At 32.8% G+C, this 144,179-nt stretch overlaps 6 protein-coding genes across 6 annotated transcripts; 4 read left to right on the top strand and 2 right to left on the bottom strand.

The window, feature by feature from the left end:
* The first annotated feature begins 475 nt into the window (after positions 1-475).
* On the top strand, positions 476-16,452 carry LOC132715652 (inhibitor of Bruton tyrosine kinase-like). Its single transcript, XM_060698692.1, has 13 exons — positions 476-581; positions 1,333-1,790; positions 2,152-2,244; positions 2,930-3,059; positions 4,618-4,714; positions 6,473-6,574; positions 7,109-7,226; positions 7,548-7,608; positions 8,228-8,548; positions 10,162-10,496; positions 10,968-11,156; positions 11,446-11,902; positions 14,656-16,452. Exons 1-13 carry the CDS (start codon positions 510-512, stop codon positions 14,791-14,793), a joined length of 2,571 nt encoding a protein of 856 aa, XP_060554675.1. The 5' UTR covers positions 476-509; the 3' UTR covers positions 14,794-16,452.
* Positions 16,453-24,085: 7,633 nt separating this feature from the next.
* On the top strand, positions 24,086-28,419 carry LOC132715623 (dehydrogenase/reductase SDR family member 6-like). Its single transcript, XM_060698659.1, has 8 exons — positions 24,086-24,227; positions 24,734-24,809; positions 25,708-25,804; positions 26,255-26,363; positions 26,820-26,880; positions 27,317-27,430; positions 27,778-27,929; positions 28,203-28,419. The coding sequence occupies exons 1-8, from the start codon at positions 24,156-24,158 to the stop codon at positions 28,254-28,256; spliced, it is 735 nt and encodes a 244-aa protein (XP_060554642.1). The 5' UTR covers positions 24,086-24,155; the 3' UTR covers positions 28,257-28,419.
* A 2,723-nt stretch (positions 28,420-31,142) lies between these two features.
* On the top strand, positions 31,143-35,493 carry LOC132715642 (uncharacterized). Its single transcript, XM_060698682.1, has 7 exons — positions 31,143-31,486; positions 31,826-32,043; positions 32,891-33,009; positions 33,507-33,637; positions 34,043-34,244; positions 34,501-34,599; positions 35,153-35,493. The coding sequence occupies exons 1-7, from the start codon at positions 31,182-31,184 to the stop codon at positions 35,312-35,314; spliced, it is 1,236 nt and encodes a 411-aa protein (XP_060554665.1). The 5' UTR covers positions 31,143-31,181; the 3' UTR covers positions 35,315-35,493.
* Positions 35,494-36,580: 1,087 nt separating this feature from the next.
* Positions 36,581-76,233, bottom strand: LOC132715634 (exportin-4-like). Its single transcript, XM_060698670.1, has 24 exons — positions 76,123-76,233; positions 65,436-65,541; positions 64,670-64,811; positions 63,901-64,042; positions 62,971-63,087; positions 59,823-59,985; positions 59,541-59,650; positions 58,474-58,631; positions 53,187-53,361; positions 52,385-52,564; positions 51,699-51,838; positions 51,136-51,284; positions 49,868-50,048; positions 47,779-47,938; positions 47,045-47,214; positions 46,515-46,686; positions 45,677-45,881; positions 45,165-45,253; positions 43,883-43,949; positions 42,833-42,949; positions 42,256-42,356; positions 41,407-41,537; positions 40,769-40,886; positions 36,581-40,236 (listed from the first exon to the last, which is right to left on the bottom strand). The coding sequence occupies exons 1-24, from the start codon at positions 76,171-76,173 to the stop codon at positions 39,946-39,948; spliced, it is 3,435 nt and encodes a 1,144-aa protein (XP_060554653.1). The 5' UTR covers positions 76,174-76,233; the 3' UTR covers positions 36,581-39,945.
* On the top strand, positions 73,518-75,156 carry LOC132715602 (uncharacterized). The gene is made up of 3 exons (XM_060698622.1): positions 73,518-73,805; positions 74,345-74,626; positions 74,862-75,156. The coding sequence occupies exons 2-3, from the start codon at positions 74,368-74,370 to the stop codon at positions 75,044-75,046; spliced, it is 444 nt and encodes a 147-aa protein (XP_060554605.1). The 5' UTR covers positions 73,518-73,805; positions 74,345-74,367; the 3' UTR covers positions 75,047-75,156.
* Positions 76,234-84,893: 8,660 nt separating the features above from the next.
* On the bottom strand, positions 84,894-103,343 carry LOC132715606 (transcription factor E2F8-like). Its single transcript, XM_060698638.1, has 12 exons — positions 103,169-103,343; positions 100,764-101,244; positions 100,460-100,539; positions 99,853-99,983; positions 96,569-96,731; positions 96,050-96,120; positions 95,558-95,642; positions 94,750-94,896; positions 94,157-94,228; positions 93,287-93,363; positions 91,736-91,892; positions 84,894-91,031 (listed from the first exon to the last, which is right to left on the bottom strand). The coding sequence occupies exons 1-12, from the start codon at positions 103,179-103,181 to the stop codon at positions 89,590-89,592; spliced, it is 2,919 nt and encodes a 972-aa protein (XP_060554621.1). The 5' UTR covers positions 103,182-103,343; the 3' UTR covers positions 84,894-89,589.
* Between the last annotated feature and the right edge of the window lie 40,836 nt (positions 103,344-144,179).

The following is a 144,179-nucleotide window of genomic DNA, read 5'->3' on the forward strand; positions in this document are numbered from 1 at the left end:
TAGATTTATAAATTTAGCTTAGTATTATCGTATTGATATAAACTTATACGAATAGTTGAAATCAAGTATTAATTAAAGATACATGTATTGACAGTATGCATGGAAATATTATATATCTATACTCAATTTTAAAGAGAGCTTTACACTGTTGGCATTGTTGAAAAAATAAAGTATTTTTTTTGTGTAAGTGTATTGTTATCATGGGTTTAGATTGATCGAGGAAATCAAGATCTATCATTAACTGAATTAACTATTGACCAGCTTAAAGATGGTTAATTGTTCTACAGCTGCTTGTATATTGCTGGGAGTTTGCTATTTTACTCATTTATGCTGGCGTGTTGCCAATATGTCATAAATAGTTTCAGTGGGAATTATTAATTAACTATGAAATAGCTTTGTTTATTTACTCTGTATTCTTTTTCATATGCTACTCTTTCTTTTAGAAATTGCATTCTTCCTGTAAATTTTGTTGTAGTTTGACTGATGTTCCTTTAATCAGTGTCACAGAGATGACTGAATGTTTTAGTAAGCTTCTAGATGAAGTGGATGAATATGATCTCATACATGATCTGATTCTACAGGTAAAATAAGTTAGGAATCTTTGTTCTTCAAAAACAGAATTCTTTTAGTAAGATTTTCACTCTAACAAGCTAAGATCCTACGTTCTTCATATTGTTGCAAGTACATTAACTTTTTTTATTTTTTTTTTTGCAAGTTTTGAAATTTCAACCAGATTGTGGTACATGTTTTCTAAAATTGATGCAGCATTCACTCATGATAGATCATTCTCTGTTACTTTAAAATGTGGCATAACTAAGGTACATTAAGATATTGGTACAGAATCCAAAAATACTTAGGTAAATGCTCTTAACAGTAAGTTATCAATTTACCCCTTAACCCAATTCAGCCATGAATTAATTATGGAACATCAGCAATCTACTCAAGTGCACGTTAGTGCCAGAAATATGCACGGAAGGGCACCTGAGGTCTCCCTCCACCAGTAAAGCTGGAATGTTGCCATGTGACCTATACTGTGTCTGTGTGACGTAAAACCCAATCAAACAAACAACAATGAATTTATATAATAGTTTTAAAATTATATTTTGTAACCTTACGCTTAAATAATTATGTTAAGCTTTTGTAGCAGAGTGATCATTTTTCCTTTTTTGCTGCGGGTTTAAAACACATAGTGATTTTCAATTATGTTCTACTTTATCATACCTGAAACAATACACAGAGGGGTAATTAATCTGGAAAGGGGAATCATAACATAAGCTGTGTCACAATAATTTTAAACTGAACCAATCTTAATTAGAATGATCTGTTTTACAGGTACATGAACAGAGATGGCCTGTGCATAAATATATACTTGTTAACAGATGTGCCAATTTTCCTAGTCTTCTTGCCAACAAATCACAAACTTTGAATGAAATGGACATTCCTGTAATAGAACTAAATGACCTTCACCCTCAGATATTAGAACAGTTACTACAATTTGTATACACTGATACATGTGATCTCTTAACTATTGGTGCTAAATTTGTGTTGACCGAAGAATCAGCGAAGCATGACGAGATATTTCAATTAGACTTGGACAATTTTGACGGAGATTCTGACGTAGTGGCGGGAAATAAAAAACTGTCTGCGTATCATGTTGTACAGCAAGGGAAGAAGAAAAAGAAACATGCAGGAAAAGAAAATCACGAGGAAAATCACAGTCATGAAAGAAATCCAATTAAACTTTTGTTGGATGTTGCGAAAAAGTGGGGAGTGAAAGGACTGGCAAAAAGGTATGACACAAATGTTTGTTGTTTCTTGGTTTATCTTTTCTAAGTAAACAAAGAAATATTTAGTTATCTGATTATAAATGCTAAGAAGCTACAAATGGCTTAAAAAATTTAATGAAGTTAAATTGTATTACATGGCTAGAAAAAAAGTTCTTTTTACTGCAGAGAGACTTTTAACAGTCAATTTATATTGAAAACACTGAATTTATAGTCTTTAATATTTGTTTCCTTAAGTTTACAAAAAACTTATTGTCTGATTTACTTGCAAAAAAGTTACTTTGTCCATATAAGCATTAGTATAACAATACTGTTTTTCATTGTATTGAAGTAAGCAATTTGTATACTATATAACTGCTTGTTTTAGACTTGGATGTGTGAGTTATAAAAAAGGACAGATTTGCTCAGCTGGTAAAAGCATACCTAAAACAGCACTCAGGTTTGACAGAAATAAACTTAGGTGAGCAAATAATCTTTATCTTACAACAAAACATCAGGTTACTTTTTTAAAACAAATCTTTCAGAATGTTGTTATAGACAACTGTGGAATTGAAACATATTCAGAGTAAATTAGTAGCAATAATATGTTTTTATAAAAGTTGAGGCTACAATTAAGCACTGTCAATGTAAAAGCATTTCATGATTTTTGTCTCAACATAAACAGCAGTGCTATAGTGAAAGTCAAAACAATATATTATAAATCAAACCTCATACCAAACTGTACATTTTCTGCATAATTTGAAAAAAAAAGTTAAGTGAAGTAATGTCAGGGGGGAAAAATCAATAACGTGACATGATGAAAAAGATAGACAGGTTTGCTAGATGTAGTAATTTCCTATGGATTTAACTTACCACAGTGTTGGAGCAGTACCTCTAGACACTTGCAGAAATCATGATCAGTAGAAAGTAGAAATATAGAAATATGCTGATTCTTACATTTTTCATTCATTATCATTTATAAATCAGTGTGAAGAGATGACTTAAACATTTTAAAGTCCATTTGGGTTGTTGAATAGGCAGAATTTTAGCATTAAAGTATTCAAGCGCCTTTTCCGGAAAATACCGGGATATGGTATTTAGTGGGATGTTTCATCACTTGTTTTAGTCTAACTCATTTTCTACCTGTATATTCTGGTATATTTCAGGGACACTAAGTGGGAATTATATGATGTCAGTATACAGTCAGAGGATGATGTCACCTACCAGTGTCATAAATGTATCCTTGTAGCACGACTTGAGTATTTTCATAGTATGCTGGCATCAGGATGGATGGAGGTAGTATATCATAAAGTCTCACAAATTTTGCTGGACTATTTGAAAAATAGTTGGGTTATTCTTTGCACCCAGGCATCAGCATAACAATTTGGTGTATTTTCTTGTGCTCCTTCATATCTTATCAACAACTGAAGATATTTTGCTTGCAACTTCACACATTTATTTAAGATAATATTTGGAGGTCAGTGTTCAAGGACCACAACTCTGGCATAGATTTTTATTAGCTCGACCTTTTTTTTTTCGAAAAAAAAAGTAGAGGTATTGCTATAGTCGCAGCGGCGTTGCCGTTGCCGTCCGCAAACTTGTACCTGGATCATAACTTTTTTATTTCTTGGTGTATTGTCTTCATACTTGGCCACAACAACCCTTGGGACAAGACCTTTCAGTAGACCACACTAACCTTGACCTTCATCCATAAATGACCTTGACCTTCAAGGTTAAAAGTCCAAATTTTGCTTGTTCATGCTGTTATTGGCTGTAACTTTGTTATTTTTGAATGGATTGTCTTCAAACTTGAACATAATAATCTTCAAGGATATCCTTTAAAAATAACCTGACAGACCTTGACCTTCACTCATAAATGACGTTGACCTTGAAGGTCAAATTATTGAAATTTTCATGTTTTTGGCTATTATTGGCTGTAACTTTGTTATTTTTGAATGAATTGTCTTCAAACTTGAACATAATAATCTTCAAGGATAACCCTTAAAAATAACCTGACAGACCTTGACCTTCACTCATTAATGACCTTGACTTTGAAGTTCAAATTATTGAAATTTTCATTGTTTTGGCTGTAACTGGCTGTAACTTTGCTATTATTGAAGGGATCAACTTCATATTATAACAGAACATACTTAAGGACAAACCCTTGTTGTTTATCGTGACTTCACCACATGACGCCACCACGTGACACCACCACATGACTCCACCACGTGTCTCCACCATGTTTCTCCACCACGTGACTCCACCACGTGACTACCACGTGACTCCACCACGTGTCTCCACCACGTGACTTCACCACGTGTCTCCACCACGCGACTCCACCATGTGACTTCAACACGGGACTCCACCACGTGACACCACTACGTGTCACCAAGTGACTCCACCACGTGTATCTATAGAATTTTCTATTTATATAATTGTGTGTTTCTATTTATAGAATTTTCTATTTATAGAATTGTGTGTTTCTATTTATAGAATTGTCTATTTATAGAATTGCGTGTCTCTATTAATATATATATAAATTAGTATTTATATATATAAAATATATAGACAAAACTAATGTGACAAGACAGACCGCTTAATTTTATAAAAAGGAAACGTTAAGATTTTGTTCAAACATTTCTTTGTTTGCTTTTAGAGAAAGTAAAAAGTCGAGCGTTGCCCCGCCCAGCGTCATTAATTCCCACATTATCCATGCTCTTGTTTTACTATCCAGCACTGAGAATTGTTGAGCATTTTGTCAGATATCATTATTTATGTGGCTATAAAGATGTGACTGATTAAGATATAAAAGTGCTTGTATATAGATTTAATATGATACACTCTACTTTCACAGACATCATCTAGCACTGCACTGTCTCTTCCAGTACCTGGAGATATTTTAGAAATTCTTCTAGACTTCTTGTATACAGATGACTCCCAAGTTGTAAATTGTAAGAATTTTTCTCTGTTGTTAAAATGATTTGTATATGTATATGTATCTATTTATTAAGAATAATAAGGCACGCTTTTGTAAATGAAGTGGTGCTGTTGGTAGTTTTCATTCTGGATCACAGCAGTCAGTTACATTGAATTTACCTGAGCTTAGTTTAACAATCGCATGGTTCATTGGTAGGCCTTCAAGCAGTTTACCAGTACTAGTTGCCTTCACTTTCACAAGGAACTAAGGCTCCCACATTTACAATTTTTTGTAAATGTTTACACAACTGCTAAGAACCGAAACGATACCCGTTTAAACGGTGGTACCTCTATGTACTATATATACACACCATATATTTGAGTCGCCAAATGATGTCTTTCTTTCTATTTTTAATACATGTACAAATAAAGAATGTGCAAGGCTCATCACGATTGAGTCAGCACACATTTTTTGCATTGTAACCCCATTTTTTACCAAAAATGTATTATGTCATGAGCAATTTTGCACCGTAATGCTGTGTGGAGGGTTGTAAACACCCATTTTCCGTTTGTTTACTTTGGAATAAACACTACAACTACAAAAAATCCATGATTACAGGCAATGATTAAGAAATTTTGTAAGACAATATGGTCATTTCGATTAAACGGTAAACAATATCGTAAACGTTTATGAATGAAAATCGAAACGAATCCGTTTAAACGTGTAATCGTGGGGGCCTTACAAGGAACTGATAACTTCTGTACATGCCAGAGTAGAGGTGCAGTGCGAATGACCCTAGAAAGGATTTCATGATCAATCACAATGAAAGTGACCTGCCTGTCCCCGGATCGAACCGGGATCTCCCAATTCACATTCAAAAACTCATCCTATTGAGATAACAGGACTGTTTTTGTAAAAGTTAAGATAAATAAATAAAAAAAGTCTTGTTAACCATTCATATATTTAAGGTTTTGTACTGTTAAAGGCACTCTACTGAGCTCAAAAGCTTAAAAAAGAAAATACATATTTTTGCTAAGATCAAGTGAAACAGTAAAACAGGGAAACCCTGCAAAGGATGATAAAGAAATATGCTCAGAATTAAATAGAAATTCAATTATTTGTGCTGTTCTTGGCTCAATTTGAGTGAAAAGCATTGCAACGCTTTTCATTTTTAGGTCATTTTGCACTAAAAGAATAATTATTGCGGTCAAACGGGTTAAAGGAATAATCTGAAATTTTGCATATAATTATTGGACCAAACCTACATCAAATGGTACACAAATACTGGAAAAATATTTTTAGGTTTGTCATGCCTCAGTGGAGTCCCTTTAATTTCTTCTCTAGCTATTTCTGTTTTATGTAGAATGACTCTTTGATGGTCATATGTTGTTTATTAACCTTTGCATTAAAGACATTAAGTTCCTTTTGAGGCATTATTTGTGCTAATACTACCAAGAGATGGCATCAAACCCGTTGTGGATGTCACAAAACAGTTTGAACTGAGCTTACTATTTAGCCATTAAACTGAGCTAACTACTTAGCCATTAAACTGAGCTAACTACTTAGCCATTAAACTGAGCTTACTACTTAGCCATTAAACTGAGCTTACTACTTAGCCATTAAACTGAGCTTACTACTTAGCCATTAAACTGAGCTTACTACTTAGCCATTAAACTGAGCTTACTACTTAGCCATTAAACTGAGCTTCTTTCTTAGCCAAAGAGGCCTTAGATGTTTTATATTTGTTAAATTGTTGTCACATATAAAAATGATTGTGTCTTTTTATTTTCAGCCACTCAGAATGTAGAGTTATTGTGTAACATTCTGGTTGTAGCTGATCAGATGTTGGTGGTCAGACTAAAACAAATGTGTGAAGCTGCAATAGCTACCCTCTGTAAGTCCTTACAGATAAAGATTATCATTTCAATATCATTTCAATAATTTATCAGCCTTTTTTAATAAGTATTCTTCTGTTAAAAATCCTAAATTTATTATAATAAATCTTTTGTTGTTTAAGTAATCAATTATTATTCAACCTTTAAACTATACATGTATAGAAATTTGATAAGGAATTAAAGTTGAGTATCTAAGTGGTAATTAATACATACATGTGAACTCTCCCCCTTTTAGCGGGAAACTCCCACTTTCTGCAGCCATTGTTTCAAAGATAATTCTTAAAATAAGGGGTATTTTCACAAATTAAAGAAATCTCCCAATTTTTGATATCAGAACTTCCTTCTTTGTTTATTGCAAATTCCAAAATCCCCCTCTTTTTGAAATAAAATCTCCTCTCTGACCATCAAAAAAATTTTACATGTTTAATATTAAATATCATATTTTTTTTAAGAAATTGTTCTCACTTACATGGCTCTGATTACGTTTAAATGTATTTGTCCGTGTATGCTGGATGTTTGTTGTATGTATGTAGTGACATTAAAGAATGTTGGAGAGTTGTTGGAGTTTTCTACCATGTATAATGCTGATCAACTGGAGGCTACATGTAAACAATATATCATCCTAAACCTACCTGCATTGTTTGAAGGGAGGTGGGTATAATTATTAAACACATTTTGAAATTTTACATGCTTTATAAACACTTGTTTAGTATTATCATGGCTGTATATATAGTAAATGTAAGGTTAATATTTGTGTCTTAGTAATTTTCATAAAGAAGTTTGTTTCATTATTCCATTAAGGCCCATGCATTGTCATATTAAAGCATTGTTTTGTTGTTGTTACTTTTGCTACTGAAAGGTTATACTGAAATACATGTATATCAAATACAAATGAACTTGTATATAGGTAATGGTATAGTTATGAGATGTGGAAAATGAGTATTTGATCATAGATATGCTGCTTGATTTCAGGTACCTTGATAATTTAAGTGATGATGTCATTGAAAGCCTGTCCAAGTATTATAAAAATTCTGTAAGTTGATGCTCATATTTATTTACTTGTCTTGAACTTAAAGCGGCATGCCTCCAGATTTATGCTTATTTTCATGAAAATTTTGAAAATGTATTTTAAAGTAAAATACTGTGAAGTGAACGAAGAAAATAAGTTACAAATTGCAAACGGCAATTACAATCCAAGTAATTACCAAAAAAGAGGTCAAAATATACATAAATACCTCTTACTGCGTTACTAACGCAGTAGAATTATAGTGATTGATATTGCAAAATCAGTCATTAATCGCACAAAAGATGTAAATAATTAATTAAATATTGAATCTTTTTACTTTTCTTAAGATCTTAATACATTTTTCTAAAAATTGAATTTCTTGAAATATTTTGGCTCATCTGGAGGCGTGCAGCTTTAACAGCAGCTTGTTTTGATTTTTGAACACTGAATAAACTGAGGTGGGGGGGGGGGGGGTTGTTTTTTCGTTTCATCTAGCCTTAATGTTGACAAAGTAACATTCAATTATGAATTTACTGTTAGGTTTAACAGTTTATATGTTAACAAGTGGTACAGTGTTACAAGAAATAACAATTCATATAAGACATAAAACACTTGTTATATTTGCATGTTTTTGAAACATTTGTAGATTCCAAACATGTCTCGCCGAATGATTACACCTTATGATGAAAGCCCGGAAAAAGCATATTTGGAATACATAGCATCTCAGACAAATGAAGATTCTGAAAATAATGTGACTGGGGCCTCTATTGATACCAAAAAGAGTAAATCTAAAAGAAAGAGAAATAGAACGAAAAGTTCAACAGATGAAGTGGAGAAGGAATCAGACAGGGGTACAAGAAGAATGTCAGAAAGGTTGTTATCAGTCAGCTCAGATGTCAGTATTAAATCAGATGAAGATTCTGTCAGTCTACATGAACTAAGCATAGATTGTACAGGAGATGGGAAGGTACGTGTCTGCTCTTTATCAAATTTCATACAATTCTCTGTCTTTGTTTTTATCATTCCATGACAGGTCACTATATAGAATAATGGTGTAGTAATAAATTGATTGTTACTTGAATGTACTCTAAATATTGAATTAAGGGAAATTATCAAAAAGTAAAAATTCATCCAATTCAGAAATGCAATTAATTAAATTAATCATGTAACCAGGATTTCAATGATTACTGATTACATCTTATGACATGATGTTTTCAATCAATTACAATTTACAGTTACCACATCTCTGCTCTTAAATTTGCCAGTTTCAACCTAAAATGTTGTGCTACATGTAAAAGTTCATATATTGATAAAAATTACCAGTTTAGGATTTCTGGTTTATTTATTAAACTTATCCTAAAGTATGCATTAAACCTGGCTAATAGTAGTATACTAAAGTCTTTGTACAGTGACATTTACTACAGTAGTATTGATTATTGGTTATAAGGTTATTTTTAGATCAAGTTATTTATAGATATGACATTGTGAAATGGTTGAATATAGGACATTTATACAGTTATAAATACGTTTCTAGAAAGCTTAAATAGAAAAAAATGCTTATTATGTAATGAATTTTGAATTTAAAATGATGCATTGTAGAAAATTAAAATTAGTAAATGTTATATTTCTGTATGATTATACAGACAATTAAAATAAATAAATGAATTATTTTTTGTTTATGGTTTATAATAACATATGATAATAATGACCCAGTTGGGACATTCATGGACTGAAGATATATATAAGTTTTCCTGGCCTGTCAAGAGTTAATATTGATTGATGATGGATCAAACCTTGGTTTGTCCTTAGAATAAGACAATTTTTGAGTGTTGGTACACTTCAATGTGTACTAAATACAAAATAAATTATTATGTCAACTCTTTTCATTGCTTAATTCTTGGTGATTGAAATTACCAGGCATATTGTGTTCACATGTAGGTATTTCTATTTTACCACTGCTAATAACAGTGGTAGATATTTGACTGAATAATAATAAAAGACTTAATGTTTGAGATACATTTTTCTTTGTGTAATGACATTGCATACAGGATTTTGATTAATATACTTGTAAAGAAAGAACTTTTGTATTAGGAAATATAAACAAATATACAACTTGTGGATTATTTTGTTGAGTAGATAGCAAGAAGCTATTTTATCAAATATTGAAGCATGATAAACATCATATGCTAAAGAGGTTATGTATTTAACTGTACTGCAAAAATGGTTTGACCTTAAAATACATCAGAAATCTCCATCATATAGTGGCTTATGTTGTAAGCGTGTTCAAAACAAATCCTGTCTTGTACTTTGAATTTTTTCATATAAGGAAGGCCGAAGCTACCCATCTATCAAATTCAAAGGTTGTTGGTTCTTCTCATATAATGTACCAAGATGCAGCTTATGTCTTCCTCCACATGTAAAGCTAAGAAGTTGAGGGATGGCCTTAAAAATGTTTGTTATAATCACCATAACAAAAATGTGTAGATATACAAATGTACCAGATAAAAGCTTCAAAGAACTAGCTTTTAAAATTGAGAATGCAGAACAAAGCCATCAGTTAACTTCTTTTTTTTCTTGTAGATGTCACCAAGAAGTCCAATAAGTCCATGGGATGGCAGTAAAGTTCAAAAGAGTCCAAATCTAAAGTCTCCTGTTATTACAAAGCATACTGGGAACCAGGGTTTAAAGACTGGCAAGGAACAGAAACAAGCTACAAGTCACCGGTCCCCGGCAGGATCTGTACAAACACAAGCCAGTAGCCAGGTGTCTGTAAACAATCAGACTCCAGAGAAAGAATTTCCAGGGCTGGTTCCTCAGAAAAATCTGGATAACAATATCATTACTGGTGTAACCAGCAGTCCTAGTCTGCGTGACATTATGCTAGAGGAACAGAGCAAGATATCCAGGGAAAATAGGTAATTGTAAAAATTAAACATTTAATGAAAAAACAAGATTTCCATAGAGAGGTTTTCTATGAAAATTAATGGGGAAAAAATTGAGTAACACCAAGACATGCATATTTCAGAAAAGAAATGATTTTTTATATAAAAAATAAGGCAACACTACACGTAGCTTATAGTTGTAAAGTGTAATAACTTGGTTTATTAAAAAAATTTTTTTTTTAAATGTGAAATGTTACAATTTTAGGCAATTGATAACATCCTCTTTGTAAAGAAATCATTCAAGAAAGATAATCAAGTCCTATTGCATTTAATCTACATTTATTATAAAGCTAGCTTTTGGAAGGTTGATTGTTCAACTGATGTGCGTGTTTGTGCTTGAGATAATGTAAATTAGGAAAGTAACCATATGACCTTAACAGAGTGTTAAAGCCCAACATAAAAGAGCAATATTTAATAAGTGATATTTTTGTATGAATGTTTCAGTGGTAGGAAAGCAGGGAAAGTGTCTTGGAAAGAAGTGAAGAAACAACAACAGCAAAAAGTTGCCACTCAACATAATACTATAAACAACAATATTGTTAGTGCTAGCACAAATGGGTCAAAGGTCAATGAACAAAATACCTTGCAGGGAAATAGTGTAAACAACAAAACAGTTGGAGCTGCATGTCCATGGTAAAATAATGTGATATGCATACCATTCTTGCAACTAACTTTACAGCTGAAATCTAAAAACTTATTTTGATGCATGATTTGACCTCTCATTATAAAATATGGCAGTATCTTTTGATTGCTCTTTTAAAAGCATAGAGGTTACAACAGAAAGAAAATTTATTGATGATATAAGCATTTTATGATATCTATGACTGGTAAAAAGAAATAGATTATTTATATTTACAGAGTTATTTAAGTCTTGATAGAATTTGTTCGTTCTACATGTTTAGCTTTAACTTTCGTTACACAGGGCATCTCTAAACAAAGTTGTGAGTTCATTCAGAAACTTGATGGTTGAGGATCAACAGGCAACAGTTGAAAAAAGTGCACCAAAGGTTAAAGGTCAACAACAGGTCAAGGGACAACCTATAGTAAAACCGAGAACAGTTGTCAACAAGCAAGACCAGGTGAAACATCAGTCACAACATAGTAATGTTCTCAGCTGGGGCCTACCACAGAACAGCAAGACATCAAGAACTTCCAGCACTTCACAGGCAGTTTCATCTCCAACAGATATTGCTCCTCCAAGGAATGCTTGGGGTGTTGAACCTGCTAGTCCAAGGTCACCTGACAGCAGTTTGATGGCATCAGCCATGGCACAAAGTCCCTCCGACTCTGTGTTTAAGTTCTCAGATATAGTCAAGGATGAGCAGCAGAAAACTGATGTGTTAACTAAAACAACAAATAAACCTCTACATCTTATTCAGGTAAATGTATATTCTTAGTTTTAGTTGACAATAGCAATATTTCTTTTAAGTTGATGATTGTCATTTGTCCAGTTTTTTGCCCTAGAGTCACAATAGCTAATGAAGCTTAGGATGTAGATTTTAAATCACTTGCATGTAAGTTATGAATTCAGTGAAGTTAATTTTTTGTATGTATGGGTTATAAACTGGGTGTAACTTTTGTAAAGGGTGAATAAATCTTGTGATGGGAGGACTAAATAAACTTAAGAATGGGGCTGGTATGAATAACTTTGAAACCATGCGATCAAGATGGCCTAACATGGTTGACAGTGTTATACCCAGTATGTAAAGTAATTTTTTTTTAAATTTTCCAGGGAAAAATAAAAAATGGTTATGTCCGATTAAATGAGGGAAAAGCCCATCTCAGTATTTGCAGGAAAGGGTTTAATCATCTTTTTCCCCTTGTGAAAGCTTGATAGTCTTATGACGGGAATCCCCAATATAAGAATTTTTTTCCATTTACTGAATGTTTTGGGATTCTATTCCCTTTATTTTTTCTCAATGAAAAGAAAAAAAAATTATATTTTACTCTGAAACTCAAAAGAAATCAATAGATATTTGTAGTTTATATCAATCAAAGAACAGAAATGTAAAAGTGTAGATTGAATTAACTTTGTATCATTTATGAACCATTTTAACACTCTGACTCATAACACAAACATGCTTTTCACATTGATTTAGCCTAAACTATGTTTAATATTGTTATTCATGCAATGTAATATCCAAAATTTAAAAAGAAAAAAATCTTATTTTTTGTCTTTATCAATATAACAAAACATTTGCTTTTTTAATTTTTAACCAGGTTTTCAACGAAAACCGGGTTATTGTAATGCCGAAGTCGGCGGGCAGGCAGGCGGGCGGGTGGGCGTCAACTTTTGGTTTCCGCTCAATAACTTTAGTTTGCTTTGGCCTATTGACACCAAACTTGGTGTATGGATAGCTTATATCAAGAGGCAGCTTGGGATTGCTACCCAGGTGTCTGTGATCAAGGTCAAGGTCACTGTTACTAAAAACAGAAATTCAGTTTCCGCTCAATAACTTGAGTTTGCTTTGACCTATTGACACCAAACTTGGTGTACGGATAGCTTATATCAAGAGGCAGCTTGGGATTGCTACCCAGGTGTCTGTGATCAAGGTCAAGGTCACTGTTACTAAAAATAGAAATTCAGTTTCCGCTCAATAACTTGAGTTTGCTTTGGCCTATTGACACCAAACTTGGTGTATGGATAGCTTATATCAAGAGGCAGCTTGGGATTGCTACCCAGGTGTCTGTGATCAAGTCATGGTCACTGTTACTAAAAAATAGAAATTCAGTTTCTGCTCAATAACTTGAGTTTGCTTTGGCCTATTGACACCAAACTTGGTGTATGTGACACCAAACTTGGTGTATGGATAGCTTATATCAAGAGGCAGCTTGGGATTGCTACCCAGGTGTCTGTGATCAAGGTCAAGGTCACTGTTACTAAAAATAGAAATTCAGTTTCCGCTCAATAACTTGAGTTTGCTTTGGCCTATTGACACCAAACTTGGTGTATGGATAGCTTATATCAAGAGGCAGCTTGGGATTGCTACCCAGGTGTCTGTGATCAAGGTCATGGTCACTGTTACTAAAAATAGAAATTCAGTTTCTGCTCAATAACTTGAGTTTGCTTTGGCCTATTGACACCAAACTTGGTGTATGTGACACCAAACTTGGTGTATGGATGGATAACTTATATCAAGAGGCAGCATGGGATTGCTATCCAGGTGTCTGTGATCAAAGTCAAGGTCACTGTTACTAAAAATAGAAATTCAGTTTCCGCTCAATAACTTGAGTTTGCTTTAGCCTATTGATACCTAACTTGGTGTATGGATAGCTTATATCAAGAGGCAGCTTGGGATTGCTACCCAGGTGTCTGTGATCAAGGTCAAGGTCACTGTTACTAAAAATAGAAATTCAGTTTCCCCTCTATATCTTGAGTTTGCTTTGGCCTATTGACACCTAACTTGGTGTATGGATAGCTTATATCAAGAGGCAGCTTGGGATTGCTACCCAGGTGTCTGTGATCAAGGTCAAGGTCACTGTTACTAAAAATAGAAATTCAGTTTCTGCTCAATAACTTGAGTTTGCTTTGGCCTACTGACACCAAACTTGGTGTATGGATAGCTTATATCAAGAGGCAGCTTGGGATTGCTATCCAGGTGTCTGTGATTAAGGTCAAGGTCACTGTTATTAAAAATAGAAATTCAATTTCCACTAAATAACTTTAGTTTGCTTGGGCCTTTTGACACCAAACTTGATGAATGGGTAGCTTATATCAAGAGGCAGCTTTGGATTGCTACCCAGGTGTCTGTGATCAAGGTTAATGTATTTAGTTTTCATGTTATAACTTGAGTTTGCTTTGACCTTTTGACAATAAACTTGCTGAGTGGCAGCTTTGGATTGCTACTTAGAAATCTGGGAGCAAGTTCAAGGTCATTTGCTTACAATAGAATTTTCAGCTTCTACTCAATAACTTTAGTGTACTTTGACCTATTGATTGCTGTCACATCAAAATTTGGTCGTTGAAAACCTGGTTTTCGTCGCATTGCGGCGCTTCTTGTTTTTTTGATATATGGATATTATTTTGTATGAATAACAATATTAAACTTATTTAAAGTCAAACAATGTGACTAGCACCATTGTAATAACATTTCCATTAAGAAAAACAAAGATTTATTTTTTCTATTTTTAGATTGAAGAGCAAGCTATCCAGGATTTATTGAAGTTTTACAAGGCAGATGAGAATGTAGATGAAATTATCACTGTGGAGAGGGTGGTACAAGCATCTGCCACACCTGTCTGGAAACGTGAAAGAGTACAGTCTTCGTGAGGGTGGGAAATAGTCGAAGTAGTTTGTTTGAAAGCCTAGGATAATAAACTTAATAAGCCATGAATGATTATTTTATGGGAAATCTGTATATTTTTTGAAAAACGTAAGAAGTTCAACATGCAATGAAATATTTTTTCTATAATTTAAAAAGGGAGAGAAAAAAACAATATTAAAACAGAAATGAGCCGTGTCACGACAAAACACAATGCGTTTGCGACCAGCATGGATCCAGACCAGCCTGTGCATCCGCGCAGTCTGATCAGGATCCATGCTGTTTGCATACAAACCCTATAACAAGTAGAGAAACCAATAGCGAACAGTATGGATCCTGATCAGACCGTGCGGATGCGCAGGCTGGTCTGGATCCATGCTGGTCGCAAACCCATTATGTTGGTTTTGTCGTGACACGGCTCAAATGATCATCCTTTGACTTTTAATGTTACATGTTCTGGATCTGGAAGAAGTTGAAAAAAGTGTATGAATTACATCTAAAATTACAGGAAAATTGAGAGTAAAAAATAAAATTGTTCAAGTTGAGGAAATGAGATGGAATATATGTTGCATCATAGTTGTCATTGTAATATGTGAAACTTTATGTACAAATGTGAAAAAGAAAATGTGTGAATAGTCAGTGCTAGGTGTGAAAAGAAGTGCTAAATTCATCCATGTTCACAATTTAAGATGTAATTATTGCAGAAGTGCACATTTGGGATTACATGTAGTTAAAATCAGCTTAAATCAATTATTTGTGCAAATGACAATGTTTTTACTGTAAAGATTTCATTAATATCAGCATGAATCTGGGGTTATTTTCTTTTAACAGACATGTACAAAATGTATATGAACATATTTTGTAAATGAGAACAGATTTAGAAGTTGAGAAATTATTATAGCTTGACAGTGTTATTATGTTTAATTTTGCTCAAGATTTGATAAAGAAAATCTCAATTCTTTTTTTTAATTATTGGAGAGACTGCTATAGCTTTGTGCCAAAATGTGTATATTTCTCAGTATTTGAAGATATTGTGTATATTTATCATTTACCTCTGTAACTTTTCAATTGAATCCTTTCAGATTTTTACATGTATATTAATCAGCCTCTTCTGCTACATTTTTATGTTCCTTTTAAACAGTTTCTACCTTTCACAAACATTAATGTAAATGAGATGTTCATTTTTTAATACTAGATGTACAAATCGTATATTAAAGTACTAGATGAATATAATTTTGTCTCCTACATTTTGTAAAAGTGATTTATTTTGGTATTATGTACATATGGAATTGTATCATATAAAGTGAATTACATGTGGAAAGAGCTTGCTTCACTGAAAGATTGCAGTTTCATTTTAAAATTTTTGTTAGGTCATCCTATATAACTTAAATTAAAGGTGTTGTTTAAATGTTAGTCTCATTGGGGAAACGCAAGTCCATTGGCTTCATATTTCTTGACCACCATCAGTGATTGTTCAGATCTTTAGGGAGATTACATTTGTGAAAAACTAGTCAGTTATCTCCTTAAAGTTTCATTGTTCATCCCATGTAATCTTCTTGTACCAACATATATTTAATAAGGGACCGTTTGGACTTTCATCCACCAAAACAAGTTTAAGAGATGCCATATGACCTCACCATTGACACCTGAATTCAAAACCTAGCAAAAAAGAAAACATGTTTTACAGTACATACTCTTGACATTCCATGAAAGATTAAACTAATGGCAATTTGATATACTGTTCTCATTTCTTATAGGAAAGCCTGACATTTCCTTTCATAATGGAAATTTTACAATGTTTGCATTATACATAATGTATTAATTATTATGACCTTAGAACTTAAATGACCTATGACCTGTTACATATTTTATGTGACTCATGTTTTAGATGGTTACTTATTGTCTGTTGCTTCTTCATCTATAAATGTCTCATTTTCTAATAAGTAATTTACACTGCATTTTTTTAATTTCATTTTCCCTTTGGGGGAATAAGGTTAAATTTTGTTGCTGATTTAAATTTAAAATTTTTCATTATTTAATTATTAACATTTAAAAGTTTGTTTTTTTCATTTTTAATTACGAAACCTTTTGTTTTGTTTGTATATTTGCATGAATTAAGATCATTGTTTTGGGAAAGGCCATATCCTAGGAATTTTGTTTTTATTTGTTTTATATGAATAAATAAATATGAATAAATACCCTAGAATAAAAACCATTTTTTGTCCCAAAAAGTGTAACGTAGATAATAAAAAATAAAAAAAGGTAAAATTTTTTTGTTTATACGTTATATTTCAGAGTTTTTGTTACAGAGAATATTACCCCAAAAAACAAAATTTTTGTTGTTTATTAAAATGAGTGATTAATTGATTTTTATTCATTTAAAACATGTATTGCAATGAAATTTTATTAAACTCAAGGGAGTGTATTCTTTTCTCAATGAATTTGGACTTTTGAATATGGATATTCTTTCTTTGTATTGTTTATAATATACCCTCTGAATTTGTATTCTTTGAATTTGTATTCTTTACTTCTTGAATTTGTTTACTCAAGTCTTAAAATATGTATTTTTTGCTCTTTGAATCTGTTTTCTTTGCTCTTTGACTTTATACACTTTGCTGTTAAGAATTTTATTCTTTGAAGATTTGTAGGCTCACCTTTGTTTATGTAATCTTATCTATTTGAATTTGTATACTTCACTGTAAATGTGTGAATTTACAAGTATTATTAGCCCTGAATTTGTAAATTAGTACATTCGACTCTAGTTTTGTAAATTTGTATACATGTACTCAACTCTGATTTTCCAAATTGACTTTTTTAAATGAATTTATCAATAGTTGTCTATAAGTTTCTATTGACTTCTATGCTTATAGAAAGGATTGTTGATATTATCCAAATAAGTACTGTCAAAAGTTAATTTATTTTGTAATAGATGCATGTAATCAAATGAATGTTTAAACTTACTTTAAAGTGCTTACCATTACTGTAAAAAATGCATTTTAGACAATTCCATTACCATGGTGACCACTGTATAATTGATAAGCTTTAATTAAGCTCATTTTGTGTCACTGCCAAAATTATAGGGGTTATAGTGAATTAACATGTGATGTAATTGTTGAATAAATTGTTGCAATAATATAAACTTGTTTGTCTTTTATCTTATATCAGCTAAATGGTGAATATGGTGTTAAAAGTGAGGTATAATGATCCTATTTTGTACATAATTTGCCTGTCTCTCTGTCTGTCCAGCTAAAAATCATTCCAGTGAATTATTGTTCATAACTACAGAAATTTAGCAAGTGCAAATTGAATATTAACTTGAAAATTTTCTAAGAGATACTTTTTTAGTTGTTTAAAGAACACTATTCCTTTCAAAGGTATGGTTGCAAATTTATCTACTTCATTACATTTCACAGATATAACATTATCTAATTCTTGAACAGTAAGGGAAAAAAATAAATGTGCTAAATAAGATGCTTTAATCAACAATAAAACCCAACTGTATACTCGTACCACATTTTTTATTAAATTTAATTCATAGTGAATAAATCATTGCGCCGTTGTACCTTTATTTGCAATATATGATATCCTTTTACATTGATTTGCATAACAATCTATCAGCATCAGCAGACGAACATCTTCCCTGGAAACAATTAAACCAGTATGTGAATTACAGACACTTGTCACAAACTGTCCATGAAATAGTGTACTATATTCTGCGTGTATATATGTGTTTATTTCCTGAATTCAAACCATCACATCGAGATTAAAATCTGTATTTCAGTTTGAAGCAGCTTGATATGTTTACTGTTCAAACTTGGCAATATGTTAGCAATTTCCAATTAGTGACATAAGTTTTCAAGAATAATATTGTATATCATAAGAAGATTTTATCTTTTCTTTTTCTTTTTTTGCAATTGAAAATGTGATCAATACATGTTAATAGGTAGGCAATCTGTTGTCGATTTTACTGTAAAATTATGATAATATTTATCATATGATATAAATTTACTGCAACAATGGATCGTAAATTTGTCTGTCTTATTTTCGGGATATTTTTCATTGCAAGTGTGTTTAAACTGGATGCTGGTAAGTGAAACATTCCTTTATTAGATCTAGTTTTTTATGCTCTATAATTAAAAAACGCAATGCTGCAAAACGTTTTTAAACCATAAAGAGACTTTTAAGACCGTTGTTAGTTTAGAATTACACGTTCAGTTGTTGCTACGTCTTATTATATTTGAAAAATCAAGATTATTTTATCAATGTATAAGCATTTGATGGTATTTATTTGCTAAATTTGCTTAGGAAATAGATCTATATCAATTCTGAGTGCATTGTTGTAGAATAGTTCAAATGCGTAGTAAAATAATCACGAAGGCCGATAAGCCGGAGTGATTAATTACAAAGCATTTGAACAAAAAGCCGTGCATTATTTAAGAAATAATATATCCCAAACTGTGATTTTATGGCTCAATAAAATCACTGTTTGGTGTTCGGATGCTAGGAATTATATCACGAGGGCGTACCCCGAGTTATATAATGATGAGCATCCGAACTCCAAACAGTGATTTTATCAAGCGATAAAATCACCGATTTGGATATATTATTTCGATTCTAACACGACAACAAATAAATGCTGCCGTACCTGATATAACTTGCGCCTGATTTGTTTCCGTACTTATTTTCAGCGCATCGCATTTTAGTGGTTATGTCACATATCTTAATATTGTTAATGTCGTGTTAGAATGGAAATAATATATCCAAATCGGTGATTTTTATCGCTTGATAAAATCACTGTCGTTCGGATGCGCATCATTATATCACTCGGACTTTGCCCTCGTGATATAATTTCTCGCATCCAAACTCCAAACAGTGATTTTATTGAGCAATAAAATCACAGTTTAGGATATATATTATTTCTTAAATAACACACACTTTCGGTTCTTCTGTGTTCAATAAGGGAAAAAATGCAGGTTGTGTTGGAATGCACATTCTACATTGGTAATCGATTTATAATGTACTGGTTCCAAGTAAAATATTCTGCCCTCCATGCAATTAAAATCTAAGATTGACCATATATGTTCTTAACTTTACAGAAGCACGAGGATGTCCGTGCATACCACAAGAAGAGTGTAATGGCAGACGTCAGTATGTGGATTGGACCTGCAGCTGTAGTAATTCGGACCTTGTCTGTTGTTGTCACGAACGGTTCACACAATGATGGAAATATATTAAGCACAGTTTGGTAAAGACCTGTGTTTTCTCTGCTTAAGAGCACGCTATACAATTTGGTATTAATGTGTATGTCCCATGCATTTAATGCCAACTGCCAGCAAATTTCTTCAAAGATAAAAATGTCGAGAAAAGTCTGGAAATATCGGAATATAATCATGTTATCTTCAGTGAAAAACTCATGTTTATTGTTTTATCCTTTGACATTGTTTTTGTATTAACACACATGAACACAGTCATGTACCTTACGTGCCCCTCCTGTAGTGTTCATAACATGCATTAATGTCATATAACAGTAAATACTTTACCAGTTCATATTATTTTGTTGTTTCCAGTTTAAATCTGTTAACATTTGCACATATATACCACGGACATTGAATAACATAAATGTGTACAGAACATATAGATTATATGTAAAAATTTAAACCAAATTCAAGTCAGGGATGTCTTTTACCATCTCACAAACATATAAATGTCGAAAGTTTCTTCTTTATTTTTCAAAAAGTTCTGGTCTGGTGTTTGACTTATGTTTGATAAAAATCAAGATGACAATGAAATGAATACAAAATTAATAAATGAAATAAAAATTGTTTTCAAGTGCAATAATTTTGTCTTCGTATTAACCATGTACATTACAAATTCTGTTATTGAGTGGTGTTCGTTCAATTTAATGCCTACATGTGAAGTGGCCCTCAGAAGAGAAACTCTCAAAGGCAACGACAAAATATATATTTCACCCGTTTGTAACAATTTCTATAGACCTTTTTACGACGCGGTCCGTTGCTATGAAAAATTGACCGGAATTAGAATTTTCTCGCGCATGCGCAATCTGCGTAGGGCAAAACAAAGCTTCGCCCTACATAGAAATATAGTAGTTCATAGACAATTCCGAGTTAGTTCAAGGTAAACGGTAGAAAATTATATAAAATAGCTTTCAACAAATATAGAAAAGGTGACTTTATAGCTTTGTGGCGAAGAATGCCATAAAAAGGCATGAAAAGGTACTTGTTTAAGAATTTAAGATCACGGACCTGACACTGAGATCATTTTTTTAAAGAAGATGTGGAAATATATCTATTAGCAAATGAAAAGTCAACTTATTTGCTGTTGAAATAGTTCATTTTAAAAACAAAAGAAATTATTTAACATGAAATCGAGATTTATTATCATTCAGCAAAAAATCTCAGAACAAGTAATAATGCAATTTTAGTGTTCAATATATATATTTATATCCTAGCTTTATCCGATTTGCCTGTGATGCAAACAGAAAGATTTAAGTCACATAAATAGATTTAATTTTTTTTTCAAAATCTTGAAGAGTTAATTAAGATGGGTTGTTTGGAAAAGATATAACACACATTTTATCCGCTTCTTCGTAATACATGTTATTTCTAATAATGCACGTCACACAAATTTTCTCTTCTCAAAATCCATAAACATTGATCGATATATTTAAAATTTACATAAATTACCATTTTAATAAGCGTAACTGATTAACTATATCGTGATATTTAACAAAAAACGTTCGCGTGCCAATCTGTTTGACACTTGCCGCCTGGCCAATCCAGTTATTCAAAGGAAGCGTACAATTCAAATTGTGTAATATTATGTAATACAGGGGTAATACAATTTTATCTTTAACACCATCCTGTTTCAATTTAAATTACTGATGGAACAGTCGTCTAATGATACATTAAACAAAGACATGTGTGTGCCCGTTTTGACCATTGAATTATTACTCCCGCACATTTTTGTAGATCTGTTAAAAAATAAATTCACGTTTTCAGTACTTACCGCCTTAAGTCATCCGAAAATTAATATGTTTTGGGTGACATAACATGAAATCGCATCTATTAAAGCCTTAAATTATGATAAACTGTGGACATCGTTATTGCTTTTTGCCCTACGCAGAATGCCCATGCGCGAAATGCAACATTCGTTGCTATGAAAAATCGTATTGTAAAAAGGTCTATAGACTGTCTGGTCGAAAAGTTAGAAAATACTGACTTCGTTAGCAAAAGCAAACTTTGTGAGGCACGAATTGAAAATAATTATAAAAAAACAAGGGAGGGGGGATATATCATGACTTATCTATTCGTATTAATTAATTATTATTCTTAAGCACACCCCGGCTATCTCTACAATATAAATGACGATAATGCCGAACTTTCTGCACATATAGTATCTTATCATCTACAATAGCTAGTATTATAAATTGACCTGCAGATGTTTATACTGTTAAATTTTCCCTTGATTATCTTGGTATGTAATGCAAACTCGGCGAATTTAAACAACAGGTAAGTCCACAATTTGTTCTTAATTATATTTCAAAATAGCTCACTTTATTTAAGACTCGTCGTGATAATGCTAATTTATATTTGATTTATGATTTAAGATTTAATGTTACTTTGAACAACTTTCTACTCTAATATAATAAGATTATAAAAAGCATGGCTGCAACTTTGGATGAACAGAACAGAACAGAACAGAAACTTTATTTTCAGACTTGTACAAAATACATCGTCTACACAATACAAACAATTAAATATATTTAAGTATAAGTCACATTACATAATAATATCATAGTCAAATGTTAGCAAAGCATATGTTTTTAATTGCTTAATTTATAATTCCGTTAATACAAAACATATCAAAATATTATCAAAGCAAAATGTAATCTATATTTAAAGTTAGACATTATGCAATCAATACTTATTTATCTACGCTATGTTACACAGAGGATTAACCGTGAATTCAACGATGTGTAACTGATATTCTCATAGCCAATGCTTCTCGTATATAACAAGCAAGGTTACGTAAAATAATCTTATTATCACTATTTAATAATTCTAAAAAATTATACATACTAGGTCTAACGTAGTAAAATTTCTTAATATATTTCTTTCTAAGGTCATTGTAACAAGTGCAAACCAAAACAAAGTGGTACTCATCTTCAATATCATGTAAACTATAGTATATACAAAAACGTTTATTTCTTGGTATCTTATTTGAACCTTAACGACCAGATTGCATAAGAAACGGATGTTCTGATAATCTTATTCTACTAATATAATGCCTAAGGCTGCTAGGCAATAAATCCAGATATTTTTCATACTGGAACACATTTTTTACATCCTTGTATAACAATAAAACATGACTATTCACAATATCAACATGCCAGCTTTGTACAAAGATATCGATATCAATTAAACGCTGTTTGAATTCTAATAAAAACAATTTACTACATAAAACCCCTTGATTATGCCATACATACATAAAACCATACGACGACAATAAATCTTTAACACTTGAAAGCCAATTTTTCTCACCATTTATACAGTCTTCATAAGATATATCATAAATTTCTTTAAGAATGATATTGTCTGTTTGTAATAATTTAAGCCAAAACTTTACTATCCGTAAATATCTTGTAATGTATAAAGGATAACGAGCCAGTTCACCATAAACTGCTGCATTACATGTATTCATTTTAACATTAAGTATTCTTTTACAAAACTTAAGATGAATTCTTTCAATTTCTTTTGACTTACTATTTCCCCAAATTTCCGAGGCATAACAAAGAATGAACACGTGCTTTTATAATTCAATGGTCACCATTTATGAAATGTAGCACACAGAAGTTTAATTGGGTAGTTTTATATACGCCTAGGTTGTTAAATTGCTATGTTATGAAGCACAGAGTTTATAAATATTGATGCACTGCGGGGATGGGGTAGGGTCTGTGGGGGTTTTATGTCGATTTGCAATCAACAAACAATTTAAGTAATAGACCATGCCATTTGATTGTATTGTATGGTTATTTGTTATACGTACTGTGTACGCATGGGCATATTGCCCGAATGTACTTTGAAATAAACTCTTGAAACTCTTGCCACCATTCATTCCAGTTGCCTTACATATTTGATTATTCGTCTTTAAGATGTTGAAATGAAATTTTAAATTTACATATCCACGGCTTCATTAATATAATTTAACTTCCTATAAGACAAGCACTTGCGAATGAAGACAAAATGATATATACATTTTTCATGGGGAAATTTACAGAAACATTGCCGATGGGATTTCTTAGCAGCATCTAAGTTGACTAATACACGGTATTTTCAGAAAATAACAAAAAATGGGTCGTTTAGATGGTAAGGTAGCAGTGTTGACGGCGGCGGCACAGGGTATCGGACGTGCTGTAGCTGAGGTAAGCGTCTCGTTAAGACGAGTATGAGACTACTACTCGTAATAATTTATATTTGTAAAAGGACCATTATGCCCCAGAAATGCTTTTATTTTTATTTCTCAAAAGCTTTTTATTTTCGATGTACCTTTATAGTTTCTAAAAAGTTACTCATTGATCAATTACCTGAACCACCTTTTTCATGTGTCGCTTTTTGGGCAATTTAGTATTTGTATGGAAGTCAAATTACTACTTTGTTTACATTTTGAAACTTTTTTGTGACAAATCACTTCAAATTGAGTGCTACTTTCTTCAGGTAACAAGCATCTAAAACCATTATTTGTATGAAATATATATTATCACTACTGTATGTCTTAAATAAAAAGATTTGTTTATAATAATTAGTATAATGGTAAACATGCAACAGAGCATATTATTTATCTTCAAAGGCATTTAATGTTATTTGAAGTGTTGTGATCATCCAAATTAAAGGGAGTTCAAAAATGTATCTTTCCAATTACAATTTTCAGGCGTTTCTAAAAGAGGGGGCAAAAGTAATAGCAACAGATATTAACATGGAGAAACTAAAAGAATTAGAACAATTAGGTAATCAAGATATGAGCCGCGTCACGACAAAACCAACATAATGGGTTTGTGACCAGCGTGGATCCAGACCAGCCTGGGCATCCGCGCAGTCTGATTAGGATCCATGCTGTTCGCTTACAAACCCTAAAACAAGTAGAGAAACCGATAGCGAACAGCATGGATCCTGATCAGACTGCGCGGATGCGCAGGCTGGTATGGATCCATGCTGGTGGCAAACCCATCATGTTGGTTTTGTCGTGACGCGGCTCATATGTTTCTTTGTCACATTTCTAATAACATACAGGATTTTATACCACCAGTGGTGAAAAATTCAGAAAGCATGTGGAAACAGAGTATTTGCCACTTTTGTCTTATTTTTTCCTTACAAGAAAATATCTAGCTCTGTCTGTGGCTTGCTTGTACCGTTTTAAATCACCAAATCGTGTTCAAGAATACAAAAGTTACAACTTGTAAACTGTCTAACCAAGTTACCCTTCTGACGTTTCTTCAAACTTACATTAAACGTTTGACTCTGTTAAGTAAATAGTGGAGGTTTCAATACTGAATTCATTGGACGGCTCGCAAAGTATTATATAATTCAACTCGTTCAATATATTCAGCACTGAAGCTACACGAATTAAATGTAATACTAAGTACTAGTATTCTATTTATCGTATACCTAGAATAAGTATTGTTGTCAGTAAAAATGTTTGCTTTTTTTTCATTTACGCTTGTTTAGTATACTAGAATTAAGTGAATTCGAGTCGAAGATTTGTCTGCATATAGCATGCGAACAAATGTCTATATACCAATAAAAGGAAACGAATTAGTCATATTAGTAGTTATATATGTATATCATAATGAGTTTCACGTTGTGAGAGAATTGTAGACAATGTGGATATTTTTCTATCTACACTAGGAGCTGAATGTCGTGTGTTAGATGTAATGAACTCGTCGGCTGTTGTATCATTTGCTGCTTCCATACCGAGAATTGACATTCTCTTCAACTGCGCCGGGTAAATAGTTCTAAATATGTTTGGCCCTAAAACTTAAAATAATACTCAGCATAGATAAAACTCAGACTGTTCAATTTATTCACGCTTTATATAATATAATGGAAAATTTGCAAAACATCATTGTCTGAGTCATTTGCGACATTGTTTGTCTGATTGGAAAGAAACAAAAAGCATGCCTCATAGCGCATGTAGGACTGAGTCCAAAATTTCATCTCTCTAAATCACAAAGTAATTATGTAAATGCATATATGAGCCGCGTCACGACAAAAGCAACGTAATCGCTATCAGTTTCTGTACTTGTAATAGGGTTTGTAAGCGAACAGCATGGATCCTGATCAGACTGCGCGGATGCGCAGGCTGGTCTGGATCCATGCTGGTTGCAAACCCATTATGTTGGTTTTGTCATGACGCGGCTCATATATATTTTATGGATATAACATTAAATTTCAGTTTTGTATTTCATGGAACTATACTGGATACTGAAGAGAAAGATTGGGATTTCTCATTTGATCTGAATGTAAAAAGTATGTACAGAATGTGTAAAGCATTTTTACCAAAGGTAACTTCATATATTTTAACATTTGTCCTCAATAAGAAATACAGACAATTATTAAGTTTTCAAGATTATAGTGACGTTGGAATAAAAGTGCGCTTTGCTTCATCTGAATAATTTGTGTATAAGGTGAACTTACAGGCGAAGTATTATGCTTAACATGGCCAAATAGATGTAGTCGAACATAACACGCCCCAAGCATCGGTGATGCTAAGCAAGAAAAAGGATTTATTGTTTTACACAAACAAACTCTAGAATACATTTCATAGCTAAAAGTCAAATGTTTAATTTTAAACATATGACCTTGTCCGTGCCACGTCTGAATATAAAAGAACAACTTTTTGATACCGACTTTACCACTGTTAGCTTTACACCACTATTATATATTTTGTAACTGTAAGATGTTGGATGAATAAATGTCTGACAGTTGATTTTAACGTGCAATTTATTTACCTAATATAGATGATCCAGCAAGATTATGGAAACATAATTAATATGTCGTCTGTTGCATCAAGCATTAAAGGCAAGTTGTCTTTTTAATCCATTCTCGTATTTTACCATAAAATACTTTATGCTAATAAAAAAACGTTTTGGAAAAATAAATATCAGTTCTAGTAAACATGATTAATCTCAAGAAAAGTTTGAAACATTCAACTTTAGAGGTATATTTGTATGTTAAGAATTTTACAGATTATGAGTACATTTTTTTGTATGGAGTTTGTAGTTATGATTGTACAATTATGTGAAACATTACAATAGTCATATTAGATTTTATTGCATACAGTCGAGACTGCCTAAGCAACCCTCTGATTCTTCGACTCTCTGTCTTATCCGACCTTGTTTCAGTCCGACAACATATATCTTTGGTTTTTCTATGTAAATGTATATATAATGTCATTAGATTTAACTATATTTTTGTTCTTGAATACATGAATTAACGTTATGATTTTCGTATATAGGAGCACCTAACCGTTGTGTATATGGGGCAACAAAGGCAGCTGTGATTGGTTTGACAAAAGCTATTGCTGCTGACTTTGTTACAAACAACATCCGTGTCAATTGTATTAACCCAGGTATACAATTATCAGCTATATATTTGGGGGAAAAACATGATTGATTATTTTACTCTTTTTCCACAAGTAGTAATTAATGTTTTCATTACAAAACTTGTGTGCATTAATTGTACATCAAATTAGAACTAAACCTATTTTAGAACATACCTGTAATGTTTACAATAACATTGTTTTTTAGTATAATGATGCTGTGACATGGCAAATTATTAACCCATCGATCTGAAGAAAAAGTCAGACACTTTCTACCATTAGATTTAAATAAAGTACTTTACAAATTTCGGTTAGAAAGTAAATGCAAATAACGAAACCTGTATAAGACTTGTAACAAATTTTGTATCATTTGATAGGCACTGTAGACACGCCATCTTTACGAGGCCGAATTGAAGCTCAGTCAGATCCCGAGCAAGCGTTAAAAGATTTTCATGCTCGTCAAAAACTAGGACGTTTCTGTACAGCAGATGAAGTTGCTAATCTAATCTTGTACCTGGCTTCAGATGAGGTAATTTTTGACCAATTTTATGTCTTCATGGGATGCCATGATTTATTCAAATGGGTATCAACAAAATTGTATACACTTGCAGAGAGATGTATAAAAATGCTTTTGGTCCAATCTTTCCTCAGGCTCAGCCATGAAACTCAATTTATTTAATTAAAGTTAATTAAGTCACTATTTTAATAAGTTTATCTCTTACAATCATTAAGTTAATGTGTACAGGAGAATAAATTGAATTAGTAAGAAGTATTCGTAATTTAATCTGGTTTTTTTTTTCAGTCTGTGTATATCACGGGACAACAGTTTGTCATTGACGGTGGCTGGAGTTTGTAGATGTTCACTGAATTGTGCCGAGATCTCTTATATGTCTTGTTTTCTTTATAATTGTTGAATGTGTACATGTATATAAGCATACAATTACAATAATAAAGACTACGTTATGCAAGCAAACTATGTTCTAGAAAAAAATACGTTTCTCTAAATGTCAATACATGCCAAAATGAAAGGGAACATAAAAAAATATACAAACAAAAAGGATCATGTACTTTACTATGATTTATTAACCAGGTTTTCCGAAGGAAAAAACTGGTTATTAGATTGAGGTATGTCGGCGGGCGGGCGGGCGTAAACAATTTCTTCTGTGCGCAACTCCTCCACAGAAGCTTTGTCATCAAGTGCCCTGGCGCATATTGTCGGGGTTTTGCGATTAGATAATATTTGACCTAATTATGGCCCTTTGTTTTTTTTCCTTATATAAAATATATAGTGAACAATTTCTTCTGTGCGCAACTCCTCCTACATTTCTCAACGGATTTTGACCAAACTTTCTCAGAAGCTTTGTCATCAAGTGCCCTGACACATATTGCCAGGGTTTTGCAATTGGTATATATTTGACCTAATTATGGCCCTTTGTTTTTTTTCCTTATATAGAATATATAGTTTCTGTGCGCAACTCCTCCTACATTTCTCAACGGATTTTGACCAAACTTTCACAGAAGCTTTGTCATCAAGTGCCCTGGCGCATATTGTCGGGGTTTTGCGATTAGATAATATTTGACCTAATTATGGCCCTTTGTTTTTTTTCCTTATATAAAATATATAGTGAACAATTTCTTCTGTGCGCAACTCCTCCTACATTTCTCAACGGATTTTGACCAAACTTTCTCAGAAGCTTTGTTATCAAGTGCCTGGCACATATTGCCAGGGTTTTGCAATTGGTATATATTTGACCTAATTATGGCCCTTTGTATATTTTTTCCTTATACAGAATATATAGAGAACAATTTCTTCTGTGCTCAACTCCTCCTACATTTCTCAACGGATTTTGACCAACTTTCTTATAAGCTTTGTTTTCAAATGCCTGGCACATATTGTCGGGGTTTTGTGATTGGATAATATTTGACCGAATTATGGCCCTTTGTATATTTTTTCCTTATACAGAATATATAGAGAACAATTTCTTCTGTGCTCAACTCCTCCTACATTTCTCAACGGATTTTGACCAAACTTTCTTAGAAGCTTTGTTTTCAAGTGCCTGGCACATATTGTCGGGGTTTTGTGATTGGATAATATTTGACCGAATTATGGCCCTTTGTATATTTTTTCCTTATACAGAATATATAGTGAACAATTTCTACAGTGCGCAACTTCTCCTACATTTCTCAATGGATTTTGACCAAACTTTCACAGAAGCTTTGTCATCAAGTGCCCTGGCGCTCACTAAATTCCCATGTTTCTTCCAAGACATCATTCAAGTATTTTTTTAAAATTGTGAACATACTTTTCTTGATATCGCACAAAACACCACACGCCAATATTGTTGACAAAAGAAAATGACAAGAGACGCAAAAATGCAAAAATTAAGCAAAAATAAAGTACTGTTTACCTTTCTAAAACATTTGGGGAAAAAAGGCGAATAGACAACATAAAATTTCTCAATCATTTTTGTTTAAGGAATATTAAAAAAGCCATAATTCCTCCTAAAAGTTCAATTAAAAACAAATGCCCCTTCATGACAAAGCTTCTGTGAAATATTTTGCTGAAAACCTGGTTGCATCGCATTGCGATGTTCCTTGTTTTATTTATTTGTGTTAAATGATCATTACCCAATACAAATATACAGACGCATACATTCAAACATATCACTGGAATGACAATACAAGTGTGATAGCTTTTAATGGTAAAAAAAACAAATTTAGTTAAAGATATTTTGATAGCTTTTAATGTTAAAAATACCAAATTTTGTTAAAGATATATAATTTCTTGTTTTAGTCATGGACAGTCAGTTATAAATAACAACAATAAGTTTTCTGTTCTCAAAGAATGCTGGTTGGTATAGACAAAAGACAAAGGAAAAGAAATTAATCGGCATTGTATACTTTTGCTAAACAAATTATGGCTAAATGGTACAATGACATATAAATTAGAAAATAAAAGCGTTATATAGGTTATACATCGGTTTATATTTATATGGGATCAGCAATAAATTGTATGGATTAATAGTATATATGACCGATTTGCTACGGATTTAATGTCTTATTTAAATCTCCGTATATTTGCATTAAGGACATTTTTGCTTTCTTTTATCTCAAATCAGTACAGCATGGTCACAAACTACATGTATTCTTAAAAGTACACCAACAAGTTCAAACTAATTATTACTTATATAATGACATCTCTTGCGCTAATGGACAGGACAGTAAGTATTCAGAATATTTGTCATTAAAATCTGTACATGACATATCACCGCACAAGTTATCACCAGGGCGGGAAAATAAATTCTAAAATACCGTGGTCACTATGGTCAACGTGGTCAAATCTACATCTTGCACTTTAACCTTAGTATTGCATATTATATTTACAGTACCACAGATGTTTAAGGATATTTTTGCACTGCCAACCAAACACATGAACACATTTCGTGAGGTATTTCGTTTCTTAAGATCGTTTAGAAAAATATGTGCGTTTCTTGCAATAGGTCCAATATAACAGTTTTCGAATGACCACAATATTATGTTAATATCTCACTTCATTGTCTGGTAACCAAATTATTCCGAATGTATACACTAAGTAATTTGTAAGACTTTTAAGTACAGAGCCTGTGAAACACGAATGTAACAGTACTTTAAACATCTTATGCGACGTGATACTGTCAACGTTTCAGCAACCTGATACTTTTTTATATCTGATAATCATCCTCTTTGTATATAAAAAGGATTCATTAAAACCTTGTTTTGATACTTTACTATTCAAATAATTATGATTCGAGTGTTACTTTTGTTGATTTTCACCGCCGCCGGGGTTTGGAGTTTAACACCCGCAGAACTACAACAGTGCACGGCAAACCTAGCGTGTGCTGTCGACTACAAAGATATGTACCAGACTAAGTTGGACAATGCCACGCACGTTATGCAACTTGAACTTGAAATATTAAAACACCAAACGGACAGCCAAGTTCTACCGCTGCAGACTCAAGTGAACGCGCTGGAATCTAAACACACTCAACAGACGACAGTTACGAACGCTGCACTCGGAAAATTACAAAATGACGTCAGTTATGATAGGTACGTTCTATTTTTAGGTTCATTTTATCGTTTTGAATGAATGTTCTGAAATATAGGCATGAAAAACGAATGGGCTTTAGTTGGTTATGTTTTACACGTTTGTCGTAATTCTAAAAGAATGGCCACTTTCATAAGAAACTAACATTCAAAATGTTATTACCTATACAGTAGAGATATCATATCTAAAATGCCCGTCACATCTATCTGAGATTGGAGCAAATGGCAGAATGTCAAAAATAGTTATAAGAATTTTGTTTAATCTATCAAAGACCTTAATCCGTGGATCTATATATAAAGTTTTAAAATGTCTGAAACCTATCTGGGTTTTTTTTTTTTCAGGCAGTATTTAGCAAATATGTCCCAAGTTCTTCATAAATTGAACGATGATATTCATAAACAGAACATGTTACAGTCCGAGGACGTTCACAAATTAGTTTTAGACCTCACCACGGCCAGAAATGATATCGCTAATCTTCAGGCCACAGTTAAAGCATTACTTGGACAGAATATGACGGCAATGCAAATTGTCGGCTCAATTGGAAGCACATCATGCGCAGGTAAATCAATGGAATAGCCAAGTCAGATGATCTGATTTTCTAAGGTTTTACTTCACTTTATGGGCATTTTTTCTTATGGGAACTCCACTGAGGTCCCAAAGCCTAAGAAGTTTAATTTCTTACATAGATCAGCTGAGGTACTTAAAACAGAAAGATATGCAAAGGAAATCAGAAAAATGTTCTAAAATAAATTTGAAAATCGTATTTTGGTTCCATCCTTGTCCCGTTTTGAGTAAAAAGCGTTGCAATGCTTTTTAATTTTGATCGTTTTGAAATTTTGCACTCAAGATGTTTGCCTAGGCCTACATCAAACAAAACATTTATCTTGAAAAATAATTTTCAGTCCTGCCTAGTAAAAATACCTCGGTGAAGTCCCTTTAATGTACAAAATATCATTATTTTAACACTGTTTAAGTGGTTCACAAACAACATCCGTTCAATTTCTTTAGCTTACATCAAGTCAATATTAAAGTCCAAAAACGTATTCACTCTGTTTTGAGTAACTTTTATCTTTATTTCAAACTTGTTGCAGGATATTAGTGTGACAAAAGAGCCTGTGGTCATTTTCTTTAAAGCTCATGATCAACTATTAAAACCTACTCCCCTCATGAACATGGTACCTTATGAACATCGGGTTCTTGATTTCGAGAAATAAACTTAATTCATTATTTTGACATGAGCTTCCGGTTCCTAACGCTAATTCAAGAATACCGTGTGGGAAATAAAGAAGCCTATGTAAAGAGTCTGGTTTTTACTGTTTATATGGTCTGTCTGATTGTAATTACCTTATCTACAAATGGTAAAGAAGCGACAGTAAGTTCATTTGTACTTTAACTTCTCATTGCAGATAAAGATACAGAAATCATTCAACTGAAAAACAACCTCACTTACTACATGAATGCGTTCAACTCAGCAGAAAAGGCATTGGAAAATGTTCGAACCCTAGAATCATTTCTACAAACACAGGTTAGTATTAAAGTTTAATAATTAAACGGATAAATCTAAGCATTCGGTATATGTTCTTAGTTGAAATATTTTTATATATCTGTTGGTTTCCGAGATTTTATTTTTATTGTCCTTTTAAATCGATTTTAAGCCGAAAAAAAAATAATTTAGTGAGTTTCTTAATTATAATATTGTTGTTAAATTGCTTCCGACGGATCGCCCTCTGTTAACCTCTGACTCTTTTAGTTATAATATTATAGAGAAATTTGTCGCAGAGAACTTCTTGTCTGCTTTACATTTTGTGATAGAAAATATTGGCCCACCGAGGCACTGACATTATACACGTTTTCATGGTGCCATTTTCAAAATTATTTTTATGACCGGGTCTAGGCTAGGACCCGAGACCTCTCGCATACAAGACAGACGACCAACCCATGTGTTAATAGAACTATTGACTCCACTGGAGATTTTATCTGTCAACAAATATTAAATGCATATATGTGACAATAATGTTACAGGTAGTTCAACTAAAGGCAAATCTGACCCGAACTGAATCAATCAACCACATCAAAGACAATCTAATCGTGAGCCTTCAAAATCAGCTACAAGCGGCCAAACTAAATGTCCCCACAGTACCAACACCAACAACGTGAGTTATATTACTTTGATACTTATAATTCAATGTTCTGCGAGGTTTTGCAACTTGTGCTGTTATAAGGTGATTTTCCGTTCCTGAACCTTGGTTATCACATGTCTTAGCACGACAAAAATATAACAATTTACTATGAACTATCAATGAATAAAAAATAGCATCTTTGATATATAATTCAATACTTGCATCGTCTTTGGTGATCGACTTTAATTTTCAGTGTGGCATTTTTATTATTATATAATGTATGTTGTTTTATTCAAAGGGCAAGCTTCATAAAATCATTCTTGATTTAATTTTCTGGAAAAAGCAAAGTTGGCGATATCAGAATGTCAAATTCTGAAGCTTTTTATCAATATCACTTTCTTATTGGTATCTTATACAAAGTTTTCCCTTATGTTTTAGATGTTCGGATGCCCTTGGAATGAAAAGTGGTACAATATCCGACTCTTCAATCACTGCTAGCGATAGTCAACCTGGGTACGGGCCAGAGCATGCTCGACTAGACAACAGTCAAGGCTGGTACACGCCCGAGAGGTCCAGCAGTCAGGACTTCCTACAGATTGATACTGGATCTTTACATTACATCACTAAAGTTGCAACGCAGGTATGTCAAAATGTGTTATAAATGATAACGTCTACACACTTCAAGGTTTAGTTTAAAGTAACAGTCGCCCTAACAGCAAAGCTTTTCCTCTGATATTTACATTAAACAGGTTTTCCAAGAACTACTAGTGTTTCAATTAAAAGTTGACCTTTTTGCCCATACTCATTTGTTGTCCTGATTATGAGAATACCATGATATGGACTGTAACCATATACCTATTTTAACCTAATTAGAGATACATGTACGTATTTTTCAGGGGGCACCTTGTTGTGATGTCATGGTAACCAACTACACGTTACAATATTCTGCTGACGGTAGTAACTGGAAGGAGTATAGGAAAGACTGTACTTTACAGGTGAATACATTCAAAACTTCCTTCAATTATTTACAATATACAACACAATCAGTAATACAGTACATCTTTACACAGAACTTAGATTTATAAAAGATACAATGCAGTTCTGTTACATATTTTTTCTTCAAAAAATTATTACGTTCTCTGGATAAAGATTTCTATTTTTGAATGTTTTCAAATACAATCTAACTTAAGCCAACGGTCACTTCCGAGTATATGTATTTATAACCATAATTTACTATCTGGTTGGATTCTCAGATAATTTGTCAAAGAACAGGTGCATATTTTACTAATAACAAATCCTGGTAACATTACTTTGATTCCCAGCTGTACCAACCAAAATAACCAAGTCTTACCTGTTGGAATAAAAGTTCCAATAAAATTGATGTAATAATTTTCTAAACTGATTCTTCTGGAATGAATAATAAAACAAAATCCTGCATCTTGCATGGACCACTATATCTCAGTACTCTTCTGGAAGCCAATTAATATGTAACAACGGTTCTGAGCATAATTAATATGCACTGTCACTCATATAAAATTTGTATTTCAGCATCTAACAGGTAACACGGACACTGTTACAGTGGTAGAACAGAATCTAGCAGATCCTATCCTGGCAAGATTTGTACGATTTAACGTAAAAGACTTCAAGAAAAACGGATCCTCCAATTACGTTGGTATGAGGGTGGAATTATATGGTTGTAAGAAGAACTAGGGAAAAAATAACAACAAACATTCGTTAAATATAAAAATTGCATATTTGTGCCTTTTTAATATATCAAAATAAAGAGGTTTGAACAGAGAAACTTGGAAGCAATGTGTATTGGTAAAACATACAGCAACAAACAAAACAAGCTAGTAAAATACTAGTAAGTTCAGTATTCCTCATACAATAAATAATGTTATACTAGTACTTGAAAACTTTGTGAGAACAATAATTAGTAATAGAAATATAAAATCAACTTAAAACAAAGTTTGATTTCTTGATCATCATATAATAACAAGAAACATGGCAATGCCATGAAACCAGGTTTTCAATTATCACCATTGTAGATAAATATGTTGTAGTTGAAATACAAATACAGTTGACTCTCAATAAGTCAAAATCGCTTTACTCAAAATTCCGCGTAAGTCGAAGAATTTCTAAAGTCCCGTCAAATTTCCTTCTTTATTTTTGTATTTTAACTCCGCTTAGGTCAAATTTTGACTTACCGAGACTCCTGTTTAGTCGAAAAGAAAATTTGGTCCCGTCAATTAAAGTCCAACATATTTTCATCTCAATTAGTCGAAGTGTGAAATCAGCCGACTGATCAAAGGTCGGCAACATCATGGTGTGATGTTGTCACTCGTGATTTACACGTTTCATAGTAATTATTTTTTAATTGCCGGTCATCATATGTATTATTAACACGTCGTATAAGTGGCTTTAATCCGTTTCAGCACTTAATTGGTTTTAACAGTTAGATAACTAAATTAAAATTTGATTACATTTCTTTAAGAAAGTTGACTCGTGCCAGTCTGACGGGTGTTAGTCAAAAAAAGCCTATGTATTGATGTGTGTTACCAACGTAAATGACATTTGTATAATTAATGTTAAGTCATTTTGCATACATTTATTTGTACTCCCGGTTCACGATAGTTGCTACTTTCGTTTTCGTCCGATGATCAATTAAATCAAATATAATTGTGTGTATATGTTTCACTATTAATATACATGTATTAAATTTTGAATGATATATTTTTTTTCATTTATAATTTGTAGTTGTAAGTGATTTACCGTCATTTCAACGGTTAAATATTGCAGCATTGCCGCTAACAACAATAACAAACCTACTTCTTTGCACATTTAATCAGGCACATGTATATACATGTACGAATGTCAACGTAATGGCGGCAGTTCCACGTTACTCGAATTCCGTTTCTCTCGAAGTAAAATGCCCAGTCCCTTGGATTTCGAGTTACCGAGAGTCAACTGTACAAGCAACAAACAATGTAACTATGTGCAATGTAAATCATGAATAATGTTGGAGGAATTGCACACAGAAGAAGTGTTCACTATATATTCTGTATAAGGGAAAAAAACAAAGGGCCATAATTAGGTCAAAAATTATCCAATCACTAAAACCCCGACACTATGCGCCAGGGCACTTGATGACAAAGCTTCTGTGAAAGTTAGAACAAAATCCGTTGAGAAATGTATGAGTTGAGCACAGAAGAAATTGTTCATTATATAATCTGTATAAGGAAAAAAAACAAAGGGCTATAATTAGGTCAAATATTATCCAATCACAAAACCCCGACAAAATGCGCAATGGGCACTTGATAACAAAGCTTCTGTGAAAGTTTGGTCAAAATACATTGAGAAATGTAGAAGGAGTTGCGCACAGAAAAATTGTTCACTATATATTCTATATAAGGAAGAAAAAACAAAGGGCCATAATTAGGTCAAATATTATCCAATCACAAAACCCCGACACTATGCGCCCGGGCACTTGATGACAAAGCTTCTGTGAAAGTTTGGTAAAAATTTGTGAGAAATGTAGGAGTTGAGCACAGAAGAAATTGTTCATTATATATTCTGTATAAGGAAATAAAACAAAGGGCTATAATTAGGTCAAATATTATCCAATCACAAAACCTCGACAATATTTGCAATGGGCACTTGATAACAAAGCTTCTGTGAAAGTTTGGTCAAAATACATTGAGAAATGTAGGAGGAGTTGCCCACAGAAGAATTGTTCACTATATATTCTATATAAGGAAAAAAAAACAAAAAGTCATAATTAGGTCAAATATTATTCAATCACAAAACACTGACAATATGTGCAAGGGCACTTAATTACAAAGCTTCTGTGAAAGTTTGGTCAAAATCCGTTGAGAAATGTAGGAGGAGTTGCGCACAGAAGAAATTGTTCACTATATATTCTGTATAAAGAAAAAAAACAAAGGGCCATAATTAGGTCAAATATTATCCAATCACAAAACCCCGACAATATGCGCCAGGGCACTTGATGACAAAGGTTTTGTGAAAGTTTGGTCAAAATCTATTGAGAAATGTAGGAGTTGCGCACAGAAGAAATTGTTTATGCACGCCCGCCCGCCGACATACCTCAATCTAATAACCAGTTTTTTCCTTCGGAAAACCTGGTTAAAAATGCAGCAAATGCAACTTTCAAATTTCTGTAAAATCAAAAATTACTCTAATAATCTGATATCAAGGTTTTTTGTTGTTGTTTTTTTTTCTAATAATCAAAAGAACACAACCTTGGTAAACAAGTAACTTAATTAATGTTGTATCAAGCACTACTTTAACCCTCGGCCTGTTGAATTTCTTAAATTTGATATGTCCATATTGCATTTTTAACTTCTCCATTTCAATTTTTGGTATATCAAGAAGTTAGTCAGCAAACAGTACATTTATCAACAGTAAAGTGGTCAGACTTCACGGATGTATAGGCTGATCTGACTCTATATATTGGTTGCAAAGGTTATTCACTTTTGGTTCCAGCAGGGTTAAAGGAACTCCACTGAGGTTTATAAGCCTTAAAACATAAAATTTTGATTTTTCACATAGATAAACATGGGCACTTAAAACAGAAATATAAATGAAATATAACCAAGAAATATACTAGAAATACATTGAAAATCATATGTTTGTGCTATTCTCAGTCCGATTTGAGTGAAAAGCGTTTAAACGCTTTTCAATTTTTGGTCATTTTTCCCTATAATAATAATTATTCTGGAAAAACGGAGCGAGCTAATGATCTGAAATTTTGCACATAAGTTATTAGTATAGATTTACATCAAATGGAGTAATAATCTCAAAAAATTATTTCCAGTCCCGTCATGTCAAAAAACCTCAGTGGAGTCCCTTTAAAGATTGTTTGACAAATAAACTACAAACTGTAGAACTCCCCAGTGTTAACCATTAATATTTTTTTACCAAATGATTAAAGTGAACACAAATATTAACTCATAACTTCCAAGTTTTTTACAGGTAATACAACATTTATCTTTTCTAACACATGGTGCTTGCATGAAATACATTGAAGAATTAGATTAGATTTACTCCCTCTCAGGTGATTGTACATTATAAGGATCTGACACCAGCTGCCGGCCAGACTTATCTAGCTCAAGGGTAACTGTTTAGGGCAGTAACTAGGCCGTGCTGCGTTTCTGCTTAACAGTAATCCAAGAGCTAGATATTCCAGTCTGTAACAACAGCTGGTATTTGATTATTTTTCTTGCATATAATATATTAATTCTAATTTGGAAAGAAATTACGAAAACTAATATTTTAAATTAGCACTTTTTCTTATAGAAGCATATGAATTTACAACAAGGGTGCTGGAATGTCATTGAAAGCACAAGATTTGAGCCGCGTCATGACAAAACCAACATAGTGCGTTTGCGACCAGCATGAATCTAGACCAGCCTGCGCATTCGCGCAGTCTGATCAGAATCCATGCTGTTCGCTTACCAACCCTTTTACAAGTAGATAAACTGATAGCAAACAGCATGGATCCTGATAAGACTTCACGAATGCGCAGTCTGGTCTGGATCCATGCTGGTCGTAAACGCACTATGTTGGTTTTGTCGTGACACGGCTCATTTGTCTTACACAGGGGTTTTTTCTGCAGTGATGTAAACAGAAGATAATCCTGTCTGATATGCAAGAAAACACAACTATATATAGACTGTTATAAGTCCCCAGCACTTGCCAGAAATACAACCCCTACCTTCAATGTCATGGCAAGGTATATACCTAAAATTACATTGATCACAATTTGGCATTTTGAGCTTTTCGATTTCTGATGATGACAAAAATAAAATAAAAGAATATACAAACAATCAGCAGGGGAAAATACCAGAATAATATTAGCACAATACAGTTTTCTTGTCACATCTACTAGTAATACTGTACTGTTAATACTTCCAATACTTCATTCAACAGTTATTAAAATGTCTTAATAAATTATCATTACCCTTTATTTCAATCTTTTGAATCAATACTTTCATTTAATTCCAGTTAATTGCCTTCACAAAATAACTTTTATGTATCAAATTGTCAATATTTCTTCCAAAAATCACCTAAAATATCTTGTTCTTTCACATATTTTGATCAAATGATATACATAGTTTAATAGTAATTTTATATAATTTTTTTCTAAAATGAATTTGTGACTTAATGGCACATAAATGAACTATTCATAACCGTTGAACATTTGGAATAAGTCTCAGTTACTTCAAATGATTGCCATATTTGATTATATACTAGTATTGCATCAAATTCCATCTTTTGTGTAGAACATCTTCTGCACTTAATTTGTCTAACAATAGCGAGCATCATTTCACACACAAAAATCCTCGCACATTGATCAAAAAGCTGTTAAAGTTCTCCATGAACATCAATTTATTATGTCTACTGACTGTCAATGACAGGGAAGGCGGAGTTAAGTTATTGAACGCCTCCAGGAGGCGGGATTTGTATGCCTGATCTATATGAGAATCGAGAATTTCGTGCACTAGTTGTTGGTATTGTTCAGTATGACAACAGATGAGGCAGAATAAGGCGGAGCTTGCTGTATCCAGTAGATCCATGTTGAAATTCTCCAACAACAACATTCGGAATACAATCTGAAACCACACACATATCATCATGCTTTACTTATAATGTGAAAACAGTCAACAAAATTCTATAGTTGTTTTGATCATGAAGTAATGCTCATCTGTTAAGTGCTACCAATTTTGACAAAAATTCTAAAATTGAAAAGGGGCATAACACCAAAAAATATAGCTTTCAGAATTATGCCCCTTGTCTAACAAGAGACCTTGCCATGATAAACAAGTATTCCAAGTTTCATGTTGATAACTTTCAAAATGTTTGAATATCTAGCTACATTGGTTAACACAAATTTTTTTTAGTTTGATTGTGTATAGACACACTTTCTAATCCGTTCCTGGAACCAACCAGTACTAAACAACAAGTGTAAAGTTTCTTGCGCAAGGAAAAAACGGCTTGCCCCTAATGGGGTTGTAAACCTGCACAGCTAACAATCCATAGATTACTAGTCTGACGCGATAAATACAACTCAATTTAATTTTACTTTGCATCTAATCTTAAAAAGTCTCCTGTTAATTTCAAACTAAAATATCTGTCAATTCTTACCTTGAGGAAATGTTTTAGAGTATTGTGTATTAAGGTACCAGCTAGATTGTTCTGGAAAACATGTGTCCCTAGTGAGTATATACAATCTAAACACAGCTTGCTTATATCTGGTCCATATCTATATCTTATGTCAAGGATAACATATCAAACACAAGAAATTACAGATAATTCTATACAGAAAGTAAAAATTACTGTCAGTTTCAGAGTCAGGCCAGCCTGCACATCTATTCAGTCTTTTCAAGCTTTATAATGCTGGTAGCTCAATTTTGTTACTTTCATTTTGAAATCACTTTATATTCATACTCGAGTTATCACTAAAGGTATTCATGGGGTCTTCATATAAGCTTGCTATAAACTAAGTTTGATTACAATACCTCATTCCAAACTTTAGTTATCGTCCGAAAACCATGATGCAGACCGCCCGACGGGAGGACTGATGAGCTTACTCTTATATACCCCCCTACACTTTGTTTGTGGGGATTTAATGAGCTATACCACACTCAAAGCAGGGAACATCCATTACACAAATTCAGCAATCATATCTCAAAATTATAATGGGTATGCAGAAAATAAAAAGAATTTTATTATATAAACTTTATATTTGATTTCCGGGACAGTCCCGGACATCCAAAGGATACGAGACTAGACCAAGCTCCAACGAGACCATCAGTGTCTTAAACAGCTCATCAGGTAATGTGGTGAATCTATCCGGATGTATTTCTGTTAAAAACGTTATCAGTTTGAAATACTGTGAGCACAAATTGGGGAACTGTAACAATAACAAACATTCATATATTAATATTTAGAATCTGGAAAAAATAAATAGTATCCTAGAATGAAAGAAAAAGCAAAATTTATCATTATGAATAGAAAATCTGTACAGCAGGTGACATAAGTTTTTTTCTTATCTTTAATACGTACCCTGGCATAGGGCATGCTCTGTATGGGATACAGTTGATAAACATAGAATGATGTTTTTTCAAAGTTAAATAAATGGAAGAGTTTAAACACTTGTGTAGAGTTACAGCCATCACAATTCCAAACAAGTATACATGTTCAACTAACCAAACCTATAATACTCTAACTTAAACTTGAATATAATTTTTAATGAATGATTTAATCATATATAAATTATCTTAATCAACAAAATCAATAATTAGAAACCCAGCTCATTTATCATATATAAAAAGCAAAAAAAAAAGTATCTTACATAACAAACATGACACAATTTCGTCATTTAACCCTTAACCTGCTGAATTTCTTAAATGGACTAGTCCAGCTTCCATTTTTGGAACTGTCTATTATCAATTTAGGGGATTTTCAAGATGAAAATCTAAAGTTAGTAAGCCAACAACATAGAGAGCCTTGTCAGCCTGGCTCTTTATTGTAAACTGGCTAATCACTATCAGTTCCAGCGGGGTAAAAGTAAATGCCAAATATGTAAAATGATTAAGTTTTGATTAAGACATTTTTTTAAAAATATTTACCCTAAGTAAGTCCTCTGTCATGAGGGGTATAATGGTGTTAAGACCAAACAGTACAACATTTACAGCTGTCACAGAACTGTCCTCACTTGTGCTATTCTCATCTGAAATAATAAATCAGTATCTACAATAAATACAATACTAGTAAAATAATAAATAAACATCAAACTTTTAATGACCAATTAAACAATATCACTAACTAATAGCCATCAGAAATTAAAGTAATGACAATTCACATTGACAAGAATGTCATTAACACAGATGGTCACCACTTTGATATGACAGCTTTACTGTTTTCAACACTAAAATACTGAAATCAAGCAGCAAACAATGTAGTCTTATACAGGATGGATCTGTCTTTATTGCCACTTGGAGTGAATAATAACAAAATAACAAAACTTGATAAATATTAGGAGCCATTTATAGAAAAAAACAAGGCAAATACTACTTTTTAAACAGAGATTTTTCGCAACACATACCCATGTTTTTGGAAAAAAAATCATATTACATCTAATGGCATTTTGTGAAATTCTACTCATATAAAAAACATTCAACATACAAAATAATAAATCTATTTTACCTGGCTCTCCAAAATCAACAAAGTCTTTAGAGAGAAGATTTGTGAGTAGTTCCATAACAAGTAGAATATCACTATATCTTTCTTCCTCTTCCTCACTAGCGTCCTTTACACGCTTACCTTTAACACATTAATGAATATATATATCAATTCTGACTGCATTTTCATATATTATTACTTGATGATATATGAGCCGCGTCATGACAAAACCAACGTAATGCGTTTGCGACCAGCATGGATCTAGACCAGCCTGCGCATCCGCGCAGTCTTATCAGGATCCATGCTGTTCGCTAACAGTTCCTCTACTTGTAAAAGAGTTGGTAAGCGAACAGCATGGATCCTGATCAGACTGCGTGGATGCGCAGGCTGGTCTGGATCCTTGCTGGTTGCAAACGCATTACGTTGGTTTTGTCATGACGTGGCTCATATGTATCATGATCTATAAATAGCTTTGAAATGTTATCACACATCACATCATATTTACGAGCTTTAAAAGTCCATATCCAAATAATAAATCGCATCATAATAAAAAGGCTGTAGGTTTTAACAATTATGATAAGAAAGCATCTACATGTCAAAATTGTGATTTCTTAGACAGTGACAGAATAATCTATAAATAAATACACTTAACACTATTATATGCAAAGTATTATAAATTTCAAAATAACCCAGATAAGTAGAATCCTTAGCACACTTTATATTCTTTGTTGTTTTTTATTTGTCTTTTTTTTTGGGGGGGGGGGAGAGGGGTGTAGATAAATGCTAATCTTCAACACAATATAACATTTGACAGTAAATAGACCGCTTCTCAGCAGGGCGTTGCCAATTTCTTTAAGAAAATCATTTTATTTCTTTTACAATTCCCCAGATGCATTATGTTGTGATCACGGAACTAGTACATGTAAGAGATTAAGACGCACAATGCAAACAACAATTAACTCTGCCATAGCATGATTTGTAACATATTGATAGTGCATCCTTGACAGAGTAAAAATCCTGGAGAGTTACACCAGTACTATCTTGTTGTTGTTTTTTAAAGCAGTTGGTACTTACCTTTGTTATGTTTAGAGTACATCTGTATTGCAGCCAAACAGACTTCATACAAGGTATTTGATCTAGTCTGTAATAAAACAACAGTACATACTTTATTTTTAATTATCATGAGATATATACTGGTAAAAGGTACATTATGTTGCGAAAAAAAGAACCCACACAGGATATGTATAACTGGTATATAATTGAAAAGCACGAAAATAAAGAATGTCTAATGAAGTAAATTAGCCAAACAAGAGCTGTCGGTAGGTCAGCAACGCTCGACTATTCTAAGTGCTTGATTGTAAAAAAAATGCTTGATACAGTTACCTCCTCCTGTTTACAGGTTGGGGTTATGATGGTGAACAAGTGTGCAAAGTTTCAAAAGCATATGTCAATGGACTTTGAAAATATTTGAACCATAACAAAAACTTTAATATAAATTCTAAGTCGAAAAAGGGGCATAATTCTGTCAAAATGCTTGATACAGTTACCTCCTCCTGTTTACAGGTTGGGGTAATGATGGTGAACAAGGGTGCAAAGTTTCAAAAGCATATGTCAATGGACTTTGAAAATATTTGAACTATTACAAAAACTTTAACATAAATTCTAAGTCGAAAAAGGGGCATAATTCTGTCAAAATGCTTGATACAGTTACCTCCTCCTGTTTACAGGTTGGGGTTATGATGGTGAACAAGTGTGCAAAGTTTCAAAAGCATATGTCAATGGACTTTGAAAATATTTGAACTATTACAAAACCTTTAACGTAAATTCTAAGTCGAAAAAGGGGCATAATTCTGTCAAAATGCTTGATACAGTTACCTCCTCCTGTTTACAGGTTGGGGTAATGATGGTGAACAAGTGTGCAAAGTTTCAAAGCCATATGTCAATGGACTTTGAAAATATTTAAACTATTACAAAAACTTTAACATAAGTGGTTACGCCGACGCGGAAGCGGACGCCGACGCTCGGGTGACTGCAATAGCTCTACTTATTCTTATCGAATAGTCGAGCTAAAAAGCATTGCATATATCATGTAATAATGCACTGGACATGTATGTTTAATAAGGGAATAGTGTGTAGTGTGTTAGAATCTTCACTAACACAATGAAATTATCTACCGGTATTTCCTACAAGTAATGACGACAGATACTGCCAGCCAATGGTCCAATGTACAAAATGTATAACATCCAATAACACAAAGATTACAAAGTTCCAATTTCTCTCCAAGATTGTTTTATATAAGGCTTTGAGAAGGTAATAAATGCAGTTTTGAAGTGATTGAGTAACCTTAGGAACTTACGGTATTAAGAAAACAGAGTTGTTTTTGTACAACTTCTACCAGTAACTCTATAATGAGTGGTACAACATCTTCATTGTCATGGTACAAATCTGTTATAACAAAAACAAACACTCATATATACATCATTCATTTACAAAATGTCTGACTTTTCATAAATTTAACAGTTTTTGTGCTAGAAGAAATAAGAAAAGACTTGAGCCACCAAAAAAACAAAGTAATGATCAATGCTAGCGTTTATTGTAAATTTTTGCAGTATAATATGCACATTTCCAGCTCCACAGAATCAAACTTTAGAAAAATATGTTAAAAGTTACAATAAATTAAATTTCAAAGACTTCATTTCTTTAAGTGCTTAAAAACGATATTTTAAAGTCTTTAATTTTTTAAGCTCTTTAAGAAATTGGAATTTCACTGAAACAAACATAATATTGGTGTTATTATAATCTAAGATCATTATGTAAAATACATGCAAAGTATGCTGTATCAATATTTCCATTAGACAAATAAATTACCTAGCAAGGTGACACACTGCTGTAGTAATGGTAGAAGATAATCATATATTTTATCTATATTGTTGACCCTTGACCCTTTAGCTACCCCACACAAACTCTCCAGGAGTTTAATGATCTCTTCCTTCGTGTCTGCTGCCTGACATCTCTTAGCAAAACCGTCTGCTGTTACCATGTGAACAAACTTATCCTGAAGTGTCTTTAACACCTGAGCAAGGTAAATATAGAAACAAATATTATTCATTATCACTAAGTGAAAGGTACTTCAAGTGAGCATAAATTTTCCTGAAGAATTAAGTTTTGACATATTACTTAGCCATCAGTTAAGTTTTTTTCATTGGGTTTTATACACTGAAAAGTAAGCCGTATTGTCTACTTTAATTTCAATGGAGAAACCCAGTGCCCTCAAAGCATTATTTGAAATTACAGTGTACAAACATTTATGTTCATTAAGCAGCTGGTACTTCCTAACACATAAAGAAATAAGTATTTCCATTCGAAAACCCCATCTCAGTTAAATTTTCTTATTGTTATTGCCCAAATTTTACGCCTTTTTCCTTTAATTCAGTCAGATCCAATTGTTCCAAACATTTCTTTAAACAGTATGTAACATCTTATTCCCCATAAATACCAAACATTACCTTAACACAAAATTATAGAAGTCATATCTTCCCATTCAAACTATATGTGTCAAGTTTAATTATTGATCCAGGAAAAAACACCTCCATCCTCACTACAACCCCATGGAACTTAGATATCACTAGAATTAGTATTCTTGGTGAAAAAAATATTTTCCCTTTATTTGCTAAATGTTATAGTATTATATGTAGTAATGTGATACCAGTTGCCAGTATTCTGCACTCATCTGGTCATTCACACCAGTTCCAGCTAGAACAAAAGCCTTGTATAACAGTCTGAGAGCACTGGCTGGTAGATTACAGAATGGTAATTGATTGTGGGCAAGATGTCGCACCATTGTCCACAGACCTTCACTCTTTGTGATGTATTGTGCTCTAAAATAGACATCAGGTCATTTTATAAAAAGAACTACCACATATATTATACTCTTAATATGCATACTGAATAATTTCCATACATAATAAAGATTTCAACCACATGATTGTGACATATTGACTTCTTTACGTACTCTGTGTAAGGTAAATATTTTCCCTATCTTTATACCAATGACTAGCCTGACACTTTTTCATTCAGTGAAATCAAGTGCATGCCTTATTATTCTATTCAATGCAAGTCAAAAATTCTAAAATATTAAATGTATTTCAATCAGTTTTTATGTAAATCAATGTTCATTTCTTTTTATTCTTTAAAGCCAAAAGGATTACACAATGCTTAAGAAATCAGAACACTGACCTAGTTTTATTGTCCATCAACATGACTAGGAACTGTAGAATATCCATCATGGTTTTCTCCTCGGCATTCCAGGCACTCAGGGACATCATTACCTTGTCCAGCAAGAATGATATTGTCCACTGGGCACCCTCTGTATCACGCCCAAAACCTGCCCATAATGCCTTGCTCACCTACATAAATAACAAAGCTTTCAAAGTCAAATATATCACTTATTCTATGAAATGGGTTAAAACTTTCAGGGATTATTGATGTTACATAAATTTATAAATATCAAGCAAATTTATAACAGCTGTGTCTGTTTTAGGTTACTCAGAATATGAAAGAAAACTAATTTGGTACCTTAACTTATTATGATAAATCATATTTTTTAATTGTGTATACTAAGAACTTATAGTTGATCTTATAGAAAAAGGTGCTGTTTAATACTACACTAGGATATGGGTCTGGACAGGAATTTTCCACCCTAAAGTAACTAGGGGACATAACTCAACAACACACCTATGGATTTAAATGAATACAACATGTATAACCATTCAGTGCTCATGATAAAAAGACAGAACTATGTCAACTAAAACGAGCCTGACATATCGGCATTCAACGCAATTCAACCAGGCTCTATACTAATGGTTGCTTCAAAGTTATTTTGAAACAAACAGACCATTCTTACATCAAAGAAGGACATGTTCATATTACAAAAGAAGCATAGCTTGAAATAGCAAAGTTTTGTGCCATACCTCATTGTAATAATTTTCATCAGGTAGAAGGTAAGATCTTGACCAACGTTTAAGACACCACATTACACTACTGGTCACCTGAGGGCTTAGTGTGTCCACCATCTTTGCTGTTATAGCTTTCTTCTCTACCTCACATAACCTGAATACTGCTGAGATCAACCTATATAACAATATAAAATATTACACCTCACATAACCTGAATATTGCTGAGATCAACCTATATAACAATATAAAATGTTACACCTCACATAACCTGAATACTGCTGAGATCAACCTATATAACAGTATAAAATGTTACACCTCACATAACCTGAATATTGCTGAGATCAACCTATATAACAGTACAAGAGGGCCATGGTGGCCCTAAGGCGCTCACCTGTATAAAGCCCCCCCCCCCCCAGCAGGGCCGATTTTAATCCAAGGGCTTTTATTTGAACAAACTTGGTAGACACCCATAAGAAGATGTTTCATGCTAAACATCTAAGCTCTAGCTCATTGGGTTTCTTAAAAGAAGATTTTTTAAGTTTTTACTATACACATATAGTTAATAAATGACACCCCTGGGGCAGGGCCAGTTTTGACCCCAGGGCTTTTATTTGAACAAACTTTATAGACACTTACTAGAAGATGTTTCATGCTTAATATCTAAACTCTAGCTATTTGGGTTTTTTCAAAGAAGATTTTTAAGTTTTTGCTATACACATATAAGGAAAATCAATGACCCCCGGGGCGGGGCCAATTTTGACCCCAGGGCTCTTATTTGAACACACTTGGTAGACACCCATTAGAACATGTTTCATGCTAAATATCTTAGCTCTAGCTCTTTGAGTTCTTTAAAAGAAGATTTTTTAAGTTTTTACTATATGCATATAAGGAAAATCAATGACACCCTGGGGCGGGGCCAATTTTGACCCTGGGGCTTTCATTTGAACAAACTTGGTAGACACTCATCAGAAGATGTTTAATGCTAAATATCTTAGCTCTAGCTCTTTGGGTTCTTTAAAAGAAGATTTTTTAAGTTTTTACTATATGCATATAGGGAAAATCAATGACCCCCTGGGGCGGGGCCAATTTTGACCCTGGGGCTTGTATTTGAACAAACTTGGTAGACACTCACTAGAAGATGTTTCATGCCAAATATCTAAGCTTTAGCTCATTGGGTTTCTTAAAAGAAGATTTTTTAAGTTTTACTATACACATATAGTTAATAAATGACACCCCTGGGGCAGGGCCAATTTTGACCCCAGGGCTTTTATTTGAACAAACTTGGTAGACACTCACTAGAAGATGTTTCATGCCAAATATCTAAGCTCTAGCTCTTACGGTTTTTTAAAAGAAGATATTTAAAGTTTTTTCTTTCGGTTGCCATGGCAACCAGAGTTCTCCATGGAATTAAATTCTTTGAACAATTTTTAAAGGTGACCACCAAAGGAACATTCCTAAGAAGTTTGGATGAAATTGGCTTAGTTGTTTATGAGCAGATGCCATTTAAAGTAAAAGTTTACGGACGGCGGACGGACGACGGATGGACGCCGGACGAAAAGCGATCACAAAAGCTCACCCTGTCACTTTGTGACAGGTGAGCTAATAAAACATTACACCTCACATAACCTGAATACTGCTGAGGTCAACCTATTTAGCAGTATAAAATGTTAATGTAACAAACCTCTTTGAGTAAATGACCCAATAAAACTTAAAACCAAAATAAAGGTATTGATATTTAAGCAAAAACACTGAAATACACAATAACTAATAATGTGCCAATAGGTCACAGATTCTCCCACAATTCACTGTTTTGTCAATTTACAGATGGAAAGCATGACAACAGCATGGAAAAGACAAAGGCAAACTATACTGCCTTTAGTTGTGAAGGCATTTAAACATTAAACAATGATTATACATGTATTTCTAAGTAAACTGATACTCAATTACAAAGAATTTGACAGGTGTGCATGTTTTAAGTTTTAAACAGTTACTGATTTCCTTAAAACTTTATAACTTAAATCCCTGGTATTTGAGTACAAAATTAATGTAATAGGTTTTGTTTGACTAATTTAAGTTATTATAACACTAGTCTGTAAAAAGTTACCTTATAACAAAGTCAGAATGCGTGGAGGCTCCTGGTATTGTATCTATACTATCAGAAGGGGAGGCAAGCACTTTCAGTGTTGTATTTAGGTCTATTTCTGTTGATTGTTTTATAGAATATTGCATTACCTCCCCTGGTATCATAGGTGTCTCCCCTTCAGACTCTTCCGTCAATAAGTGACCTGATGATGATAAAGTTATTGAGTTCACATAATATAAAAGTCAACAACTTGACACCAATAAGTAAATCTGCATGTTGTATAATGTATCGTATAAGTACCTAATCTCACACCCAACCTATTCTCAAACCTTTCATTCATGTGCTGTTATTTTTTTACTAGAAGTGACTATGATGACCTGAACTTGTGTACATAAAAGCTTAGTTTCTGACAGACATGTCTGCTGATGTCAAATGAAAACAGTGCATAGGAACAAATATTTACATAACATATTTTATTACATAGCGTAATTTCATACAAATTGCTATTACCTTTGTAAGTCCCATAAATACACCATTAACTATTTGTGAAAATGAATATTATAGACAAAAATATCTTAAAGCAGGTACCTGCATCCTGTAGAGTACTTCATTGTCATGTGATAGGCATATAACAATCACTTCGTTGGCTAAACTAAACAGTAGAATTTTAGAGATACTTGAAGGGGTTTGAGATTAGGTTCTTTATTTTAAGAGGCCATGTTAGTTTTATAACAGAGGGTTGTGCTTTTCCAAGATGGAAATAGAGCTTTTTTAATAGTTGAATTTCAGTCAAATTTTACAGAAATGTTACATAAAGATTAAAGTGTACATATGTAAAGAATTTTTATAAAGATGTATTTTTATTTACATTAAAAGACCTCTTGAATGCTTAGAGGTTTGAGAACTGGTTAGTCCACGATATAATTCTATAAAAATAATAAAAAGTGTTTGCCATGTAGTAATGAGTGTACTAATAGTTGTAAACTATGGCTTTACTCATTAACATTGATGTTTCCTTCTTTTATTTGTGTTTTTTGTTGTTGTTTCTTTTTTACAACAGAACAAAATTAACATTGCATTTATAACAAACAATTATTTTATTTTGAGATTTGAACATGCTCATATCTCAATGCATTTTCTCAAGAACAAAAAATTCATCAATTTTATAACAGACAGTTCCGAAGTCACAGTAACACCAGTTCATTACATAAATTCAGTCAAGTTAGGGTTATTTCACACTCACCAGGGTTTATAAACTTACAAGTCACTAGGGTTAAATATAAACTTACCAGTCACTAGGACCAGCCAGTGTAGATCCTCGTGTAAGACTGATATAAGTGAGTTATCAAAACTACAATTCATGTTACCAGACGACATCCGCATTTGATGAATTCTTTGTAGTTGTCCGTGTAATCTAGTTATCCTATCCTCCATTGCTCTGTAATAGTGAAAAATATACATAAACAAGAGCTGTCAGTAGGACAGAGTGCTCAACTATTTTCTGTGTTTGATAGTAAAACAAGAGCCTGGATAATGCAGAATTATCTAAGTTCAAATCCATGTAAGAGGTATGGGCATTGGATAGTGACTTATTATGCTCTTAAAATTTAAAAGTGTGTGAAGTTTCAAACTATTCCCTTCAGTAGTTTTGGAGGTATCAACCTGTATAAAGAAACTTCAAGTGTGACTTTGACAAGTCGAGCTACAAACCAATGAATTTTTGCTAATCGATGAAATAAGTTAGATATACATTTATAAATATCACACATTGTGTAATATTCATGTGAAAATTAAGGGTTGTACATGTATATACCCTTTAACCATTTCAAAAATTGTTCATGATAAGACAAACCTAGTTATCATACTAATGCTGTTATCTATGGTCAATCTTCCAAGAGCACCTACACTGACCAACTGGTCAGCAAACTTGTCACGGTCATCTTCCTCTATCTCATCTATATCATCCTCGTCCGGTCGAGAATCCTGAGTGTTCTAAAAGTGAACATTAAATCTCTGTCATTTTTCATGGAATCCATTTGGACAGTCTTAAAATTTTACAGTTTATACAATAACATTTGATTTGGGATTAAATAAGAGAAGCACTTGCCAATTAAGTAAGTTGTCTCCCTTTTAACCTCTCTCTTTAACCTCTGTAAGTCAAAATTCTTTCCTCAAAGGCGGCTAGTACTAGTAAAGGAGTCAGATTTAAAAATAAATCAATCTTTAAACTCATAATTTAAGCTGAAATAAGTTCAAACAATAACAGAAATATTATAGATTTAATATCATATGTCTTTTACCAAATAAGTAACATTTAACTCCAATCAAAAACTTTTGTAAAAGGGGGATGGAGAAAGTTTTGCTTAGAATCATAGGACTATTTCTTAAACAAACTATAGGAAATGAAAATACATGCGAAAATGCTTTAAAAATGGAAATAAAATAAAGAAAATCGCATTTATTACAATTTACATTGTATATAAAACAAATAACAAAGGTGGGGAAATAATAAAAAAGATCAGATATGAAACTGTGTACCTGAACTCTACAACCATCTGGTGGACTAATATGACATTGCACGTAAGAGTTGAACACATGTACAGCCTGAGATTTGATAATCTCCATGGGAATATTATCTTTTTTTGTTGTTAACAACTCCATCCATGTCTCTAACAGTTTCTCATAAGCTTCCATATGGACTGTATCCTCTTTGTGCATCTGTAAATCAAACTCATGCTCTTACTTATAGTAGTATGAAAAGATAGGCCAAGGAATATTTAATCACAAGACATTCTATTATCCTATGTAAGATGTGAAATTATTACAAATTTTCCTATATTAAATCTATTTTTCGAATGTTGTTACATACTGTTAGCCAACACAGTCTTAGGATTAGAAAGATGTACAAAAGAAACACCCATAAAACATACAAAACATCTCGACATTTAAATTTGTTTTATACAAAGAATGCCAAATTTCGTTGTCATATAACATAAAATTTTATGAAACTTGTCCCCCAACAGTAAGACCCCTGCTTATAAAAAGTCTCTTATACTTTAAATATAATTTACATTATCTATCAATTCATAAAATTCTTTTTGTACATCTGTATCAAAAGTAATACTTTGATTCACGGAACAGTGTCACTTTTCAATTTTTCAAAACACTTTTAATTCTTCTCATGACACCAAAGTAATTCAATCAAAGTAAAATTTCAGTACAAGCAGATGTCAAAGACTGACGTAAAGTAACATAAAACATAATAAACAGTACATATATTTCAGTACAGTGTAAATTTGTATCAAACACACATGCATTATCTGATAATTTACTAACAAACCTCTTCTTCAAGAGCTGCCTCCCGTCCAAAAGCACAAGTTAATGTTTGTAAACGTTCTATAAATCTTCTATAATGAGCTTCTGGTAGAGACATAAAGCAAATAGATGGAAACATCATAATCAGATTCTTGAATATACAGGAAACACCTAGACATTCATAATCCTGTAAATCTACACTGAAAATATAGAAAACACAATTGTCTTATTCTTTTGCTTGAATTTATCCAGCAATATCAAATTAATTACCTTCATAATTGCCATAATAAAATTATGCAATCCATAAGTCAGAGAGTTCAAATTTCAATTTGATGAGATTCAAACAGTCAAAATACTGTAAGGACCTACCCCCCTAGGGTAGTTACCAAATCCTTATTAATCAGGATACCGGCCACTGTATTAACTAGTAAGTGTATGGCAATACTTCTACCCCATATTACATACACTTACAAGTAGCTGTTGTTTTAAACATCAGACATAGCTTCAACACATCTTAGTCATCTTTGTAGTATACATCATAAGAGGTAGGCTCAGATCATAATAGAGACATCATAGTTTCATCAAGGGATCCTTTGTAAGTATCTGGTCATCTTGTCAGGATATTTATATAACCAGGATTTATACAACCTATTACTTAGGATAGAGTGTACAAATATAGGTAAGTCCTGCATTGGTAACACAGGAAACTGGTACAAGACATCAGTAACTCGATTAACATGTAAACGTCATTTAATAATGTGACATCATATATAACAAGTGCATCTCAATAAATATGTATATGATACTAGGATCTATTCTGTGACGTAGATCTATCGATATAAACGAATAAATATCGGCATTAACAATTCTTCTTCGATGGAATATATACCGGCATTGACAATACTCGACAATAGAGGACCTAGGCTTATGCAATGGGATCTTCTTCGGTTATGAACATTTAGTTACAAATAAATGTAAAGTATGACAGGATGTTGGAAATTTCTAAGACCAATGCATCTTTTAGGGTCTGCCATAACGTGATAATTCATATTAGGTTCAGCATCAAATGAATTTGTAATAGACTTCTGTAAGTAAACTGTTGTTGTTTACTATAGTACTGGATAGCTTAACGCTCAGCAAATAAAGGTAAGTTATTATTTCTAAACAATATTTCCACTAGTTGTACCTTAGAAGATAGTAATCTGTTACAGGCAATTCTAAATAAATTTATAGATCAGGTAAGACTGCTGTGAAGCTTTAGAGCTATCTGAGCTTTGAGTACTTCTCAAGTTTTTACAGTTGAGAAGAAGATGCCAAATGACGACAGTCACCCCTATTTATAAACTTTTGGGACGCTACAAAGAGTGCTCCAGCCAATGAAAATCCCGGCTTAAGACTAGGTCCAGTGATCAGTCTTTAACAATATTTAACAATATAGCAATAACAATAAAAGTTCTAACAGACATAAGTAGCACATATATGGCTTAATTGAAAAGCCACATAAACATATCTGAAATAACATTTAAAAATACATATTAAGAAAAAGCCGGTCCAAAATACTTGAGCATAGTAATATATGCAGACGTATTCCATTACGCAGATAAAATACAGTTCTCACTTAATAAAATATGATAATGACAGAAAATCATCCGGCTCAAATCAGGCTTACAATTATTTTTACATAAATAAGAAATCCTGAAAGTTTAAATGTAAACAAATATACATTCATAACAAGAGGGCCATGATGGCCCTGGATCGCTCACCTGACACAACCGCATCCAAGCAATGTCTTAAACAAGCATCATGACCAAGTTTGATGCGACTGAGTCAAACATGTGACCTCTAGTGTGTTATAAAGATTTTTCCATATTTGGGCAATTTGACCTAATTTTTGACTGGACACGACCCATATTCAAACTTGACCTAGAAATCATCAAAACAACCTTTCTGACCAATTTCCAGGAAATTTGGATCAAAACTGCAGCCACTAGAGTGTTAAAAAGATTTTTCTATTTTTAGCTCCTGTGACCTAGTTTTTGACCAGACATGACCAATCTTAGCACTTGACCCAGAAAACATCAAAACAACATTCTTGACAAATTTCCTGAATATTTGAATAAAAACTGCAGCCACTAGAGTGTAAACAAGCTTTTTCTATTTTTAACTCCTGTGACCTAGTTTTTGACCTGAGATGGCCCATCTTCGAACTTGACCTAGAAATCATCAAAACAACCTTCCTGACAAATTTCCAGAATATTTGAATCAATACTGCAGCCACTAGAGTGTTAACAAGCTTTTTCTATGTTTAGCTCCTGTGACCTAGTTTTTGACCGGAGATAACCCATCTTCGAACTTGACCTAGACATCATCAAAACAACCTTCCTGACAAATTTCAAGAATATTTAGATGAAAACTGCAGCCCCTAATGTGTTAACAAGCTTTTCTATTTTTAGCTCCTGTGACCTAGTTTTTGACCGGCATCTTCGAACTTGACTTAGATATCATCAAAACAACCTTCTTGACAAATTTCCAGAACATTTAGATGAAAACTGCAGCCATTAGAGTGTTAACAAGCTTTTTCTATTTTTAGCTCCTGTGACCTAGTTTTTGACCTGAGATGACCCATCTTCGAACTTGACCTAGAAATCATCAAAACAACCTTTCTGACAAATTTCCAGAATGTTTGGATGAAAACTGCAACCATTAGAGTGTTAACAAGCTTTTTCTATTTTTAGCTCCTGTGACCTAGTTTTTGACCAGACATGACCCATCTTCGAACTTGACCTAGAAATCATTAAAACAACCTTCCTGACAAATTTCCAGAATATTTAAATCAAAACTGCAGCCACTAGAGTGTTAACAAGCTTTTTCTATTTTTAGCTCCTGTGACCTAGTTTTTGACCGGTGAACACCCATCTTCGAACTTGACCTGAAAATCATCAAAACAACCTTCCTGACAAATTTCCAAAATATTTGGATGAAAACTGCAGCCACTAGAGTGTTAACAAGCTTTTTCTATTTTTAGCACCTGTGACCTAGTTTTTGACCGGACATGACCCATCTTCCAACTTGACCTAGATATCATCAAAACAACCTTCCTGACAAATTTCCAGAATATTTGGATGAGAACTGCAGCCACTAGAGTGTTAACAAGCTTTTTCTATTTTTAGCTCCTGTGACCTAGTTTTTGACCGGACATTACCCATCTTTAAACTTGACCTAGATATCATCAAAACAACCTTCCTGACAAATTTCAAGAATATTTGGATGAAAACTGCAGCCTATAGAGTGTTAACAAGCTTTTTCTATTTTTAGCTCCTGTGACCTAGTTTTTGACCAGACATGACCCATCTTCGAACTTGACCTAGATAAAATCAAAACAACCTTCCTGACAAATTTCCAAAATATTTGGATGAAAACTGCAGCCACTAGAGTGTTAACAAGCTTTTTCTATTTTTAGCTCCTGTGACCTAGTTTTTGACCGGAGATGACCCATCTTCGAACTTGACCTAGATATCATTAAAACAACCTTCCTGACAAATTTCCAGAATATTTGTATGAAAACTGCAGCCTCTAGAGTGTTAACAAGCTTTTTCTATTTTTAGCTCCTGTGACCTAGTTTTTGACCCGAGATAACCCATCTTCGAACTCGATCTGTATTTCATTGAGACAAACATTCTGACAAAGTTTGATGATGATCCAATCAAAACTGTGACTGCTAGACTGTTAACAACCCAATTGTTAGAGTGTTAACAAGCTTTTTCTATTTTTAGCTCGTGACCTAGTTTTTGACCAGAGATGACCCATCTTCGAACTTGACCTAGATATCATCAAAACAACCTTCCTGACAAATTTCCAGAATATTTGGATGAAAACTGCAGCCTCTAGAGTGTTAACAAGCTTTTTCTATTTTTAGCTCCTGTGACCTAGTTTTTGACCCGAGATAACCCATATTCGAACTCGATCTGTATTTCATTGAGACAAACATTCTGACAAAGTTTGATGATGATCCAATCAAAACTGTGACTGCTAGACTGTTAACAACCCAATTGTTAGAGTGTTAACAAGCTTTTTCTATTTTTAGCTCGTGACCTAGTTTTCGACCAGAGATGACTCATCTTCGAACTTGACCTAGATATCATCAAAACAACCTTCCTGACAAATTTCCAGAATATTTGGATGAAAACTGCAGCCTCTAGAGTGTTAACAAGCTTTTTCTATTTTTAGCTCCTGTGACCTAGTTTTTGACCCGAGATAACCCATCTTCGAACTCGATCTGTATTTCATTGAGACAAACATTCTGACAAAGTTTGATGATGATCCAATCAAAACTGTGACTGCTAGACTGTTAACAACCCAATTGTTGACGACGAACGACGCACAACGCACGACGCACGACGCACGACGACGGACGCCGGACATAGCCCCATCACTATACCTCACCATGACCACTTCGTGGTCAGGTGAGCTAAAAAGCCAGGCTGAAATACAAATAAGTAGTTCCAAAGTTCTGTGTCCGCCATTTTTAAACATGGAAAATGACAGAAGAAAGCGCCGTCTGAATCTTCCAATAATGTCTGTAGATATTCATTTTGTGATATATTATAGTAACTGTAAATGTTCCAAATTATTAGATATTCATCAGGAAATAAATCAGGGTCATCTGACCATTTTGTGGCGATAGTTATCTATCCTAATGTGATACTCTTCTTAAAAGAGAACTGTCAACAATGCTGATATTCAAGTTTTACGTTGTGTTTCATGGAATAAAGTCCATTTGTTAAAAAGGTAGCATTATTTGATAATTGTTAATACATTTTTAAGTAAGAACAGTTCATGATTTATAGAATTATGCACATGTTGATAATCTGTTGAAAGTATAACGTAAATTATCATGTAATTTGAAATGTCCAAAATAAGGGAGGTATTCCATTACAATACGTTTAAAATATTCAACTTAATGATAAGCATCTATAAAAAGATTCGGACTGATAAAAAGTACAATCAATATTCATATAATAATAATTATTACTTTTTATATGTTAAAGTGTTTCTTAAGAAAATGTCAACCAAATGTTACCAAGAAATCTGTTTGAACCAAATATCACCAAACAATTTAATATTATCAATACATAGATTATATCCTGAAATTTTTACACAAACTTTAAGCACACTGACTCTTGTATATCAGTATAAATATTCAACACAGGATAAGCCCTTTAAAATACTAAAATATAAAGCCCTTTTTCAATAAACTAAACTAAGCCTTTCAGTCAATTTTGTAGAAAATGGACAACTTGACAATAACATACCTGGTAAGAAAATCGAGCAATGTTTCACTATAATAAGTAAGGTATTGTGTACGAGCCCTGTCATCTGGAAACACTGGTCCATTCAGTGAAGCAAGCTGTGTCAGACATTGTATCGAGTGGGTCGCCATATCTGAATTATGACGGGCCTTTTGATGTATCTGTAAATATTAACAAAATACATTACATTACACGTCAAATTCTATGACTATGACCACTATCAAAGATTTGACATCTTTATTTCCAAAACATAAATAGAGGATAGTTAAATATAGAATTATTTGACTAAGGATAGTGTGTAAGTTTAATACTGAATTTTTTGACTGAGTTGAATAAAATTATATTATCCAAACCTCTGGCGAGCATATTATTTTATTCAACAAGTTCAATAAATTAAGTAATGAACTTACACAAATATAATATTCTATTTATCACAAACCCAAAAAATAAACTGTTTAAAGTGAAAAAAGTAACATTTTTCATTGTCAGGCAATTAGTCTCATTACAATATTTCCACATCGAACTATTTTTACGGAGTCACAAAAGCGGCAGGGTTATGTGATAAAGCTTGATAATGAAACTTTTTTTCAACTGATATTGATAACATTAGAATCCACTAACCATTACTAATGTCACATGAAGGAACAGTCATGCTGCTTCTCTTGACAACTGAACTGGTGGAATTAAATGGCCATTAATCCACTTCTATTTTGAAAAGAGCACAAAGATGTTAACAATACAGCTTTGATATGATAAATTCTTTTAGACTTCTCGTAAATTCAGGCAAGGTAAGAGAATAATGCACTCAGTGGGTAAGGGTTGACAATAATATTGCAAAAACTGAATCTTCTCTCTTAACCATTTAGGTACTAGTGCATCCATGCCATCTGATTTATTGTACTGTTTGCTATTCTGTTTATATCTTGAAATTTTCCCTAAAAATGCAGAATGGTTCGGTTCAGATTGAGCGATGAGCAGTCCATTTAAGATATTGAGTGTAGTAAGGTTTTAAGAATAAATAATAATTGTTACTCTACTGCACTGATCTAAAACTTCATAAAGTTGTTTACCCGGAATATAAGCTGTATCAAAGTCTGATCAAGTAAAGTTTCTCTCCACTTATCATGGGGTTTTAATGTCACACTCTGGTCTTTATCAAAATATCCCACATTTCTACGTACTATAATGTATGTTAAGGAATGGAAAAGTGTAAAATCACAGGATTTGTCTTTATCTTTTTGGTACTGTACTACGAAGAAAATATCTTCAGGAAATCTAAAATTTGTTGTCTATGAAAGTCTGACATCATTTGATTTATAAATTATATGATTGATGACTTTATTAAAGGATACACATGTTAGTTTTTGGTGTAAATTCCCAGCAGAGAACTTGTTCTGTAATGCCCAGGAATCTATTTAGGACAGCTGTTGTCTCTCGAGGCAGTGGTGACGGCTGTTTTTCTATTTCATTTAACACTTGAAGTGAGAACAGGAACACTTTCTGCAAGTCATTTTCCTGAAGAAAAAAATATAATCTAATTATTAACCTTCTCAACACTAGCAGTTATGATGATAGGTGTATGCAAGCGGTACAGAGTGGGGCAATTTTCTTTATATCCTAATCTCACTATATCTTGCTTGATGCTTAATTATAGCATTGTAACATTGAAATCTGTTAATTACATTTGATAATTTAATAAATACACAATGGTCATTTCCACATTCAAAGTAATGGAAATCTATGGAACAAATTAAATTGGACAAGGTAAGTTCATGAAAAAAAGTAGTCATATTATCATGTTATAATAAGTATAAGATAAAGGCTTACAAGATTAACAATTTAGTACCTTTTCACAAATTTCAAATCAAATTTCATTTTTGAAAGAAATGGTACAAAAAATAAAAGCGTAAATTAGAAAATGGGTCAAAGACAGAAAAGGCCGGGTTGCATATGTGTACAAAATATCATGAGGCTGTGATGTTTCTTAAATTTTCTACCATTGTCTGACCATTGATGTTGAAAATTTAACTTAGTTGGTAAACCTGAAAAGAATGAGCATCAGACCTGAAATGGAATCCCACAATATGGGACCACAGTCATGTCAATGCTGTGAACCACATATCAAGAGGCTGTGGTAAGAAGTTGTTGAGAAAACTGTTACGAAAATTTCCTACTATCTATTGATCATTAATTATGTCAAAATTTAACTAAATTGGCAAACAGGAAGTAGATGAGCGATAGACCTGAAATCAAATCGCACAGTATGGGACCACGTGATAATGCTGTATACAAAATATCAAAAGGCTGTGATAAGAATTTGCTGCGTAAACTGTTACGAAAATTTCCAACCATTAACCATTAATGACAAAAGTTAACTAAGTCGGCAAACAGGAAGTGGATGAGTGACAGACCTGAAATCGAATTCCACCGTATGGGACCATGTGTTAATGCTGTATACCAAATATCAAAAGGCTGTGATATATAGTTGCCAAGAAAACTGTTATGAAAATTTCCTATTGTTGACCATTAATGTTGAAAATTTAACTAAGTCGGCAAACAGGAAGTGGATGAGTGACAGACCTGAAATCAAATCCCACCGTATGGGACCATGTGTTAATGCTGTATACCAAATATCAAAAGGCTGTGATATATAGTTGCCAAGAAAACTGTTACGAAAATTTCCTATTGTTGACCATTAATGTTGAAAATTTAACTAAGTCAGCAAACAGGAAGTGGATGAGAGACAGACCTGAAATTGAATCCCACAGTATGGGACCATGTGTTGATGCTGTATACAAAATATCAAAAGGCTGTGATAAGTAGTTGCCAAGAAAACTGTTACGAAAATTTCCTACTATTGACCATTAATGTAGAAAATTTAACTAAGTCGGCAAACAGGAAGTGGATGAGTGACAGACCTGAAATCGAATCCCACGATATGATACCATGTGCTGATGCTGTATACCAAATATCAAAAGGCTGTGATAAGTAGTTGCTGAGAAAACTGTTACGAAAATTTCTTCCTACTGTATTCCTAGAAATCTTCGCGGATACAATATTTCGCGTTTTTTACAACGTCGTCATTTTCGCGGAGACAAACTTTCGCGGATATGTAGTAACCGCGAATTCCGCGAATGTTAAGTCACTACGGCCTAAATTACAGTTTTTGGAGGCTACGTTTTTGATGCATGACCTTGTCTGTTGGGTGCTTTGAATTATTTTATTTTTTTGACAAGTCGCGCCTAAAGCGCACCGTTACTCGATACATGTTCATCTATTGACTACTTTCATGTTTCCTTACCTTTTTCATTATGTGATTAAGTAAGATTTAGTCAGACCCGTTTTTATTCTCATTTGAATCATAACTGACTTTTTCTTCAAAATGTCGATACGTAATTTTTACACATTGTCGGGCTGTACATTGCTTTCATTATAACAACATAACAGTTGTTTATCAATATCGCTATTGTACTTTTAACAAAGGATTACACCTACTCCAAGCAAATAAAATCCAAGTCATTCAATGTTCACAAACTGTAAATGCGTTTGTCAACGCCCTGACTAACCGTCAATAAGCATGATAATTACTAATAATTGATATTTTCTTTTTCAGCGTGCAACTATTATCAATAACATACATAAATAATTCTTTACACATTTCTATAGCCCCTGTGTTTTTATGGGGTTTTTTTTGTATAAGTAGATTATAATAAATATTCTGCACTTTTTATCTTATATTTATTTGAAGCTAGAAATGTTCGCGGATTTGTTAAAAGTGACATATTCGTGGCTATTAAGATTCGCGGAATCATGCCTACCGCGAAAAGCGCTAACTTAAAATGCGCGAAATCTTTTCTAGAAATACAGTATTGGCCATTAATGTTGAAAATTTAACTAAGTCGGCAAACAGGAAGTAGATGAGCGACAGACCTGAAATCCAATCCCACAGTATGGGACCATGTGTTGATGCTGTATACCAAATATTAAAAGGCTGTGATCAGTAGTTGCTGAGAAAACTGTTACGAAAATTTCCTACCATTGACCATTAATGTTGAACATTTAACTAAGTCAGCAAACAGGAAGTAGATGAGCGACAGACCAGAAATCGAATCCCACGATATGAGACCATGTGTTGATGCTGTATACCAAATATCAAAAGGCTGTGATAGGTAGTTGTTGAGAAAACTGTTACGAAAATTTCTTACTATTGACCATTAATGTTGAAAATTTAACTAAGTCAGCAAACAGGAAGTAGATGAGCGACAGACCCGAAATCGAATCCCACAGTATGGGACCATGTGTTGATGCTGTATACCAAATATCAAAAGGCTTCGATAAGTAGTTGCTGAGAAAACTGTTACGAAATTTTTTTTTGCCCGCCCGCCGCCCAACATTCACCATACTATAACCCGGGTTTGCACCAGTGCAACCCGGCCAAAAAATTGATTAAGATAGGTTATGAAGCTTAAAGCTCCTATAAGTTTGGTGTTATGATTTTACCTCAAATGCTCTTTTACATTTGGTATGGAACTCCCAGGTAAAGCCCACACTACTGGTTCTACTAGAGCTAGAGTATTCATTCAACAAAGCTGTCAACATGGAACATGCTACTAATTGCTGAAATAATAAAATAAACAAAAATTTCATTTATGAACAGGAATAAGCATTTGTTTTGTTATAGATTTTTCACATTTTGTTATAGATTTTTAACAATCAATAAAAATTAATTTCATCATATCCAACATACTGTTTTATAGTGTCATAAAATCTGTATACAATTAGTTCACAAGGCAATTTTCTAGGTTTACTGATACGGATTGAGAAAGATCCATCAGACTTGAACATTCCCACATGATTATTTTATGTACCATGAGATTTTTCCTGATGAAACATTAAATCATCTGCTTTACTTGATATCACATGAAACAAACCTGTTACACCAGTAAAGACTATAGTTTACAGAATAAAGTGGTTCAGTCAATTATTTTTACCACTTAAACCTCACCAAATAAAGCAGATAACCCTTTAAATGCTAGCTGAAATAAAGTTTTGCCTATACCACCTAGGTAAAATCATGCAAGCCTGTGCATATATTTATACTGGGATCTCTAAAATAGGTTCCCACTTCACAGCAGGAATATGTAAGAAAGTCTTTAAGACATTGCTCATTGTCAGATGTAGAACATAGTGTAGATGTTATTACTGTAAGGGTGATTTCTGAGCCAACATTAACAAATGCAATTTCAGTTAATACACTCCAATACAATGCATGAAGCATCATAAACACAAGGAGCTGGTAACTTTATCTCACTCTGTAAAATTACTCAAGGCTTTTAAACTTGTGAATACAATCTGCCACCAACTTGATTTTAGCAATAATTTTTTTATAACATTTTAACTCAATCCAACAGAGCTTATAACAAAGCCTACCATTGTGACATTTCCACTACTAATAAGCTGAGTAACATCTTGGAAGAGGCCATCAAGCCGTGCTCCCTTTGGGTCCAACGTCCCTCTCTTCAATATAACAGCAACTGTCTGTAAAATCTGCTCTCTGACATAGCTTTGTAAGCTTAAATGAAAGATAAAGTATACAAGTTCAATATTGGTCACCTGTCAAAAGCTTTTAGGCAAATAAAATGAACAGGAATTGGGAAAGTAACTAAGCGAACTCCATACAATAGTACATTAGTGAGATAAAATAGGGGTTATAATTTATATCAACATCATCATATTCATATAATATTTAAGTTTCAAAGCAGAAAAAGCCAATCAAACAAATAAATGGTAAATAATAAGCTTTGCTGAAAGCAAATAAAGTGAAATTTGCCATTATATATAAAATATCTAGAAAAGCATTGAAATAGCGCATTTTTTATCGGGCTTTAAGTCGGTTTAAGATCGCTTTCTCAAATTAAAGAATCTAAGGCCTTTAGCAGAATTTGAACCCACAGCAGCAAGAGTCTCTTAGTCAGCAACCATAACCACTCGGCCAAGGGGGTCAAATCAAAATAATAGTATGAAAAGATAAGCCCTTCACATGCTGACTTTGTGTAATTGCTTAGCCCAGCTTTCAATTTGGAACATTCCATTGTATTATATTGATACACAGATGTGCAGGCTGTTTTGGCTCTATACTGGTGGAAAATGCTAATTCGTTTTGGTTTCTAACTGATTATGGGTTAAGAATTACTCGTACCTGATATGTTGAGTAATATATCTGAGGAGAAAAGCACGTAAAGATTCAATATCATCAGCAGCAAGTATTGACCACTCACGTAACACACTCTCTTGTATTGTTGTAGCTGCCTGGTACAGTACATAATCTGTCTTACATGTCTCTGTATCAATTATAACAACAACAACAATTATAATGAACCTTTACAAATTTTTCAGGATTAGAATTTAACATTTTTTCTACATGCAAAATTTTGCAAGTACAAGAAATTTTAACTCGCAAACCAATTGAAACCATAATATTTACTAGTATTTACTCATGTACAATGTATCAGTATTTGTCTATTGCTCAAATGCCATTTTGCATGTATTGTCTTTGGAGATTACATTTTCTGTAAAGTTTCATTTCTTTTTACATAGTAATAATATATTAATTGATTTTCATTCTACACTAGCCAAAGTTTGCAAATGTACAGAAATGTTACTGGCATTTTTCAATTATGAGTCTGCAAGTGCTAAATTTAAGCCCTGAATGACAATTGACAGACAAATATATGAATAAGTCAACAGATATTAAAATAAATAAATAAATCAAATGTTTCCAAACACCTTATTCTAGATGCAATGTCAAATATCCTAAATTTAGAAAAAAGTACCAGGCAACTATTTTGATTATCATAATGAATAACAAATTCACACAGATAAATGTGTACATGCTCTGATGCTCAAAAAGACATTTTATAACATCTTTACAAGTTCTGCAACATGAATTATGCTTAAATTCTTACCGAGAATAGTTTTGCAAATATTGTATGGCAGTTTTGTTTTTCTAAACTGGAGAATTACAGATTCAGCAGCTTGTCTTTGTTCATGAGTCACTAGATTAGGAGGTGCCTGAAAGAATACATTAACAACATAAACTTTTGCATCACTTTTTTCAGTTTATATATCTCAGAAATAATTGGGAATAACTGGTGTGGTGTTCCAATTGTGATAACAGCATGAGCTGCCAGTATATGATATAAAAGTTTAAAACCCAATTTGTAACATACACATTCCATACTGGGCATTTACAACACAAAATTATGATTATTATTTTTAGTCACACCTAAAGTTGTGAAGCACCAGAATTTTTAAGACCTTGCCTACGATAATGGTGAGTGTATGAATGTCAATAGACTAAAACCAAATGCCCACATAGTGTATTTGAGATTAACAGCTTGCCATATGTAGCAACAGACCTGGGGTAATCACTAATCGTAATCATCGATTTTTTAATTGATTACATGATTACACTGTAATCATCATGTAACTGATTACCTTGCTCAAAATTGATTACATTAATTGTAATTAATCAATTACAGCTTTAATTCAGTCTGTAATTATGATTACAATTTGATTGATGTTGATTACTTTCAGATTTTATATGAAACTATTGAAATTCAAATGATTTATTTCACATGTTACAGTTTAACTAAGGTAGTAAAATATCAAGTGTGACATTTTAAGATATCACTCACAATGAAGAAATAAGTTTTAATCCATACAGTTAACCAAATTCTAACTGAAAGATAGACATCATTGTTTAGCTGGTATTCTATCCAAACTGTCAAATCATTGGATTTATGATGTCTTTGAATTTCCTGAAGAAACATCTGTAAATGTGACAGCACAGTGCAAATTGTGCCCTTGGAAGATAAATGGATACACTAAGTCACATTCAAATTTCATTACCCACATAAAGGTATGTCAAATTTTGTTTCACATATTTTGGTTTAACCATGTTTTAAAAAGTTTCAAACAATGTAAATAACTTCTTTACTTTGCATATTCTAGAGTTTATGTCGGATGCATATTACCATATTTTAATTATATGCAACAGTTATTTTGTAAGGTGATAGACAATGTGTCTATATTATAGAGTGTTTGTAAAAAAAAATATGATAATTTCTGTGTAAAGTCTATTGTCTCTTTGAGTTCCCATAAAAAAATTTGTTTTGTTCACACCTGTTTTAACACCTGCATGCAGCATACTACAATTGACACTTTTCAAAATTTCTGTTGCAGAGAATTCATTATGAAACCTACACCAAGAAGACTGAGGACCATTCTTCATCGGCCCCTGTAAAACGTTTGTGTTGCGGGGTAAAATTTTCTGTCCTGATAGATGCAGTCTGACTGACAGACGGTTTCATGAACTTATGATGCTAAAGTGCAATGCTAAAATATGATAAAGTGATGTGACAGTAACTGAAAGTGTGTTAAATTGATGACTGTTGATGAGCTGGAAATCCTTCGTGTATATAATGTATATATAATGTATATATTAAAAAGCATGAAGAAACTTTTGTTTATAGTGATACATTGAATGTAATCAATTCTAAATCAATTACTTTCTTAAAGTAATTGTAATTTAATTAATTAGAGGGGCAAGTCTGAGTAATCAATTGTAATCAATTACAATAAAATCTGAAAGTAATTGTAAATAAAAGTAATTGTAATTAAATGTAATCATCCCCAGGTCTGTGTAGCAATCAACAACCTGAATACTGATTTGTAATTATCAGATAATTATCAAGATGGCGGGAGAAAAAGGAATTTTGTTGACCACATTTTTTACGATTTTAATTTGTACTACAATCAACTTTTATCAGAAAAACATCGTAAACTGTCAACGAACGATACACAATTCTTCAGGGATCCTTGTAAATGTAACATATCCGCAGATTGGACTTGTAAATCTGTTTGAAAGACTTTCGTACCTTTCGTACTCAACTGTCAAACTCGGAGGAAGTCATTTCGACCCAGACTCGAAACAAATTTTTAAACTTGATAAACATAATGTAACACTAAACTTTAGATCAGTGTTCATTTTCTGCTTGCTTCAGTGTGGCGATGTTCATCCTCACCCGGGTCCAGCTTCAGATAAACGTATTACTTCACGGAAAGGGAGACAACCCAAATATCCATGTACTAAATGTGAAAGAGGAGTTACCTCTCGTAGTAAAGCAGTAAGCTGTGATATTTGTCAACAGTGGACTCATATAAAATGTACCACCAGTATAACAGAAAAAGATTATGAATCCCTATGTAGAGGTGATGTTATATTTAACTTTACGTGTAATGGATGCACATTTACTGAACTTCCATTTTCACAAGATGCTCCTAATTTTAATGACTCTGAATTGTTGTTTACGACAAATTCAAATGAAACACAAAATCCTTCTGAAATAAGTCAAGATCATTTCCAGTGTTTCTTTCAAAAAGGACTGCATTTTATTAAAGTTATTGCGAGATCCTTACTTCCTAAAATATCGGAACTCCGGCTAATTGCACTAAAATCCAAAGCAGCTGTTATCTCAGTGTCAGAAACCTGGCTTGACTCTTCAGTACCTGATGGGGAAGTTAATGTTCCAAATTATTCAGTTATAAGGCGTGACCGCAACAGGAATGGAGGTGGAGTGTGCATGTTTGTACGTGACGACCTGGCGTTCAATATAAGAACAGACTTATCATGGGATGGCGAAGAAATCTTATTCCTGGAACTACTCTTGCCAAGAAACAAGCCTATCATTGTTGGGACTGTCTACAGACCTCCAAAACATTCTAGTTTTTAAACAGTTTTGAAAACATTTTAACTCATTTAAGAACAGATTGTGAAACTATAATTTTAGGTGATTTTAATATTTGTGTATTACATAAGACTGGTTCTTTTTACAAGTCTTATTACAATATTTTATGGCTTTTTAATTTAGAACAAATTATTTCAGAACCTACTAGAATTTGTAGTTCATCTATTAGTCTACTTGATCATATTCTATGTAATAACAAAGAAAAAATATCTCAGTCAGGAGTTATTCCTATGGGTCTGAGTGATCATATGCTTACTTTTTGCACAAGAAAAATAGTGAAAGTTCCTGCAAAGGAACATAATTATGTTAAAATCAGGTCTTTAAAAAATTATGATAAAACAGATTTTATTTCCAGATTAACAAATGCTGACTGGAGTACTTGTTTTTACTCTACTGATGTTAATACTGCATGGATTTCTTTTAAAAATGTGTTTACTAGTGTTTTAGACTCTGTGGCCCCAGTAAAGGAAGTAAGACTACGTAACCAGTCAGAGCCTTGGATTAACTCCGAAATACTAGATAGTATCAAAAAAAGAGACCCGTATTTATATGAATCCCGGACAATCCCCCTCCCGGACGATTCCCCTTCCATATTATTTTCACAACCCGGACATTTCCCCTCTCGTTATTTTAATAGGGTGGACTTTTCCCCTCCCGTTAATTTTATAGGACGGACAATTCCCCTCCCGTTATTTTAGCAGAGAGGACAATTCCCCTCCCGTTTTTTCACAGAGCGAAACGTGACATTATACGGCCCTTAATCATAGCCGCCACTGCGTATAAAAAAATCTATAACCATTCTTATTAAAGATAACAGTTTTTACTTTTAACAACAAATTGTTAAAGATCGGAACTTTTAAGAATCATTATTTCACAAAAGTGACATTATACCGCCTTTAATCATTGCCGCCGCTGCTTAAGATAAACAAACTGTCAATAAAAAAATCTTTAATCAATGCTGCCCTTAATTAAACGTGTCCTTGATTGCAAAACCAATTATTTATAATTATTTTACCGCTGCAGAAATGTATTGACGAAATAAAGATTATCTTAACAAAAAAATGCGCTTTGTTTTGTTTATATTCATGTCAATATAGAAAAGCAAAATGTATTTAAAGTCGATTAAAAATATCTTTCAAATAAACAATTATTTTATTATAACATATCTATGTTCAACAGCCATGGGAGGGAAATTGTCCGCTCTGACAACAGCGGGAGGGGAATTGTCCGCTCTGCTAAAATAACGGGAGGGGAATTGTCCGCCGTAAAAAAATAACGGGAGGGGAAATGTCCGGGTTGTGAAAAAACATTCAAATTTACTGGGAGGGGAATCGTCCGGGAGGGGAATTGTCCGGATACATATATATATATATATAGATATATTTAACTTTACGTGTAATGGATGCACATTTACTGAACTTCCATTTTCACAAGATGCTCCTAATTTTAATGACTCTGAATTGTTGTTTACGACAAATTCAAATGAAACACAAAATCCTTCTGAAATAAGTCAAGATCATTTCCAGTGTTTCTTTCAAAAAGGACTGCATTTTATTAAAGTTATTGCGAGATCCTTACTTCCTAAAATATCGGAACTCCGGCTAATTGCACTAAAATCCAAAGCAGCTCGTATCTCAGTGTCAGAAACCTGGCTCGACTCTTCAGTACCTGATGGGGAAGTTAATGTCCCAAATTATTTAGTTATAAGGCGTGACCGCAACAGGAATGGAGGTGGAGTGTGCATGTTTGTACGTGACGACCTGGCGTTCAATATAAGAACAGACTTATCATGGATGGCGAAGAAATCTTATTCCTGGAACTACTCTTGCCAAGAAACAAGCTTATCATTGTTGGGACTGTCTACAGAACTCCAAAACATTCTAGTTTTTTGTACAGTTTTGAAAACATTTTAACTCATTTAAGAACAGATTGTGAAACTATAATTTAAGGTGATTTTAATATTTGTGTATTACATAAGTCTGGTTCTTTTTACAAGTCTTATTACAATATTTTACGGCTTTTTAATTTAGAACAGGTTATTTCAGAACCTACCTGAATTTTTAGTTCATCTATTAGTCTACTTGATCATATTCTATGTAATAACAAAGAAAAAATATCTCAGTCAGGAGTTATTCCTATGGGTCTGAGTGATCATATGCTTACTTTTTGCACAAGAAAAATAGTGAAAGTTCCTGCAAAGGAACATAATTATGTTAAAATCAGGTCTTTAAAAAATTATGATAAAACAGATTTTATTTCCAGATTAACAAATGCTGACTGGAGTACTTGTTTTTACTCTACTGATGTTAATACTGCATGGATTTCTTTTAAAAATGTGTTTACTAGTGTTTTAGACTCTGTGGCCCCAGTAAAGGAAGTAAGACTACGTAACCAGTCAGAGCCTTGGATTAACTCCGAAATACTAGATAGTATCAAACAAAGAGACCCGTATTTATATGAATCCCGGACAATCCCCCTCCCGGACGATTCCCCTTCCATATTATTTTCACAACCCGGACATTTCCCCTCTCGTTATTTTAATAGGGTGGACTTTTCCCCTCCCGTTAATTTTATAGGACCGACAATTCCCCTCCCGTTATTTTAGCAGAGAGGACAATTCCCCTCCCGTTTTTTCACAGAGCGAAACGTGACATTTTATGGCCCTTAATCATAGCCGCCACTGCGTATAAAAAAATCTATAACCATTCTTATTAAAGATAACAGTTTTTACTTTTAACAACAAATTGTTAAAGATCGGAACTTTTAAGAATCATTATTTCACAAAAGTGACATTATACCGCCTTTAATCATTGCCGCCGCTGCTTAAGATAAACAAACTGTCAATAAAAAAATCTTTCATCAATGCTGCCCTTAATTAAACGTGTCCTTGATTGCAAAACCAATTATTTATAATTATTTTACCGCTGCAGAAATGTATTGACGAAATAAAGATTATCTTAACAAAAAAATGCGCTTTGTTTTGTTTATATTCATGTCAATATAGAAAAGCAAAATGTATTTAAAGTCGATTAAAAATATCTTTCAAATAAACAATTATTTTATTATAACATATCTATGTTCAACAGCCATGGGAGGGAAATTGTCCGCTCTGACAACAGCGGGAGGGGAATTGTCCGCTCTGCTAAAATAACGGGAGGGGAATTGTCCGCCGTAAAAAAATAACGGGAGGGGAAATGTCCGGGTTGTGAAAAAACATTCAAATTTACTGGGAGGGGAATCGTCCGGGAGGGGAATTGTCCGGATACCTATTTATATAGATACAAAAAGTATGGTGAAAGAGAGGATTATAAGATTTTTTGTAAGTTAAGGAATCAAATTCAAAGAGATATAAAGACTGCTAAGTCAGAATATTTTACTAACAAAATAGAGGAAAACAAATTTAATCCTAGCAAACTCTGGCAAAACTTAAAGACTTTTGGATATAAAAATGACCAGAAGAAATCTTCAAATATTGTATTATCAATTAATGGGGAAAACTGCCATGACGCTGATACTGTTTCAAATTATTTTAATGATTTTTTTACAAGTGTTGCTTCTAAACTTGTTGAGAAATTACCTTCAAGTAAAAAATTGTATGATTTAGGGTCTGAAAAGCTTTTCAATTTTTATTGTAAAAGAAATCCTGATAGTAATATTTCAAATTTACAACATGTATCTGAAAATTTTGTTTTTAAGGAACTATGCAACTTAAATGCTAGTAAAAGCACAGGATTAGATGGTATTCCTGCCCGATTTTTGAAGGATGGTTCTAGTGTTTTGAAAATACCAATTACTTACATTGTAAATCTATCTTTTTCTGAAGGTAAAGTACCAGATGAAATGAAGTTGGCTAGATAACCACTTTACAAGAAGAATAGTGTCCTAGAAGTTGGTAATTATAGGCCTGTCAGTATTTTAAGTGTAGTTTCAAAAATTTTAGAGAAAGCTGCTTATGTTCAACTTGAAACATTTTTGGTTTCCAATAATTTACTGTATGAACACCAGTCTGGTTTTAGAAGGTGTTATTCTACAGATAGCTGTATTATTCACTTACAAGATGTTATAAGAATTAATACTAGTAAAGGGCTATACACAGGTATGGTGATGCTTGACTTGCAAAAGGCGTTTGACACCATAGACCATGATATTCTTAGTGGAAAGTTAGAATTAATGGGTGTTCAGTCTATTTCCTGGTTCAGATCATATCTTTCAGAACGTTCACAAATTGTTAATATAGGAAATACTTACTCTAAATCAAACAGTGTGACCTGTGGCGTCCCCCAAGGTAGTATTCTAGGGCCGTTGCTTTTTCTGTGCTACGTAAATGATATGATTTTAAGTATTGATAATGATTGCAAGTTAATACTGTATGCAGATGACAGCACTATTTTATTCTCACATAAAGACCCGAATTTCATATCAGAAAAACTTGGGACAGCCCTAGAAAGCTGTTCAGAATGGCTTGTAGACAATAAGCTGTCACTCCACCTTGGTAAGACAGAATGTATGCTGTTTGGCCCCAAAAGAAAATTACAAAAGCAAGAACAATTTACTGTTACATGTAATGGTCATAGCATAAAGGGTACTAATTTAGTCAAGTATCTTGGTCTATATATCAATAGTGATTTATCTGGGGAAACTATTGTTAATAACATTATTTCTAAAGTGAATGCCAAGCTCAAATTTTTTTTACAGGCAGAGCAGACTTTTAGATACTAAAACAAAACAGCTTTTATGTTCAGCCTGATTCAGTGTCATTTTGACTACTCTTGTTCCTCTTGGTATGAAGGTTTATCAAAACATTTGAAAAGAAAGTTACAAATTACTCAGAGTAAGGTATTAAGATTTGTCCAAAACTTAACGCCCAGAACTTCTGTAACAGTGCATGAGTTTGAAAAATTAAATTGGTTAAATGTAGAAAACAGAGTCAAACAGTTAAGACTCAATCATATGTATAAGATTTTTTTACAAAAAAGAGTCCATCATACCTTAGAGCCGACTTTAGATGTTGTGCTGATGCAAGATTTTACAAAACTAGATCAAGCAATTTTAATTTTATTGTCCCCCAGTGTAATTCTGTGATGAAACAGACCTTTTATTATAATGGAATTAAAGACTGGAATGATCTGCCAGAATATATAAAATCCATTAATAATTTTGTGCAGGGAATTCCCCAGGCGCTTTTAGCGCATCGGCACCGATGCGCTAAAATTTCAGAACAAGAAATCCCGATGCGCTTAAAATTATCACAGCGCTTTAAAAAATGACCGATATTCCTTTTTATTGTGTCTATAAGTTAACCCCAATTAGCCAAATAAACAAGCCAATATACATGTCCTGTGTAGATAATTACCTGAGGCGTATACACAACCCGATACACTGATTGCCTTTAGACTGTGTGACGTCACAGACACCTGTCATCGATGTCTGCAGACGACTGTTGGTGCACTTTCAGGTGTTGTCAAATACCGTGTATTGAGATGGGTGCAATTTAATCGCGGCATGTGTGATATTTACATGTTTCAGGTAGGTGTAATAACTTTTATTGTTTTGATAATATAATTGGCATTAATTGACATGCGATATAACAGTTTGATATTTAGGGATGAATGGGTTAATTGTCTTGATATAAGTGTAATGTTCAATTTCATCTTTCACTTTCTTGTGATCGTTACGTCTAAGCAGTACTGTAGTAAAATAATATGTCTAACATGAATAAGGGAAGCCTAGTTCACTATCAATTTTAAGAGTTTTTTTTGTGAGCAATGTCGTTGAAACTGTCAGGATCATTTTGCTTTTTACTATATACATGATAATCATATTTTACTTGGATTAAACTGCATAGATATTCAGAAATAAATTTGGTTGATGGCTACTTTAACATTGAAAACATTTACGACTGTTCATTATCAACTTGCAACTGAGTGAAAACAACAACAAAAACTTTACATCAACAATCCCACTTAGTGACAGCCAATTGGTCATTTTGTTTTTTAATTAAAAATATCTTGTAATCTGTTTCTGTTCACTGAATCCCCAAAATGAAAAAAATATTAACTTTGCAGGCCCTCTTTAATCGAGCCTGTTCATGGATGGCTTTGTGAAGTGCAATCTACTGTCCTACCCCTTAGCATTGGTTTGTCAGGACATACAGGAGCTGGCCAGGCACTTTGGTGTAGACATGGAGCAGTGCCGCAGCCACTGGCACCAGGTACGTGCCAGTCTAGAGGTGACTGATCAGTCAGCCGACCAGACCATGACCTGGATTACTGGCAACCTTTCTACCAGTCATCCAGCTCTTTACAGAATTGCTGCTGTGGGTCTCCTCCTCCCAACCTCTACTGCAGGTAATTATTATTAAATTCATTCACTCTTGATCATTAATGAAATTCCAATGACAGTTGCAGATGTCTAACACTTTGCTAGAAGTTTTTTAACATTTCAAATATAAATTTTTTTACTTAGTTAAGTTTAAACAGGCTGGAAGTTTTAAATTTTCAAAAATTCACAGCAAACAAACAAACAATATAAATAAAAGACATTAGGTTAACATTAATGATTACTTTCATTTATTAATTTCAGATTGTGAGCGAGGATTCAGCTGCCTGAAGAGAGTTAAGACTGAAAACAGGAATTTTCTCTCTGTTAAAGTTCTAAACTATCTTCTTGCCGTCTCCCTTCAAGGACCCCCATTAGAATCTTTCAACTTTGAGAAGGCAGTCAATGCATGGAAGGACAACAAACCTAGAAGACAGGCCCACTTTTAATGATGTTAATATAGAAAAAAAAACTGAAATATACTCATTTAAATGGGACACACACATACATATAAATGTTGGTCACATGTTGTGAACTTGTGTTTATATATAATTGTTTATTTATTTGAATTGTTGGAAATGGAAAAAGTAAATAATAAAACTTAAGAAAATGTTTAACAAGTGAAAAGCTTTCATTATTTGTTTTAAAACAGTTCACAGCAGTATCTTGACACCTTAAATGGCAAAAATTTTCGGCACGCGGTATCGGGGTCAAGACCCCCTCCCGCACCCACCCCCGTCTAATTAAAAAAATGTAGCGCTTAAAAAAAATCCTGGGAAATTCCCTGTTGTGCAATACAAAAAATCTGTTAAAAAGTACCTACTAGAAAGTTATAAAAGTCTTTCAGAAGATATATATGTGTACAACTAATGTGTTAAGCACTGTGATCAAATATATTTTGACCAAAGTTAGTTAGTTTAGTTTTTTATCTTGTTGTTTTTTGTTTGTTTTTTTAGGGGGGGGGGAGGGTTAAAACTATGTTGTTTTTTTTTTATTTCTATTGACCCCATTGGAAATAAGCATTTAGCTTAATGGGCTATCCATAGGTGCATAGTACCTCTTATTTTATTTTTTATGAAAAAAGTGTGCTCTTTTATGCTGTTTTATGATCTCATTTTCTATATATGATTTATATATGTTATCTCTTAACAGTATGATTTTATATTTTGTATCATGTGCTATGTTCCTAAAATGTATAAATAAAATAAATTATCCGAAATCTTCGTCCGATTACTATACCACTTCAGAAGATTTAATTTAATAATGAATTGGTTTTAACTCTTGAGATCAAAATAGAAAGAACCTAAACATAAAGAGGCAATATTTTTTAAATATTTTAGGTCAAATAAGGGTGTGTAAGTGCCAAAAAAATAAAGAAAACATAAAAAGAACAAAACAGACAAAAACAGTTCTCAAATAGTTTCACAAGTGACGTGTAAATCTGTCAAGATCAAAACAGCTCAAATGTTATTCTTCACGTCAGTTTTTATGTATTCGTGAAGGTAGGATAAAGCTGGAGTCGTACCAGTACAATTTGAGAAGCATTTTCAAGTTCTCTAACGATTTGGTCCTCCATGTCGTTTTCCCGGTAACACCGGTTCGTAATTATTCCAAAGAAATAAATGTACCACACATTTTTTTTCAAATACGAAAAAGAAAAATCGATTCGTGAGGGGAAGGAATGGAAGATGCACCTCAATTTTCTTTTGATAATGAGAACTTAGAAATAGCACTACACATGATTTTTCTTATCTATTTATACAAGTTATGGAGAATGGTAAATTTGGTATAACTAGAAAACGTCTTATTGATCAAGCAAAGAAGTCCACGCCCCCCTAGCACCGGCTTAAGCAAAAGCTTATCATTTAAACACAAAAATGGTGAAATTTTGAATTTAGAAACATCCGCATATGTGTTCATACGGCGGTTATCATGGAACCTTTAATATGACACAGTAGTGCCATCCCATGAAAAGCGGCGTATGGTCCCCAAGTAAAAGAATGCGTGTGCCCTAAAGAGAAAACAAATACGATTTAATACAACATTGTAATTGTCTATGTTTAAAAAATTGAACGAAGTGTATAAATCTAGTTAAATTGTTAATGTTTCCAAACGTTATTCGATTAACCTCGGGAAAACATATCTATAACATGTGCTGTACCATTGTTATTACTTCAAAATAAAGGCATTTGATTAAAATATATCATCATTCGTCATTATTTAAGCAATGTATTCACATACAAGTTTACGTATGTATACATGTAGATGTCTTCATCAAAATTAAAATTTACCTTGTTTTGATCTTAAAGCTCCAAAAACCACGTAAAATCCACTTATATAATAAGGCAGACTGGGACGGTCTTAGGTTACATATGTCCAACCTTCATGATTCTCTTGCCAGGTCAAAAAGTTACTCCAACAAATCAGTGGAAGAGTTATGGCAAACAATCTCCAGGGTCAATACTTTCATCCCATCAAAATGGTCATCCTCCAAAAATAAACTCCCCTGGATCAAGGTCAACCTCAAACGTCTATATAGGAAAAGGGACAAAGCCTACAAGCAGTACAAGGGCCATAACTCAAATAAATCTAGAGAAAAATATCTCAGCATTAAACATCTCTGCAGAAAAGAAACTAAGTTAGCCTATCAAAATTACTTGGAAGATATACTAAACATTAACAACAACATCTCTGAAGAACATGAACAAACACAAACCAGACCAAACACCAAAAAGCTATATTCACTATTAAAACACTCAAAACAAGACTTCTTTGGCATTGACTCACTGAAAAAACACAATAAACTGTATACATCAGATCAAGACAAGGCAACAGTACTAAATGAACAATTTCAATCAGTTTTCACTTCTAAATCCCCTGTTTCTCTTAAATTCCTTGCTGATATGAAGGTACAGGATCAGGCAGATACAGGTAGAGAGGTTCCCCACACATCATTTAGCCCCCATAACCCCATGTGTGATATTGTTATCTCTGTAAAAGGTGTTGAGAAGCTATTAAAAAACCTAAACCCCCATAAGGCTGCAGGACCTGACCAAATTAGACCCATTGTGCTGAAAAATAACAGTAAAGAATTAGCCCCTATAGTGTCCAAACTTTTCCAAAAATCACTGCAGTCCAGCACTCTACCAGACATCTGGAAAACGGCAAATGTGGCCCCTGTCTTTAAAAAAGGTAGCAAGTCAGACCCAGCCAACTATCGCCCTATCTCTCTTACCTGTATCTTGTGTAAAACCCTGGAACACATTGTCTCCTCCAGTATAACAAAGCACTTTACTAGATCAAACTTGTTCTATGAATTGCAGCATGGTTTCCGAGAAAAAGGTCATGCCAATCCCAACTATTAATGCTTATAGATGATATCCTACAGTCAGTAAATCAGAGAAGCCAAGTAGACTTAATCCTTCTTGACTTCTCTAAGGCCTTTGATATGGTCAACCATGAAAAACTTCTGTATAAGCTGCATTTCTACGGTATAAGGGGTCAAACTCTTAAATGGATCAAAGGTTTTCTTGACAACAGGTCACAGTCCGTGGTGGTAAATGGCTCCACATCCAGCTCCATACCAGTCTCCTCCGGTGTTCCCCAGGGCTCGGTCCTCGGACCTCTCTTATTTCTTATATACATCAATGACCTTCCTGAATATGTCCAATCCTCTAAAGTCCGCCTATTTGCTGATGACACGGCCATCTATCTATCTCTGACTGTCGCTTCTCATTCTAGCTTACTGCAACATGACTTACACCAACTTGAACAATGGGAGACAAAATGGGACATGCAATTTAATCCATCAAAATGCCAGGTTATCCAAATCACAAAACGAAAAACAGTCATTCCAACACAATACCTTCTACATAACACCACATTAGAAACAGTTCCATCTGCAAAATACCTTGGCATTACAATATCAAATGATCTAACATGGAACAAACACATAAACAACATCACAACAAAGGCAAATCAAACACTTGGTTTTCTACGCCGAAACATCAAGGTTCATTCAGAAAGGTTAAAGTCAACTGCATACAAGACACTTGTCAGGCCCCAGCTCGAGTATAGCTCCACGGTCTGGTCCCCCTACACAGGAACTCTCATTGACCAGATAGAGTCCGTCCAGAGAAGGGCTGCTAGGTGGGTCAAACATGACTTTGGCCGTATGTCGAGTGTCACTGACATGTTGACTTCCCTTCAATGGAGGCGCCTTGACCTTCGGCGCATTGACCAACGCCTGGTCATGTTTCACAACAGCTTGCATGACCAGGTGGCTATCCCTTTCCCAAAATATATCGTCCCTCTAACAAGATCATCAAGAACATCCCATCCCCATGCATTCCAACAAGTCCAAACTAAAACTGATTACTATAAATATTCATTTTTCCCAAGAACAATAGTCCACTGGAATGCTTTACCACCCGATATCATGAACTTGTCTGGCCCCGAGTTCAGTCTGGCTGTAAGCCGGATTGAACATACGTCTCCCTAAAATACCTTCTCTATTTTTAACCTGTTTTTAACAATATACTCATTTCCATTACTTTTATTTACTTTTATTTCAGCTCTTTTACTAACATTCTTGTCAGTTGACGCGCGTCAAGTCTAGGTCCCCAGCAGGGGTTTGACTATATGGAAGATAGATAGATAGATAAATTGCAAACGTATACAGATTGTTAGATACATGTAGCTTTATCCAATTTTCAAATGTCATGGAGTTCTGGAGATATTTCTAGAATCATTTACAGTTGCAATGGAGATATCTCTAAAAGCATCTAAAGTTGCTATCATTGGCTAGCCCAGAATATAGATCTATCTTATTTGTTTCATTCTTTTCTTAAGTATAAATGATTTTTATAATGCTTTATTTTAATATTGTTATATTTAATTCTAGTTCTACTTCTTCATCGATTCCAGTACATGTAAGTTTCGTTCGGTGTATTCGGGGCATTCCAATACCCTGCGATTCTTACTCAGCTGTATTTATTCACCCATGACCGGTTTAAACCCTCCAGTACAAGGCCGTGCTCTACAGTTTGATTGTATAGCGCAGTAAAGATTTTATATATGACTTGTTTGTACACTACTGTTATTGCCCTCCACGTTTTCTTTTCAATATCCCATTTTTGTATTTATTTTTAATATTGTATGGTGCACTCAGTGTGTATGCTAATCACTTTCATTTGCCTCCTCCATACCCATTCCTAGTGTCCTTTCCGTTTGTTAGGCTTTTTATTCTGTTTGGCTGGATGTTTTCGTGGCTGTGAACGTCGCATTTTACATTGACATGACTTTAATTCACTAAATGTATGACTACATGTTTACTGGGGTAAAGCCAATAACAACTGAAACGACAGTCGAATGTAAATAGCTGTCTCGAATTAAAAATAGATAAACAGCGATGTTAAAATAAGATACTAAACTAGTAATTTATGTTACATAAATACCAGCAATCGTAAGAGATACTCTTACTTTATAAAAGATAAAAAGAAACATGCTATTTGCATTATAAAAAATACTTTCTACCACATAATTATAAGTATACTTCCGTACAATAGAATATATTTGTCTAAAAATATTATGACTGTTTCAGAAATGTTTATAGGATAAATATATGAGTTTTAATTCATTTTAATTAGTAAGTGATCATCAGAATTGTTAAAATTAATACCTTCAGAAACGTTTGCAACTTATATTAATCTTCAACAAGTTATGGTGCTATATTAGGAACTGATTTTACATTTATTTCAAGTTAGAATTCAATCAAATAAAGTTATATTTTGAATGGTATTGATTATCTCTAACGAAAAAGTTACTTGATGCACTTGAAGGGGCCCGAATTATGAGTATAAATGTTCATAATTTGAATGTATTTACATGTACATGTATTTTCATTTAGAACTGCATTTGAATAACTCTTGCCTTATTTTTTTTGTGTAGGCGATTTGATCATTTCACGCCATCGAATCCAACACTCATATCATAAATAACAAAACATAAATATTTATTATTGTCATTAAATAGTACATACACACTTTTAGCCATACAAGCAATGGTACATAATGATTGAAAGCAAAAATATGAAACAGTGTGAATTTCTTTTCAGAGGAGAAGCTTTAGGCAATTATTTTCTAATACAAATATGTAAATATAAAAATGTAAAAAAGAGATTGTTTACATTAGTTTATACCAAAACTGACAAATACAACATTAAACATACAATTATATTTTAATTAAAATACATGTACTCGTATATAAAAGACTGTGTAATGTGTAATAAAATGTTAACATATGACTAAAGAACTATTTTGATTTGATCTAATTTGAAAAGCATAGCTGTATTTTCAATATATTTAATTGATTTGCTTGACATAAGATTTTAGGATAGTTGACCAATTACAAAAATTCTGTATGTCTGCCTGTCTGTCTGTATGTGCATGTGCGTGCGTGCGTGCCTTTTTTGTTTCTATTTATCATTTATTTTTGTATTTTTGTTGTTGCGTTTTTTGTAAATAAAGTAAAATATTTTTTTAGAAGTCTGATATGAATTATAATGATATGAACTCTAGCTAACTACAGTATTGAATCTAACCCAATATTTAAGCTTCCTTCTGAAATGGTATTCTATTGCTGATGATATTATTTACGTCATTATCACGCCAAGTGTCAGTTGCTTATTGCGGCTAAAACATTATTATGCTTAAATGGGATAACATTGAAGTCGGAAGCTGTTACCGGCTTTAAAAAAAGAGAGATCATGGGTTCGAGCCCTAATCGGGTCACGGCCATGTTTTTCGTATGACGCCAGAACTGGTTGGTTCCAGGAAGCGGAATATTTAGAAGACAAAATCTGTAGCTGATAAAATTTGCATATGGTTGGTTGTTTTAATATCCAATCAAAATGTGATTTATGAAATCGATCGGCGTGACTTTTCTTTGTCAGCATTAACTTAAGATTTCTTTTTTTTTTCTGTTTCTTTATTTTTGTAACTTCGTTTCAGTCATGTGTCATCTATCATTCTCCGTTTTACATATCAATTACTCTTTTTTTCTGTTCGTATGTTTATAATATCCATTGTTACAAGATTTGTGAATATGTACATTACTTATTATTGCTAAATCAACGCTAACGTAATATCTGAGTAAAATACGTGAAGCTGGAGGTAAACTGTACGGCTGGTGGGACAAATATATAGATACCTTTCAGTTTCATTTATGTGCATTTGACATCCAAAAATCAACTGAACGAAAAGTAAAATGCAGATGTTTTCATGCATGTCTCACGTGCAAAATATAAATAAAATAATCCGTATTGAACAAATATATTAATTTTATTTCGGCATGCAAAATGTGAAGATACGATATTTAAAAGCGTTTATGTGTTACTTATGTTTCGGTTAAAAGAATTCCAACCATACGCCAATTTTAGGATTTGCAGAAGCGAGATTTTTTTTTGTTGTTTTGTCATTTTCTTTGAGTTTGACGATTGTTTATGTTTTCCTTTCGTACACATTTAATGTCTGATGAATGAATCTTGAAATTGTTTACTTTGCTATAAGGATTGTTATTGCATGTTTACAAAAGAATTGACAAAAAGTGAATACAACACAGGCGGTGGTGAATAAGATTGTGCTGCACATTGCAAACGGTGGGTCCTATTCCAAAAATGACTGTTTTGGGCATTCAACTTAACACAACATACTTATTTTATATTTGATTAGAACCGTTTTGAAACAAGGGCTATAATTTGAACATTTTTTTTGTGTGAAAATGTTTCATGCTTAATACCTAAGCTATCGAGTTATATAAGTTTGTTAGATGTTTTAAGTATTTACTACGCAAGGAAAAGCAATGACACATTTAGGTGAGACCTATTTTGGCACCAGGGCTATTTGAACAATTTTTGTATAGTTTCATTCGATGATGCTACATACAAAATATCTAAGCTCTGGGCATTGCACTTGAACAGATTTTTAAAGATTTCATTTTTAACATCTATTTTTAGCCCTTCTGACCAGTGTTCAATGGAGCACTTGAACCAGTGGCTTCAAAGAAGTTAACGACGGACGATGGATAAATTGTGATGTTGTGCATGAGCTAAAAAAGCTTTTGAAAGTTTTTACAGGTTTTCCCTTAATGTGTCTGCGCAAATGTTACCTATAGAAGTCTTTGTAAAATCAAGTTTCTCCCGGGACAAGGTCAATTTTACCTCAGGTCACGATTTGAACAAACTTGGTCAAGGTCCACAAGACATTGATCATGATTCATTATAAATACGTATGCTCTAGGCAGTACGACTGACCCACACTGCAGAGCTATAACTTTTGTAGGGTCCACAAGACAATTTTCATGTATTTTTGTTGTGATTAATGCTTCCGGGAGATTACACCAAACATTACGGTATTCCGCTTTGTCAGCCATGTTTGTTTTCACTAAGTCTGTCCAAAGTGAAAGTAGGCCAGCAAATACAAAAATCTTTAAAAACTTAATTCCAAATAAATCAGTATCTCGGACTCCCATTATTTTTTGTAAAAAAGTAGTGCAAGAAGACAATCACCATTTATAGCCTTATGAACTACAATTAAAATGAAAACACTATCAGACTTTAGAATCTAACCTTTATATTGTGTAACAGTGAAGTGTGTCTGTTTGTCATGTACACAAGAAATAGGTAAATGATGTTTATTTTCATGGTACTACTTTTTAGTCCCCTACCGGTTTAACCGGAGGGGACTTTAGGTTTACCCTCCGTCCGTCCGTCCACAAAACTGGATCCCGCGATAACGCAAAAAGTACTGAAACTATTTTTATGAAACTTGATATATGGATAGATGGCAGTATGGAGATTATGCACGTCTTTTCTTTTTTCTTCCTATGTTGAAAATTCTGGTTGCTATGGCAACAAATAGCCTGAATTTTCAAGATTTCTGATTTAAATTTTTCAGCTTTTTCACTATAAGTTCTTTATTTCTTAAGGTGTTTACTTCAAACTTTAAATGTTGAAAATTCTGGTTGCTATGGCAACAAATAGTCCGAAAATATGGCAAATTTAACACATAAACTGGATCCAGTAATAACTCAAAAAGTACTGAAAATATTTTTATGAAACTTGAAATATGGGTAGATGGCAGTCTGGAGATTATGCACATCTTTTTCTGTTCTTCCTATGTTGAAAATTCTGGTTGCTATGGCAACAAATAGCCTGAATTTCAAAATTTCTGATTTAAATTTTTCAGCTTTTTCACTAGAAGTTCTTTATTTCTTAAGGTGTTTACTTCAAACTTTAAATATAAGATTCTGGTCATCAACCACATCATATGTGACAAGGTTTACAACTCTAGCACAAAAATTATCAGTATTACCTCCCTTGAACTTAGAATTTTTATGAAAATGTTTTGTCTTTTTTAAATAACTTCTTTATTTCCTAATGTATCTACTTCAAACTTCATATATAAGTTTCTTATTATCACTCAACATTTTTGAGAAGGTTAAATACTCTAGCAAGACTATTTCCAGAATTATGTCCCCCTTGAACTTAGATTTTTTTTTGATAAATTGGTATTTTTCACTCCAACTTCTTCATTCCTTATAGGATTTACTTTAAAATCCCACATTGTAATAATATGACAAGGTTGTATTAACATAATTTCCTTACTAGGCATGGAAACTTAACACATTACAGTGATATAGACAAACTTAGAACTCAAAAGATTTAAGTTCATTCATGTCATTCATTCACTGGTAAAATTGAATGGCCAGTGGCCCATCAGAATGTTGCTGGGGTTCTAACCGGTAAGGGACTTATGGATTGCTTGCAATACTATGATAATTGCTTGTTTTTACATGGCATGGAGGCCATGTTTTTTCAAGGTCAGATAAACTGCTTTTTTAAGATTTAAGTTTTTTCTGCTGCAAAAAATACATTTGTCTGCACTAAAACTGACTCTAAACTGGATTTTGCCATATAAAACTATACAACAGATTGTACTTTGTCTTCAGAAAATTAGCACATTCAAGGTAAATTTTCTTATTGTTATCATTTTTATTATTCTTTAAAATAGTCCTTAAAACATAGAACTGGAAGTGTACATGCAAATGGCTCATCATTTTACATTGTGAGCTTTGTTATTATATGAATTTTGGCCTACTTTCACTTTGGACGGACTTGGGAAAACAAACATGGCTGACAAAGCGGAATCACCTTATGTTCGTGTGAAGTTGTACAGCTTGCCATTCAAAAGGCTAATGTATCAATACTAGTAAATGTAAGAAATACAAACAAAAACATGAAAAATAAATTACATTTATTTTGCAATTTTTTGCAACTGATTACAATTGTTATGTACAATTGCACATCCAAACCAAACTAATTTTCTACTCTATGACACAGGCAGTTTGGTTTGAAAATATAATATAAAATAAATGATGCAATCAGCACACAGTGAGCATTCACATGTTATAAAACAATACTAAGATAGTGTAATAAACCTAAAGTACTTATCATGAAAGAGAACATTTCACCAACATGTAATACATGGTTGTATAGTACTAACATGGGTAAAAGTTTAAAATGTCAACAAATCTTGAATTACAATGTTTTTTACTTAAATTGATAGCAGAAAGAGCCGAGTTTCAGGAGTATCAACATTCCAAACTTAACTTTTACCCATGTTAATTTATTGAACTGAATACTTAAAGTACATTATAGTAGTTTTTATTACTTATAAATTACCCTAAATGATAAGCAAATTCTGCATATCATCTATCTGCCCTATCTAAGTGCATACTTCTAAGTGCATTCAACACAGGTTGATTGTGCATGAACATATAATCATCAATCATTGCTAACATTACTTGAAACTGTCTGAAACATTTTCATGTTGACCAAATTCTAACAATTCGTGAATATTAATAACTAAGACATCAATACCAGTTTTAAATTGTTTCAGGAAACACTCCGTACTTAGTTTTCAGTATCTATGCACAAGCCTTGCATTTATTTTGGAACAATTTACTGCCATTACATAGGCTTGATAGATAAAAAAAAGTTTAAAAAAATAATGTTAAAATGGAATCAGTGAACACTGTAGTAAGGTGTTTTTATTATGGTTACCAATCAAAAGGGTTAAAACAAAACCAAATACTTGTAATAACAGTTGTTCACACAAAAAAATCATGCATCTTTTAGAAATATCTTTGGAAAAAAAAACTGTTAGCCTGTAACAATTATCTGCTCCATACAACCTGTGTATGGGTACCTACTTTCATTCCAATTTTATCATTAAAATACATTTAGCCAATCAGACATTTATGTAAACTTGTAAATTCTGCGACTGTTACATAGTAACAAACTTGTCGACAACTGACAATGATGTAAAGAATCTTACAATTATTCTACATATTATTACTTTTATACTTAATACAACAATTAAAGTAACCTGCATTACAAAACATTTTTCTTTTTAATACATCAATATTAACTTTTGTGAAATGGGCTGCTATGTATCTGGTAGTTTCATAATAGTTAAAAGGATTTCATTATCAAATACAAAGATAATACATCAGTAAGTATAGTCAGGTGAGATTACACACATTGTCACCCGAGTGCAGTAACAGGTTAACTCCTTTTCTAATTTAATATGAGTTAACCTGTTACTGCACTAAGGTGACCATATATACATGCTGATCTGGCTCTACACTAGTGAGATTGGACTTTCACTGTTGCTACTAGATTTCAACACGCTAAATAAGTCTACAAATTGTATATCTGCCTCATTGTATATATTGTCCACTGAAATCACATTCACAAGTGAGAAATATAACACTGTATTATAAAACATTACTGGAAAGAATAATTAATGATAAAAACCAAATTGTGTATACGTAACAATAAATATCTAAGCTGAAAGAATTGGAACTTGAGTCAGCACAAATACAATAAAATCATGTTTAATACAATCTAAAATTCCTCAGTAAAATATCATTTAGATAAAATCTCACCAATAAAACTCAATAATCATTAGTTACCTGCATATTGCTTTTCTAAACCTTTTGTCTGGCTTACCTTGTGTAAATGAATATGCCCAGATTTGATTATAGAACTAGTCATGTTTAAATGTGACTTCCCTACCAAAGTCAAGCATGTCATGAATCACAATTCTGGTTCTACACATTTAGCATAAGAAATTTTTATAAGATATGTGTCCATTTCAATGCAAACAAATAAATTAATACTTTGATAATAATGCCTGGTTAAGAAAGAGTTGGCGCCTAAAGTAACCTTTCCTATGTAAATGTAATTAAGAAGATATGGTTAAATGAAAGAAAACCTATTGAAGAAATAATTTAATTCAATTACATATTTATTCATTCTGCTAAGCCTGTTTTCTTTGACAATTTTGTTAGATTTTTTTTTGCTTTAAATTTCATGTTTTCTCTTTAATTATGTTATGAAAAATTAAGAACTTGCAGTGTCCAAAACCATGGAGATATTTATACTACCATTTTATTACAATTACTATACTATGTCTACATGTGATATAAAAAACCCTTACAGGAGGCTGTGTACAATCAATCAAACATATTGAGCAAGTTACAGTTCTGTACACATTATTTCGCACATTAACAAACCACTTCCTACACAATCACACACACAACTTAAACACAATCCCCCTCCCTTATTAAACAGCTATTACAACTTTAGGTGGGTATTTTTGCTAACAAGTTCAAAGCTTGGTATAAAAACACACATCACATAGGTGTTTACCAAAGACTTGATAATTTAGTGTGTTATTTATCTTCTTTCTTTTTTTTAAAAATACTCTTGGTACTTAAACTATGAAATCAGTTCATTAAATCACAAAATAGCAACAATGTCACAGCGCAAGTATTACCACTTAATATCAAATCTAAATACATAACTGAATATTTAAATGTTCAACCATGCCTTTAAAATTTAGATATGTAATGCTTATGTTTACAGGGAATTCAACAAATGGATAGAAAGCGAGGAAAAGACATTGTATGAAAACAACATACATTCATACTACATACAGACATGTCTCAAAGAAAGCATGACAAAATTTCAAAGAGATCAAAATGTACAATTAAGGGATTACTGAAAGACTTGTTTTGAAAGTCAGGATAACAATAACTACTCTCACACAATTCATTACATTAACAACAAATGAAACTCTCTTGTCCAAGTCTTACATGATACAAACACGTACATGCAAAGCATTTTAATACTTTTGAAAAAAATCTAGAATATCCAAATTTTGTTCATTAACAAAAATTTCTGTTTACACCATATAACTTATATCTAAATATTTTAAAAATTTATTCTGTACATTAACTCTGGAGTATTAAGACAATGTGTTGTTAATACCTCTCGTAATATCAGAAGTTATTTTTTCAAAGCAGTCTCCAGTAAATCTAAAAAAAAAACCAATCTTTAAACACACACAAAAACACAAACAAAATGTATATAGCTACAGAACAGAATATAAAGACTCATGAAAATAGAAATAATAATTAAAATAATTTATATGAATATACATGTATATACTTACTACACTTTAGCTACTGCAATGTATCTTACTATACAAATTAAATGTAATAACCAATAAATTATGCTGCCTCGGGTTACACAAAATAAATAAGTGGCAAACTAAGAATATTATGTCACACTTCAATTATAGCCATTTAAATCAGGTCCTTTAAGGTTATAAATTCATTAGAACATCTGTACATAAATTATTCATACATTGGCCAGCTTATTCTAGGAATAAGCTTACTGAATACTTACTTTTTGTACAAGATAGCATATACACAAATAACAGGTATTTTCACACAAGATGGCATATCAACGTTAATTTCTTAATGGTGCTTACAATAAATCAAATTCTTTTTATTGTGACATGTCTGAGCTAAACTCATCTTGCAATAAAGTTATTAATTCAGTTTTAACAACTAATTCACATGAATATGCGAATCTGTAAGATCATTTACTGTTCATTCACGAAATTGTTTACTGAATAAGTTTTATTACTTCTTATACAAACTATCTCATCAGTTACAGCTTATCATGAGCCCACTACGTTTCTTCACAGGGATGTCAACAAGTTTTCTATCCAGGAATAATTTACATGCAAGATTCCATGATAAGAAAGCTTGTTGATACTTAATACTTTGATTCAAGGAAGCACCAGTTTCATTTGACAGTCAAAATTTCATCGCCATCTTTAATTTACATTACACATACACACACTTTAGTTCTACATGCATCTTTTACATATTTTTCATAAATAGACAAAAACATTTTATAGGTAGTAAAGATCTTTAGGCACAATATGCACAAGAATTGAAAAACAGATTTTCAAAAGCACATGAATCTTTAGGCACACATACTGAAGTGATCTTAGTGAGCACATGTACAAGCAACTCGAATAAATCTGCCCTAACCGAACATGTCAACTTGCAATTTTACATGTACACGGTGTATTTCACCTTTACATTTTCACAAATATGTTGTCCCTCAGTAAGAACCTTTTCATAATTTGTTTTTCATCTAAAGTAAATTCTGCAGCTTTTAAAATATTACCTAGACTCTCCGATTCTTTATAAGCTATCCAACTGAAAACTTTATTCTTGCATATACATTAATCTATAAATAAACATCTCTCTTCATATATCTTGATTTACATTCACATCTAGTTCACTACTGTTAAACCATTTAAAGTTATTCCAGACAAACACACATGCCTCCTAAAATCTTGTACCAGGATACAAGTACTTTAGATATAAAGGCTAATTTTCTAATCATCCTACAACTTAAAGACTAGAAACAATTCATTAAATAGACATATCTTTAGAGTTAAAAGCACTTAAAAACAATACTAAAATCATCTTTAACGAATACTTAACAATGAAAGCACAAGTGATGAATATCCATGAACTAATTAATTTAAAATCCTATGAATATTTATGAGCTGTCAACAGCAACAGATCCAGAGGTAGAAGATTCTAGGCTGGGCTTTGCAGAGAGTATAATTTTTGGTACAGATGAACCAGATATTGGAATGAACCCACCTGGGGCTTTACTAACATAGGTTAAAGGGGAACTGGTCAGAACTTGAGGGGGAACAATTTGGGAGCCAGGATTTAGTGAAGCAGTAGCTTTTGTTGGTACTGGTCGAACAATAGTAGTTACACCTGATGTTCCTTTAATGGTGGTTTGTGGAATAAGCTGAAGGTTTGTGACAGTGATATTGGATTGGTTGCTAGGTAACGAGTAGGTATATACCCTTGGACTGGTTCCAGTGTTGTTTGCCGTTGAAGACGGGCTAAAAGTTACAGGTAACTGAACAACTTGCTGGCCACCTTGAACAATCTGTACATTTTGGGACATAGCTAGTGGAACTGTCATTGGCTGACCTATTTTCTGATGGCCTTGACCCTGTATGCTTACAAATGGAAGTTGCAAGAGTGTGGTTGGTTGATTAGACAGTTGAACTACTGTCCGGCTTGCAGGACTTGAAACAACACTAACAGGGCTATTTGTCACAGAGATATGGTTGGGATTTGAATTTGACACATTGAGCAAACTATTAGACTCCATTGCAGATTCATTTATAATAATTTCAATTTTTTTGCTAACTGGTTTCTGTCTGTCCTCTCCAGTACATTCCAACTGATCATGATCTAGATTAGATGCATCCCCTCTAGGAGCCATATTTTTCTCTGAAGGATTTACAAATTCAGGCGTTAAATGCAACGCCCTTTGAGGTGAAGGTTTAACGGTATCCACTACTTTCTTTCTGAACCTGATCAACGGGTTTTCCTGATTTCCAGAATAAGGTGAACCATCATCTTCTGAGCAAGGAGATGGAAAATCTAATTTAACCCTCTTTTCAGGAGGAATACTGTCTGCTACTCCTATTGGACGTTTAATACCCTTTTCAGGAGTATTAACTGTCAATATAGGTGTTTGCTCATTCACTACTTGCATTTCCTCTGAAGAAATTTCTTCACTTAACACTTCAGTTTCAGGCTGGACCTGTTCCTCAACAGATGAAACTTGTGTTGCAGCATCGTTTAACTGACCTTTACTAACAGGCACTGGCACTTTCAATGATCTAAGAACTGCATCAATCTGCTCTTTAGTGAGTGGGATAACTGTAGGCTGTTTGCCGCTTTTCACACCGACTGATTTAGTAGCTTTAATGATAATAGCTTCACTACCTTGTTGACCAGCTGATGGCGACTTTAATGCATTTACTTCATCACTTTTCATGAGAACTTTTCTCCTAACAAATCCTTTAGTTGGCAGCTTGGATTGAGAATCATCCCCACTCCCACCTATCCTTATTTTTGAGGCATCCAGATGTGATAATGTAACAAACTTTTTCTGTAATGCTGACACATCTGTAAATATTTAAGACAGTCAAGTTAATAACAATAAATATAATTAAAACAAGTATTCACATTTTTGTTACATTAATGATCAATAACTAGAGTAGAACTTGAAACAGAAAACATTTATAGCCATACACATGTATCATAAATAATTTTATTTGTTTTGTAGTTGGATGATAAATGTCCACACAAATGTGTCTTACATTCAAATATAAACTTTTGCTTAAAAAAAATTGCAATATATCAGAATTTCATAACAAAATGACACTAATTCCATGCATTATGTTTCAAATTTCTCAACACTTAAGTTATCATACAGCATATATTCTCTTCTCTGTTGGTGAAGAAAATTACAAGATATAATTCATATGGGATCTACATTCCTGATTACATTATAATTTATAATATGTAACTACTATGTATCATTATCACTTCTGAATATTTCACGTGCAACAAGGCCAAGTTGTTGTTGAAGTGAAGTTTGACAAACATACACTAATACATGGTCTACATAGACTTCTGCTTAATAATTAAATATAAATTGGCTAAACAGTGCCAGGCTCTTGCTATTTTGACAAAAAAATTATTAACTACAAAACAAAACAGATCGAGATATTGAGATGATAAGATTGCATGAATAATTTACCAGTACATTTTCTGTGAAAACCTTTATCTCATATAATTATCAATGACAACAGAAATCTAGATTTTACCATGAGTTTTCTCCACTTTAACAGGACTAGAGGGCTCTGAGGAGGCATTTAACTTATTGGTTTCAACAGATGCTACAGCATAAAAGTTCAAACAGGATGACGGGAATCCCCAAAATTTCATCCGAAACCTAAATTGAAAGTTAATGAAAAAAAAATTCTGTAACATGCAATTTAAAAATTAATTAAACTGCATTTAAAAAAACTATCTCAAAAATTTATATTAGAAAAATTTTATAATTGCTACAAAGCCTCTTTGTAAATAAAAAATAAACATGTTTTGACTTCACACGAAGATATGTTATCTAAATTTCTACACACTATAGATGGTCACAATATGAATAACTGGTATCTTTAAAGCATCACAAACATCATTTAGGTATGCATTTAGAGTAGGTAAGCTGTTCACTTTTAAATCAATCTGTTAAATCAGATTCAATCTTGTCCATATACATCACTTTCATTAAAGTTTCTATTAGCAATGTATCTGAACTATTCAGGATAAACAACAGACCAGATGATCCAACATTTTATGCAATCAAATAAAAGGAAAACATTTGCTGAAATACAGTGCACTCCGGATACAACGAGATCGTCGGGACCTTCGGATTGATTCCGTCTTATTAAACGGGGACAGAAAAAATTGAGAAATCCGATACCGGGGCGAGCATCATTTATTTCTACTTCGCGCGCATCCTTTTTGGAAAGAGTTATACTGGGAGGGTAACTCTTAGCAATCAGGAAAGTTTTTTTATTTTAAATATACATGTATTAAATATATCTAGCTAACAATAGAATTTAAAACAAAAACATGAAAACACAACCTACGTCTAACCGCGTGTGTTTTTTTCATTAATATGTACATTTTAAAGTTCGTTTTCAAAAGTCACGCAGTGCATTTCTCACGAACACCGATTAACACCTCAAGAAATTGGTTTCTACCGAAACCTCTCCTCACTGGTGTCCCCGTAATGTACCTACCGCTAATGGTGGGCCTCAAGAAATTAGCCGCTTTCTTTGTGCTAATCACTCAATGAAATTGTTTTGTTATAACAGTTCGTCACCTTAGGGACAATTTAGCCCAAAGCGCTGACAAGACAAGATCGACTGACACATTTGAGACCCATTATCTCGTCCCGCGTCAATAATTTCTTCCTTAATTGACCTTTCTTATTGGTCATCGTTGTTTTTCTCAAGTTGACAAACTGATGCAGACAAAGTGAAATGAAGTTATCTCGTTAAAATTCTTAAAAATACGCATGGGACGGTGAAATTATGTACGTTGTAAACGATATCTCGCTAAAACCGATCTCATTATAAACGATAAAAAATGAAAGGAAAATAGAAGGAAAAAGGCCGGGACACAGTAGAATGTACGTTGTAAGCGGTACCTCGTTAAAATCTCGTTATAAGTGGAGTAGACTGTACATTCAATTTAGCAAGAATTCTGCACTTACTATCACTACAATGTCAGGAGTATTTTAAATTGCACAGGTCAACCCCCCCCCCCCCATTTGTATATATTTGGGCAATAAAATGACAAAATAAAACAACATAATTACCAGTACTTTCTCCTGCTATTCCTGCTGTAACTGGTTTTATACTTTTGTACGAGTCCATAATCTTTGCAACTGAAATATAAATACAGATATAGTTATTTAGTATGGGAGTAGGGGTAATTTATTGGCCATCCTTTTCCAGCTCAACAAACCTCAGCTTATTTTATTCTCAAATCAATAACTTGACAAGGATTTCACACTGACATAATTATTTTGTATGGTCAAATGTTATAATAAAATATTTATAATAATAAAGTTAAGACTAACAAAATTACTCAAATTTATGCTCATTACATCTCACATTAATAATCAAACAATAAGTCACTGTGACCTTTATGGCTTTACCTCAAAAGTCCCCTACTGGACATGGGGTATGTAACTACCAAGTTTCAGAAACTTGGGCTATCTATTTTTCAAGTTATTGATCAGGCAATGATACTAAAACTTGGGCTATCTATTTTTCAAGTTATTGATCAGGCAATGATACTAGAAGGTACACCCTATCACTGTTTGCTCCCAACTTTTGAAGTAAACAAGCTTAACTATTCAACCAAGGAGATTCTTTTTTTTTTACTTTGGTTGAATCTTGAAGTCACAATGTAAAGGTCATATGTTGACTTTCCAGCTTTACTGGTGGAGGAGGAAGACTTCAGGTGCCCCTTATGAATTATCAAAAGCACAAGCACCCATTAAGCAAGCACTTGTACAGAACCATCACATAAAAGAAACCAAAGTTTCTGACTCGAATCAGTTCCACATCAGTGAGGGGCAAGTAATTAGAAGTTGGTGACTTTAACTAATCTCTCTTTGAGGCCCTCATGGTATAAGTACACATTAAATTTGCAGCAATGAATACAATACTTACCTCTATTATTTTGTATACAGTCTAACATGGAATGTCTAGATGTAGGTCTATGACAGCCATCACTGCAACATGCTGAAAACAATCCAATCTTAATAATTAACAATTCATATTATGATTTAAAGCTAACAATTACATTTTTTCCAGCTACAAACACAAAATAAATCCCATCATAAATGTTTGAGGATGTTCTAAGACATGCTTTATTTTATGCAGGTAAAAAAATGTCACAAGGAATCTCCTTTTACAAGGATTCAATGTTTTAACTTCTAAAGTATTGGTGGACAATAATATTAACCAGTGTCCTTCTATTATCATGTCTTTTATTCTTTATATGTTTGATGTAAGGCCTTAAAACAATTTGTCTCTGAACAAATTTCCAGAATAATACCGATTTTTACACATGATTTCTCATAAATGACTACACATAACTGAACTTACAAGCTGTGAATAAAGAGAGGTATTCATACAGCTAATCTAAACTTAAGCTCGGTTATAAATTCACTTGAACACGGTTGAGCAAAGTCAAAAGTCACATGAATTTAAATGTATATCATTTATAAAGAGTATGTTTATTATAAATATGAAGAACTTACCAAGTTGTAAATCTTTGTTTTCATCTATATCAGGACCTATATATTTAAATGCTGGTTTTCTTCCCCTAATCTCAGTAACATGGACTTTACGAATCAGATCCAGACTGGTCAATATATTTGCAATGTCATATAAGCGACGTATCTTAGCTGCAAAAAAAACATTAATGTAACATTATGTTACAATTGTTAGTTTCAATATTCAAGAGTCACACCCAACTTTTCTTACTTCTTAAGTCAAACACATTGGAGGAAGAATATTGTAGTAATGAATACTTTAAAAACAACAGAAATGTCTTGAACAAAGTACAATTAAAATTGCATATTTGACCTTAATGGTCAAGGTCATTCAAAGGTCATGGTCAGTCACATTTGAATTATCATCTTAGTTTTGTTATCATGTTCTTTTGTCCAAAAATGAATCAATCCATAAATAATGAAATTTTGACAATTTAAGCATAATTCAAATAATTTGACCTTACCATGAAAACACAATTTAAGGTCATGGTCATTTAGAATAGTTCAACATATCAGTGTTGTCATATGTGTTTCTTTGTCCAGGTATACATCAAATTTTTACTTAAATAACAAATTTATGAAACTTTTAACACTCATTAATTTGACCACAGAGGTAAAGGTCATATCAAAATAATAATGGTTTTGTCACATGCATTCTTTTGTCCCAGTATAACTCAAATCTGTAAATAATAATAGTTATGACTGTTTAAGCACATTTCAACAGTTTGACGGTATAATAATTTAATCAGAGAAAATAAAACAAGAGCCTTAAACAAACAGCAGTTTTCCTTACTTTTAAATTTGGCATTTTCTGTCCTATCAATATTAGCATCTCCAATTAACAACTTTGCCGAGAGATCCAAATTTACTGTCTTTGGCTGAAATATAAGTTTAACAAATATAAAGATAAGTGATTTTAAAATTTAAACAAACAAAACTTTAGACTGTCAAATTTATAAGAAACAAGAGCACTGCATGCATCAATAACCAATGTTTATAAATATTATAATCTGAAAAGGGACATAACTTTTAAAAATATTGCCTTGAAGATATTATCCCTTGTCTTACAACTGTGCCTGTCCTGATAATACAAGTATTACAAGTTAGAAGTTGAAAGATTTGATAATTTTATAAATTATCCTACTAATAAGCAAATTGGATAAAAAATTTTAAGTTAAAATGGGGCACAAAAACATGTGCCATCAAGAAGTTTTTCAAAAAGCTATTCTTCTTAACTAATGGACAGGTCCACTTAGAAAGTAAATTATAAAATTTTTGCACCTACCCTAGAAACTAGAAACAACATAAGAAACTTCTGACTCATTATTCCTAGTGATTTGTCCTTTCTTAAGGCAGCTGAAAAAAAAACAAATACATTATATATGGAATGTTTTTAGCCTTCAGGCTTCTTCAAATTGCATCAGATGTGTCTAGAGTCAAAACCAAAAAACCAGATTGTATATTTTACATTTATAAAAACTTTTTTTGATATTAAATTGTATCATCATTATGATGATGACTGGCATCTACCTTTTTTTTTACAAAATTAATATGATTAAATTAATCAAACATCCTTTTATGTTTCAATACATGTTTTGGACATAGCAACTTGCCAGCAAAAATTTTACTGAAGCTAACGCAGATGCCTTGGTGAGTACAATAGCTCTCCGTATTCTTCGAATAGTCTAGCTAAAAAATACACACATCCACCTCAAGATACAAAATCCGTCTTATCTCATGGGACAATTATGTCAAGTTAAACTAGAAACAGAGAATTATAAATGATAATTTAATCATAAAATACCTTGATTAAAAAGTGAATTTTCTCCAAATATTGAAAAGTCTGGTTCTGGAACTTTTTTGGTTCTAGGATCACATCTGCCAAACTGTTCCTCTAACTCCCTGTTAAACTCATAATCCTTCAATCTTTGTATTTGCTCCCCAAAACCTTCACTGTCACCTAGTGCCTGTAAAATATTGTTCAAGTTAAAATATTTACATAAAAACCACAGACTTTAATTACTTATATTTAGACACATTTAAACATAGTACATTCACACATGTTGTCAATTCTGACACAGACTTCTTATTCAGTAAAACAACAGATCAAAGTGTGCACTATCTTGTAGTTAAGGGCGTTTTCGGGAGTTTTCATATAGACATATAGGCAAAATTAAAACTGTACAATAGAATTTCTTTAAACTTGGCATGTTGTTAGAATATGATAACAGAAACATTTTAAGCAAAAAAAAATTGGGTTCACCGTTCTCGTTTTTGAGTTATCTGCCCTTGAATTGGACTTTTTTGTTAAATTCAAAGGCAGATAATTTACAATGAATGGAAACAATACAATTTTTTTTTTCTTATTTTCATAAAGCTTACCTTCGTTTAAGTTGATATATATGCAAAATTTCAAGAGCAAATTTAGAGTGGGTAGTTTTTATTCCCACTTCTTCTTTTAACCTGTGCATTTTTTCTTAGAAAATGGCCTATTTTTTAAGAATTTTAAGTACCTTTATTTTCATTGAAAACAAGGGTGCCATAGTCACAAAATACGCCCGTTTACGAAAGCTTTAGATGGAGATGGGGGCATTATGGATAAGTGTTACCTAGCAAGCAAATTTTTATCCTTGGCACTGTGTTGTTAAATGAACCTTAAAACAAATCAGTAGGGAAGATAAAAAGTACATGTAATTGTAATTTAATAACTAAAAAATTCTGATTTAAGATTTTATTCTAGGGAAATACATTTCATTACAATTCTTAATCTTTGAATGAGCTGAACTGATATTTACTTGAAAATTAAAATATAATTAAATTTCTATGAGAAAGTATTTACATTTGATAAGGTAATTACTGTATGATCTTTATGAACAAATACCAAGTCTACAGAACACCATAGTTATCACAGTTAAGAATCTTGACCAATGAATGAAACATGTGTAAATAAATGTTACATTCTTTAGAACATACTCGAGTCCAAGAAAGAGGATTATTTTATGCCCTTTGATTAAATTCTATTTTTAGAATTGAAAGTGAAAGTAGATCAAGGGGAGTAATTGTGTAAGTCATTTATGAACAAAGTAATAACTTTGTTGTCGCCCTTTGATTAAATTCTATTTACAAAATCTGGATATTTCATCATCTTTAGTGACCTTGACCTTGTATATATTGACCTAAATTATATGTATCACAGCCATAGTCTTGATAATGACCATTTGTGTTACAATCCCTCAATAAATGATGACTAAATGGTCCATATACACATCTTCATATTTTTATCTGAACTTTGACCTCTTTGTGTGACCTTGACCTTGGCCGCAAGGACCTGAATCTTGCACGCGACACTCCGCCTCACAATGGTGAACATTTGTGCCAAGTAGTATTGAAATCCCTCTATACATGTGGAAGTTTTGCTCCGGACAAGCATTTTTCAATGACCTCTAAGTGTGACCTTGACCTTTGACCTGGTTCATGTGCGCGACACTGCTCCTCATAGTGGTGAACATTTCTATGAAGTTTCATTAAAATCCCTCCATACATGTAGGAGATATGCTCCGGACAAAATTGGACGCCGCCCGCCCGTTCCCATAATAAGTCCCGTTTTTCAAACGGGCGTGGCGTATAAAAATTAACAGAAAGGATGTAAGAAATTGCATGTTATTATGTATTGTATCCAACAATAAAAAGAAAAACATAACCCAGAAGTAAAAACAAGAATTCATTTAAGTATGTATAAGTTATCTGCCCTTGAAATGACCTCAAATAAGTAGAAAACTCTGATTCAGGGGCAGATAACTCAAAAACGAGAATGGTGAACCCAATTATTTTTTCGCTTAAAATGTTTCTGTTATCATATTCTAACAACATGCTAAGTTTAAAGAAATTCTAGTGAACAGTTTTAATTTTGCCTATATGTCTATATGAAAACACCCGAAAACATCTTTAAGCATGATTTGAAGGAAAGAATGCTATCATGTCATTGTGGTATAAAGTTTAGTGTGCATTTAGTGATATGTTAGGATAGAAAATTAATCAAATCTTTCCCATAGTTTTAATTTTCATTGCACATATTGTTTATTCATTTTCTATAAATTAAAACTGACCAGATTATATTTTTAAATTCAAATGTTAACAAGAGCCATGTCAACATGGCCATCCCCCGCCGAATGTGTTTGCTCATTGGAAGAATGTATATGTAGTAGAGAGGAATAATTCCATTTTAAGGTCTTTTGGTAATGAAAACTGATGGCTATAGTGATTACAGATTTGAAACCTATGTGAATACTGATGGCTGAAAATAACAAAGGGCAATTACTGAAAAATAATGCAGGGTAGGTTATCATTCTTGTGTGCTGCATCCCTCCTCAGTAAAATCTATCCACCTATGAAGTTTCAAGTTGAAAAATAACAAAGGGCAATAACTCAAAAATAATGCAGGGTAGAGTTATCATTCTTAAGCACTGCACTCCTCCTCAATGAGATCCATCCACCTTTGAAGTTTCTAGTTGATACCTCAAATACTTTTTGAGATAAGCTCTGGACAAAATAGCATGGAAAAAAACAAAGGGTATTAACTCAAAAATTGTATAGGGAAGAGTTATCATTCTTGCGCACAACATTCCTCCTCAATAAGATCTATCCACCTATGACATTTCATGTTGATATCTCAAACACTTTTTGAGTTATGCTCCACTCAGGTGAAAAATTAGGTATGAAAAATAACAAAGGGCAATAACTCAAAAATTATGAAAGGTAGAGTTATCATTCTTGTGCACTGCACACCTCCTGAGTGAGATCTATGCACCTATGAAGTTTCATGTTAATATCTCATAGGCTTTTGGAGTTATGCTCTGGACAAAAATCAATCTTGAAAAATAACAAAGGGCAATAACTCAAAATTCATGCAAGGTAGAGTTATCATTCTTGTGCACTGCACTCCTCCTCAATGAGGTCTATCCACTTATGAAGTTTCAAGTTGATAACTCAAATACTTATAGTGATATGCTCCGGACAAAAATGTCGGACGGAAGGAGACTATTTCTATATCCTCCGCCGAAAATTTTCGGCGGGGGCTAATAAACATACCTTCAATTTGGCAAGTGTAGTGGGTAAGTTGGCTTTCCCATGCCAGGCATATTTGTTTTTAGCAACACGACTGACTATCTCCACACTTTCTAACACATTAACAATATCATAGATCCTTCTTCTTTCCACCTCTGAAAAAAGTAATTTTAAATAAATAAAATCTTACTTAAAAATGTCCATTCTTCACAGCATTAAACAAAATAATAATTTGTAAGTGTAGTTGCGGTACATGTGACTGTCATAGATTAACAATTGTAATTAACTTGTCCCTAAAGTATATGCTTTCCTATAACCGAATAAACAGTCATATTAGATGGAATTCTTATATAGTATGGTGATTTCTTTTTTAAAGGTTTGCACTATTTTTTTTCATGGTTTCAACTTGTAACAATGAATCATGACACATTTTGTGTGATCATTATATCTTGTTAACTGTTATTAGTGTCTTTGTCGAGTGATTTAACAGTTACTTTTCTGTTATTAGTGTCAAGATTCATGATGGTAACCTACTGTTTCTTTAAATTCTTTACTTAGTCACAAACTATAAACAAGTACATGTATCACTTGTTTAATGGGTATAAATGATCATTGATCAATTAATACTTACGTAATTCCTTTGCAACTTCGTCTAAACATATGTGTATCTTCTCTCCATATTCTGGATGCTCTGGGTACTTTTGTAAAAACCTGTAATTAAAGTCAAGCAGTGAATCAATTATTATATCTGTGTTTAACACAAATTCAAATGTTTTTTTACTTAGTTGAAGATGTTAACAGTTAAAAAAAAATCATGTAAAGATAGTAATTAATAATGAAATATCATTAAATAAAAAGAAAAAAAAGTCTCTTATAAAATAAATTTTCATTCTGTAAAAAAAAACAAATCATTCGAGAAAATGCATATAACATACTTTTGACACAATAATCCAAGTGATTTTTCTTTCCTAGAAGGTCCATACTGTGGACCAAGTTCTTGAGCACTAAGTTCTATGATAGTTTCAAATTGATAATCTTGACTGTTAATGGGACTTTCTTCATCTGAAGTAGCTTGTTTTAATTCATCTCTGTGTCTAAGTTCTGGACTCATAGCATTAAATAGCACTTTAAGATTAGCTGTTGGTGTAAGAGGTTGCCCAGGCACTTCTATCTCATTAGTAGGAGTGCAAGATCTATTTTGATTTTCATCTGAATCACTGTTCTTCAAATTTTCTTTGTTTTGATTCTGTGCACTCATGGCCTTTAAACTTCTATCTATTTGTTTAAGATCCATTCTGATAGTGTTTTTAGCAAAAGGAACTCTTTCCATATTGATTTCTCCGTCACTGTCGATTTCTGCTTCATTTAAAGATGACTTTATGTGTTCTGGGATCAAATTATCCACCTGACTCATTTCTGAAAAAACAACAAAACAAACTTATCTGTTATCATGATGAAAAGAAAGTATCATATCAAAATTGAAATTATAAATACTTATCAACAAGCAAAACCTCAACATTTCATTTAGATCCACTGTGAATAGCTGTAAACACAATAGCAGTGATCAATTTAGACTGTGTCATTGTGCTAAGGTTCCTCTAAAAATACAAATGGGCTCAATCTTTAGAGCAATTTTTGGCCATATCATTATCAGGCACACTTGTAAAGTTTATGTAGGGAATAAAAACTGTCAATCTTTTATTGTGATTCTGTGTGACAGTTTCAAGTTCAAGACTGCTGGTGAGTTTTACATTAGCAAAGGAAAATGGGTAAACTTACTTTAAACCAAGCTGATATTTTGGGGTAAAAAAAAAACCTCACATAATCTTTAATGTTGACAGTAGCATGAATTGAATGTGTCTCTCAAAGTTTTATATATATGTTTTATGTCATATATATTTTTATTTCTATATTCCTTCGTGAAATATAAACTAGTTAAAAATATGTACATGCCAGTCTTTTACTTTGTTGATTTTCCGATAGTACTATCTGGCTGCTTTTTACTATTCTTCCTGTTACATATATACTACTTTCAAAAACCTGATGAACTTAAACCAGATAGGTGAGAAACTGATAGACCTATCTTAATTAAAATATTGGTCATAATTATCTGATGTGGACAGTTCTCTATCTCTTGTTTGAATTTTAATTTGTTCCTGACACCAAAGATATATACTGTGCTCCTCTCTGTTCACGGTACTTAACACGTTGAAATCAGAATGAAAATAACAAATGAAACTTATGGCAGGGCCGGCAAAATGTGATTTTTGACTTACTTGTCCGTTCTATGTGAAGCATTTTTTAACTTGTCCGTATGATATTTACATAGTTTATTCTTGAAAATTTTCACTTGTCAGTACAGGCTGTGGGACAACCTGGGCAATACGGACAATTGATTTTGCCAGCCCTGTATGGTATATAAAAAAAATTTGCTATAACATATAGGTATTTTCTGCTGTATGGCAAAAGGAAACAACAATATATTCAATCAAAGTCAATTTTAAAGGACCAAACGTAGACCATATGTCGGCCATTTTGAAAACTGTATGTCATCATTTAAATCGCGGTAACAGTGTTACAGTTTAAGTTTTTTCACGTTTCAGTTAAAATTCCTACATATTATTTTGCTTGATTTTAAATATTAAAATCATCCTTACTTTGTACCTCAAAATTTATTTTTTCAACAAACAAGAACATTTAGAAAATGACGATGGTTTCAGACATATGCACAAATTTAATGGACTATTATTGCTTTTTGCAGAAATTTGTAAAATGGTGTTCTATTTCATGCAAAAATCTAAATATGTAAACTATTTTGCACAAAAACTTTGTTGTTAAGGTGTATGAATAAAATATGTCAATTCTGACCAATATTAACACTGGTCACATGAAAATATGCCATTACCGTGAAATAAGTATTGACGCGGAATTTGTGATGTTGAGAATTGTGTAAAAGAAAATGTTTAAAGAAAATTCTTTCTGAAAATAAAAATGAACATGTCCTTATTCTTACTCATATTCAAGATAACTAAAAACGACCCTCCAGTCTACGCGCAAACTAAAATATTTGGGCTTTTGGCTGGTCCTGGACAAATTAAGATCAGTGAAAGCATGCACACAAGCACGATATAAAATTATCTATTGCAATAAACATATAGATCTTAAATTATGTTTAAAAGACACAAGTACATATATCATATTCAATCCCAAAACTGAACAGATTAACTGTTCAAGCATAAAGATAAAATGCTAATAACATAATAACAAACATCACCGCCCCTACATTTTTTCCGCCAAACCCCGAAATCAAAACAAATGTGTTTGCAATAAAAGCACTTACGTAAAACATTCATTTCATCAGATAATAATGAAACATGCAAATTCTGGGGTTTCTGTTAAAGAGTTTAGAAACCAATGAAGTTATTTCAAGCAAAAAAAGTATAACAAAATAAATGTTTTCGTTCTTGACAGTGGTCTTGTCTGTGTTTGTTACACCGCGTTCAAAATTGGCGCGTGATTGTATGCTTTTAGAGCCCGTCTCCTGCATAAGTAAAACTGGGGCATATTTTTTAATCTTTCCATCTCAAGTAAGATGTTAATTAACAAATTAAAAAGAAATATCACAAATATATGCAAATCAGAAGAAACGTTTCTAATTTTACTAATTTCTTAATAAATATTACTTCGACAATAACAAAATTGCTTTATTATAATCTCTAAACCAAGGTCACGCGAAACGAGATGCGACATATTCGCGGAATAAATTCAACATGTCCGCGTACGTTGAAAATGGGTCAAATTCAAAACATTATCATACAATAAAACCACACAATCCGATAAAATAAACTTTCATTTCAAATAAATCAATCCTTCTAATTGACATAAAACAACTGACCGGTATATTTTGAGTTCTGTAGATGAAAACCTACCCACCAACGTAATATAGGTCACCACATCACAAATCCAATATTGAAATAATCTCTAATCGAATCTAAAAAATACTTTATTGGAAGCTTAAACACACCTTTAAGAGAATCATCTACTACCATATGATGCTTAAACGATAAATACATGTAAAATAACCCAAGAATAAGAAAATATATCGTATTTTCCCCAAAATTAGATAGGTACTAATTTGGACAAACTACGTCATGTTTTTAGCTACGATTGATTACAAAATGTCTAAAATACTTTACCTTTAGCTTTTAGTCCTTCTTATTTTGAATAGATCTCAAATGCTGGAACATAACATAACATTAAAACCTATACTTAATGTCTAATTACACTTATCAGCTTTAATATATGATAAAATTCACGGATTATTTGGCGCGGTATGATGTAGCTCCTAGGTGAAGGCGTATCCTCCCACTACCAAATATCCAATCAAATTGAATTCAGATTTACCGTAGCAGACCTCTAGCCAATCAAAAGCTGATTTATCCAGCGGACAAAGTTCATTATGTCATTTTAACGGGTCAATAAACACAGACATGTCTGTACTATTCATGTACATGGAAAAAGTACGGGAAAACGTGTCAAATCTGGAAGCACTAATAGACGGTTTGATGATACTATGTTTGGTGACCCAATACTTTTGTAAAATTGAAATTTAATATTATGCTTTATATCATGTAATATTTCCCATAAAGTCTACTGTTTTATTGAAAAATTGAAATCAATAGTTCCCAGATCCATCATTTAACTGCAAAAAGTGATGACGTAGAACACAATTTGAGTCTGAGAATGACTAAATGTAGAAGCTCTGTACTAGAATGTTTATCTTTTGTTTTGGACATAAATAATCACGTGTAACGAATTTTTAGACCAGATTAAGCCATTTTCGTTGTAGAAATTAGCCAGGATTTTGGTTACTTACCTAGTGCAACTTAAAATATATAGTTAGGAATGTTTTTCAAGATAATATGACACTTCAATGTTTACACCAGAATTAAATGGATTTGATGGCGAATATATATGAAATTGATTTTACATGTTATTATTTTTTAATTTTATCATGAATTTACATTATGTGAAAACTTGGATTTTTTTCTCTGCAGTAAACCTCTTGTGCAATGTTGCATATAACTGCAAAGTGCTTGCTTAAGGAAGATTATTATTAAACATCAATTAACACAGCAGGTGGTTGATAAAGGGTAAAGTGACACCTTTCACCTTTGATCAGTAACATTTGTTACATTAATCAACACCTTTGGTGTGAAGTGTGGAGGCCAGCAGTCTGCATTAGGGTAATCAAATGGACTGTAAAAATATTTTTAAGTTTACACAGATTTAGTAACATCTTTAAATAAAGTATTATTGAAAAGGCATTATACCCCTTCATATTTTTAACTTTTAGTTATAAATAATTATTGAATCAATTTGAGATGTTATTATGTATATATATATTTTTGACTGCTTTAGATAATCCAGACCAATCTGAATCCTGATTAAATGAATTAATTGCTAATTATAAATCAATAAGTGTTAAAAATAGAAAAAAACTTACTTAATTTAAAAGTAATAATACTGACTTAATATAGTATACATGTATTCAAATACTGATAACTATGTATACTTTTATTACAGATTAAATCACTGATGGATTTAAACAAAAAACAATAAAAACATGTTATAATGGCATCTGCAGGTTCAAGTCCAGCTAGATCACTAACTCAGAGACCCCAGAACAATTCCATTGATGACACAGTCAAGGTAAAGCTTTGTTTTTCATTGAACTGATAGATGATAGATTCATTTGCAGTGGCCATCACATAGTCCAGGGGCTTTCTGTTTGAAAGACGCTGTATAGTCCTAGAAATTTGCAGTGGTCATCACAGACATCACCCAGGCTTAAACTTTAGCCTGCTGAAACCGAAAATAAATACCCTTTGCCACCAGCATACAGACATACCAGCCTGCACATCAATAGCTTTTGATAATGAAATACCTTAAATTTTAAATTGTTTCATGTGCAAGTGAAAATTTGTTACAAATTCAGCAGGCTAAGGGTTGAAATATTCCCTATTTTTACTGAAAAACTTTCCTTTTTATAACAGGGGCTTCAAATTTAATAGACACTGCTTATAAAGAGACTGGTCTTAAATTTCTGGATCTATTACTTCCTATTCAGTTCATGTCCTAATTTTATACTTACTGATGTTAGAATTTTGAACAATGCCAAATAGCTGATGCCAGCAAATGATCAATCTTTATTTATTTTGCCTATTGTTTAAAATCCTTATCCTCAGTTTAAGAAAAAAAATAACACAATTTTGTGTGTCTGGAAAATATAGAAGGAGATTGGTTTCAATATTTATGACACAAAATGCCTCTTTAATTTGATTACCCAAATGCTAAAGGAGTTCTTTTGAATATTCCACAAAATAGTAATGTCGCTTCTTTTTTCAGGAACGTATTGAATAAGATTGGGAGAAGTAAATGTATATATCTATTGAATGTCTACAACATATTCATAGCTTTATTGAATATTCATGAGCAGTAAATGCATGAATGCTAAAATGGGAAATGTTGATGCTGAGATTTTTTTGCTGACTTTTAGAAGTGTTATAAGATACATGTTTTTTACATTTTATGTAAAGGACATTTCCAACTTTAACCTTTAAACAGTTTTATAAGTGAGTTCATTATCAATTAGAGTAATATAATGAAATTATTTTGTTATATCTTATAAATGTATTACCTATTTTATCAGCATCCAATGACATGCAAGTATATTGTAGTAATCATGGTGAAAGAGAATTGGTAAGAATCAGTTTGACAACAGATAATCACATTTCTATCCTTTTAGTTTGAGATGAAGTCTGTATGTATTTTGTTTAGACATGTCCATAGTTTCATATTATAGTTAAAAAAAAATTGTAAAGAATACGTCAACAATATTATACATTTATAGGCCATTTGTATTAGCAGTTTCATTATATTGGCATATCAGCATACACAACATAAGAAAGTATTACCAAGATATCACAATTTACATTAAAATGCATCACAAATGCAACAATACCAGAAAATTATTACCGGAAGCAGCAATATCTGCAAGTATTTCCTTTCTCGACTGCATGCAGTTATTTATATTAGTGAGTAATTAACCAGTAAAATAAAGAAATAAGTTGTTTACTTACTGCCCGATGTCATAAAATATGGATGATCGTCATGAACCACCATTTTTACTCCAAAGTATTTCTTTCTAATGTTAAAATCCACAAAATTACCACTGTTCGACAATCAATATAGTTACGCTTTTCATTGCATCAAAATAATGATTTACATGTTTTCACAAATATTTAATTTATCTGAAGAAATATGTTAAAGTCTGTCACATTCTTGTGTGTATTTTACTTTTTAGTTTTAGTAATTTGATTGAAATCTTAACAAAAATATCTTTTCTTTTGATGAAATATTTGTGTCTTGATTAGTTATAAATTTAAGATCTGTTATGGTCAGTTAAGGTCAAAGAATCTTTTTATATATGATACCAATAGTCCACTTTTTTTTATCAGACCCTATGTCTGACAACATGTAAGTAATGTAACAGTACTTTCAAGATAAGGGTCACATTGCACATTGTTTCAATTAGATAGTTTTTGTGACCTGTCAAGAAAAATAAACCTGTCTAAGTAGTGACATAATGTTGGATAATTTAAAAAATATTACCAAGGAAACAAGTTGCCTGAGGTGGAGTAACAAAATGGGGGTTCTTCTCATTTAGTTTGAGTTGTATTTTAAAAAATTAAATATTTTTATACTGGAAAGAGTTGTAACATAGAAAGTCTCACTGTACTTAAACTGGAAAAAAAATGTTCCAGAACAAAAATATTATTTTACTATTTAAAGTATGATTATAATAATTAAGCACTGATTTTGTGCATATGCAATTCATTCTTATAGAAATATACAAACATTGTATAAATTGCTTTAGAAGTATTCTTATTAGATTATCAAATAAGAATTTTGTTAATTACAAACAGCAGATATATAGCTTTAGATAAGATGACTGAAGCACTTATAACAAAACTTGAAATTTTCTAAATAAATTTTATTTGTAGTTTTGATAATTTGTGTTACATACAATTTGGTGAATATTAGTTTGATTTTATGTGAAAATGTAGCCTCTCTTTTACTTGTAGTAAATTTGACCTTGATCAGAGCAATCAGGGAGAAAATGGGTTAAATGATCAAGAAAGTAGTGCAGCTTTCATCATAAAGATGTTATCCAGAACTAGGCCAATGTGGGTTTTACCTGTCTCTGTGGTACAAATAAACTTTTACATTATAATAAGCTTGATGGCCCACTACCCGTTCACAAATAAGTAATCTGCATGTTGCGCTTACTGGTAGTAGTATTTACCAAGATTTATTTGCATGGGTTCAAGTTTTCAGGCATTTGCCTGAAATTCAGGTTTTTTTCTACTCCTGAAAGCTCTCTTTGTCTATATAAAACCAATCATTTTAATACTAAATTCAGGGTTTTCAGGTTTTCTGATATTTTCAACTTGCACCCATCTACTTGTACCATAAGGGATTACTTCGGAAAAACCCACATTGGTCAAGTTTTTGAGTATCTCTATTAATGTATGGAAAGGCGTCATAAAAGCCAATATGGTTTTCTTGTCACACTGATCAGTTACTGATGACATTATGTAACTTTTATCTATGGCCATCATAGCCTATAGGTAAATAAATTAACATTGTATGTCTTAACAAAGTGAAGTATGGCAACAAACAATATCTTTGCTTTCAACTGGAGATTTTATCTCACTTCTCATATTTGTCAAGATTAAACAGATCTTAGATACTGTAAAATTAAATACATTATGCAATTGATATAGATAAAGGTACATTTCAGTGATAGGTTGAAGTGTTAAGATAAGGTAGAGTATATATTGGAGAGTATTTTTCGTATGCAAATTCTGAGGCTTGATTACTAACCAATATTTTGAGACCAAATTATGTTTAAAAAAAAAAACCCAGCTTTAATAAGGTTTGAATTCTCTTAGAACTAAAAATTTAGGAATCCTAAATATACTTATCATTTGTAATGACCCAGCCCAAAGTTAGGAATGAGCAAAAGTTTTTTGTTATGCCAAAAACAGCAGGAAGTATAGCTGAGGCAAAGGTAGGGGCATTTTGCAGTGATTTTAGCAGAACTTTGACAAGGGTTAAAAGCAATATCCCCAGTATTTCCTTCATTTATGGTGTACAGGATGAGATTATAATATACCGTAGGTTTTTAAATTACTATTATAGCAATGAGAATCTAAAAGTCTGGACTGATAGACTTTCTGCCCATGTTTACAAGTACTGCTTGTTTTTAGATAAAACAAAACCCTGTAATCGGGAATTGTCATGAAAAATTATACAGCAAACAAAACTATCTCAATGATTGTTATAATGTGTTTAAACAGCCGATTTTATAAGGGATTAAAATGCTTTTAGAGGCATAAAACGTTCTGTTCAAATGAACTGTGATATAAAAAAAGTAAAGAGTTTTTTTTTTCATGGCATGCGAGAAGCATTGATGAGTCCCTTGATGGTCTGTACAATATGCCAGAAATCTTGTGGCAGGAGCGACCCTATCGATTATGTATTTTTTATACAATTTCGCTACTTATTATGTATCAGTTATTGAAACTGACCCACTTTTATTGCTTTCTGGTTATTTTCTTGCGATCAGATATATAAATAATACATCCAAAAGGATAGTTAATGTGAAAAAAACTCATTTATTAATGGTATGGTTTCTGAGTGGTCTTTGCTGATAGAGACAATGTAACAGGTTTCATTGACATAAAGATTTACTAAAAGTCATAGTGGATGCCTCAAAGTCAAATTTAGCTCATTTTCATTGCTTAATTTGCTTTATTTTTGAATTTTGAATCCATGTCAATTACCAAAAAGAGGTCAAAATAAACAGAAATTGCCCTTACTGCTTGAGTAAGGCAGAAGAAATATGGTGATAAAAACTGCAAAATCAGTTCTTAATCGAACAGAACATATAAATTATTACTATCTTTTTACTTTTCTTAAAATCTTAGTGCATTTTTTTATTTTCTTGAAATATTTGAGCTCATCTGGAGTCATGCGGGTTTAATATCCATCAAGCATAGGTTCTATAATATACACAGGTGCCATATATAAAGGGGCACCAGAGCTCATCTACACCACATATAGCCATCCGGTTAGCTCAATAGGAAGAGCGCTGGACTGTGAATCGGGCAACCCGGGTTCGATTCCTGGACGGCACAGGTCACTTTCATTGTGATTGATATTGAAATCCTTTCTACAATCATTCATACCGTACCTCTGCTCTGGCATGTACAGTTTTCAGTTCCTTGCGAAAGTGAAGGCAAGTAGTACTGGTAAACTGCTTGACAGCCTGCCCAGGAACGATGCGGTGGTTGAACTGTGCTCTGGTGAATTCAATGTGGCTTATTGTTGTGATCCGGAGTGAAAATACCAAAACCACCACCATCTCCACCACCAGCATGTCTACTAGTTGTGCAGTGTAAGTGTGACTCGAGAAACAAAACCTTGAAAAAAAAATTCATTGAAGTAAATACATTGTTTATAATTAGCACATTCAATGTTTCTGTATTGTGCGGTCAAGTACTTATCTGTTGCTCTTTTGTTTCTGCTTTTATCTGTCAACTTCTCCTCATGTATGATTTTCAAGAGTTCTGGAAGGGGGGTGGCATTTGAAATTTTGTTTACCCTGTAGTATGGAAATATGTGACTTAAATACTTGCAATGTCACCTGTAATATTCTCTCATACACTGAGCTAAAAGTTGCTGGCAAATACACATAATTCCATATCATGTAACATTTAATATTAAAATATTATAGAACTTACAAATCAAGAAAATTAAACAAACCTCTTAAATTTAGGTACATATAAAGACTGTGACTGCTATGCATATAAGAATTAAAAAGGAAAATATCCAAATTAAGACAATACAGTTTGTAATGTCATTGAAATACTTTTTGTTTGTTGCTAAATAGGATAATTCTTGTTTGTTGCTGGGAGAACAAATTGCAACATGGAATTGTTCATTCAGAAATGAAGCTCAGCTTTGAGATAATGAAATAAAAGATTGTTTTTGTGATGTCAGCTTTTATTCAGTCATTTTAGAGGAAAGCATGTCACTTTTATAACTTCCAAGTTCCGATACAGTGAGAATCAATATCATTTGGAATTCTCCGCCAAGACGATATTATACCTCAGTCAACCATTGATTAAAGTAATTCCAGCAATGCTTTTCTTCCGTGAAAAAAAAGACGTAAGGAGAAAATTTGTCCTGATGACTCATTCAATGTTGTCATTTTGTAATGTCCTTAATAACCTTTTTTCCTTTCCCTGAGGAATTCGCGGAAGATTTAAGCTCATTTACAGTATTGGAATTTTGTCACCGTTAAAATTCCAATAATAAGTCTGTTTGTCTCGGTATCTAATACCGTAGTTGCAAACATTTCCGAGATAATTGATATAATGATATGTGTGTAGAATATTGAACTAGAATCTTCCTGTCATGATACTATAATGGAGAATTCCGCTATCGAGGAATAATTTTAAAATATCCTCCTATTGTCATGAGAATCACTTTATGTGATAGTCACTTTAAGTACATCATATCGCTGAAGAGGCAAACAGTATTAAATTTGCTCATCATTCTGTGTATTTTAAAAATTATCTGTAGAACAAAATTTCTTTGACAATAAAACAAAAAAGTCAGATTTCTCTAAAATTCAGCTCATGAAATTTTAGTTTTTAGAGAAATAATCAGACGTTAGTTTTTGATGGATGATTGTGACATACCAGATAAAAACCATGATGTATCTTATTTTGGTGAGAAATTAACTGTTAGTTTAGAGTTATCAGGACCATATACAGATTTGATGAAGCCATCAGATAACATAATAATTAATCTTTATAGAGTACATGTATGCTATCTCTGATATAATGCTTGTAACCCATGCCATCTGAGCGAAGAGCAAGGCCTGGAGCTTACATATTACAGTCTGACCATTCTCTGTACTATAAGGTGCACAAATTTAATTATTCAATTGATACTTCAAACTAAACATACGGTAGATGGTTCCAAATTCAAACAAGGGGACAGCATGTGGTGTAAATGGTTATCTGTTAAGGGTAACAACTACTGTATGTGTAGAAATATTTGCGGGCTTTAAATTGTCACGATCTTTGGGATGACATAGTATTATATATAGTATGACTTTCATGTTTATTATTCAAATGTAGAAAGGTATGGGTAAAATCATTACATTTGGGAAATGTTAAAGCGCAAATTCTATATAAATACACATTAGACAGAGTAATTTGTAACCTTCATGACAGCAGGCCAAAAAGTCATGAGATTATAATGATCCTAATATTTTCATTGATGTTTCAAAATTGACTACTCTAAGTATACTTTCCTGTGCTGGTACTTATTAAGTTAATAGATATAATGGATAGAATAAAGTTGATGACAACATTGTTTGATATAAAGTGTGCCAAACATTTGAGATATTACTATTTTTTGATGTTTTGCTTCCATTTAGCAACTCTGATTATTATGATGAACTCTCAGTGATTTTGTGTGGGTCAGGGTGCCTCATTTTGATTTTTTGTTCAAACTGTCAATTTTGGAAATAGAACTGTCTGAATATGAAGCCTTATTTGAATTTTCTTAATCATGTTCTCCATACAGAAATGAGATTTGAGAAATTGAATCTCTTGTTTACATATGTCTGTTTGATGATTTGATCAGACGCTGAAGTGATGGCTATATTCCCATTTGTGTCATATTGTGTCAATGTTGCCATTGACTTTACTTCAGCTTAAGTGACATAAAGTAATTAAATGAGGTTTTTGAAATAGAGAATGCTTTCCACGAGGTATAATATTAATTTGAGATACATGTATTATAGTGTAATATTAGTTTAAATTTATATATTTAAGCTTTAAAGATCTTGCAACTTATATTTATCTTAAACGACTTTCTTATCCTCTTCCTGGAACTAAACATTGCTAGTGTCATTGTAACTAGAATAGGTCTTAATATTGGCAGACATCCTAATTGGTAGGCCATGTAGCTCTCATAGTAACTGATTTATATTATCACTCCTCTAACCTGTGACTAGGAAACTTGATCCAATGCCATCATCATCACTCAGCCACCCTATGCTTATTTCTATTGCTACCATTATCTCAAAACTACTCAACACTTAGTTTATACAAATTTATTTAAGTTCGATTGTGTTAGAAGCTATAGGCTTATTAAAAAACACTCTTGAATCTGTTCCTGGAACCAACCAGTACTAGACAATGAGTGTAACGTTTCTCGCTCACGGAAACAACGGCCTGCCCCTGACGGGGTTTGAACCCAGACGATCAGCAATACTTAGATTACTAGTCGGATGCGTTAATCTGACTCAGCTATGCCACTACTAAACACTTATCAATAGGAAACTGGGACAACTTTGTTACCATAATCACTAAGCCATTACCATTATCACTTAGTCACCCTTCTCTTATCACTAGTAAACTGTGTCCACTGCTACAATTATCACTAAGTCATCCTATGTTCATCACTAGGAAACTGTTTACACTGATACAATTATCAGTAAGCCACCCTACACTAAATATCACTAGGAAACTGTGTCCACTGCTACCATTATCACTAAGCCACTCTATGCATATCACTAGGAAACTGTGACAACTTTGTTACCATAATCACTAAGCCACCTTGCACTTATCCTTAGGAAACTGTGTCCATTGCTACTATAATCACTAGGCCACACTATGCTTATCACTTGGAAACTGTCTTGACTGCTAAAATTATCACTAAGCCACCCCATGCTTATCAAAAGGAAACTGTGTCAATTTCTACCATTATCATTAAACCACACTATACTTACTATCATAAGGAAACTGTGTTCACTGTTACCATTATCATTTAAGCTACCCTATGTTTATCACTAGGAAACTTAATGTCAACTGCTTTCATTATCACTAAGCCACCCTACGATTATCTCGAGGAAACTGTGTCCACTGTTACCATTATCACTAAGCCACCCTATGCCTACTACCGCCTCCGTGGTCGAGGGGTTAGAGTCGATGACTTCTAATCCAGTTACCTCTCTGGCGTGGGTTCGATCCCCGGGAGATGCTTTGGTAGTTTAGCGCGGAGGAAGGTAGTCTAGTACTGGTGTAACTCTCCAGGAACGATGGTTAGGAAACTACCCGCCTATATGACTGAAATACTGTTGGAAAAAGGCGTAAAATGAAACAAACAAACAAACCCTATGCCTATCACTAGGAAAGACTACTGTATTACTGTTATCACTAAGCCACCCTGCACTTATCACTAGGAAAGGGTGTCCACTGCTACAATTATCATTAGGCTTGCTCCTCATACCATTAGGCAATATTCTACCTCTTCCCTTATCTTTAAGCCACCACTAAGTTTTATATTTAATTCTGGAATGAAAAATGTATTTTGCACTTGATATAAATCATGGAAAAAACCCATATAAAATGTCATTTATAACACTTCAGAAGGAGATGCCTTTACAGATTTAAGTTGGCAACCTGAGAAATAAACATTAATTACCTTAATAGTATAATCATGACTTAAATTGCCTTATAAAATGGAAATTCTTCTCTCTTTTGTTTCTTTGCTGGAACTTTTGCTCTGGGTTCATGGTTCCTATGAGATTTCTGACCTTTAAAGGTGTGCAAAAATCATCATGAAAATGGAATTGTCTGTTAGAGCGATTATTTTAAAGTGATTCCTCTGCAGAAAATGAGAATTTCAGAGACTGTTCCTCATTTGATCTGATTTTGCTTGACACATCACCTTTTGACATTGATAATCCAATAGATGCACCAGGCATAAAAAAGTGAAACTGACACTTAATGACTTTATGTGTTAATAGTGTGATGTTGGTCTGCTTGTTTTTGCATGGTATTACTTTAAATAATGGTTGTCTCATGTTGTTTCTGGTGCAAAGGTTAAATACATGAGCTTAATAATAAGACATCAAGGTACATTGTATAAGATTAGCATAATCGTCACCGTAGTGCAGTAACAGGTTAACTCCTAATATAATTAAATAGGAGTTTACCTGTTACTGCACTAAGGTGACAAATAATTATGTATGTATTGAAATAAAATATGAAAAGTTTTGGGCTTAAACATGTACTTGGAGTGACAATAATAATAGTCACACAAACTTAATTAGCTCTAAATCGTTTGATTTTGGCTACCATATTTGATACCTATTTTTGAAATTGCAACATTTAGTTTCTATGGTGATTTTTCTCTATCTTGTCATGATTCACCATTTCTGACCACTTTCATCATTTCTGACCACTATCATCATTTCTGACCACTATCACCATTTCTGACCACTATCATCATTTCTGACCACTGTCATCATTTCTGACCACTATCATCATTTCTGTCAACTATCATTATTTCTGACCACTGTCATCATTTCTGACCACTATCATCATTTCTGACCACTATCATCATTTCTGACCACTATCATTATTTCTGACCACTATCATCATTTCTGACCACTATCATCATTTCTGACCACTATCATCATTTCTGACCACTATCATTATTTCTGACCACTATCATTATTTCTGACCACTATCATCATTTCTGACCACTATCATCATTTCTGACCACTATCATTATTTCTGACCACTATCATCATTTCTGACCACTATCACCATTTCTGACCACTATCATCATTTCTGACCACTATCATTATTTCTGACCACTATCATCATTTCTGACCACTATCATCAACCTTATAAATGATTTGATGTTGTACAGGGTTAGAAAAATGTGCATCCTGATTGCGATGTGAACTTGGTTCACCTTGATTTCTGTTTTGCATCTTTTTCAATTGATATACAGACTACAGAGGAGTTTGCATACCTTTTCCCATGTTAGACTTAAAAATAAGTTTTTAAGACCATCACATAATTTATTATACTATTTCTCTAACTGATGTTATTACAAGGTCATTATAGTCTTTGCCATGATGGGAAGTTCCTCAGTCAAACTTGTTTTCAGAGATAAAAATTTCGGTTCCTTAAATACAGATTATCTTCTCAAAGGAATGCCATTTTATTGTATTTTGAAAGGAACTGTCTTATCATCAAAAAAATTGAACTGTCAGATTTGTAACTGTTCTTTGATTGGATTAGTTTCAGTCAAAAGATAGTTTCTCTGAGAATGGGTTTCAGCTTGACACAATTCAATTTGACATTAATGATAGGACTGAAATACTGGGAGGAAAAAATGTGAAACTCCCATAATGCATTATCTTAGCGGTTTGTTTTGCTCCGAGCATAAACATGATTTGTATAGATCTTTCTCGTGTCATTTAAGGTCCCGATGGAATTGTACTCCATATACGGGAGTTGTTGATCAAAGCGTAAGTTAGAGTAATCAAGGCCGTAGACAAAGTTATGGCAGGGAGAATATAGATATTAGGGAAGCACCTCGAAGCTGGCATAATAGGCGCCAGTAGTATCCCAGAAGGAGGATCTCATTTCTTCCCATGTAGAAAATGTAGTCTGTGGCAAAAAATTCTGTCTGAAAATTGATGTCTTAAGCGCAAGAGTACTGTATCGGCTTCAATTTTTGTATGTTGTATCAACGGCCTTGCCCCAAGTCAATGAAATGCATTAATCGAAAGTCTCTTCTAGCTTTTAATAACAAAGGAGTATCAAGTTAATCATATCTAACGGAGAGTTGAGAAAAGTTGTCAGCATTGTTGTGCTGATGATTTATGTGGAGGTACCAAAATTAATGGGCTTTGTCATTACTATAATGTTAATGTTCTTGTATCATGTCTGAAATGAACTGTTTGAAGTTTTCCATACCATCAAAAGCTTGTATGATTTTGACGAACATTGCTATATGTTGACTGTAATATAAATATATGTCCCTTCTGTTAGTGCTGATTTAATCTTTGTAAGCTAAAGAAATAATAATTATTGGCGTCCGCGCCGAAGCGCGGCGCCCCTTTATGGAACGAAATCAGATTTTGTGAAAGGGCGACAGCAACTTCTCGAGCCTTTAAGTCGGTCATGATAAAAGCCGATCATTCCGATCGGTATGAGGGTGCTTGATTATTAATTAAATGTCGCGATATGTTGTAATGAATAGCGAACTGGAGATTTTCGCAATGCAAACATTTTCAAATGCAATTAACCTTTTCATTTTCAAATGCAATAACCTTTTCCGTCTCTTCGGTTTTTTATTTATCATTTTGTAGTACACAGGTATAGATACACATGGTATGTTAAAATAGAATGATGAGTTGATGACCTAAATATTCCGAAAATCTATTTATAGAGGGATGTACTCCTATCCGTAATTCCGGTCTCTCCCGGTCTATTTTGACCGTGATACTAGTGACCGGCGAAAAGTATCACACGTTAATTGTCCGATCTCTCCCGGTTTTTGGAGTAGATGTTTGATATCGTTACAGAACAGAACAAATATTTTACAGATAAATAAGCTTTTTTCCAAAATGAATGTTTGTCACTTAGTTTGGTTACAATAATTAATAAACATAGATCAACTCTCAAATATATTGATTATTATATATACATAAACATACATTTCGAAAAAAACAACAACAACAACAATAGCATGTTTCATTTTATCTATACGAGATATAAACAATAAATATGTACAATAATTGTGAGAAAAGGTACATTTTTATGGTTTTAATATGACTCTATTAACTTTGAAACATTTTATTTTATTTGTTATTCGTGTTTAGTAAAGATGCCGGTGAATTATTCAAAGTAACAAATTAGATTTTATTAATGATTTGATTTTGAATGATAATTTAAAAAATGATAAAGAAAAATACAAATGTACATGTACATGGTTTAAGAATAAATAATATTATATATTGAAAGATTAACCATTAATTTACTGACTTTTTCCAGTAAAGTTTTGACTTATAATCGTCGGTCAATATGACATTTGAATTCTTAAAATTTATTTTACAATTTTAATAAAAAAAAGAATAGTAAACGTAAAATACTCAGTATTAAAATAGCACATAAAAACACAAAAAGAGAGAGGAAAACAATATTCATAAAATCTGTATTAATTTTTCTGTTATTAAAATAGATATTACAATTATTGTATAATAAACAATAATGCTCAACATGACATGGTAATATAACCAGTGTCATATTTTTACTAAGTGTGAACAGATACCTTAAGAGGGGGTCTTCGCTAATAACGAATACATAATAAGGGACAATTCCACAAGAGTGGTGTTGATCATGCATTACACATGGGTATGGATGATAAATGATTGTATACATGTATATCCGTTGCCAATCAAAGTTCATAATGAACAATGTCTTCCGTCCGTTCATTTTGGTAAAAACCAATTAACCATTGAAAAGTTTATAAGAATATCTTGACATCATATGTCTACTAGTTCATCTTCACTTTCTTATTTCTTGCTTGGACGCCCTTTGATGCTTTGCATCAATGCTTTTCTTGTGTAACACTGTAATAAAACAGTCTAAACAGGAGTCTGAGAAGATAACTCTTCCAACAATTAGTTTGATTTTTCTTTACTATTACTTCCCTTTTAGGTTTGATATAGTTTTAATATATCTATTTAATAATTTGTGCTGAATGCTTTAATTCCTTAAAATAGTGTAATACCAGGTAATTTACATCACATGAAGATGATAAAGTTATATATTTAGACATGTTTATGTACTAAGATTTGGCTCCAGAATATTCAGCATACCAGGATATTATGATATAAATTCCTACTAATAAATTATCAGGTCACACAGTGGCTACATAGAAATTGGCATACTTCCTTGTGAAAATGTCTGGACAATATTGCTTCCACATGTCACAAATCATAATATAATTATCACCTTTGTACGACCTTTGTGATTGAGGTCAAATTCTAGGCATATCATTGGTTATCTTTGGTCATGTGACTAGTGTCAATTTCATAGATCATAAATTTTGATAATCATCTGGGCAGGATTACTGATTAGTTAGTGATAAGGCATGATGTGTTTAATTATTCAGTTGAGTGACATTAATGTCTTCCGAAAATTCTTGTAAATACAATATTGTAATGACAATATCTACTGTTCAGCTATTTTATCTGTTTACAGAAATGGTAAAATATTGCTATAAATTAAATTTAACATAATTATAGAAATGTTGCAGATTGAAAGAAATGAAGTTGTTTTGTGAATTATGTTCAACTTGGTTTTCTTTACACTTCCCTGTGACAAGCAAAAGCTAGAAGAGGGTTTCTTAGAATGACCATAGAGTGACACTAATTAAAGCAGCATTCCTCAAGATTTATGCTTATTTTCATAAAAACTTTGAAAATTTATTCAAGTAAAATACAATGTATTTTGAAATAGACAAAGAAAGTAATTTACATATTGCAAATAGCAATGAAAATTACCCCCCAAAAGGTCAAAATATGCAAAAGTAGCCCATACTGTGTTAGTCATGCAGTAGGAATGTTGTGATAAATACTGCAAAATTAGTCATTAAATAACTATAACAAATAACATGTAAATTATTAGTTGATTCTTGAATCTTTTTATTACTTTTCTTAAATCGTAGTACTTTTTTCTCGAGCTTGATTTTCTTGAAATATTTTGGCTCATCTGGTGGCATGCAGCTTTAACAACTAGTTTATAATCTGAAGTAGCCACCAATGATTACCAAAAACTTGGCTTAAAAAAATAAAAAAATGTACCAGGAATTAACTCATCTCATAGCTAAACTTAAATTTGATATTTATAAAAAATGTATTTTGTCATTCTCCTGTAATAGTTTATTTGCAAGAAATTCTTAATATTATTGTGAATTATTATGTTAGTTTTGTCTCATAAAAACTTTTGTTTAGAATTGTTGAAATTCATTTTTTGTACTTATAAAATGTCAAAAAAATTTAGTTTGAACCAATATCATTTATGTTATTTTGCAAGGGGAACAAATCATGTTGATCATGATAAGCTAGTTTGCTATGGTTTACCTCCCTTATATATATGCTGCTCTTTTCATTAATATCACTGCAGCAGTTTAACAAAAGAAATGATCAATAGAAATAAGTGATACTCAATAAATTTGCAAGGATTAGTCTGATGCAGGATCTTGCATTCATATTACCCTAAAATACTTACTTGGATGCAGAATTTTTTACATCATGCACTCCTCCGTAGTCTATTGGTTGAGGTCACTGACTTCAAACCACTTGCCTCTCATCGCAGTGGGTTCAAGTCCAGACAGGTGTTTTAGATTCTTTCATGTGAGGATTCTGTCATGCTAGCGTATAGAACATTGGTGGTTGTGCCCAGTTATACCTGAAATAATGCGCATAATGGTACCTGAAGTCTTCCTCCACTAGTAAAGCTTGAAAGTCTCCATTTGACCAATACTGTAGCAGTGTGACATAAAACAAAGAGACCCAAAAACTCGTGCATTCAAGTTGATGCAGAAAAAAAAGAAACTTTACACTCATTCCTCACTACTGGTAACGTTTTTAAGAACAGATTCAAGATTTTATAAGTTGTTAGCTTCCTTCACAATGGAACTTAAACCTAAATTAAACATAAACTATATCACAATTCAATAACTGTACAACTAAAACTGATTAGTTTATACAGCATGTATCAGGATTGGTCCCTTAATGTCAAAGAACATGGACATGTGTTTTTTCCCCATAGATCATAAACACTGTACCTTCTTTGATGGCAGTATTTCCATTGGGCCAGTACTGGACTGTTGCTTTGTCTCGAAATTGTAATAATAAATTGTTACTTTTGTGGTCTAATTTCTTAGTGGTCTATATCTAGACCTGATAACAGTAAGTAACCTGCTGTTGCTTATTCTGGTCAGATAATAAAAATGCACCACATGCATCCCACAGTCTCATTTTGAAGTTCTTCCTTTACTATACATCAGGATGTGTGGTAGCTAATATATCCTCTATAGTGCAGATCTTGTATAAAGTGTAGGGCAGGCCGCCATTAAGCATGAATCTGACCAGTTAAATATCACCTTCCCAAGAATAGAATACTAGCTCCTCTCATCATAGTAATTGGTTTCTCTGCCCTCAATATACCATTTGTGCCACTTGTATATGAGTGTTTTTGCAAGTGAATTAGACTTTCCAGAAGTAGCTTTCATTCATTTCCAAGGTTTGAACAGTTGTCTTACCCCAAAATCATGCCAACATTGTATGATGGCAAAATCATGCCAAAATGTCCTACCCCAAAATCATACCAAATTGTCTTACCAAAAAATCATGCCAAATTGTATCACCCAGAATCATACCAAATTGTCTTAACTAAAATCATGCCAAATTGTATCACCCAGAATCATACCAAATTGTCTTAACTAAAATCATGCCAACTTATCTTACCCAAAATCATACCTAATTGTCTTACCCAAAATCATGCCAAATTGTCTTACCCATAATCATGCCAAATTGTCTTACCCTAAATCATACCAAAATTGTCTTACCCCAAAATCATACCCATTGTTGCCTTACCGTAAATCATGCCAAATTGATACCCATAATCATACCAGATTGTCTTACCAATAAAAATACCAAATTGTTTGACGTAAAATCATGCAAAATTGTTTGACCCGAAATCATGCCAAATTGTCTTACCCATAATCATACCAGATTGTCTTACCCAAAATCATGCCAAATTGATACCCAAAATCATTCCAGATTGTCTTACCCATAATAATACCAAATTGTTTGACCCAAAATCATGCAAAATTGTTTGACCCAAAATCATGCCAAATTGTCTTACCCCAAAATCATGCCGAATTGTATGACCCAAAATCATGCCAAATTTTCTCACCCCAAATCATGACAAATTTTCATACCAGAAATCATGTAAAATTGTATGCTGGCTTACTTTCAGACCTCATTTTTACTCTGCAAAAAGATTCATTTTTTTACAGTGAAAAAATTCAAACATCTTGACAGAATTTGCTGTCATCATATTTAAATGATGTTATGTCATTAACTAGATAGTTGCTATGTAAAATGAGGAAAAATTATTATCTAGAGTTTATGGATTTGCAGGTTAGGTAGTGTCAAGCTTTATATGAGGTAGAACATGAGGAGTTGGTACTTCAACCAGTCCAAGAAATTTTTTGTTACATTAAGTGTGTGAGAAAGCTGAAAAAAAAACACAGAACAGTTCTGACAATCAGGGATTAGACCATCTTAAATGGCATCATTGTATCATATTATATCCCTATAACATGTAATAAATATGTCCATAATGTTGGCCATAACTTCAGGCAACTGGATATTTATTATTCATCTGTTTAGGTTAGTAACCAATTTTATACCATTCTATTGCTATTTCTCTATAGAATAAAAGTCCATATCTCATATTCAGTGTAATGTAATTGATTATGCAGACTAAATGAGGAAATAAAATATTGTTTCTTGCTAATGACTGTTTTATGGAAAACATAGCATCCATATTTGTATCTGATAAATGAAGTTTAATGGTAACTTCTCCCACAGATATTGGTCAATGTATGTGTATACGTTAAGTATGAAATCAGAAAATTATAAAATTTATGTTAGCATAATCTGACATTCATCATAAGGCTTAATCTGTATATTATTTGCTTATAATGGAATCAATTTCTTGCTATATATATTTTGAATGAATGAATTATAAATAATTTTTTAAGAATCAGGATTATTTTATCCCATCCCCCTGCCCCTCGAAAATACACTTATTCCCTGGTTTTCACAAATCTTAGATAATGTGTTTAATTAATGATAAAATGCATGTTTAATTAATTGGTTTGATAATGCAGTAACAAGTTAAGTCCTTCTAAGCTTAGTAGGAGTTAACCAGTTATTGCACTGAGGTGACAAATGGTGTATTTTTTTATTACAATGTTTTAGACAAAATGAAAATTAGTGAACATCATAGTTCAGAACTTATATAAATTTTCTGTCTGTAACCTATATAAATAATCATTTTTTGCAATATCTTTTCAAAATTAGAAACTCCATGTTCCTATTTCACTTTTAATTTGATTAAAAGCATCCATATGTTTAATTAGAATTTGATTAATATTATTTTAACTTACAGTTTCATTTTAAGAGATATTTTATGACTGTTGAAATTTAATGACTGCAGATAGGTGTATCGAAATTCCTTAATATATTCTTTATAATTTTAATCTTGTTCTGTTTCCAGGTATATTTGAAGATATATTGCAAATTGTAGAGAAAATAGGATCAGTTTGATTTAAGTACAATTGAACTTACCGTAAAATTCCTAATAAACGCCCCTCCCCTAATAAAGGCCCCCCCAGGCCTTTTGATAAGGAAAACAATCTACTTATCAGTGCTGAACTCATAATTAAAACCATAATTTTATTCAAATCATCCATAGTATTTTATAGTAAACACAAATATGTATAATATGAACTTTAAAACCTTAACACTTTTTAATGTTATTACCAACACTTGCTAACACTAAATGTATTTACAGTGATTTTTGGATTTAGGAAAACTGTATTGTAATAATAGCCCCCTTTTGGAAAATGTTCAGCCCCCGGGGGCGTTTAATAGGAATTTTACGGTAAGTTAAAACTGAGGTTATAACGTGTTAAGCCTCACAGTGAACAAAGACCATGATTGGGATATATTTATGCACCAGTAAATTGTTCCAAACCACCACACCCCTATCCCCACTCCTCCCTGAATGTAGTTCCCATACTGTCAATGAAGTGGTTTGGTTTTGACCAGGTATTTTACCATGTGACAGTTCAGTAAGGGCATGTTTACAGTACATGTAATCTTTAGTAGCATACCTGAATTTAAGTGATTTCCATAGCAAAAGTTAACTTTCCATAGTAACAAGCAATATCTTAAATCTAAGACTTGTCAAAAAAAAAAAACCTATTCATATTTAAAAGGGAATTTTTCAAAATATGTTCTGACTGAATAGGGAATAGTGTACACCATAAACTTGGTCTGCACTGGTCAGTGGTCACATGGGGCCCCATGCAGTTGCCACAAATGGGCTAAAGGTTAAAGATTTGATTCTGCAGGAAATTAAAAAAAAATTGAACTCATAAAATATTTGTGTCACAGGTGAATAAAAAGTCATACTTTAATGTAAAACATCTTATAAAACTATTCCACGGTAGTCCAATTGTCATTCCAGGAATTTGTTGTAATCCATTATCAGGAATATTTGTTTCATTTCCTTTTAAGGTTGTACTTTTTTATTTGAACTGGATTTGTTAATGTTGATATTATACAGTTCTTATTGGAAGGAGAATAATTTGAGCAAATAAAGGATTTCATAGAGAATAAACCTTAACTATTTGTGCAGGAAGTGGAATACATTTTATTCTCTCTTGAAAAGAAAATTAGAATCCAAATAACTTGACATTTATGAACAGTATTCAGAGTTCAAAGTTGTGAAGAGTGTGCATGGGCCAAACATAAGTTAATATGGACCACTCATTCAAAAGTTAAAAATTATAACAAATACTGTGCATTATCCTCAACCAATAAGTCTAAAATAAAAAATAACTTAAAATTTGCATAGTTGAATTTATTTGTTATTTGCATCAGCATCATTAACAACATGTCATTAAAGAAACACATTTAAATATCATTCCATAATTTGTAACAAACAATGTCACATATAAAAACTATATCTTAATCAAAAAGTTAAGGACTAAATACAAAAAGATCTGTTTCATGAATTAAACTTTGAAGGTTGGCCAATTAACTTTTGATATGTAATTTTAAGCCAATGGTAAAGATGAATACATGTATGTTACTGCAACAAATGGCAAAGTAAATGATAAATAAAGACAATTATGTAAATATATAATATCTATATTAGATTTGATTTTAAAGAAACAGCACATGTGGCCTTCAGGAGTGGAAACATGTCAAGGATGTATTAAAACAATCCTTGCTGCATAGGATAAATTATGCATTCTAAGGTCTAGACTCATCTTCCAGCCTGTTGTCATGATGAAGATCAAAGTTCTAAGATGCAGCAAACAGCTAGAAGACAACTTTGTAGGCAGTTAAGAGCTTTCCTGCCATGATGATTACTAACACTTTTGAGACTGGTTGCTATGATGATTCCTGACACTTTTGAGACTGGTTGCTATGATGATTCCTGACACTTTTGAGACTGGTTGCTATGATGATTCTTGACACTTTTGAGACTGGTTGCTATGATGATTCCTGACACTTTTGAGACTGGTTGCTATGATGTTTCCAGACACTTTTGAGACTGGTTGCTATGATGATTCCTGACACTTTTGAGATTGGTTGCTATGACGTTTCCTTTCACTTTTGAGACTGGTTGCTATGATGATTCCTGACACTTTTGAGATTGGTTGCTATGATGATTCCTGACACTTTTGAGACTGGTTGCTATGATGATTCTTGACACTTTTGAGACTGGTTGCTATGATGATTCCTGACACGTTTGAGACTGGTTGCTATGATGTTTCCTTACACTTTTGAGACTGGTTGCTATGATGATTCCTGACACTTCTGAGACTGGTTGCTATGATGTTTCCTGACACTTCTGAGACTGGTTGCTATGGTGATTCCTGACACTTTTGAGATTGGTTGCTATGATGATTCCTGACACTTTTGAGACTGGTTGCTATGATGTTTCCTTACACTTTTGAGACTGGTTGCTATGATGATTCCTGACACTTCTGAGACTGGTTGCTATGATGTTTCCTTACACTTTTGAGACTGGTTGCTATGGTGATTCCTGACACTTTTGAGATTGGTTGCTATGATGATTCCTGACACTTTTGAGACTGGTTGCTATGATGATTCCTGACACTTTTGAGACTGGTTGCTATGATGATTCCTGACACTTTTGAGATTGGTTGCTATGATGATTCCTGACACTTTTGAGACTGGTTGCTATGATGATTCCTGACACTTTTGAGACTGGTTGCTATGATGATTCCTGACACTTCTCAAGACCTAAACAAATAAAAATGGGACAAGTTTGATACCTTTTTTCAGTTTTTTTGTAAAGATACAGTTTTTCTAGTCATCTGGTCATTCTTATGTATGGAAACCTCAGACGGGCCCAAGTCTATTTCAGTTTTTGCATTCCTTAAATCACACTGTTAGAAATACATGTATTGAAGAGTAAATGTAATTGTTACAACCCTCCATAACTATAAATAAAACCTGACAACTGCTTCAATGAATCAGTTCTTTAGTTCAATGGTTTAGAGAAAAAGTTTCTTTTGCTTATGTGAGGGAGTTTTGACTTGGATTATCCCAGCCGATGTCTGGATCTTTTCTGTTCATTGCAGTTTTCTATTACAAACTACTGTAAAAATGTTAGCTTGTCTGGAAAGCCTGACTCCAGGACTTTATTTGAAAACTGAAATGATTTCTGATTTAAAAACTGAAAAGGTTTCTGATTTATAACCAAAATGGTTTCTGATTTATATCTGACTTGAAAATAAGTCATTCTGTTTTCATAAATGACGACTTTCTCAAAAGAGACCGTGTTATCATAGTTACAGTCATGTGCACACTTACTTTCGTAATTATAATTATAATCTTTGACAACTGCATCAGGGAATTGATTCTTTTGCTAATAAGCAAAAGACTGCGAGTTTGAAACCCAATCACAGCTGCATCTTTCCTATAATAATGCATGTATTCATTTGTCTGTTACAAACTATAAATGTTGGTTATAATATACAATATATCAGACTTAGATCAAGCAAGAAGTCCTAATGTGTATTGATTGTGACAGTTTCGTATGAATTATTATCCAAATTGTCTGCATAAAGTTATAAATAAAGAAAAAAAAAGTTTCAATGAATACGAGTTCTATATGCTTCTAGCTTGATTTAGTGTGATTTGTTTTTTGTGTTTTTTTTAGACAATACTCTTCTATATAGACAGCAATTAGCGTGATTGGAAGATTGCATGTCCTACAGTCTATATCTAATGTCATCCCATTTTCCTTAAATTTCTCCCCTATTGTAATCTAGGATACACAATACTACAGGAATTAACTTCATTGTCTGTGACAGTGAAATAATGCATTTCCTGCAGTCTGACATGTTATTGTTTTGTTGGGTTGGCATGTGTAGCTGATTTGGATTTCTGTAAGTGTCCTGGGGAAAATTATATATATACATTACTAGAAATGTAGTGCAATTCTGTGATACTTTTGTAGGAACTCTGCAGATTAGTTTAGGTTCACTTTTCTTACTCTCTAAAACATAACTCTGCTTTTAAAAGAAACTTTTTTCGTTAAGGGAAAAAGTTCTTGTTTTTCATTTATGTAAATGTTATTTAAATACTTGTTGAAAAATGAAAAAAAGTAATCAAAAGATTTTTCTGTTCCTCGAAACTCTAATACAGCTACTTTGGGCTTTTGTTAATTTGGTTAAGGTGTATACATGTAGAATTTTTTCATTAAATATCATTTTTATTCAATGTATAATCCATAGTTTTAATTAAAAGAAAAATAACTTTCCCTTTCCATACTTAATAACTTAAATGGATTTGCCCTATCTGTACATTTTAACCATATTCATCATTTTAGGGGTAAATTTCAAAATAAGTACTGACTCACAGAATAGGGAACAGTGTAGACCATGATTGGATGACAGGGATGTGCTATTTCACCTTGGTCTGCAATGGTTGCATTTGTAGAATCAACCAGTAGACTAGGGGCTAAGTTTAAGGAAGACTTCTTAGCAATGTTCCTTATTCAATCTTTTCTGAGACAACTGAACTTCCATGAATATTGTGTAAGAAATGTTTGAATTTCATGTGAGTATAACATGCTCTTGTTCATGATTATGTCTTATGCATATACGTTGTTTCCTAGCAACATAATTAACTTTGCTAATACAGTGTCTTAAATTGGAAGCATCTTGGAATGATGTAATGCATATTTGATCATAAATGTTACTGACATTTTCTCTGAGTTTTGTTTTGCAAAATCAAAGACCTCAGATCATCCATCTTTTTGTGTTATAATCAACTCGAAACTATTGATGTATCAGGGTATCTTTATATATTTCTTTGTGATAAAATGATTTCATCAGTAATACAATGTTTTAATACATTTTTATTTAATTACAATTTTGAAATTGTATTATGAAATTTAAAAGAAAGAATGTTTATTTTGTACTAGCACAGGCCATCACTATTTCTTTATATTTCAATATGGATAAATCTTTATATTTCAATACAGATAAATCTTTATATTTCAATACAGATAAATCTTTATATTTCAATACGGATAAATCTTTGTGACCATAGTGCAGTAACAGGTTAACTCCTTGTATATTTCATAGGAGTTAATCCGTTACAGCACTTAGGTGACAAATATAAATAAATGTTTGGCAGTTTGCATTGTGGTCTACAAATGCAATACTTTGTCTACAAATGCAATACTTACTTTGTCTACAAATGCAATACTTTTTCTGCAGATGCAATATTTTGTCTACAAATGCAATACTTTGTCTACAAATGCAATACTTTATTTGCCAAGTCAGGATTCTGAATAATTTCAGTATCTATAGATAACATAATGTAAGCCATTATACTCTTATTATAATGCATCTGGATTGTTAAATGTAATATGTTTTCAGCCCTTATTGCTATAAGAGCAATATTGATGCAAATAACAGATTTTGCAGAGTGTAAACTTTTATTGTTTATTCACAGAGAGTGGAATCTTTTCATTTTATGGGACAATTGATTGGAAATATTGCAAAAAAGCAATAAGTTTTAATATGACTGCATGCTTCGAGAAAATGTGGAAATCAGAAAACCAGTCACTTGCACAGAAATTGGTAAGCACTGGTTAAGGATTGACCACTGAGAGATATGACCAAAACCATGTGTTAAAACCATGTGTTTAAATTGGCATATAATATACAAAAAGAAAAACAAACAGAATAAGAAACAACATTTCTTTATTGTCATAATAAATAATTAACTGAACAATCTCCTGTCATATGATTGGTTAGAAAAGTAGGTTAACTGATCTCCTTTAATTTAGAAATTGCTGTTTCATCATAATTTTGTCTTTATTAGCATGATATCATGTTCAACCGTTTCATGTTCAGTCATTCATGAAAATCTGCATGACTTTCTTTGAGAAATGTGGCATTAAATCATGCATTTTTTATTGTTTGATTTCCATTTCATTACTTTGTATGAAAAAGATGGGAGAAATGAACTAGAATAATTTCCTTTAAATGTATATTGATCGAGAACACACAAAAAATCTTCTTTTTATCTCTGTTTTCAAAGTCATATGTTGACAAACCATGTTTCAGACAAATTGCTCCATGGACCATGCAAATTGATAGCATTATTTCATGAAAATTTTCCTTTTTGAAAGCAAATAATTGACTACATAGACGTCATTTGTTACTTTTGTCATTGCATAAATTGGAACCTTGCAAGATTGTTTATGTAAATGTACTCACAGAATTTGACAGAAAATAAGTTTGGTTGACAGAAAAACAAGACACTTCTGTTGTTTACTTTCATGTTGCATTAATGCAAAGTGATTAGAAAATGAGATAATTTTCATGACCAAATAGGGATAGATATATATCTCTTTGATGCCAACATTGACAAATGACACCATTTGATAATGATATTTATCTCTCTATGTTATTTATAGTTCTTTTTAGCTCACCTGTCACAAAGTGACAGGGTGAGCTTTTGTGATCGCTTTTCGTCCGGCGTCCGTCCGGCGTCCGTCCGTCCGTAAACTTTTACTTTAAATGACATCTCCTCATAAACCACTAAGCCAATTTCATCCAAACTTCACAGGAATGTTCCTTTGGTGGTCACCTTAAAGATTGTGTTCAAAGAATTTAATTCCATGCAGAACTCTGGTTGCCATGGCAACCGAAAGAAAAAACCCTTTTAAATATCTTCTTTTAAAAAACATAAGAGCTAGAGCTTAGATATTTGGCATGAAACATCTTCTAGTGAGTGTCTACCAAGTTTGTTCAAAATAAAAAGCCCTGGGGTCAAAATTGGCCCGGCCCTGGGGGGTCATTGATTTTTCCCTATATGCATATAGTAAAACTTAAAAAATCTTTTTTAAAGAACCAAAGAGTTAGAGCTAAAGATATTTAGCATGAAACATGTTCTAATAGTGTCTACCAAGTTTGTTTCAAATAAAAGCCCTGGGGTCAAAATTGCCCCGCCCTGGGGGGGTCATTGATTTTCCCTATATGCATATAGTAAAACTTAAAAAAATCTTCTTTTTAAAGAACTCAAAGAGCTATGGCTAAGATATTTATGCATCAATTCATGTTCTAATAGGTGTTACCAAGTTTGTTCAAAATAAAAAGCCTGGGGTCAAAATTGGCCCGCCCCGGGTCATTGATTTTTCCTTATAAGTTATAGCAAAACTCTTAAAAAATCTTCTTTTGAAAAAACCCAAATAGCTAGAGTTAACGTATATTCTTAAACATGAACATCCACTTTTAGTGAGTGTCTACAAAGTTTGTTCAAATAAAAGCCCTGGGGTCAAAATTGACCCCGCCCCGGGGGTCATTGATTTTCTTTATATGTGTATATATATAGGGGGGCCTATATACAGGTGAGCGACCTCAGGGCCATCATGGCCCTCTTGTTTCTTTTCTTTTTGAATTCTACTGTCATAAATTTCCTTTGAAAGCAAAACATGTAGCTTGATATTTTATAAAGGTTATTTTCAGGTGTTGTGATTTCTGCTTTTACCAATCAATGTATTACACTTTGAATTAAAATGAAGGCTGCGTAAGTTGCTTGGAGGTAAATCTTGTCTACCTTATAATATGGGTTCTAAATTTCTTTTTAAGTGCAACTGACTGGACTGGTTACATGCCATGGGTTTGTATTCTCTGTTCACTGTGTCAAAAATAAAGCTGACCCTTACCATGATATAAATATTTTGAATTGACTTGTCCATCTTTCAATCTTGACAAGATCATTAATCATATTTTGGAAAAATTTCTAAATATTTACTGACTGATAACAAACAGTTTGTAGACCAGGCCAAGACAGCACAGATGTGCAAGTTGATCTTTAAGTCAAGCACTGGTCACATAGGTACATGTAGAAGCAGTCACTGTCAACAAAGAGTTAAATAAAACAACAAACACAACAAAACTTGAGTTTGAAAATACTTACAAGGATTATATTTTGACCTCGATCATGCTTGTGTGTAACCATTTTGATACTACAGTAAACTCAGCTCATAATGATATTCAGGGCACCGACACATTTGTATTGTTGTTATTATATCTGGATATCATTATATCCAGTTATATCCCAGAGGCAACCAGTTTATTAACAAAAGTTTGGACTGTGGCAACATCATTGTTATAAGTGGTAAAATTATCCTTATAAGCAATTTTGTTATAAGTGTAGTTTACTGTATTTGTTGATTTATATAGAGCAATATTACATTACAATACACTGCAGCTAGTTACACAGAAGCATCGTGATATTTATAATACAGTGCAATATTTCTAGAAATATAACAGGAACTAATTGAGATAAAAATGTGAAAATGTTTGAGGCAATCAGAAGATCGCATGACTTGATGATGAAGATTGCATGTCATTCTATTTTGGCAATCTAAATTTCTTTGCAGCAATGATGACTTTGCATTGCTTTATAGTCACATCATTAGCTTCTTTGATAGTTGAACAATGTCTTTCTTTCTTACAGTCTTAAAATAATGTTCTGTGTATTTTAGAACAGGCAGAAGACTTTCCCAATTGACAGGTTTTGTCTAAGGCTATTTCCTTTAATAGAATCTTTCATTAAGTTTTGTTGTCCACAGACAAACATTTGATGTTAAAAGTTTCTAAATTATGACCCTATTATCTACATTTTAGGTAATTTCTCTTTGAGTGTAAGAAATGTATACAAAAAAGTTAAGTTTTTTGAAATGATCAAACAATTTACAGCGTAATAGTCTTTATATTTTTCAGCTTTATTATCTAGGGTTGATGAAAGATATCCTTATAATTAAATAATAATTCTCCATTTTCAAACGATTCTTAAATTATGGATATGGAAAATATTATATTTGCATGACTGAAGTCCTTTTTTCACTTTTCGTGGTATCATTAGGCTCATGCAGCTTAGCCCTTAGCATCTGCACAGTCTGATCAGGATCCATGCTGTTCGCTATCAGTTTCTCTACTTGTAATAGGGTTTGTAAGAGAACAGCATGGATCCTGATCAGACTGCGCAGATGCCCAGGCTTGTCTGGATCCATGCTGGTCTCAAACACATTATGTTGGTTTTGTCGTGACGCGGCTCATATAATTTAATCAGAAAACAATAACAATGTTATTTGGGACTGATATGACAGATTTGTCAGAGTGTTATAATACCTGAATTAATTTTATAATTTCTGTTCATAAAAATTGAGCTTATGATTTCAAAGTTATTTATGATATTGAATCTTCATGAAAACAGTGTGCTTTTATTCTTGCCAAGTTATCTTTTTATGCCACCGCAGCATCTGCGATGCGGTGGCATATAGCGATTCACCTGTGTGTGTGTGTGTGTGTGTGTGTGTGTGTGTGTGTGTGTGTGTGTGTTTGTTTGTTTGTGTGTGTGTGTGTTATATAGATTATATAGTGAACTTAAAAAATCTTCTTGTGAAAAACCACCAGTCCAATTTCAACCAAACTTGGCAGGATTGATCCTTGGGTGAAGGGCTTCCAAAGTTGTTCAAAGAAATTAATTCCATGCAGAAATCTGGTTGCCATGGCAACCAAAAGGAATTATAAGAAATAAATTAAAAAAATCTTCTTGTAAAGACCCAAAAGGCCTAGAGCTTAGATATTTTGCATAAGGCATTGTCTGGTAGAACCTCTACCAAGATTGTTCAAATTATAGCCCTGGGGTCAAAATCGGCTCCGCCCCGGGGGTCATTGATTTTCACTATATGTACATATAGTAAAAACTTAAAATACCTTTTTGTAAAGACCCATAGGCCTAGAGCTTAGATATTTTGCATAAGGCATTGTCTGGTAGACCTCTACCAATATTGTACAAATTATAGCCCTGGGTCAAAATCAGCACTGCCCTGGGGGTCATGGATTTTCACTATATGTACATATAGTAAAAAATTTAAATACCTTCTTGTAAAGACCCAAAAGGCCTAGAGCTTAGATATTTTGCATAAGGCATTGTCTGATAGACCTCTACCCAGATTGTTCAAATTATAGCCCTGGGGTCAAAATCGGCCCGGCCCCGGGGTCATTGATTTTCCTCATATTTACATAGTAAAAACTTATAGTAAAAACTTTAAAAAAAATTCTTCTAGCAATTGACAAATGCTAGAGGTTAGATACTTTGCATGAAACATTGTGAAGTAAACCTCTAGCAAGAATGTTCAAAAATAATAGCCCTGGGGTCAAAAATTGCCCCGCCCCGGGGTCATTGATTTTCAATATATACATATAGTAAAAAAAAAAAAAAAAATCTTATTGTCTGAAGGTACAAGGCTTAGAGCTTTAATATTTGTTAAATGATATCATCTATAGGTACTCTACCAAAGTTGTTCAAATTTTGCCTCTAGTTTCAAAATTAAAAGTGAACTTTGATATCAGCTGACCTAGATTTTGACAAAGTGTATTACATGTTGTCCTTTGATGCAGTCATGAAATTTTAGGCTGTGTGAAATATGACCTTCACCACCAAATTCACTAGACTCAAGTGCATTGATATATTCCTACTCTGATCTTTTATTGAGTTAACAATAGATTTAACCACTAATCTGATAATAAGAATTAGATATGCATTATGACAATCTTCAATTGTATAGAAACAAAAAAATCTGTTCCTACACTACTATTTAGTGTTGTATTATTGCGGTGGCATAGCATTTTTCTCAAATGCAATCTTTTTTTGCATTGCTAAAGTGAGGGATAAATGTCTGTCTTTGAAGAAAAAAACAGGAAGGTCAATTTTTTAAATGGAGTCTTCTTTATTTCCTTGGCAACACTATTGACATCAGTAACTCTGGCTGGAATAATAGCTTGTATAAATGATGGCATGGATCATTGATATTAATTATTGTTGACATATTGTCTGAGGTTTACAAGGATGGGGAGACAGTCTCATGTTTGCCATTTTATATGCTTCTAAATTGCACTCAGGTTTGTCTGTCTTACTGTGTAAACATATAAACATCAACAGAATAACAAAATAATTAAAGCCTTATTTATTTTTATTTCCTTTTTTTATATGCCGGAAAGAATTTCGGACATATTATGTTATACCCCCTGGCGTCCGTCTGTCCGTCCGCACTCACATGACAGTAATTATGTGGCTAGAGGGACAATAGGTAACTGTTCTTTCTCTTTGATGTCATTCATTCCGTAATGCTTTTATGTGGCTATTTTCTTTTGTGTGGCTAAAAAGAACAATAGAGAGAACAAAAGAGTAGCCACATTATTACTCTCCTGTTAGAACATCCGTCCGTACGTCTGTACGTCCGTCCGTTAGCAATTTGGTTTTCGGAGCATAACTTAAGTTCCATTTGGCCCACAGTATTCAAACTTCATAGGATGATTGCCCATATTGGGTAGAAGACCCCTATTGATTTTGGGGCACAAGGTCAAAGGTCAAGGTCACTATTAGCTTAATACTGAAAATGGTTTCCGGAGCATAACTTAAGTTCCATTTGGTCCACAGTTTTCAAACTTCATAGGATGATTGCCCATTTTGGGTAGAAGACCCCTATTGATTTTGGGGTCACAAGGTTAAAGGTCAAGGTCACTATTACCGTAAAACTGAAAATGGTTTCCGGAGTATAATTTAAGTTCCATTTGGCCCACAGTTCTCAAACTTCATACGATGATTGCCCATATTGGGTAGAAACCCCCTATTGATTTTGGGGTCACAAGGTCAAAGGTCAAGGTCACTATTACCGTAAAACTGAAAATGGTTTCAGGAGCATAACTTAAGTTCCATTTGGCCTACAGTTTTCAAACTTCATAGGATGATTGTCCATATTGGGTCCATATTGGGTAGAAGACCTTTATTGATTTTGGGATCACAAGGTCAAAGGTCAAGGTCATTATTAGCTAAATACTGAAAATGGTTTCTGGAGCATAACTTAAGTTCCATTAGGCCCACTGTATTCAAACTTCATAGGACGATTGTCCATATTGGGTAGAAAACCCCTATTGATTTTGGGGTCACAAGGTCAAAGGTCAAGGTCACTATTAGCTTAATACTGAAAATGGTTTCCAGAGCATAACTTAAGTTCCATTTGGCCCACAGTTTTCAAACTTTATAGGATGATTGTCCATATTGGGTAGAAGACCCCCTATTGATTTTGGGGTCACAAAGTGAAAGGTCAAGGTCACTATTACCCTAAAACTGAAAATGGTTTCCGGAGCATAACTTAAGTTCCATTTGGTCCACAGTATTCAAACTTCATAGGATGATTGTCCATATTGGGTAGAAGACCACTATTGATTTTGGGGGTCACAAGGTCAAAGATCAAGGTTACTATCAAATTTAAACTGGAAACAGTTTTCGCTAAATAATTCAAGCATTAATCAACCTACAGCTCAAGTACTTTCGGGCATATAATGCCCCGCCTAGCGGTGCTCTTGTTAAGAATCTCAATCAAAAGTATGTTCATGGCAAACATGGATGACTAAATGATCACTGGCATGGAACATACATGTTCTTTCATAAAGTTGATGTTATTGTCTTTTTGTTTACTCCTAGACAGTATATATGTTTACTCCAATAAATAAATATATATACTTGTAGACATTATATATTTACTCATAGACAATATATGTTTACCCATTCTATTACTCCTAAATAATATATAGTACAATGGTTAACTTCTTCAGTGATTAATCTATACATTAATTAATGGAACAATAATCAGTGATCATCAGTTCTTACAAAACTTTTAATGCAAGCAACAAGAATAATTCTCCTAATGCAACCTGACCAATGGCTCTTTTCTGTTGGCATTGTTATTGTTACTTTCGTTATTTTGAACATTGGATATGTTAATATATTCTGTAATGAAATGTCTTTCAGAATTCTATGACTTAACTGTAATTGAAAATGTTCATGGACAGTTAAAAGTATGTTCAGTTGAAGACCACTGTATAATTGCTGACTCATCAACTATCCATATGTGCTTTTATTCAGGATTGCTTTCGAGATGTCAGAAAAAATGTAAATGTTTTGTTGTTAGTTTTCAGCTTCATTAGTTTACATAAGTGAAAACTTTCTTACAATGTAGTGTTACAATGAAACATTCCTATGATTTATTTTTTTAATCATATATTAAATGAATAATTTTAATGAACCTTTCTTAAGTAAATAGAAATATCATATTTTCAAGGCAATATATAAGTCATGGAATAAAATCAGTGGGATATATACATCCAAGGTCAAGGTTGACATGTTAAATCATCTCCTGTCATAGAACTTTTTCATCATATTCGGGCTTGAGATAGCTTGCAAGGATTAAACTAAAAATGAAAATACTTTTGAATGTTCTAATGGCAACACTGTTGAAATACAGCTAAGTGTAGATGTACTCAATATTTGGCAGAGTCAAACAAGAACTAATATTAATACATCACTCATATCATGTGCCAGTTATTTGTATCCAAACCAAGCAATCCCTGAGGGACACATTTCTGGTAAAATCTCCACCCTGAGAGAGAGAAATTTGAAATTTCTGCGAAATGACACTGTTCTTGTCAGAGCTTATTATTTCCCTTCTATTTTTGGTGCAAAAAAGAAACCACCACATCTAAAAGCTGCAGTGATGGGCCAATGGGAAGGTAAAAAATAACAATTCATTTCCAGTACTAACATTAGCTCCCTCCCCACTCACTCCTTAAATGTGGGGGATGGAATCAAATAACAAACAGTTGCATTATAACACTATCAGGCAAATAAATGTACAGAGAATGTGTAAGATAGTTAAAAGCCAATTTAAAGCTATGTAAACATATTCCTCTTTTAACACTATTGAATTTGTTTGATTTTGAAGTGGTAATTTGCATGTGATATTTACAGTAACATCATTATTTCACTGGTATTAAAGCAGCTTTCACAGAGATCAAGGAGTTTGCAACATGACAAAGCCATTAGAAGACTTGAAAGTTTCCTTTTTTGTTGAAATGTTATATTTACTTGTCCATTTGTGTGCATGGTCTAATTTAAAAACAGGACAGAAATTTCTGTCTCAATTAGTTCTCATTGATGAAGATCCGAGGCTTAATTCAAAGAAGGCATTCTCCCTGTAGAATATTAAAAAGTTAGGATATTGTCCTTACTTTTTATATCATTTATAGTTATTATAAAATATAAAAAGTAGGGCCAATTTCCTAACTAATTCTAAAGAATATGGAATTTCCACTTCTTAGTACAAAGAGGAGATTATATTGACTAAAGATATTTCAAAAGTTACAGAAATATTAATGTTGGTTGTCCATTCGTAAACTTTTACTTTTAACAACATCTCCTCATAAACCTCTTAGCCAATTTCATCCAATCTTTGGAATGTTCCTTTGGTAGTCACCTTTGAAAATTGTTCAAAGAATTTAATTTCATGCAGAACTCTGGTTGCCATGGCAACTGAAAGAAAAAACTTTAAAAAATCTTCTTTTAAAAACCCAAAGAGCTAGAGCTTAGATATTTGGCATGAAAGATCTTCTAGTGAGTATCTACAAAGTTTGTTCAAATGAAAGCCCTGGTTTCAAAATTGGCCCCGCTCTTGGGGTCATTGATTTTCCTTATTTGTACACATCTTTTGGAACTCTTGTTTTCCCGCAGTAATGTTTTTACACATGCACTATTTCAGATACAAATATGAACTTTGTGTAATCAGTTTAATGTTAAAATTTTATATCTGAATTTGTTCTCCTTGTCATGGAGAGTGTTTATAATTAGGTGACTGATTTCAGGGCCATCATCAGGCCCTCTTGTTTATTTAAGTTAAAATGTAACAGAATTCATAGTCTTTGACAGGCAAATTATCTATTTCCTGTAGACAGACATTATTGTAGTGTTTGCCTCTGCATTGGGATGATTAAAGCATTCACATTTGACAGTTTTTGTCTACAGAATATTATATACAACACCAGGCTTTCTATTATTTTCTCAAGAAGGTGTTGAGTTACAATAAAGATGTATTGATGTAAAAAAATGGTGCTGATGTCAATATACCTGCTGATATTTTATGCCATGTGACAGCTGTCTCTGCTCATTTTATGTCATAAATATTATGAGGCATGCTGAAAGTTACCAGGTACAGTTTTTGTGAGCTGAATTGATGACTGGTCAAAAAAGCTGAAGACTTGGTTGAATACTGCTTAAGCAGGTGCTAGGGGTATGTAGCTTGTATTTTTCAGTTCTGTCCATGATCAGGCTCAATCAAACTGAGCCTGCAGCATTTTCAGTTTTGCTGTTTTGGACTTTCTTTAGGGATTCAATTTCTCTCTATTTGGTTTGTTGCATCCTATATTGGTCATTCTTTCAGAATGAGGTTTTATATCTATACATAATTATTAACTGCCTTTCAGGGCCTTTCTAAATATTTTTGAATGACTTTCTCTGGTGTATTTTAAATAAGATGATACTGCATTAAGTTAAATTGAATCTGTTGAAAGGCTGTATTTAATTTTATTAATGCTGACTAACAAACACTAACCTATACATTGATCATCTTTTCTCAGTTGATTAGGCATATTTCAAGACTTACATTATTAATGTGTGTTAAAATATTGCACACTCTAATTGGTTAAGAAAAGCATAATACACTTAAGAACAATTTTAAATACAAGAAAAGATTAATGCTTTTCTTATTGTTCTACATGTATTCAAACATTTTCTTAAGACACTTAATGATTTTGGATTTTGCATGGGTCTGTGAACTTTACTCAGGACTAGCTTAGTTTAAGTGTTTTAACAAAATTTATTTTATTCTTAAATGAGTTTTATAAAAAAAATTATGTAAATGTGAGTTTCATCAAAAAAGATTAAATTCCTGCAGTAAGTTATAATTGTTAATAGTAAAGTAGATATGTCAGTCATGATGTTTTGGTTTGATGTTGATATGTACTAGTAAAAAATTAGATAGCCTACCTATAATGACTGGAGAAAATTGCCTTTAAAAAGATGAATTCTGTCTTTTTTGAAAAATCACCTTTGAAAAGATGAATTCTATGTCTTTTTTGAAAAATTGGCTTTGGAAAGATGACTTCTATATCTTGTTCTTTGCAGACATTTTCAGTAATAGTGAATATTTATGTTGGTTGTTTAATTAACTTTCAATTATTGGACTTTTGAAGTGTGTTAATGATAAGTGAACTAATGGTTTATCTCTTTGAATACCAAAAACATATGAGTCACGCCATGACAAGCCCTATAACAAGTAGAGAAACTAACAGCGGACAGCATGGATCCTGAATGGACAGCGCGGATGCGCAAGCTGGTCTAGCTAGAGTCATGTGCTGGTAGCAAACGCACACATTATGTTTGTTTTGTCATGGCGCCGTTCATATTTTGTAATTTTGTGTTCTTCTTTAGATAGAATTACTGTAAACAGGTCAGAATGTATCCAATGTCTGGCTTATTTCCTTAAGTAAGAAAATTGACTTTGGTAATTGTGACTCCAAATAGGAAACACTTAGAAATGATGTACTGCATATTCAATCATTATTTCTCTTGACATTTTGTCTGAGTTTTTCCATAAAATGTCTCTCTTTTTGCATCATTTATATGCTTCTGTTGCTGCTATGTGATAGTTAAGTTTACACTGTTGACACTTGTTTTCAAGTAAGTGTTATAAACAAATAAAGCACACTCAAAAGATTTCATGTTGAAACAGACTTTCAACATTTTTGGTGTACTGAAAATGTTGTTGGACAAATATTAAAAACTTGTTTTATTTGTGATATTTAATTCAGTTTTTACCAATTGCTGATTGTTGGTTGAAAATTTTGACTTGCTTTTAGAGAAAAAATCAAACATTAAGAATTTTCCAAAATTTAGCTTATGAAATTTAGACCATTAAAGAGTATAAATTTAAGCTTTATCTAATGAAATATTTTTTTTTATAAAATTTAAAAACAGTAAAATTATGTTACTTCTATAATCATATATTCAATTCTCTAAAACAGTTGTTACATACTGATGTCTCTGTTATTTGACACACATGAAACAAAATATTATACTCAGATGTTTTAACTGTTTTGCAATGATTTCACTGTTTTGCAATGATTTCATGCATGTCCATTTGCTTATAAGGACATATACCAGGGTTTTTCTTTCAAACAGGTGTTTTAGAACTATTCTTTTTCAGAATTCAAACAATAGTTTTGTGAACTGCAGGATAACATTATAAATGTTTATACTTTACAGCATATTTATCTTAAATTTCATCAATTAAATTATGATTTGTACGAGGGTTGTTTGGGAAGTTCTGAGAATTTTGTCATATCTCCTATATTTTTTGTTTCTAAGACGTAATATTTTGCACATACTAAGATTAGCATATCACGGAACTATTCCTAAAAATTGAATAGAATCAGACAACAATAGCCGGAAATAGCAGTAACCATAGCAACACTATAACGCCGCACTGGAGCAGTCCGACTCTAAAGAAAGGTATAACGCTACACTAATAATATTTCGTAATTTTGATAACGTAAAAAATGCGCGAAAACGCTGGTCAGCAGCGGAACATCATGACGTCATTTCCTGAAAATATCATAACGTTATTTAAATTCTCAACGGATCAACATTGTTTTAAAGTTGTTGCCCAGAGCCACTGAGTAAACAACATGATGTTGATAGGTGACGTTGAATTGCGAAGCATCCTGAAATTTTGTGTTGCGCTGGAAAAGTCTTCCACAGAAACAATGAAAATGATCAATTCTACAGGAAAATACAAGAAATACAGTCCGGCTACAGTGTATAAATGGCATGCTCGTTTTAAAGAAGGAAGAAACTCGATCAAAGGCGATCCTAGATGCGGTCGGCAGTGAGTCTGTTGTTGCATGTTCAATTAAGGACTCGGTAAAAGACATGATAAATTGCGACAGAAGAACGACAGCTAGAGCTATTGCAGATGAACTTTGCGTATCAGTTTCTACTGTACACGGAATACTAATAAGTGGATCAGCCGACACAGGAAATGCATCGAAATTGCAGGTGACTTCGTTAAAAAGGTGCGACGATCGATGGACTTTAACTTCGCATAAAGTTGCAAATGACGTCGGCGTGCTCCGGGTGTTTGTTATATGGTTATTTACTATTTTTATTATGTTTTAGTTTCTGTGTGTATGATGATGATATTTTCAGATACTGTACAGTATATATTGAAATAAATGCGTATATATTTATATTTATGCTAACCCGACTACAACGTGTGCTAAAAAACAATTCTCAGAACTTCCCGACCACAAAAGTCAGCATAATTATCAAACTTAACTTGGAATGATTGAAGTCGTAATGTATTCTTATGGAAGTAAAAACAACTGGTTTGATTGGTTGCCTTTATAAGCATATTTGAGCTGCGCCATGACAAAACCAACATAGTGCGTTTTGTGACCAGCAAGGATCCAGACCAGCCTGTGCATCTGCACAGTTTGATCAGGATCCATGCTGTCCGCTGTCAGTTTCTTTACCTGTAATAGGGTTGGTAAGCGAACAGCATGGATCCTGATCAGACTGCGCGGATGCGCAGGCTGGTCTGGATCCATGCTGGTCACAAAACGCACTATGTTGGTTTTGTCGTGACGCGACTCATTTGTTATTGTGCAAAAAAACAATGTTCATATTAATTTTTCCCTGGAGATGTTTGTCAATGTCTCTCTGTGTCTTAAAAATTGGCTTTTTAAACTTTTTTTTTCCATACAATTGTTATTTTCTGCTGCAGGCAACTGATTCTTAACCTATGCGACCAATTGCAGCACAAACCAAATTCTGCTGGCACATGTTTGCCATCTGATCATGGTCTGCACTGTTTGCTGTTCAGCCAATACTAAATGGTTTTGTCCAGAATTAAAACTTGATCAGTTTATTTAAGATATTTCTGCTTGGTAAGGGTTATAAAATAATGCTCAGGTTATGATAAGGCTCCTGTAAAGACAAATTTTCTTTGACAAGTCTGATTGAGGAGTCAGGATTAGTTTATTAGCATTGTGTGAAATGATGATGATTGTATTTAAATTGGTTTAATTAAAATCAATCTATAATCATATTTTGTTGATGTAAGATTTTAGGTGCCAAGTGATTGAATTGATTGATTTAGAAATTTTTCATGTGAATTGATTTTTTTTTTTTATTAATAGAAAATCATATCTGAAATCCAGAAAAGTCTTTTTTAGATATTTAATTGTAGATGATTGATGACTTAAAGTGATTTGCTTTAGTAAATGTCATGTACCAATAAAAAGGCTTTGTTACGAATAATTAATTAAGAATTATTATTGCAGACTTTTATCTCTGTGGTTATTACAGGCCTGAATGTTAAATTTCTGATCAAAGGTAGTTAGAAAGTAAGTAACAACTTTATTTAATTAGGCAACGAAGTTGGGCAAGCCATTAGTCTTCCCTGTGAGCCTCTGAAACTGGCAGCAATGTACAAAACAATTTATGTAATACAATATATCAACAAGTAGAGATTTTGATGCTAAAGCATTAAGTCGCCGGATAGAAAAATGATTGTATTATTATAAATATAAGAAAATATAAGTTTAATGGTTCAAGTATAAAAATAAAAGGAACAATAAGTTGAGTAATGTTTGCCACTGAGGCTTGTAAGGCAAGTGCTATGCTGGTAATTCTTCTTGTAATTGTACTTTATACATATACTGTTGTACCATTCATTGAAATCTGTATAGGTTACTAGTTCAGATTCAGATAGTTACCGACAAATAATAACCGATCTTCGAATATTTGCAAAGTGACAATGAAAATACACCTTTGGCGATCATAAATGTCCTAATAACAATTGTTTATTGTACTTGGCTATCAAATTGAGCAAGCGTTATAGCGCGCTATAAATCTAAGTCTACTTAAAAAAAAAACTTTAAAAAAATTTTTTTTTTATTTTTTTTTTTGGGGGGAATTTTTTTTTTTTTTGGGAGCCAAGGTCTATGAGCGCTCTACTGAGATTAGCGTTATAGTGAAGAGCGAGTTATCGAGGCTACAGTGTATATATGTTTAATTATTTCACGAAACAATACAATTTTACTGTAAAAGTGTTGTACATCATTATTATGTGCTATAGAAAAAATATATAATTTAGTTGAAATCAATACATGTATTCCCATCGTTACTTACGAAATATAAAATTAACGTTTAATTGCCTTTCAGTGCGATAAGCTATCAACACAAAGATAGTTTATTATTTTTTTCTATGTATCTAATACGATTCCCGACCCCTGACGTCATACCGTTTTGGAAACCTGCGTGACGGAAACCGACGGAATATACTGAAATCAACGATAACCATTATATATTTCAATAATGTGCCTCTAAAGCATAACATTATTTTTGGATGTTCAACCTAAACTAAACTCTTGAACATTCTTCTCGAAAGTTTGACTGAAAGGGCGAAGTTTAACCCTTTACCAAGAAGAAAGGAAAAGGTTTTGAAAAGTTATTTTTAATGTGTAAAATATGAGTAAACAGGTTTTTCTAATGATATAAAATATGAACCTGATTAATGAAAAATTACTTATGTAATTATCTGTACAAAATTACAATGATTTGCATCTAATCAGTTACCACACCTTTTGCCAACCATTAACATTTACTGAGCAAAGTTATCATATGTTTGATTTTTTGAGATTACTGAAAAATAATTGTTGTCTTTAATTATTCAATGATTGATATGCTTTTATTTTCAGATTTTAAGGGCTTCTCCTACCATAGGTATAATATTAAACTATTACAAATATAGTCGCCGGTTTCTACCGGCGACTTAATGAGAGATTACCTTTTTTTTTGACTTTTCAATGAAGCTTTAGCCTTAAAGGCCGAAGATAACATGGCAAACTTTGGTTTTTTGAAATGCAACTTGAAATGTAATATTTATATCTTTTAGTTTTAAAGAAGGTTATAACTTCAACAGCAGGTAAATAGTTATTTGCATTTTGCTTTAAGACTAAGGTGACATAAAGATCATGCCAGCACATGTGAACATAATGCTTGC

The sequence above is a fragment of the Ruditapes philippinarum genome, unplaced genomic scaffold (genome assembly GCF_026571515.1).
Source record: "Ruditapes philippinarum isolate M1 unplaced genomic scaffold, ASM2657151v2 ctg1344_1_1_1_1, whole genome shotgun sequence".
NCBI lineage: Eukaryota > Metazoa > Mollusca > Bivalvia > Venerida > Veneridae > Ruditapes > Ruditapes philippinarum.

Excerpts from the sequence above, each read along its gene's own strand:
- LOC132715652 (XM_060698692.1), top strand. The coding sequence starts at position 510 with ATGACTGAATGTTTTAGTAAGCTTCTAGATGAAGTGGATGAATATGAT. Across the intron at positions 7,609-8,227 it reads CCAAGTATTATAAAAATTCT|ATTCCAAACATGTCTCGCCG; the intron begins GTAAGTTGATGC and ends AAACATTTGTAG. Across the intron at positions 11,157-11,445 it reads GTTGGAGCTGCATGTCCATG|GGCATCTCTAAACAAAGTTG; the intron begins GTAAAATAATGT and ends TTCGTTACACAG.
- LOC132715623 (XM_060698659.1), top strand. The coding sequence starts at position 24,156 with ATGGGTCGTTTAGATGGTAAGGTAGCAGTGTTGACGGCGGCGGCACAG. Across the intron at positions 26,881-27,316 it reads TGTTGCATCAAGCATTAAAG|GAGCACCTAACCGTTGTGTA; the intron begins GCAAGTTGTCTT and ends TTTCGTATATAG. Across the intron at positions 27,431-27,777 it reads TGTCAATTGTATTAACCCAG|GCACTGTAGACACGCCATCT; the intron begins GTATACAATTAT and ends ATCATTTGATAG.
- LOC132715642 (XM_060698682.1), top strand. The coding sequence starts at position 31,182 with ATGATTCGAGTGTTACTTTTGTTGATTTTCACCGCCGCCGGGGTTTGG. Across the intron at positions 31,487-31,825 it reads AATGACGTCAGTTATGATAG|GCAGTATTTAGCAAATATGT; the intron begins GTACGTTCTATT and ends TTTTTTTTTCAG. Across the intron at positions 34,245-34,500 it reads TCACTAAAGTTGCAACGCAG|GGGGCACCTTGTTGTGATGT; the intron begins GTATGTCAAAAT and ends CGTATTTTTCAG.
- LOC132715602 (XM_060698622.1), top strand. The coding sequence starts at position 74,368 with ATGGATGGCTTTGTGAAGTGCAATCTACTGTCCTACCCCTTAGCATTG. Across the intron at positions 74,627-74,861 it reads CCTCCCAACCTCTACTGCAG|ATTGTGAGCGAGGATTCAGC; the intron begins GTAATTATTATT and ends TATTAATTTCAG.
- LOC132715634 (XM_060698670.1), bottom strand. The coding sequence starts at position 76,173 with ATGGAGGACCAAATCGTTAGAGAACTTGAAAATGCTTCTCAAATTGTA. Across the intron at positions 59,651-59,822 it reads TACACCAAAAACTAACATGT|TACGTAGAAATGTGGGATAT; the intron begins GTATCCTTTAAT and ends CATACATTATAG. Across the intron at positions 47,939-49,867 it reads CATTCTGACTTTGTTATAAG|GTTGATCTCAGCAGTATTCA; the intron begins GTAACTTTTTAC and ends ATTGTTATATAG.
- LOC132715606 (XM_060698638.1), bottom strand. Across the intron at positions 99,984-100,459 it reads CGAAGTTGCAAAGGAATTAC|AGGTGGAAAGAAGAAGGATC; the intron begins GTAAGTATTAAT and ends TACTTTTTTCAG. Across the intron at positions 96,732-99,852 it reads CTACACTTGCCAAATTGAAG|GCACTAGGTGACAGTGAAGG; the intron begins GTATGTTTATTA and ends AATATTTTACAG.